At 38.2% G+C, this 144,179-nt stretch overlaps 1 protein-coding gene across 4 annotated transcripts; it reads left to right on the top strand.

Moving 5' to 3' along the window:
- The first annotated feature begins 51,298 nt into the window (after nucleotides 1–51,298).
- LOC129053569 (carbonic anhydrase 1-like) lies at nucleotides 51,299–103,833 on the top strand. Of its 4 annotated transcripts, none has more exons than XM_063726631.1 (9): nucleotides 51,307–51,419; nucleotides 76,259–76,341; nucleotides 90,454–90,514; nucleotides 93,688–93,885; nucleotides 95,073–95,191; nucleotides 98,521–98,616; nucleotides 99,583–99,645; nucleotides 102,294–102,449; nucleotides 103,386–103,833. In XM_063726631.1, exons 3-9 carry the CDS (start codon nucleotides 90,478–90,480, stop codon nucleotides 103,500–103,502), a joined length of 786 nt encoding a protein of 261 aa, XP_063582701.1. In that variant the 5' UTR covers nucleotides 51,307–51,419; nucleotides 76,259–76,341; nucleotides 90,454–90,477; the 3' UTR covers nucleotides 103,503–103,833. The 4 variants fall into 4 exon arrangements, with proteins under 4 accessions (XP_063582700.1, XP_063582701.1, XP_063582703.1 ...); XM_063726632.1 differs by lacking the exons at nucleotides 51,307–51,419; nucleotides 76,259–76,341 and adding exons at nucleotides 77,148–77,232; nucleotides 80,390–80,443; XM_063726630.1 differs by lacking the exon at nucleotides 76,259–76,341 and having other exon boundaries at nucleotides 51,299–51,419.
- The last annotated feature ends 40,346 nt before the right edge of the window (nucleotides 103,834–144,179 follow it).

Genomic DNA, 144,179 nt, shown 5'->3' with positions numbered 1-144,179 from the left:
GAAAGCGCTGAAGAAGGGCATTTCTGATGGATTTCACCGTTCCTGGAATTTTACTTTCCTTTATAACTTCGAGTTCTTCTCTGGAGATTTAATAGATAAAAGTCTTTTGCAGTGTACGTTGTTTCATTTTATTTTTATAATTTATTTAAATTGTCATTTTAAATTGACAAATAAAAATGATATATATTTACGGTGTACAACATGATGTTTCATATATGTATACATTGTGGAATGACACAAAAATCAAGCTAATTAACACATTCGTTTCCTCACATACTGATTTTATGGTGATGAGAACATGTTTCAAATCTACTCCGATAGCACATTTCAAGTATACAGTACATAGATACCCACTGTCGTTGCCGTGCTGTTCAACATATCTCTAGAACTATTCGTATCTGAAATTTTGTATCATTAGACTAACATCTCCCAATCCCTCCCCGGCCCCTGCCTCGGGTAAGCAGCGTTCTGCTCTCTACGACTCTGAGTTCCACTTTTTTACATTGCACATAGAAGTGAGATCGTGCAGTATTTGTATTTCTGTGTTTGCTTTTTAAAACTTTATGATGTATTTATGTATTTTTTCAGACAGTGTCGGAGTCTGTCACCAAGGCTGGAGTACAGTGACACAAACACGGCTCACCACGGCCTCCACCTCCCGGGGTCAAGAGATCCTCCCACTTCAGCCTCCTGAGTAGCTAGGACTACAGGCGTCCAACACCACACCTGGCTAATTTTTGTATTTTTGGTAGAGATGGTTGATCTCCAACTCCTGGGCTCAACTCTTCCTCCTCCCTTCTCCTCCCAAAGTCCTGGGATTACAGGCCTGAGCCACTGTGTCTGGCCTTTGCTTTATTTCACACAGTAGAACATCCTCTAGGCTCATTCATGTTGCTAATGATAAGATTTCTTTCTTTTTCAAGGCTGAATAGGATTCTATTGGATATATGTACCTATATATATAGATAGATAGATAGATAGACATACATTTATTATTATTGTTTTGGGGGGGATATGGTTTCGCTCGTGTTCCCCAGGCTGGAGTGCAGTGGCATGATTTCGGCTCACTACAACCTCTGCCTCCCAGGCTGAAGTGATTCTCCTGCCTCAGCTGAGATTAAAGGCATGTCCCATCATGTGCGGCCAATTTTGTGTTTCTAGGAGAGATGGGTTTTCACCATGTTGACCAGGCTGGTCTCGAACTCCAACAATTCTACTTCAACTATTTATTGGATACAAATATTTATGTGTGAGAAACAAGATTTTCAAGAGTGAAAGATTTACAAACGACTTAATTGTACATCAGTAAGAGGCTGGCTAACTAAATCAGAGTACGTTCATCCTTACAGAAGAATACTATGCAGCTAGAACAAAACCAAATGGAGGAAACTCTTCCAAATGGTAACTTGGAATGATGTTCAAGACTTATTGTAAAATAAGTTTACAGTAAGGTGTAAGGTACCTTATGGCAAAATTCTCTCAGAAATGTGTGTGTGGATTTCAAGTCATCCCAGTCCTAGAACATTGTGCTCTTTAGAGATGCCATACCTGTCTTTCCCTTTGTAATATCAAAGCAGTAATATCTTCTCTGGAGGCTTGTTGGGTGAATTTAATGGAAGAAAGTTAAGGAGGTAAAAGAACCATTGCTGTTTCCCCTCCATAGCCCTGCCACCCACTAAAGAAAGTTGGATGAGATTACTTAATGATTTCCCATTAAGTTGTATTTCCAAATATCATGATTACCATTTGAATGTAGTTGGTATGGAGCTTCGTGAGTGTGTGCTTCGTTTATTATGCATCACGTTCAGCTCCTTGTTATTTGCCTCCTAATTATCATAGTAAAACTCTACTTCTCCACTCCGAGGAGCCCCTACCATCCGTATCGTCACTTTCCGGCCTAGCACTCTTCATGCTCGTTCGTTTAAAGCATTCTACATTGGGCAAATGAATCTTGGAAGGCAAAAGCTACTGAATTTAGCGAGTTTGTGGAGGCGTTCCCACCGGTCAGCCAGGTGGAGTTCCACACACCCGATGACTGCACAACTCCTATAAGGCAGCAATATGCTGCAAACCCAGACGGCCACTCTTCTCACCCCTCGTCCCTTTGCTGTTCTGGATAATGAGGTCAATAGTCACCTAGGCAACTTGCAAAACTAACTGAAATGGAGAAAGGCCTTCCGGCTGGTGACTAGCCGAGGTCCACCTGGCCCCAATAAGCTGCTGAACAAGAAGGGCTGCCAGAAATTTCCCCCTAGGGAATTTGGTGGAGACGAAGACCTGCTCACTGGACAACGGTTCCTCCCAGGATACCCCCAAGCTGAAGAAGCGGGCTCTGAGCCACCCCCTTTCACCCTCCTTTTCCCCACCCTGGCCTGCTGAAGGTGCGCGTCAGGATGCGGACTACTGAGCCCTAAAGAAATAAGTCCTTCCACTTTGACCCCACGGAGGATTGCCTGTGCGGATCTTCAACGAGTCTACCAGTGTCTAGACACGGGAGCAGTTCTGTCTGGCACAGCAGCTCCCTCAAGGAAGACAAGAGTGAGGAGAAAGGAAACTCAAGTCTGACCATTCTGTCCTGGGAGACAAGAGGAGGATCTCATCTCTCATCTTTCCAAGCAAGGCAACGAGACTTTCTCTCATCTTTCCAAGCAAGGCAAGGAGACTTTTTCTCATGAGGAAACAAAAAGAAGTTGGAAGGAACGAAACCAGCCTGGAAGGTGAATTCCTAAGGATTGCCCATTGAAACTGACAAAATGGCCCTTGTTTGATGAGAGGAATGAGCAGAGCATTGATGTGGTCAAAAAGGACTCGAGTGAGACTTTCCCAGCATGTTTCTACCAAAGCTTTGTCTAAGTTTCGCAAAACACTCTCCTAATAAGCAGATGTTTGGCTCTTCAGAAAGTCAACATGCAAAATGCCTTGAGCGTCCCATAACACTGATGCCATGATGTTGCCTTTGGTCTGCCCTCCTTTTCCTTTGACTGGACCACTGCCATCTCTTGGTAGCCATCGCTTTGATGACGCTTTGTCTTCAGGATCATATTGGCAAAGCCATGTTCCAAATTCCGGTTACAATTTGTCAAACAGGTGCCCCAGGATCGTGATCCCTCCTGTTGAAAATTTCCACTGATAGCTCTCGTCGTCACTGCAGCTGATCTGGGCACAATGGTTTTCACAGCCACTGCAGGATTCATCTTCCACATCTTCTCATCTCTTCTTGAAACAAGCCATACCTCCGTAAAGAGTTGATTTCTTTGGGCTAGTGTCCTTAGAAGCTTTTCTTCAAACATCAATGATTTCTTCATTCTTCCACCCAAGCTTCACCGTCAATTGGATGTTGGCTCTTGCTGCAATTTTAGCGGAATTCAAGTTGCACTGATAGGAGGCCTTTTCAGTGGATGTCTCATCCTTCTTAGTGCCTCCAATGAGATCCAGTTCAGAAAGGTTGTGAGAAGTTAGTACATGTTTATTTTAGTGAAAACGAATTGAAATCCATGCATAGATTTCTCACCATGTACATTTTCTATGAACTTTCGGAAGACCCCCTGTACTGAATATTGCCCAAATCCTGGGAGAGAAGTGGATGCCGTCCACTTCCTGTCTTCAGTTTGCCCACAGTAGAGGAGTGCACAGAGCAGGGAAAGGCAACCCCAGAGAGAGGCATGCCCTCCAGCATGCAGCAGAATGCTGGCCCAGTCCTGGCTCCATGGGTTGCTGTGTGGGCCCTGCAAGCTGACCAAACTCCCTGAACCTTAATTTAATCGTAGGTAGCCCAATTCCAGTCGCTATTATAGGACTGCTGTGCAGGGACAGTCAACTAACTTAAGAAAAGGAACCTAGCACGAAGGTTGGCAACTGGGAAATCCAGTCGATTCCATTTGCGGACCCCCTGAGGAATTCCCAAGCTGAAGTCTCGTGGAAGATGAGGTTCAGTGTGACTAGACTGAAGCACCAATCCAATGAAGGGGAAGTCCCACCCACTCTGCCCTGTGCCTATATAAAGGTGACGCGTGGCGGCCGCGCCACTCATTGAAGCCACCAGTGGGGAGAGGAGCAGAGCCACGCCGGTGCTCCAGAAGGCAGCAAGATGTTGGGAGCCACAGCTCCCTGCTGGTTCCCACCTGCATACCCAGAAGCCAAGAAGGTGGCCGAGGAGGCGGCCCACGAAGCAAGCCGCCATTTGGGAGAGGAGCAGAGCCAGGTCGGTGTTCCCGAAGGCAGCAAGATGTTGCGAGCCACAGCTCCCTGCTGGTTACCATCTGCATACCCAGAAGCCAAGAAGGTGGCCGAGGAGGCGGCCCTCGAGGCAAGCCGCCAGTTGGGAGAGGAGCAGAGCTAGGCCGGTGCTCCCGAAGGCAGCAAGATGTTGCGAGCCACAGCTCCCTGCTGGTTCCCACTTGCATACCCAGAAGCCAAGAAGGTGGCCGAGGAGGCGGCCCTCGAGGCAAGCCGCCAGTTGGGAGAGGAGCAGAGCCAGGCCGGTGCTCCCGAAGGCAGCAAGAAGTTGCGAGCCACAGCTCCCTGCTGGTTCCCACCTGCTTACCCAGAAGCCAAGGAGGTGGCCAAGGAGGCAGCCCTCGAGGCTCCTGAACTCCCACCGCCCTCTCATCAGCCTGCCCAGATCTTCGGGCACTGCGTGCCCCAGAGGCACAACCAGGCCTCAGCACTCGTGGACATCCGGGCGAAGCCCCAGAATAGGGGTCCGGCGGTGACCCCAGTGTGACCCAAGATGGTGACGGAGGCGTGGTACTTCCCCGCGCAGAGGGGATCGGCCTGCTGCTTGCCAGCCGCCCCAAGGCTGACAGAGAGGCCCTCTGCAGTCTGCATCTCAGCCCCCAGGGAGAGGAAGAGGATCGCCCACCTTCCCAGCCCCTGCTTGGTCGCAGGTCGCACCGATGCCAAGAGAACCCGGGTGGCCGGCAGCAGCCAACGCTCCAGTGACTCCAGGGTCGGCACACAGCCATGGAAGACTCGGCGCAAGAGGTCGGGGATGGCATGCAAGACCTCCACCACACTCAGCTCTAAGCGAATCGTCCGTCGTCCATCCTTACCGACTTGGAAGAAACCCATTATCCTCCGAAGGTCTCGCTGCCACGTCCCCACCGTCATCCGCCGAGGCTATCTCCAACTGTTCACCAAAGAGTGTCTCAAGTTCTGCGCCTCCAAGCAGGAGGCCGAGGAGAAGGCGCTGAACAAGGAGAAGGTGGCCTACGAGTGCAGCCCCAACAAGAACATGTACCTGAATGTGGTCCTGAACACCCTCAAGAGACTGAAGGGCCTGACCCCCAGCTCCATGCCGGGCCTCAGCAGGGCCTCCCTGTACAGCCTCCTCCAGGATTTCCTCTCACCCAGGACCAGCTCAAGGAGAACGGCTACCCCTTCCCGCACCCCGAGCGGCCCGGGGCGCCATCCCCTTCACTGGCCAGGGGAAGGGGCACGGCGACTCCTCCTGCAGGGTCTGCTGCCGTTGTGGCACCGACTACCTGCTGTCCTCCTCGGGCCGATGACTACGCAACCAGTTGTGTTATTATCACTGGGGGCGGGTCCGCTCCAGCCAAGTGGCTGGAGGCCGGGTTAGCCAGTGCAACTGCTGTGCAGCTGCTCCTGGCTCTGTGGGCTGTCAGGTGGCAAAGCAGCACGTGCGGGACGGCCGCAAGGAGAGCCTCCATGGCTTCGTGAAGACCTTCAAGAAAGAGTTTTCCAGAGACGCTTATCCAGGAATCTACGCCTTGGACTGTGTGATGTGCTACACCACGCATGGCCTGGAGCTGACCCGCGTCACCGTGGTGGACGCCAACATGCAAGTGGTGTACGACACCTTCGTCAAGCCCGACAACGAGATCATGGACCACACCACCAGGTTTTCTGGAGTGACCGAGGCCGACGTCGCCAAGACGAGCGTCACGTTGCCCGAAGTCCCAGCTATCCTGCTGAGCTTTTTCTGCGCCCAAACCATCCTCATCGGGCACAGCCTGGAGAGCGATCTGCTGGCCCTCAAGCGGATCCACAGCACCGTGGTGGACACGGCCGTGCTCTTCCCGCACTACCTGGGTTTCCCCTACAAGCGTTCCCTCAGGAATCTCGCGGCCGACTACCTGGGACAGATCATCCAGGACAGCCAGGACGGCCACAACTCCAGCGAGGACGCAAACGCCTGCCTGCAGCTGGCGATGTGGAAGGTTCGACAGCGCGCCCAGATCCAGCCACGCCACCGGTCCGCCTCTCCCGCCGCCCTGGCCTGTCCTGAGCCCCAGGCCTCTTCCCAAACTGCCATCGATCCCGAGAGCTAGCCCTGTCCACCTCGCCGCAAAGCGAAAGAAACTGGAGCAGCCGGTGGCAGGAGAGGGCAAAAAGCCAAGACTAACCCCGACCCCGGTCTCCCAGTCCCCCGGAGTCCCTGCAGCGGGCCGTCGTCCCTGTTCCCATCCGTCTGCCCCTCCCAGACCTCTGTCCTTCCACCAATGGGCTCCCCGAGCCCCCAGCCCCCACTCCCAGTCCCCGGAGACCCTGCCGCTGCTCCTGGCGCCTGTGCCCATCCCTCTGCCCCTCCCAGACCTCTGTCCTTCCACCACTAGCCTCCACCAGCCCACCTGGACTTCTCTGGCCTCTGACAACAAGGCCAGCCCCCAGGCCCACCAGCCTCCTGATAGTCCTCTTTCTTGGGCCTCTTCCCCTTCTGTGGGGCTGTCTGAACCTCCCCTCCCCCACCCGATGTTTCCCCCGCCCCCGGGGCAGGCGCAGAATAAATGTTTGTTTGAATTTAATATTTAAAAATAAGAAAAAGGTAAAAACAACTGAGATCCCTTTGCTTCTGAATGTGTGCTTACGTGGTTTTCGCTAGAGGCACCACAGTGAGGTGGGTCAAGCGCTTAGGCTCTGGAGTTAGACATCTGTGTTCAAATTCAAATTCCACCACTTACTAGCTTTGTCATATTGGACGCATAACTCTTTTGCGCTTCTAGTTCTTGATCTTTCAAGTGTCATCAAAAGATGATTAGACTCCCACACAATAGTAATGGGAGATTTTAACACCCCACCGTCAACATGAAACAGATCAACGAGACAGAATGTTGAAAGGGATATCCAGGAACTGAACTTAGTTCTGCACCAAGCAGACCGAATAGACATCTACATTAACTCTCCACCCCAAATCAACAGAATATACATTCTTCTCAGCACCACATCACACTTATTCCAAAACTGACCACATACTTGGAAGGAAAGCACTCCTCCGCAAATGCAAAAGAACAGAAATTGCAACAAACGGTCTCTCAGACCTCAGTGCAAACAAACTGGACCTCAGAATGAAGAAACTCACTCAAAACCACTCAGCTACACGGAAACGGAGCAATCTGCTCCTGAATGACTTCTGGGTATACCACGAAATGAAGGCAGAGTAAAGATGTTCTTTGAAACCAATGAGAACAAAGACACAACATACCAGAATCTCTGGGACACATTGAAAGCAGTGTGTAGAGGGAAAATTATAGCATTAAATGCCCACAAGAGAAAGCACGAAAGATCTGAAATGGACACCCAAATGTCACAATTAAAAGAACCATGGAAGCAAGAGCAAACACATTCAAAAGCTAGCAGAAGGCAGGAAATAACTGAGATCAGAGCAGAACTGAAGGAGATAGAGACACCAAAAGCCCTTCAAAAATCAATGAATCCAGGAGCTGTTTTTTTGAAAATATCAATGCAATTGATAGACTGCTAGCAAGACTAATAAAGAAGAAAAGACAGAAGAATCAAATTCATGAAATAAAAAATGATAAATGCGATATCACCACCGATCCCACGTAAATACAAACTACCATCAGACAATACTATAAACACCTCTACGCAGATAAAGTAGAAAATCTAGGAGAAATGGATAAATTCCTAGACACATACACCCTCCCCAGACTAAACCTGGAAGGGTTTGAATCCTTGAATAGACCAATAAAAGGCTATGTAATTGAGGCAATAATTAATAGCCTACCAACCGAAAAAAGTCCAGGACCAGGAGGATTCACAGCCGAATTCTAACAGAGGTACAAGGAGAAGCTGGTACCATTCCTTCTGATACTGATCCAATCAATAGAGAAAGAGGGAATTCTCCCTTATTCGTTTTATGAGGCCAGCATTATCCTGACAGCAAAGCTTGAAAGAGACACAACAAAAAGAGAATTTTAGACCTAATATCCTTGATGAACACTGATGCAAAATCCTCAATAAAATACTGGCAATCCTAATCCAGCAGCATATCAAAAAGCTTATCCAACTTGATCAAGTGGGCTTCATCCCTCAGATGCAAGGCTGGTTCAACATATGCAAATCAATAAATGTAATTCAGCATATAAACAGAACCAAAGACAAAAACCACATGATTATCTCAATAGATGTAGAAAAGGCCTTTGACAAAATTCAACAACCCTTCATTCTAAAAACCTTCAATAAATTAAATATTGATAGGACGTATCTCAAAATAATAAGAGCTATTTATGATAAACCCACAGCCAATCTCATACTGAATGGGCAAAATCTGGAAGCATTCCCTTTGCAAATTGGTACAAGACAGGTATGCCCTCTATCACCACTTCTATTCAACATATTGTTGGAAGTTCTGGCCAGGGCAATTGGGCGAGAGAAAGAAATAAAGGGTATTCAATTAGGGAAAGAGGAAGTCAAATTGTCCCTTTTCACAGATGACGTGATTGAATATTTAGAAAACCCCGTCGTCTCAGCCCAAAATCTCCTTAAGCTGATAAGCAACTTCAGCAAATTGTCAGGATCCAAAATCAATGTGCAAAAATCACAAGCATCCTTATACTCCACTAACAGACAAACAGAGAGCCAAATCGTGAGTGAACCCCCATTCATAATTGCTTCAAATAGAATAAAATACCTAGGAATCCAACTTACAAGTGATGTGAAGGACCTCTTCAAGGAGGACTACAAACCACTGCTCCACGAAATAAAAGAGGACACAAACAAATGGAAGAACGTTCTATGCTGACGGATAGGAAAAATCAATATCGTAAAAATGGCCATACTGCCCAAGATGATTTATAGATTCAATGCCATCCCCATCAAGCTACCAATGATTTTCTTCACAGAATTGTAAAAATGTACTTTAAAGTTCATATGGAACCAAAAAAGAGCCCGCATTGCCATGACAATCCTAAGCCAAAAGAACAAAGCTGGAGGCATCAAGCTCCCTGACTTCAGACTATGGTACAATGCTACAGTAACCATAACAGCATGCTATTGGTTGCTGTTTTGGTTACTGTAGGCCAATGGAACAGAACAGAGACCTCAGAAATAATACCACATATCTACAACCATCTGATCTTTGACAAACCTGACAAAAACAAGAAATGGGGAAAGGATTCCCTGTTTAATAAACGGTGCTGGGAAAACAGGCTAGACATATGTCGAAAGCTGAAACTGGATCTCTTCCTTACACCTTATACATAAATTAATTCAAGATGGGTGAAAGACTTAAATGTTAGATCTTAAACCATACAAACCCTAGAAGAAAACCTAGGCAATACCATTCAGGACATAGGCATGGGCAAGGACTTCATGTCTAAAACACCAAAAGCAATGGCAACAAATGCCAAAATTGACAAATGGCATCTAATTAAACTAAAGAGTTTCTGCACAGCTAAATAAACTACCATCAGAATGAACAGGCAACCTACAGAACGGGAGAAAATTTTGGCAATCTACTCATCTGACAAAGGGCTAATATCCGGAATCTACTAAGAACACAAACAAATTTACAAGAAAAAAACAAACAACCCCATCAACAAGTGGGAGAAGTATATGAAGAGACACTTCTCAAAAGAAGATATTTATCCAGCCAGGAGACACATGAAAAAACACTCATCATCACTGACCATCATAGAAATGCAAATCGAAACCACAATGAGATACCATCTCACACCAGTTAGAATGGCGATCATTAAAAAATCAGGAAACAACAGTTGCTGGAGAGGATGTGGAGAAATAGGAAGACTTTTACACTGTTGGTGGGACTGTAAACTAGTTCAACCATTGTGGAAGAGTGTGGTGAATCCTCAAGGATCTAGAACTAGAAATACCATTTGACCCAGCCATCCCATTACTGGGTACATACCCAAAGCATTATAAATCATGCTACTAGAAGGACACATGCACACGTATGTTTATTGAGGCACTACTCACAATATCAAAGACTCGGAACCAACCCAAATGTCCAACAAGGATAGACTGGATTAAGAAAATGTGGCACATATACACCATGGAATACTAGGCAGCTATAAAAAAGGATGCGTTCATGTCCTTTGTAGGGGCATGGATGAAACTGGAAACCATCATTCTCAGCAAAGTATCACAAGGACAAAAAAACCAATCACCACATGTTCTCTCTCATAGTTGGGAATTGAACAATGATAACACATGGACACAGAAAGGGGAACATCACCCACGGGGCCTGTCGTGGGTGGGGGGACAGGGCCGGATAGCATTAGCAGATATACCTAATGCTAAATGATGAGTTAATGGTTACAGCACACCAACATGGCACATGTGTACATATGTAAGAACCCTGCACGTTGTGCACATGTACCCTAAAACTTAAAGTTTAATAATAATAAAATTTTTAAAAAAATCCTAAACTAGACTAAGAAAAAAAAAGACTCAAATAAATGAAATTGGAAATGAAAAAGGAGACATTACAATGGATATCACAGAAATTAAAAAACATCATAAGGGACTATTGTGAACAATTACTTGCCAACCAAGGAGTTACATAACTGAGAAGAAACGGATAAATTCCTAGAAACATACAACCCACTGCAAATGCATCAAAAGGAAATAGGCTAAACAGACCAATAACAAGTAAGGAGATTGAATTAATAATCAAAAACCTTCCAACAGGCTGGTGCGGTGACTCACACCTGCAATCTCAGCACTTCGGGAGGCCAGGCTGGAGAGTAGCTTAAGCCCAGGAGTTTGAGACCTGCCAGGGCAACATAATAAGACCCCTATGTCTTCAAAAACATTAAAAATTAGCTGGGTGTGGTGGTGCATGACTGTAGTCCCAGCAACTCAGGAAGCTGAGGTAGGAGGATTTGAGCCCAGGAGGTCCAGGCTACAATGAGCTGTGATTCTGCCACTGCACTCTAGCCTGGGTGACAGAGAGAGTCTCAGGCTTAAAACAAGAACGAAAACAAAAATCCTTCCAACAAAAGCCTCAAACTAAATGGCTTCATAGGTGAACTCTGCCATATATTTAAAGAAGAGCTGATACCAATCCTTAAACTTCCATGAAGTAGAAGAAGGAACAATCCCAAACTCATTTAAAAAACCGGCATCACTCTGATTCTAAAGCCAGACAAAAACAACACAAGACTGTACTAGCAAACCAAATTAAATAGCATATTAAAAAGGTCATGCAGCAGGATCAAGTGGAGTTTATCCCTGGGATGCAGTGGTGGTTCAATTTATGAGAATCAACCAATGTAATACACCACAGTAGTAGAATGAAAGACAAAGGCAATGTGATCATCTCAATGGATGCAGAAAAATCATTTGACAAAATGCATTATTTTTTCACGATAAAAAGTCTTAACAAAATAGGTATGGAGGAAGCTGACCTCAACACAATAAAGGCCATAGATGAAAAACCCACAGCTAGCATCATAATCAATAGGGAAATAAAGTCCATATATGAAAAACCCACGTAATCATCAACAGAGAAATAATACAAAAATTTTCTTGTAAAATCTGGAACAAGGCATGGATGCCCACTCTTACCACTGCTATGCAACATATTACTGGAAGTCAAGAGCAATCCGGCAAGAAAAAAAAAGAAAAGGCATCCAAATCTAAAGGGAAGAGGTAAAACTATCTGTTTTCAAATGATATTATCTTTTATGTAGAAAACCTTAAAGATTTCACAAAAAAGCTATTCAAACAAATAAATGAACTCAGTAAAGTTGTAGGATACAAAATAAACATACAAAATTCAATGGGATTTCTATGCACCAACAACAAACTATCCAAAAAGGAAATTAAGAAAACAATATCATTTACATTAGCAACAACCAAAAAATAAAATACTTCGGAATTAACTTAAGCAAAGAGGTGAGAGACCTGAACACTGAAAATTATAAAACATTAATGAAGAAAATTTAAAATGACATGAATAAATAAAAAACACCTCATGTTCATGGATTGGGAGAACTAATATTGTCAAAATGTTCATATTACCTAAGGTGACCTACAGATTCAATATTTTTGATCGCTATCAAAATTCTGATGATGTTTTCAGAAACAGGAAACAAAAATTCTAAAGTTCATATGGAACCACAAAAAGTCTTACATTTATCTAAACATAATTTTTTAATTTTAATAGCTTTAGGGGTAGGAGTGGGTTTTGTTTACATGGACAAATTGTGCACTAAAATCCCGCTTCACCCAAGTCATGTACATTGTACCTAAAAGGTAGTTTTTCATCCCTCACCGCCTTCCCCACTTCCCCGCTCCTGGGTTTCCAATGTCCATTATACCACCCTATATGCCTTTGTGTACCCATACCTTAGCCCCCACTCATAAATGGGAACATGTGGTATTTGGTTTTCAATTCCTGAGTTACTTCACTTAGAATAATGGTCTCCATCTAATTCCATGTAAGTTGCTGCAAAAGACATTATTCTGTTCTTTTTTATGGTTGAGTAGCATTCCATGATGTAGAGATATATATTATGCATATATATATAATTGATATAATGACATCTTTTCATTTGGGTAAGTACCCAGTAGTGGGATTGCTGGATCAAAGGGAAGATTTACTTTTAGTTCTTTAAGAAATCTCCATATTATTTTCCATAGAGATTTTACTCATTTACATTCCCACCAACACTGTATGAGTGTTCCCTTTTCACCACATTTGTGCTAACATCTATTGCTCTTTAACTTTTTAATAATGGCTATCCTGGCTAGGGTGCTGGTATCTCATTGTGGTTTTAATTTGTATTTCCCTGATGATTAGTGATGTTGAGCACTTTTTCATCTGTTTCTTAGCCATTTGCATATCTTCTTTTGAGAAATGTCCATTCATGTCATCTGCCCACTTTTTAATGGGATTATTGTTTTTTTCTTGGTGATTTAAGTTCCTTGTAGATTCTGGATATTAGTCCTTTGTTGAATGCATAAGTTGCAAATATTTTCTCCCATTCTCTAGGTTGTCTATTTACTCTGATAATTATTGCTTTTGCTGTGCAGAAGCTTTTTAGTTTAATTTGGTCCCATTTATTAGTATTTATTTATTTATTTATTTATTTTTGAGACGGAGTCTCACTCTGTCGCCAGGCTGGAGTGCAATGGTGTGATCTCGGCTCACTGCAACCTCCGACTCCCTGGTTCAAGCACTTCTACCTCAGCCTCTGGAGTAGCTGGAATTACAGGCAAAAACCACCATGCCCAACTAATTTTTGTATTTTTAATAGAGATGGGGTTTCACTGTGTTGGCCAGAATGTTCTCAAAGTCCTGACCTCATGATCCGCCCATCTCAGCCTCCCAAAGTTCTGGGATTACAGGCATGAGCCACTGAGCCCAGCCTAGTATTTATTTTTGTTTCTGTTGCATTTGCTTTTGGGGGCCTTAGTAGATTCTTTGCCTAGGCCAATGTCCAGAACAGATTTTTTTAGGTTTTCTTCTAGAATTTTTATGGTTTCAGATCTTAGATGTAAGTCTTTAATTCATCTTGAGTTATTTATTGTATATTATGAGAGACAGGAATAATAGGGTGTCATTTTCCCAATTTATGTTTTTGTATGCTTTGTCAAATATCAGTTGGTTGTCAGTGTTTTGCTTCATTTCTGAGTTCTCTATTATGTTCTATTGGACTATGTATCTACTTTTATACCAGTCCTATGCTGCTTTGGTTACTATAACCTTGTAGTATAATTTGAAGTCAGGTAATGTAATGGCTCAAGACTTCTCCTTTTTGCTTAGGACTGCTTGGGCTACTCAGGCTCTTTTTTGATTCCGTATGAATTTTAGGTTTTTTTTTCTAATTGTGTGAAAAATGATATTGGTATTTTTATAGAAATTACATTGACTCTTTAGATTGCTTTGAGTACTATGGTCATTTTCATGATATTGATTCTTCCAATCCATGAGTATGGGAAGTATTTCCATTTGTTTGTGTCATATATGATTTCCCTCAGCAGTGTTTTATAGTCCTCCTTGTACAGCTCTTTCACCTTATTGGTTAAGTGTATTCCTAGGGGTTTTTTTGTTTTTTGTTTTTTGTTTTTCTTTTTTGTTTTTTTGTTTGTTTGTTTGTTTTGGTAGTTAGTGTAAAAGGGGTTAGTTTTTTATTTGATTCTCAGCTTAGTTTTTGTTTGTGTACAGCAGTGCTGCTGATACACGTACATTGATTTTGTAACCTAAGACTTTACTGAATTCATGTATCAGATCTTGGAGTCTTTCGAAGGAATCATTAGTGTTTTCTAGGTATAAGATCATATCATCAGCAAACAGAGATAGTTTCACTACCTCTTTTCCAACTTGGAGGTATTTTTTCCTCTTGCCCGATTGCTCTGACTAGGACTTCCTTAAACATAAAATTTGGAACTGTAAAATTCCTTGAAGAAAACATAGGGAAAATCCTTCTTGACACTTGTCTTGGCAATAATTTTCTGAGTATGAAAAGCATAGGTAACAAAATTAAAAACAGACAAGTGGAATTGCATCAAACTAAAAAACTTCTGCACAGTAAAGAAAATAACAGCAACCTATAGAATTAGGAAAATATTTGCAAATAATATGTGGAAAATGTATTATTATCCAAAACATATAAGCATCTCATTTAGCTCAATACCCCAAACACAAATATCCTGACTAAAAAATGAACAAAGAACCTAAATAGACACTTTTCAAAAGAAGAAATTCAAGTGACCAACAGGCATATGAAGATGTTCTCAACATCATTAATTATTAGGAAATGAAAAATCAAAATCACAATGAGATATTTACCTCACACCTGCTAGTATGACTATTATAAAAAAGACTAAAGATTACAAGTGTAGGCAAGGATGTGGAGAAAAGAGAACCCGTTACACTGTTGGTGGGAATATAAACTAGTGCAGCCACTATGGAAAACAGTATAAAGCTTCCTCAAACATTCAAAATAGAAATACTGTATGATCCAGCAATCCCACTTCTGGGTATATATCCAATGAAATTGAAAACAGGATCATGGAGGGATGCCTGAATTCCCATGTTTATTCCAGCATTATTCACAATAACTAAGTTATGGAAAAAACTAAAATGTCCTTCAATGGATGAATAGATAAGAAAATGTGATACACTCACACAAACAATGGAATATTATTCAGCCTTAAAAAAAAAAAAATGAAAGTCCTGCTATTTGCGACAACACGAATGAAGCTAGAGGACATTATGCCAAGCGAAATAAACATGACACAGAAAGAGAAATACTGCATGGTTCTCACTTATACGTGGAATTTAAAATAGTCAAACGTGGATGCAGAGAGAGGCCAAGGGAAGAAAGAAATGGGGTGATGTTGGTCAAAGGGCACAAAACGGGTACCTATATAAAGGTGACATCTTAATTGGCTGGGAAGAGATGATCATTTCACAATGTATATGTATATCAAAATGTCAAGTTGTGCACCTTAAATATATACAATTTTTTGTCAATAAAATTAGATCATCACTAAGTAGAGAATTTAAAAGACAAAAAACTCTTTAAATACAAAAGTTTTTTTTATTTTAAAGATATTATTATACTTCATCTCCTAAAAATGGATAAGTCAGATAGAGCTATGATTCAAGTCTAAAGGCAACATTTGCCTTTTGAATTCTGGGCAGTGTGTGTTCCTTTTGTTCTCAGGATGTATTTGAACCCTAAGGCTTTTTCTGTACATGTCCACTAAATTGGCCAGTCTTTATAAATGATTGTGAATCATCTCAAGGTTCAACAGGTGGGAATGGTTAAGAATAGTATAGGTTCAAGGAATGAACAATTCATTAAACACAATCCTTATGATAAAATTTATTTAGTAAAATGAAAATTGCTTACAAAAAATAAAAGTAACATGCTCAACATGCTACCTAGAATTTAGTAAGCATTCAGTTAATTATTAACTTACAAAATAGAAATGTAAAGTAGATAAAATTCTGTTTAGGTTAATCAAAACCTAATTAAATGAAAATTTCATGAAAGCAGTAACCAGGACTGTTTTGTTCATAACTATGTATTCAATACCTAGCCCAGTGCTTGACAGCAAGTAGGCATATATTAAATATTGTTGGAGGAAGGCAGGCAGGTAAGAAGAAGGAATGCAGGAAGAAAGGGAAGAAGGGAGAAAGGGAATTTCTAACAAACAGAAAGTGAATTGTCTGAAGAAATATCCTCTTTCACACCAAGGAAAAGGAATGGCTTCTGTTTAAGACTGTCTGATAAAAGATGGAAATGTATTGAAGACTTTTGAGATTATACAGAACTGAATAGGGATTGGAGAATGATTTGTATGTATGTATGATGTACCTAAAATATGACATATACGTATAGAGTCTATTCCAGTGTGTGAGTACCTCCAAAATATGCCTCCACCACTAGCATCCTAGTCCAAGCTGTAGACAACCCTCATCTGGACCACTGCCATCTGTTCTGCGTGTAACTAGAATGTGCTAAACTCCTCCCAGCCTCAGGGCCTTTCAGCTTGCTGCATTCTCTATCTAGACTGATCCTGCCCTAAGCTCTGCACCTGCAGGTTCTTTCCCAACATTAAGTCTTCAGCTTAAAAGTCACTAGCACAGATTGGCTTTTTCTTACTATCCTATCTAAATACATTCCCCCTCTTAATTTTTGAGAGTTGGTATTTATGTTCTTCCTTCCACTTATCAAAATCTATACTTTTTCCTTTGTCTGTTTCCTTGAATGAATTAATCAATTTGTTTCTGGTCTACCTGTCCAAAAGTTATTCTGAACAAGGAAATAATTTATTGAGGAAAAATGCTATACTGCTCTTTTCTTCATTCAAAAACTTAAACTTTGTAGCAGGGCCTTCGAATTGAAATCAACCAGATATTTTCAAAACAGCATACCATAGAGCACCTGTTGGGCACTCATTCACTATTTACAGAAAAATAAAATCACCATGAAAGTTGCAGAGAAGTCCTTTGCCTAACATGAGTAAATACGGTAATTTCCATCCCTTACTCCTTCCATTCTTTGGTAGGCATCTCCTAGCATGGCATGCATACTGAAATCTCAATTCAGGAATGAAAATCTGAAACCAAGCTATCTAATTATGTGTACTCTGGCGTTGTCTCATTTAAAATAATCCAAGAATGAAAATATGAGCTAAGATGTTTGCTTTTTTAAACACTGAATGTGTCGATCCTGAGATTCCATTAGACAGGCATTTACTCTCCATGAAGATAAGAGTCCCTGTTGACCTTGAGTTACTCAAATGTCTTAACAATACAACACCCCTCCCCATATATGTATGCGCTCTAAGCAGGTAGAATTCTAGCCAGATTATCTAACGGCAATCAACCTATTATAACACATTAAATAACATAGAGACCAAAAGAGTTTTAGGAAAGCAGTTAAGAGCTGAAGTTCTGAATTAGAGTGACCTGAGTTGGAAGTCTAGCTATAACATTTACAACTCATGTATCCTTAAGAAAGTTACTCGGCCTGTCTAAGGCCTCAATTTCTGCATCTATAAAATGGGAGTAATAAAATATTAAGTTTTTGTCAGACTAAATATGATCATGCATGTAGAATATTTTTATAATAGTTTTCTCAATTTATATTAGCTGATACTATAACAATAATGTTATAATTATTATTGGCTCTTTGAGCTCAAATGGATCTTGTAAGACATTGAGGCAATCTTCAGTGAAGTTTCAGTAATATCTCTCAATTATTTAATAGTGTTCATATAGATTATTCTTGCATATTTCCCATGAAAAACTGCTCACTAAATTACAAAGTAGATTATTCCATTTTCTACAACTCCCAATTATCTGAAAATAATTCGTGAGCAGAAATTTGTCTCCCTGTCTTGTTTGAGTTTGAATTCTACTAAAGTAAATAGAATTGAATTAAACCATCAGCCCCAAGACATCCCCTTAAATCTTTGAAAATAGCTATTTTACTTCCCTTCTCCCCACTCCCACTGCACCATCCAGATCTTCCTATTCCAAGCTAAACACCCCCAGTCTTCACATGACACAGTTTCACTCTTCTGGTCTCTCTCTGAAAATGCTCCAGTTTGTCAATATCCTTCCTAACAATAGCCACCCCAAACTGAAAAAGATTCTTCACAATTTGTCAGACAATAGCAGTGACCAGAGTGCAATTACATTCCTTTTCCTGGACACTATATTTTAATGCAGGATAAGAATGTCTTAGCTTTTTTGGCTAACACCTTTGAATCATATTGAGCTTGCTGTCAATTAAAATATCCAAGTCTTTTTCATGTGAATTCCTGTTAATCCAGCTCTCCCTCAATCCCGTATTAATTTCAGCCCATGGTTCCAGTCTGATGATATCTTTTCAAATCCTGATTCTTTCTTTGAGCATACCAACTATCACTTCCAGCTTTGTGTCAACAACAAATGTGGTCATCTTATCCTCTGTCTTCATTTATGTTGTTGATAAGATTATCAAATGGGATCCAGCCATTCTCAGAGCCCTGTGACAACTCTGGGGATGTCCCTCAAGATTGAGATCAGTCCATGAGTTAACATTCCCTGCATTCAGTTATTCAACTCTTTGTGAATATCCGGAATTACATCATCACTCAGTTCCTATTCTTACCCACAAACACACTGCTGTTGGAAGCATGCCATAATGGAACATCGTGGACTTTTCAGCCCTATATAACTTAGTTCAAATTCTTACTTTGTTACTTTTTAGCTGTGTGACATCAGGACAGTTATTTAACCTCTCTGAGCTTCTTTTTCCATATTTAAAGCATAATTTTTAATTAGTAGGCTAGTTCTGTAAAGAACTGTCATATTGATCTCTGAATCTCCAATAGCCAGCACAATTCATGTACATTCTTAGTAAATTTCCAACAGATAATGAATTACTAAACAAGCAAACTATCAATGACTGGATCCAAATTACTTACTTAAATCATGATACATTGTCTATAGGTTGTTTCTCTAATCTGCTTGTCTAGTTTGCTTATGAAAAAATGTTAATAAATTATGTTAGTCAAGTTATTATTGAGTGATTCATTGCTGGTTCCTAATAATCATCATATCTCTTCATTTTTTATTGGTACATAATTCACATATTATAAAGCATATTCTTTTAAGCTGTACAATTTACTGACTTTTATTCACAGAGTTGTGCAAACATCGCCAGAATCTAATTTCAGAACATGTCATCAGTATGAAAAGAAATTCTATACCCATTATCAGTCACTTTCCATTTCCTTTCTAAACTGTGAGCCTAGACAACCACTAATCTACTTTTTGTTTCTACAGATTTGCCTATTCTGGATATTTTATATAGATGAAATCAGTTACTAGGTGGTCTTCTGCAACTATATTCTCTCACTTAGCATAATCTTTTCAAGGTTCATCAAGGACTTAGAATGTATCAGTACTTCATTCCTTTTTATGGCCAAATAATATTCCACTATATGGATGTACCATGTTATATTTAACCATTCATCAGTTGATAGACTTTCGAGTTATTTCCACTTTTTGGTTATTATGAATAAAGGTGCTATAATGTTTGCATACAAGCTTTTGTGTGAACATATTTTTCATTTTTCTTGGATGCATACCTAGTAGTAGAATTGGTGAGTCATATGGTAACTCTATACTGAACCTTTTGAGGAAAGGTTTTTCAAAAGCAGCTGCACCATTTTCAGTCTTGTCAGCAATATAAAAGGGTTCAAATTTCCCTACATCCTAGCTACCACTTTTTATTGTTTGATATTTTTATTATAACCATCTTAGTGAATGTGTAATGGTATCTCGTTGTGGTTTTTATGTGCATTTCCCTAATGACTAATGCTGCTGAACATTTTTCATGTGCTTATTGGCCATTTGTATATCTTCTTTTAAAAATGTCTATTAAAAGTAGTTGCCAATTTTTCTGTTGCACTGTCTTTTTTATCGTGAAGTTGCAAAAGGTCTTTTATATTCTGGATAGACTAGTCCCTTATTAAATATATGATTTGCAAATATTTTCTCTCATTCCATGAGTTGTCTTTTAACTTTCTTAATAGTGTCTTTTGAAGTACAAAAGTTTTCAGTTTTATGAAGTCTAATTTATTTATTTATTTTGTTGCTGCTTATGATTTGGTGTCATGTCTAAGAAACCATTGCCTTATTCAAGAAAGGTTTATGTTTTCTTATAAGAGTTTAATAGTTCTCATTATTAAATTTAGGTCTTTGATCTGTTTGGAGTTAATTTTTGTATGTGGTGTGAGTGGTACAGTTTTATTCTTTTGCATGTGGACAACTAGTTGTTCCAGCACCAATTTTTTGACACAACTATTTTTTTCTCCATTGAATATCCTTGGAACCCTTCCCACAAATCAATTGACCATAAACTTGAGATTTATTTCTAGACTTTCAATTGTTTTCTAATGCTCTATATATCTGTTTTTATGCCAGTACCACATAGTTTTGAATACTGTAGCTTCACAGGAAGTTTGAAATTGGTAGTATGAGTCCATCTTTGTTGTTTTTCAAGATTATTTAAGCTATCTAGGTTTCCTGCACTTTCATATGCATTTTAAATTAAGCTTGTCTATTTCTGAAGAAAAGACAGCAAACAGCTGCAATTTTTATAGGAATTGCATTGATTATGTAGATCAATTATAATCTTAATATTAAAACTTACGATCCATAAACATGGGATGTCTTTCCATTTATTTAGATCTTCTTTAATCTCTTTCAGCAATGTTTTAGTTTTCAACACACAAGTCTTAAACTCCTTTTGTTGATTTTGTTTGTAAATATTTTATTCTTTTTTACACTACTATAAATTGACTTTTAAAAATTTTCCTTTCAGATTATTCATTGCTACTACATAGAAATAGAATTAAATTTTGCATAGTTATTTTGTATTTTTCAACTTTGTTAAGCTTGTTTATTATCACTAGTAGCTGTTGTTTTGTATCTTCCCTGGAATTTTCTACTTATAAGATCATGTCACCTGCAAATAGAAATAGTTTTACTCTTTCCTCTCTGATTTGGATGCCTTTTATTTCCTTTTCTTGCCAAATTACATGGAAAAATCTCCAGTACAATGTTGAAAAGAGTGGTGAGAGTGAACATCCTTGCCCTGTTCCTGATTCTGGTGGGAAAGCTTTCAGGCTTCTACCATTAAGTATAATGTTAGTTGTGGGTTTTCTGTAGATGCTATCAGGTGGGGAAATTTTTTTTTCTGTTCCTGGTTTGTTGAATGTTTCTATCATGGAAGGTTGTTGAATTTCACCAAATACTTTTCCACATCTACTGAGATGATCATATGAGTTTTGTCCTTTATTTTATTAATATGGTGTATTATGTTGATTCATTTTCACACGATGTAACAACCTCATATTCTAGGATAGATCCTACTTAGTTAAGTATGTAACCTTTTTTTCTGTCTTTGGATTCAGCTGACTGGTAATTCAGTGAACAAATATTTTCCAAATGAACAAAGAATGATACTATAAAATCATGCATGGGTAAACAACCTATTTAAAGTACAAGATAAAATCCATAGCCATGGATTTTAATGGAACAGAGTGTGGATAGTTTATTAATATGGTTTTAGATTCTACACTGGATCTAATATTTAGGAACCTACAACTTGTTGAGTATTAGGGTAATATCAAAAATAGCCACAATTACATGGAAAAGCTAAAAGCTAATTCAGTCAGTTCTGCTTTCACACAGAAAAATCTGAATTTGTGCAAGCCAGAAAACAAATCTGTTTTGTTTTGAAAGCCTGAATATTTTCCAAAGAGAACCATTAGGTGAATGCAGAACCCAAAAACTCCAGACACACACCTCATGAGGACATTGAGCCACATCATCTGCATTCAATGTCACAATTGTTCCATGTGATTTCAGATCACCTCTTGCCACCCCTCTACAAAAACTTTCTAGCTACAAGCTTGAGTTTTAGGATAATATAGCCACAATTATACGGAAAAGCCCCTGCCCTAAAGACTCTTTCATTTTCCCATTTCCTCTCGGCTTATTATACATTTCTTCTCTCTGCTCTCATCTCTCTTCCTCTCTCCTTACCCTTGCTGCCTTGTTCTTTTATTCTTGCATGCATGATGGTGGGTAAGGAAGCCAGTCAGGCAAGCCTGGTGGGAGTGGGAGTTCAGGCACCCACTTCCACAAGGAAATTTTAGATATTTTTCAAGGTAAAATACCATAACTATTATAGTAGCCATTTATTTCTTAACCATTTAGAATGTGTAAACTGTGTTCCCATTTTATTAGATTCCATTCTGTTTAATTAAATTCCTACCTGCTTCTTATGTGTCACTGATAAGTTTTTGAGTATTATCTCTTAAATCCTATTTTCTCATAAACCTTGTGATCTATTGTATTGGGATAATGTGACTAACATTAAATTCACCATTTAAGCAATTTTAAAACATACAATCCAGTGTCTTTTAGTATATTCACAATATATGGAACTATCACCACTAATTCCAGAAAATTCTCATTACCCCAAAAAGAAACTTCATACCTATTAAATAGTAACTTCCAATTTCCCCTCCACTATCCCCTTGCGCTGGCAACTATTAATCTACTTTCTATGAATTTCTTATTCTGTACTTTTTAGATAAATGAAATCATACAATACATGGATTTTTGTCTGGCTTCTTCCACTTAGCATAAAGTTTTCAGGTTCATCCATGTTATTATTTATTGGTACTTCATTCCCTTTATGGCAGAATAATATTTCATTGTATGAATATATGACATTGTGCTTATTCACTCATCAGTTCATGAACATTTGGCTTGTTTACATTTTTGGCTATGATGAATAATGCTTCAGTAAACACTAGTATATAAGTATCTGTTTTGAGTCTCTCTTTTCAATTCTGTTGGGTATATAACTAGAAGTAGGATTGATTAATCAGGTAGTAATGCTATGCTTAACTTTTTGAGGAGCAGCCAGACTGTTTTCCTTTCTTTTTTAAAAAAATTATAGCCATCTTAGTGGGTATAAACTTGTATTTCATTGTAGTTATTATTTACATCCACATTCACAAGGGATTTTTATCTGAAGGTATTTTTTTGTTGTGATCTATCTTTCTAAGTTTAGTATAATGATATTATTGGCCTTATGGAATGCATTTAGAAGTGTTGTCTCCTGTTCCACTTTTTGGAAGATTTTGAAAAGATTGGTGCTAATTATTCTTTAAATGTTTGGTAGAATTCACCAGGGAAGCCATCTGGTTCTGGGCTTTTCTTTGTAGAAAGTTTACAAATTACAGATTCATTCTCTTTACTTGTTATAGGTCTATTCACATTTTCTGTTTCCTTTGGTGTTACCTTTGGTAATTTGTGTCCTTCTAGGAGTTTGTCTGTTTCATTCAGGTTATTTAATTTGTTGGCACACAGTTGCTCATTGTATTATTTTATAATCCTTTTCTTTGTTCTATCCTTTACAATTTAAAGATCATTCTCCTTGTTAGAAAAGAATAGCTGATTGTTTTTAATTTATTCCCTTAAAATTTCATCAAACAAAATTTGTTAAACTGGACTACAGTTACTAATATTTATTGAATGATAAAATTTATGAATTTTTTACTAATGTCTATAAGCAGGTCCTTTTTACAGTTCTGTCCTTTTGCAGCAGGCAGAAGGTGGAGATGGAAGTGGAAATTGCCTTTTTACAATATATGGCGCATTGAAATCTGTTTGTGTGTCTCTCCTTCTCCTTTTGAGAAATACTGATTCCCAGTATTTGTGTGCTCCTCCAGGATTTTCTGCTTTGGTCTTTTTATATCTGGGACATGCTTGCTGCCATTTTTGTATGTATCAAATGGAGACAGATGTGCCATGTCAGTAACATTTACACTGGGAAATAAGAACAAACAACAAAACGTTCCAAAAGCAACCTGACAAATAATTCCCTCTTACTTTTTCTGGGTATCTTAAAATGAGAGTTTCATTTTTGGGAGAGCTCCACTTCACATTCTGCCAATGTTTATGCACATGAATGTATAACTCAATAAATGTGTTGAATAGACTTCACATGTATAATTCCCTCCTCCTAGAAGATACCACCTCTTCTACCCACAACAGTTTATTCATGTGGGCATTCATTTATTGACTGATGCAAGAAATTTGTGTTGCCATATGCCAGGAATACAAAGGTGCACAATAGAATAAATGGACAGATACACCTGTCCTCATGGAGCTTACGTTCTACTGAGGGGAGACAGACAATAAACAAAACTGATAGAGAAATTTGATAGCATATCAAAATGCAACTATTGGTTTGGAGAAAAAAGGAAAAGAAATCAGAAGTGTGAGAATAATTTCAAAAAGCGTGTTCATTTGCTTCTCTCAAAAAGTGGTATTTGCACAAATAACTGGAAGATCTTTTGAGGATATGATTCCCCTGTTGAAATTGGTATCATTATAGGTTTCCTCCTTCAAAGTCTCCCTTTGACATGCAGCATCTGCTTTCCTGCCCCCGTCATGCACCCCACTGTTTCTTATGTGCCGCTCTTCCACCTCCCACACTTCCATGCATACTTGTCCCTTTTCCAGTCCTCATCAAATATCTTTTCACTGTGCTTACTATGGAGGATGTGTCCTCCCAGCAGGAGAGACATTTGTTCCTCTAAGTGACATTTTAAAAAAGTATTTGACTTATATTGTGAGCCTCTTGTAATAGACATATGTCCTCTGAAGAATTTTCCCTTTGGGATGTGCTCTCCAAGTTCACCCTTCTACATCTTCTTCACATGCTGCCATATATTAAAAAACAAGGTTGCCAATTTCTATTATTTTCATGTGGGCCATGATTCTCTACAGCTAGAGCAACCCGTCTTTTCACATGGCAAATAATAATAATAATTAAATTATTTTTAATTACTTAAAATGTTTTCAATTCCAGCTAATTTTGAAAAGCTATTTAATTAACAAGTGTTAAATTCAATATTTTATATGTACAAATAGAAAGCAGCCTACCAGTTTTTGTTTTTAATTTCCTTAAGACAGACACCTCCTTTTGAATTACCAAAAAAGTCCCTAAAATCAGAAACCTGGAGAAACCTGGTGTTCCTCCAGGGATATTTATAGTATCTAAAGATATTTGTATTCAAGAATTTTTTTGTTGTTGTTAATGAGAAGTTTTATGGGGGTAAGATAAATTTTTAAAATTGTAGAGTAGGGCCAGGTGCGATGGCTCATGCCTGAAATCCCAGCATTTTGGGAGGTTAAGGCAGGTGGATTGCTTGAGCTCAGGAGTTCAAGACAGCCTAGACAACACGGTGAAACTCTATCTCTAATAAAAATACAAAAATTAGCCAGGTGTGGTGGTGCACACCTGCAATCCCATCTACTCAGGAGACTTGAACCTGAGAAGCGGAGGTTGCAGTGAGCCAAGACCATGCCACTACACTACAGCCCGGACAACAGAGCTAGACTCTGTCTCAAACAAAAGAAAACAAAATAAAACAAACAAACAAAAACAAATAAAATTGTAAAATAGGAGCATTCCAGAGATTGAGTTATATTTTCTTTAGTGGGATGCAAAGGAAAAGAAAATTATTTGTTGAGCAACTTGCTAGATATAAAGCCTTGTAATGAGTCTTACAATGACATAAAGAGTTGAACTTTAATGTCTCCATTTGACAATCGATATGACTGAGGCCTGAAAAGGTAAGTAACTCGCTCCAGGTCACAAAGCTATAGACCAGCAAAGCTGGTACTTAAATCTGGCCTGTTTGGCTCTAAAGACCATAGTCTATTTTTCTAGTAGTTGGTGTCATAATAGAACTCAAACTGGGCTCATCCCAAAGAGTAGTTGTTATAGAAATCCAAATTATAAAAGCTTACTAACCAAACAGACAGTGACTGAGTTAAGTGCAATTTGTAAAGTACACAAGGATAGTTAATTGAAGAACCATTAATACACATGAGAAAAATAAACGCATGATTAGTGACAGGAAAAGAGCCAAAACCCAGCCCCGCCCCTGACCCACAAAAGCACAAAATGTTTTGCCTTATTACCTTATAAAATTATCTTTAAAACCTTTATTTTCACTATATTTTAGGAAGCACGACAAGTATTGCCAGTATATTTTAGGAAGCATGACAACTACACAAGTATTGAAATTGACATGGTGGTGAGAATTCAAAGCTGGTATGTTAATTAGAATTCTAGTGCAAAGTGTACTGAGGGGAGTGTCTCTCCTTCCCTTTGCCAAAGTTGCAATTATCAAGCTGTAAACAGAGCCAGCTTCCCTCTTGTCTCATGCAGAGCACTGATGGGTTCCCATGGTCATGATCTCTACACAGAGTAGTTAGCTCTACTCTGAGAAAACGGGTTGCACAACCACAAACAGCACTTTCAGTCTAGGCCAGACATCATAAAAGTTCACATCGCTGATGAAAAAGGAGAAGGGATTGTGCAAGACAGCATGGATAATTTGGCATCCACAAATAAAGAATCACTGCTGGGAAACCAGCTCAGTTGCTCATTTTGCTGAAAATGTGTTGTTAGTACAGTGGCCATGTAATTTATTATCCAAACCATAACTCTTTTGAGGGGGGTGTTATTAACAAATCCTCTAGGCCAGGCACGGTGGGTCACACCTGTAATCCCAGCACTTTGGGAGGCCGAGGTGGGTGGATCACCTGAGGTCAGGAGTTCAAGACCAGCTTGGCCAACATGGTAAAACCCCATCTCGACTAAAAATACAAAAAAAAAAAAAAAATAGCCAGGCGTGGTGGCAGGCACCTGTAATCCCAGCTCCTCAGGAGGCTGAGGCAAGAGAATCACTTGAATCCAGGAGGCAGAGGTTGCAGTGAGCCGAGATCATGCCATTGCACTCCATCCCCAAAAAAAAAAAAAAAAAGTCTGGATAATAGGCCTAAACTGGAGTTGCACAAATGAGTGAAGGACTTATATTACACCAGCTATTAGTATCATCTTTGCAAATGAGAAGACAAACATCTAAAGGATATATATGCACTATGTAGTGCTACAATCTCCCTGGAATTGTTTCCTTTAAAAGAAGTCTCTGTGTTGGTATTAGCTAGAATCAGAGCCTATTCTGGAGGTAACAGAAGTCTATGATTAAATGATCCTCAGAAAATGTTAGTGTGCTGCAAGCAAGAACACTTTTCCTCTTTTGCCTTTTGTCTTGAGAATATGAACTCCAAGACAAAGGGACTAATATAGAGAAACTAAGGCTTTCACTCTCTCACCTATGGTTTCACAGCATTTTGTTCACAATTGGGAACTAGAGCTTAGCAAGATCTGTTGCCATTTACCTTATTCTGTCTCTATCGATGCACAACTTAAGAAGAAAGATCACATGTTACTCATCTCTGCAGCCCCGGTATTTAACACAGACCTACACAATGCATTTCTGTAAATGTACATAGAGCAAGTGAAAATGGTAGGATCAATTTTCTTAATCCTGAAACTATGGATTTTACTACATTGACTTACATTGAACTTGAAATAAATTTCCCAGCCAGGCACGGTGGCTTTGTATTTTTGTAAAAATACAAAAAAATTAGATGGGCATGGTGGTGTGTCCCTGTAGTCCCAGCTACTCAGGAGGCTGAGGCAAGAGAATCACTTGAACCTGGGAGGTGGAGGTTGCAGTGAGCCAAGACTGCCCCACTACACTCCAGCCTGGGCCACAGAGTGGGACCCCATCTCCACAAAAAAAAAAAAAAAAAGAAAAAGAAACAAAAGAAATAAATTTGTCTCTTGGTTTAAAAAATATACATTGAGTTTCAGGAAGACTTTTCTATGAAAATCTAAGAAAATCACTTATACTTTCTTTCTTATGCAGATGTGAGAGTGAAAGCAAAGCATAGCTTTTCAAATTTGTTCCAATATGAGCAACTAGCTAAAAAGCAACCTAAACTTTGCCGGTTACTTGTTCAGTCTGTGCAGGGCCTTTTTGTTATCTCAGCTTTGTTGTACAGGCAAGCTATGACTTTTACCAGCTTATTTTTGTGTCTGCTAAGCAGAAATTATTGCAGCATTTCCTAAGATGCCTGGAATGGTAAATATTCTTTTTGAACTCATGCTGCCAGCCATACCTTTCTTTCTCTTCAGCTACCATGGAATCAGAGTTCTAAATAAAGAGCTTACATGTGTTTTCAAACAGCCAAATTCACCTCTGTTTATTTTGCCTCCAGGAATATTCTTTGGCTAGAAGCTCTGGGAGTTTCATTTACTGGTTGCTCAGTTAAGTCAGACAACGACATACTTCCAAGATGGCCTTTGGGAAGAATTCAAATTGAGCAGCTTCAAATTCTTTTTAGAAGTAGACAGGGCATAAATACATATATTTTTGATAGCAACTGTGGAAGAGTTGTGGTATTATATCATTTTTGGAATGAAGTGGGATATAAATAAACAGATAGCTATGCAGAGTTCTATCCCAGATATTCGTTTACAAGGAAAAGGTTGGATCCCTCCTATTCAACCTCTTTAGTGCAGCCAGTGTTACTTTCCTAAAGTGAGAAACTGATCCTGTCTCTGCTCTGCCTCCCATTCTTCCAAGCCTCTCTTCCTCTACCGGTCCACATTTCTTACCTCCATTTACAAAGCCTGGGGTCCTCTATAACTTCCCAGACTCTCCTCTCACCAGTCACATGTACCTTCTATTCCTACATAGTGACATGGATTGATAGTGCAAATGACCTCAGTTCCCCACCCCTCCACATCCTTTGCAATGTGACTGTGCAGTAGTGACTTATTTTCCCCCTCTGTGAATCTCCACTGGCTTACTGACTTGCTTTGCCTTATGGAAGGTGATGGTGTGCTGTTTCTTAATCAAGTCCTCAAGGGGCCTTTTGCTGTCTCTTAGAACCCTGCCTCCACCATGAAAACAAGTCCAGTCCAACTTGGTGGAGGAGGAGAGTTCACACAGAGCAGTGACAAGTCATCCTGACTGAGGCCATCTTAAACCCGCCAGCTCCCAGCTTCAGGCCAGTTGATCACAGATTCAGGAGAGAACTCAGCTTAGATCAGCAGACTACAACCAGATCAGCAGAAGCATCCAGCCTATTCACAGATACATGAGAAAGAATGAATGATTGTTGTTCAGCAGCCGGATTTGAGATGGTTTTTTACACAACTTTTTGTGGCAAAAAGACAACTGATACATACACCAAACTACCTATAGTTCCTGAACAAAAATATTCTTTCACCCTATCACTCCTTTTAAAGATGCTATTATCTCTACATGGAATAAGTCTCAATTCAGTCCATAGTCATTAATATGTCACCCATATTCTCCAGTGTTTTTCTCCCGGGGAATTTATCTGCCAGGGTTGACCCTACTTGGATATCAAGATCTTGCAGCTTGGAATCCCCCTTCAAACCAGCAATAGTGTGGAGAACTGAAATCGGCCTTATTCCTCCTCCTCCTCTCTCTCACCTCACAGCTACTCACTCTCTCCTCTATGCTGCTTAGTACTTTGCACCTATATGCATTCTGGCAGTTGTCACATTATTTTGCATTTATTTTACATCTTTGTCTCTTCCACTGGACAGTAAGCTCTTTGAGAGGAGAGACCATACCATTTATTTTGGAGTAGCCAGGGCCTGAGACAGGCACTGCTCACATTTGCATGGCTGCATTAATTTTCTACTCACTGTGAGTTTGTTTCTTATCAATGAATCTCTGTACTCATAAATAAATGGAATATAACTCTACATAAGTGAAGACAATATTTAAGTTTATTTTCAATCAGATGACAGGTACTATGGTAGCATGAAGGAAATAAAATATAAATAATAATTAAGTCCTTTATTAAAAGGATGGGTTAAGGTCATCATAAAGATCTGAGGGTTTGGGCCAGGTACAGTGACTCATACCTGTAATCCCAGCACTTTGGGAGACCAAGGCAGGAGGATTGTTTGAGCCCAGGGGTTCGAGCCCACGCTCTCTCTACAAAAAAAAATTTAAAAATTTATCCAGGTAGGGCGTGGTGATGTGCTCCTGTATTCCCAGCTACTTGGGAGGGTGAGATGGGAGGATCGCTTGAGCTCAGAAGGTTGAGGCTGCAGTGAACCATGATCATGTCACTGCACTCAGCCTGGGTGTCAGACAGAGACCCTGTTTCAAAAATGAAAAGGAAGATTTGTGGGTTAGGTAACCCCCCACATGATTTGGTTTATCCAATTCTTACTTCATTCAGAAACCAAAAGGTATATTCTATTTGGAACTCATACATTTAAGAAGGAGGATATGAGGCAGAAAGGTTCAGGCAATTCTGTCTTGACAAAAATGTTTGATTCCTATATAGAATTCCTCTCAAAGAACAGATCTCATGACCAGGAGAGATGACTAGCTAAATTCATAAAGTAGATTAAATCTGTTTAATATTACAATGTACTCTCTTCTTTTTTATGATAACCATGCTAGGCAGGTTATTTTGGATGTGTGGAATAAAGACTCTATCAAGATAGCTCAAGTGACAGGGGAATTATCAGAATTCTCAGTCTAAGGCTGACAGGACCTTATTTGAATAAATCTGAGGAAAGGAACCATAGGACAGATATATCACAGGGAAGGGAACTAGAAAGGTGACAACTTATATGATTTGTCATCAGCAACAGGAATTCACATGCCATTAACTCAGCTCCGGTCCACCCTCCTGGTTCCACCCACCATTACTTCCTCTCTTCCTCCCTGCCTCAAGGTCTCTGCTTACACCTAAATTAGAAGTCTCATGACTTTGGCCCAGCCTGCCTCATGGCCTCTCTCACTATGGCTGATCAGCTTCTGCTCTTGTGTTAGAGTACTGATTCCTTGCATGGTTCTAAATTCTAATTGCTAAGAGAAATAACATGACGGCATAACTATTTCACATTTGGCTAAGGCTTCCCACATCAGGTATCCTAACAAGCTATGGGCCAGCCATGATATTGGCTACCTTCCTCCTCTGGAAGGGAACACTGTGTCAGCACAAGACTGAAGAGTGAAATTTACACTTTCTCTGGGGCCTTTAATACACACCATTAGCTTAGCCTTTGTTTCAAAGACAAGAACTGTAACAAAAATTTTTAAGATCCTGATTGGTTGGCTTTTTCTGAAGTAGACTCTTTATACCAGCAGTTTTAGTTGACAGCGAAATTGAGCAGAAAGTATTATAAAAAGTCCTTGTATGCCCTCTGCCCCTACACGTGCACAGGTCCCCAACTGTCAGCCTCCTTCACCAGAGTGATTCATCTGTTAAAATCAATGAATGCACATTGACACACTATTATCATCCAAAATCCATAGTTTACATTAGGGTTCACTCCTGAAATTGCACGTTCTATGGGTTTTGACAAATGTGTGACATGTATCTACCATTATAGTACCTTACAGAGTAGTTTTACTGCCCTAAAAATCCCCTGTGCTCTGCCAATTCACCCTTCTCCTCTGCCAACCCCTGGCAACCATTGATCTTTTTACCATTTCAATAGTTTTGCCTTTTCCAGAGTGTTGTATGGTTGATAGTTGGATCATACAGTATGTAGCCCTTTATATTGGTTTCTTTCACTTAGTAATAAGAATTTAAATTTCCTCTGTGTCTTTTTATGCTTTCATAGCTCATTTCTTTTTAGTGCTAAATAGTAGACCCTTGTCAGAATGTTCCACAATTTATGCATCCACCTGCTAAAGGCACATCTTGGTTGCTTCCAAGTTTGGGCAATTATGACAAAACTGCTATAAATGTTCATGTACAGATTTTTGTGTAGACATAAGTTTTCAACTAATTTGGGTAAATACCAAGGAGCACAACTGTCAGGTCATATAGTAAAAGTACCTTTAATTTTGTAAGAAACTGCCAAACTGTCTTCCAATTTGTTGACTTCAAAACGTTCTGCTCTCAAACACTAATACTTTCTTCTCTGAGGATTAGAATTGGCAATCACATAAAATAATTTGACTATGTTCTAATCAGACACAAAAATTCTCTTCTATTGCCTTTCTTACCTCTTCTTGTTCTTCACCACAATCTTCCCAATCTCCATGCCTTACCTACCACTCATTTACCATCCAAGATTGGGATTGTAGAGAAAATGGGGCTACAGACTTGAGACTCTTCAACTGCTTAACATCTCCTAGAAGCAAAATTACTTGTCTCTTTGCCTCTTTGTATTATCTCCTTTCACTTTGTCACACACACACACACACACACACACACACTCCATAGCTCTTCTCCAACCAAACATAATCCATCCATCTGAGCTCTGAACCTCAATCTTACACACATACTTTTCTACAGTTTACTTTTTATGTCTTAACAATTTCCTTTTCATCCATTTCCTCTCAGCATGTAAACAAGCTTACTTCACTTACATCTGAAAACAAGAAGCCAAACAAAGGCCTCCTATCATCCTGCCATAACTCTCTCTTCCCTTCTCTCTTCTTTCCTGTATAGCAGCAGTGGGTCTATCCTGTTAACTCAACTTTCTCCCTTACCATCCAGTTTTCTGCACCCGTTTTTGACTTTTTTAAACTTTTGCACCCCTATTCCTCTGAATTTGTGTTCTGTAAGGTCAGCAGTTATCTACTAAAAGCATAACCTAATGAATACTTTTCAGCTTTGCTCTGGCTCTCTTCCCATTATTTCGAGTGCTTATTTTGACTTATTTCCCAATTTTTACCCACTCCTACCCTTTGATCTCATCTATTGATTTGGCTCTCCTGGCTCTCCTGGTTCCTATATATTTATGTTACAGACTCTTCTCCTCTTGCTCTTTCTTCTCCTCGAGGTTTCAAGACAGCTGCTTAGACCTAGCTATGATCCTATAGGATTGACCCGCATTGCTGACACTCCAGCCTACCACACCCAAGCCCCACTGATGGGTGGTAGGACACCTCAACTCTCTATTATCTCATCAGATTACTTCAACTCCCACTTACATCCTAGAGAATCACAAATTTATGTCTCTAGATGTCTCTTAGAAACATCCACCAGTATGTCTCACAAGAACTTCAAATTTCACATGTCCCAAACTGATCACCTCATCTTAATTCCATATGTGTGTGCCTCCTCCAATATTCTCTTTCTTTATAAATGGATTTCTTGTCATTCAAACCAGTTATGTTTTTGCTTCAGTAATGCTATAGTCTGAATGTATCCACTCAAAATTCCTATGTTGCAATTTAATTGCCAATGTGATAATATTAAGAGGTGGGGCCTTCAGGAGGTGATTAAGGTATGAAGGTAGATCCTTCATGAATGGGATTAATGACCTTATAAAAGAGGTACAAAGAAACTGTTAGCCTTTTCAGTCATGAGAGGACACAGAAAAAGCACTCTCTGTGAGGAACAGGCCCTTACGAGACATTAAATCTGCTGGTACCTTGATCTTGGACTTTCTAGCCTCTGGAACTATAAGAAAATACACTTCTATTATTTTTATTACCTGGTCTAAGATATCTTGTTATAGTAGCAGGAACAGCCTAAGGCAAATAGTGTTAGTGCTATTACAATTGTCTCCTATGATTTTCTCTAAACTTAACCCTCCCCAATTCATCCCCTAATGCACTGCCAGTTGTACACTAACAAACAAACCTGACTGACACTTTCTTATTCAGAAATCTTTGCCAGCCCTCTGCTACCCAAGGAATAAAGCATACACTGCTTGAAGGAAAGTGAGTCCTCCATTATCTGGCCCTTCTCTGCCTCTCCAGCTTCATCACTTGCCAAGGTCACTTTCACACTTTATGCTCCAGAAATATTAAATTATTTATAAATATGTGCTGTGGAGGACATTTGTCATTTTGGAAGCTATATTATTCAAGCTCTAATATTTTGAAAGCTTACTAAATTTTTTAACAGGAAGAATGTAACATAAGAATTAGTTAAACGGGTGTTGGGGTCTAAAGAAGAAAAAGGTGACAACTGAAGTGACACAGAGATAATAACTGTGGGAGCATTTGCCACCTCTGTGCTTGGAGCAGCAAATGGAAGAGGTTGGCCTTATGAGAACCTGAAAGCTTAGGGAGAAGGCCCTGTAGAGTTGGAACCCAAACATCTTAGGAGAAAGGACAGCCTCCCTGGTGTGTTAGTAGCTCAGAAGGGGGTCACCACTGAGCTAAGGCCCAGGTCACTGAAGATGGAGCACGGGCTGATTGGAGTTGGCCTCTCAAGGTAGGATGTGGGGAATTATGAGGTTGGTTCTTGGAATATGGGAAGAAGCTCCAGACTGGAATCGACTGCCCCAGACAGGGTGAATAGTCATTCCTGGGGAGATCCTGACAGGCACATGGAGCAAATGAAGAAGGAACAAGTTTCTCCCCTCTCCCCTAGCCTTCTCATCTCCTTCTAGTGGCCCCCTATTGGCAGAATCTGACAGGGGGCCAATTGGCAATGGAGGAATGTGGTTCCCACAGTCCCAGCCCCAGTGCCACTAAGCAGAGAGCAAAGAGACAATTGCTTAATAACCAGCATCCAGACAACTTTTGTATGTGAAGAAACATCAAGACTAGTAGAAAGTGGAGCCCTGCATCTCATCCTGAAAGACGAAGGAGGTGGGAGGCTGCTACTCCCTTTCTGAGCTCCCTGTAGCTAGAGGACCTATGTTCAGTCAGAGAAAGGTTCTCATCTGAGACATTATTCCTAGAGTGAATGATGCAATCAAGAGGGGACAGTGCAGAATTCATTTCAGTTGTGACTCTGGCAGCAGAAGAGTCTAATATTAAGGGGGAGTGGTCTCAGAACAGGCAGTAATGGTGACCAGCAACAGAGGGCCACTCATGGCAGGATTGCCAGTGGCGGCAGCCAGGGTCCATCTCTACCAGCTCTGGCCATCCAGTCTGTCCTGGTTCTTCCTTTATTATGAGTTTGATTCTTTAGACTTCCAGAGGGTTTGGGAGCTACACAATATTCCTTCAATATATCACCTTTCTGCTTAACTAGCATCATTTTCTAGTGCTTGAATATACATAGATATAAGTAATAATAGAGGGATCTGAAATGACTTTTCCCTTTTTCATGAGCCTCTATAATCCCAGGGTAGAGAAAAGAGTCTGTTCGCAGGCCATTTATGGACACTCTTCTGTGTAATAGGCTGATCTCTCTCTTCCCCTCCTAATCCTCATAGTGCTATTATTGAATGCCCAATACAGGCTTTGGCAGCCAACTGTGGGTGGCTCTGGAATCTGTCCAGGGCTGGCAGCTTCCTTCTCTTTTTTACAAATCTGATTTCTCGAATCTCTATGACACCCCATGTGGGAGGCTTCCTACAGTACAAAGCTGGTCTCTGTGTCAGAACATGCGAGCATGCTCTGCAGGCTACTTCAGAACAGATTAAACCTCTGCGCATTGACACCCCTAAGCCAGTGGGTTAAGAAGACTGATAGCCTTTTAAAAAGTCGTAACTCAGGAGAGAGTTCTAAGAGGCAAATTCCATAAAGTCATTCACTGACCAAGCGCTTATTAAACATTTACTATGGGCCCAGAACTCTGTCCCCCGCTCCCTATTTGACTTTGAATATGCCTAATGGATTCACCACCCTCTTCTTACTATGCTAGTGCTCTCTGCTTCTGGTTTCTCTAGGAAGAGCAGAGCCATCTATAAAGACTGGTCAGAAGTGAGTTAGAGTTCATTTTTGCCCCTTCCAATTATGGAATCTATATCTAAGCTTACCGACCTTTGAGATTTGTTGAGAGTTTACCAGTCACAAAGAGACTCCAGAGGACTGAAACTAGAGAAATAAAGAAATTGTACAGGTTTTGGCAGGTCTTCTAGTACAAATTTTGTGAACAATAGTCAAAATCCTTCCAATATTATACTTTGGTGAATTTACATGGGATCCCATATAAATAGATGGTTATAGTCACTTTATAAGTCATTCGCATCAAAAATATTTCTTGTGTCCCAACCTAAAATGAAGCATAGAGTTACAGGAAAAGTAGAGTTGACAACTTCTTTATTTGCTCCCTTTGCTGTCTCTAGAGCAGAGCTCCACAATAAATTTTTCCATAACTGAATTATAATAATGTATTTGCATTCTTGTCCCTTCCACTTCTCTGCACCTCACTGAGGACCAACTCAGGGTCTGATTCACCTTCATGTATCGAATATTTGGACCGCTGCTTGAGACAATAAATGGTTTGTGAACACATAAATAAAAACATCTTGAGAAACAAAAGAGGTAAAGAGAGAACTACAGAAAGCTCACACATGGTGCAATGGGGGAACTACTGTAAGGTGAGTAGTAACGTATGTGATGATAGTCTGCATTTTTGAGCATGAGGGTTGGGAGAATTTCAGGTAAGAAAAAAAAACGTTTAGGGTTAAAATGGTCTATGCAGGGTTTCATGGAAGAAAGCATTGAGGTGGACCTTAAGGGATAGGATTTGAAATGACAGAATAAAAGCATTTTTAGTAGAAAGGCAAATAAGACTATAGAATGGAAATTTATAGAAGATATCAATGATTGTATCATAAGTTTGCTGAGTAGAGTAATGAATGAAAGGGGCTTTCTCTTGCTTGAAATCTCCCTCCACATTTTCTTTTGTAAATAGTCCACCTGTTCTTCAAAGTAATGTGCGTAACTCACTCTCCTTCCTCAGCTGACCCAGACTGACTCTTGTTACCTCCCATAAAATTATTCCTGCACATTATTTTCTTGTCCCATTTGATACTTAAAGTATACTACAGTGAAATGGTGAAAAGAAAGTCCCCAAAATTGACATTTCAATATTAGCTCTTCAACTGACTGGTTTGGTGACTTTGACTAATCGTTAAGCCTCCCGGGGACTCTCTGTCTCCTAGACAATTTCTAAGATCCTTTGCAAAATAAGAGCCTAAAATTTGTCTTTTTGGCCCTTTGGCATCAAAAGGAGAAAATATCAGACAGAGCCTTCAGTCTGACCAGTTTCAGAAACTCATATGCATTTTCTAACCCAATCCATGTCTTGTCCTGGTGGGGGAGGTCTTCTGTGGCCTTCTCTAGCTACACAAAGTATTCATATAGAAATTGACTCTCAAGTCAGACTGCCTTGCTTTGAATTCAATGCTATTACTTTCTAAGTGTTTAAATTGATCAAACTGCTTAACCTTACTATGCACAAAATAGGGCTATCAGAGTACCTACTCCGTAAGTTTGTTGCAAAGATTAAAAGAGATAATCCATAAAGAATTTAGCACAAGTATTCTCAAAGGACAAACAGAATGAAGTTATTTTCTTCCTCTCTTCCAGTCTGCTGAAACACTGCTGCAAGAATCATGACTGCCCTTAGCAGCCATTTGAGCCATTAACATTGCTGTACCTGGCGTAGTATAAGCTGATCTTGTCCACATTCTCGGTCCTTCAACTTCCAAGCTAATTTCTAGGTGTCATTCAATAAGAAATGTTTAGCTTTCTCCACAGGTAGTGATGGTCAGAAGAAATAAGATTAACATATATATATTCAACCCTAGGTTCGAATTCTCCCATCACTAAATGTAGGAGTGTTCCTGACATGTTCTAACGTTGTATTGCTCTATCTCTAAAGATCTTTGAGTTAATCAGTTTCTAATCAACGAGGCTGAGGTGTGGACGACTTAATTTTGTAGGCAAAGAAAAAAACTATACATTTCTTCAGGGACTAATGAACAAGGAAGTGATAATTCAGGACAAGTGAACAGGCATTGTGGTACAAGAGGTACTGAATCTGGGGAAAGAAGAGATTTTTGTTCCCAAATGTGTGTGTTCCTTATGGAATTAAGATGTACTATATTTAGAAACACTTTGGAAAATAAGATCTCATCCAGGTGTCAAAATCTAATTAATAGAGTTCTGCTCTCAGAAGCAATTTGAAAGGAAGGGAGGAATATATTGAAGGAAGGAGTTTCAGAGGGAGGGAAAGACCCAAGAGATGCTTGGTTTGTTTTTTTAACTTTTTAATAATTGCCAGAATAGAAGTTATAAACAGAAATGCTAGTTTCTGACCTAAACATATTTTAAATAATAAGATTTTCATGTATGCCTAGGTTCTAGAATCCACAATAGTATTTTAAAATCTGTAGAGTGAGTTTTCAAATGACTGTTTTAATGGCATCTCACTAAAAGAGGAGCAAACAGACTGAAATTTTGAACTAGTATGTTTCATCTTCAGTAACTTGTCAAGGAGGCACCCCGTAGGTAATGTGCATTCTGGAAACTAAAGCCAAAACTGAGTTGAATTTGGTAAGGAAAAATGTTCTTAGCAACTATCCAAAATGAGCAAAGCAAAGTTTCATTTTCCTCAACCAATAATGGGAAAATGAATAAAAATAAACTATTATGCAAAAAAGTTCTGGAAAATAATAAAGTCATTTTTCCCAAATATAGCACATTTTTAAAAAATTGAATTCACCCTTTGAAAAAACACACAGGCTGAATGCAGTGGCTCACACCTGTAAGACCAGCAGTATGAGGGGCCGGGGTGGGTGGATCACTTGAGCCCAAGAGTTTGAGACAAGTCTGGGCAACATGGTGAAACCCCATCTCTATGAAAAATGCAAAAAATTGGCCAGGCATGGTGACGTGCACCTGTGGTCCCAGCTACTCGGGAGGATGAGGCAGGAGGATCACCTGAGCCCTGCAGACTGAGGTTGCAGTGAGCCAAGATCACATCACTGCCCTTGAGCCAGAGCAACAGAAAGAGACTCTATCTCAAAAAAATAAAAAATAAAGAAAACACACAACTCTAATTCCTGAAACTTCCCTAATTGCCCTTCAATTCAATTGCTATTCAACTGATCAAAGAATACAAGTTTTATTATTCATAAATTCAAGAATATATGTTGCTTTATTGTGGTTGTTTTTTCATAATTATAGTGAATTAAATGAGGAAATATAGCTCTGGTGTTAAATATAAAATATTATTTTCATATTATATAGCAAACATAAACTTAATTCAATTCAGAATGAAGTACACACTTAAATATGTATGATTTCACATATGATCATTTTATTTTTAATAAGAATTTATATTCATATTTTACTTTTTTATATCTAAAAGTAATATGAAGCTGTTTATATCATCTCATAACTCAATATATGCATATTTATCTTATAAATTATATTCCTTATTCCCGCTCATCTTTTCTTCTTCCCCCTGAGGAGAGACTGTATTAGAAGAAAGCATTCGAAAGAGAGAAGGAACAATGGCTTTTCAGGAAGAAGAGAAAGAAACCTGATTGGTAAGAAAAAAGCCCAGGTTGGGCTGGTGCTCTCAGCTTCCTATTGGAGAGGCACAGCACTGATTTCTAAGAAGACTTTGAGAGAGGGCAATTGTCAGACAGAAATTCCTATAGACCTATAAAATAACCTGACATACAAATGCTGCAAGCATGTGTCAGAGTAATTATGTTGAGGTGAGCCAAACTTAAGGCAAAAGATTCTGAAGAGGTGGTAGGTACACTAAATAAAATAAGAATTTGCTTCCATAATTTCCCACTCAAGTTGCTTTATTTTTATTGACATCCATATTTCTCGCAATTTGCTATTTGGTTTTTGTACAATTAACTTAAGGTGTTTTTGCCTTGACAGAATTTTTATGCTTTCGAATTCATCAATCTTTTCTTTTGAATATGGATTCTTAATCATAGTTTAAAAGTGTTTTCCTATACCTAGATGATAGAAGAATTCATCCATCCTTTAGTACTTTCATGGATTCTTTCTTTTTATCTCTTGTTCATGTGTGAGAGGTGAGAAAATGGTCTGACTGTATCTTTTGTCAAATGACTTAACTCTTTTTTTTAATTTATTTTATTTATTTTATTTTATTATTTTTTTTTTTGAGACAAGGTCTCACTCTGTAGCCCAGGCTGGAGTTCAGTGGCATGATCTTGGTTCAGTGCAACCTCAACCTTTTGGCTCTAGTGATTCTCCCACCCTTGCCTCCAGAGTAGATGCGACTACAGGCGCATGCCACCACACCGAGCTAACTCTTTGTATTTTTTGTAAAGACAGGGCTTCGCCATGTTGCCCAAACTTGCTGGTCTCAAACTTCCGGGCTCAGGTGATCTGCCTGCCTTGCCTCTCAAAGTGCTGGGATTACAGGCATGAGCCACTGCACCTAGCCAACTTTCTTCTTTTCCCAGCAATTTATTTAAAAGTCTATCTTTAGTCTAGTAATTTGAGACATTACTTTCATTAATATTAAATTTCCATATTTACTTTGATCTATTTCTAGACTTTTTATTCTATTTCACTAGTCTATCTGCCTACTCATGTGACAGTACCACAGGTGCTAATTACAGAGGCTTTCTAGCACATTTTAATAGATGGTAAAGAAAGTCTCCTCATAGCTTTTTTTTTTTTTCCAGTATTTTACTGGCTATTCTGGTTTTAAGATTGCGTTAAAGTTATAAACTAACGTAGAGAGAAATGACATCTTTATGATTGAGTCATCTTACCCAAAATTAATGGAGATCTCTTCTTTTTTTTAATTTTTTGAGACGGAGTCTCACTTTGTTGCCCAGGCTGGAGTGCCGTGGCGTGATCTTGGCTCACTGCAAGCTCCGCCTCCCGGGTTCACGCCATTCTCCTGCCTCAGCCTCCCGAGTAGCTGGGACTACAGGCAGGCACCCGCCACCATGCCCAGCTAATTTCTTTTTGTATTTTTAATAGAGACGGGGTTTCACCGTGTTAGCCAAGATGACTACGATCTCCTGACCTCGTGATCCGCCCGCCTCGGCCTCCCAAAGTGCTGGAATTACGGGCGTGAGCCACCGCACCCGGCCTCTGTTCAGTTTTAAGTATTTATCTTCTTTTGCTATGTAAATGAAGTTTTCTGTATCATTGTATCTTTTAGCTTGCTATTTTTATTTTCTGTATAAATGCTATTTCTATATATTAATTTTATATCCTGCTACATTATTGAATTGTTTTGTTATCTGAGTCCATGGACATTCATTTGAAAGCTACATACTACAGACATTGTGACAGATGACATTGCTTAATTGAGGATGCTGTACTTTGGTCAAGGGTATGTGATGTTATTTAGAGTTGAAGGAAAATAATCTACAACTATGTTGAGCCTTAAAAATCTGTTTGTTTCAAGAAGAAATCAGCATACTTCCTGATTTTAAAACGGTCTATGAAGAAATGGTAATGAAACCAGTGTGATACTGCTGCAAGAATAGACATCTATACCAAATAAATAGAATTGAGAGTCTAGGTATAAAACCATACATTTACAGAATGGACAAATGGAAGCCAGGGCCAGAAAGGAAATTATGATCTGCTGCATAGTTCTGACTTTCAGAAAAGGGCGAGCAAGTTGGCCGGGTGCGGTGGCCCACGCCTGTAATCTCAACACTCTGGGAGGCCGACGGGGGTGGTGGATTACCTCAAGTCAGGAGTTCAAGACCAGCGTGGCCAACAGGGCAAAACCCCATCTGTACTAAAAAATACAAATAATTAGCCAGGTGTGGTGGCCAGCACTTGTAATCCCAGCTACTGGGGAGGCTGAGGCAGGAGAATCACTTGAACACGGGAGGCAGGCTGCAGTGAGCCAAGATGGTGCCACTGCACTCCAGCTAGGCAACAGGGCAAGACTCCATCTCAAAAATAAAAATAAAAAAGGAAAGAGCGAGTTGATCAGTTCCCAACTACTTAATCTTTTTATCTGCCACTAAACTCTTGAAAGTCTAAAAGAAATTTTATAAAAAGAGCTATTGAAGAATTTAACATGAATATTCCATAATATGCATATTTATGGTAATAGTTACAATTATAATTCTTCCAAATTACTTAAACTAGAAATATACAGTGTCTTATTAAATTGTATTATATCAGATTTCAGGAGATTGTTGAAGGTAAGGAAAGAATTATGTGAGAATCACTAAATTTACGAACAAAATGAAAATTTGTAGGAGTTCTTTAATCTTTAAATGGACTCTGGCCTCAAAATTGTGATTGTGAAAAACTGCCATTCTTCATCAAATATTTGAGACAGAAAAACTAGTGAAACACAAAAGTCATGCATGCAAACGTACAGTCTTTATATTTTAAAAAAAATAGTAGCCACAGTTTAATGAGAACTTGCTAGGTTCTAAGTGTTGTGTTAGTACTTTAAAACGTTATATTACTGAAGCCTCACAAGCACCTAATGCAGTTGCTGTTTATAGTCACTACTTTACAGATAAGGAAACTAAATGTGAGAAGTAGTGGGAGTTTTGTCAATGGTCCACAACCACAGCTAGTCCATGGTTGAGCTTGTTACTTTAGCAGATGACTTGCTTTCACATAGCAGGGCTCCCAATAATTAATATTTCTCGACATGTTACCAATGAATAAAATAACTAAAAATGTGAAATTGTGTATATAAAAGAGGAACATTTTCACCATATTGTTTATCTTAGATTGCTTTAATTTATTATTTATCTTCTTAAAGATTTGGCTGATCCTTTTTCACCTGTCTCTCTTTTGTCAGAAGCAAACTCAGTGTTATATAAAAATATGATCACATTTCCCAAAAGGCAAGGTAGTCAGAAAAAGCCAGTGATGATGATATGATACTGGACATTAAATATAGCCTTAAGCCAGACTTAAATTTCAGGTGGAGTCACTTGTCTGCCGAGAGAAATGCCATCATTGCTGATAAAGATTTTTAGACCCTAGCTTCAGAGTCCTGAGTTCTGAGTGATAGTTCCAAATGGGCAGTTAAAATCTGAGGTCAGAGCCTAGTGTGAATTCTATCAAGTCATGGCACTGAGTCCAAGAGCAAGATTGACTGTACATTTGCAGACTTGGCAGCTTTTGAGATGATGATTTAGGGTAATCAACTTTCACCTCTTCCTTTCCTCTGAGATTTATGGAGAACATATTTAGTCTTGGAGGTATTTTTGTTTTGTTTTGTTTTGTTTTTGTTTTTGTTTTCTTACAGAAGAGGGATGCCTAGTTTTAGTGACACTCTAACTTCAGAACTAATTCAGAAAATCACACTAAGGTCTTTAATATGTTTGCATAATAACACATATTTAAAGCATTATAATTACAATAAAAGTAGGATAAATCACCTTCTGGGTATTTATAACCAACTTTAAGCTAAAGTAAAAGCTCAACATACAGTGTGCAAATTATTTAGATTCTCTGTTTCTTCTCCTGTGGTTTCTACCTGGCTTTTGGCTTGTTGTTAAAAGCTGCATAGAGTAGAAGAAAATAGCTTTGCAGGTATTATTTTTAAAAAGAAGAGAACTTGAAGTTAACTTGATTGCATTCTAATTATTTATGGATTAAATTTTCTATGTGCTGGTTGCCTATTCCTGTTAACCTCTAAAGAAGTTTAGAGAGACTTCATTGAGCATACATCTAAACTTGTGTCCTAAAATATAAATAAATTTATATAAAGATGCATTTTAGTGAGCACACACATTCCCTTTAAGAAATCAACAGGGAAATCACTAAAATATATGGAAAAAAATCATTGGATTGAGTCAGAGTCCTTTTTTATTTTTGGTGACAAATGGATCAGTAATCTCCAACATCAAGACTCCTACTGTCTTGATGTTGAAACTTTTCCTGTCCTTTGAATGTCTGCCTCAGTCTTAGACCAATGCATTGTCATTACCCCTAACAAGTGCAGTTGTCTATGGCTCTCAAATATTGCCCAGGTCAAAATCTCTCAGCCTAGCTTGTGTCCTCTCTTGTGACCTTCAGCCAGCCTGGTCCTGGCATTTACATAAGAACAGGATATTAAAACATTCCCTGTGCATGTTTGAAGTTGATACTCACTGCACAATTATTTCAGAAACTTTTTAGAACAACTGCTCTATCTTTAAAGTGTCTGCAGACAGGTGTCATAAATGGGCCATCCACGAATGTCAGAAACCATCAAAGCATTATTTGCAAAGTCAAAGCACTCTAGTGATGTTATTCATTGAACACAGTCTCAAAGTTTGCAGGTCATCTAGTCCAACTCTCTATCTAATTTAATAAATTCTTTCTCCAGCATTCGTGGAAGGGGGCCTGAGGGGAAAGAGCACACGATATTTGTGAAGTCAGAAGGCCTGGGCCTGAGTCCAACTCCAGTTCATTCTACCTCTGTGTAAGCAAAATACAAACCCTCTGAACCTCAATTGAACATGTTAAGTACTTGGGTACATAGTAAGTGCTTAATACATAATTTTGAATGAATAAATATGACAACAACATCAGTCTCTCGAAGTTGTACTTGTAATTTTCCAAATCATTCTCTTCCTCTCAACTGTGCATTTGCATATCCTATATTCTGCCTGGGATTGCCTTTGCACCATTTCACCTGGTTAACTAGTACCTGTCCAGAGAAATCTCTCCTGACAAGAGCCTCCTACCCCAGGCACCTGAAGCCTGTCTAAGGTACCCTCTTTAAACATTCTGTGCTTATCGAATTAATCGTGTGTTACAATCACTTGTCTCTACCTATGTCTGCCTACCAAGCTGTGAGTTTCTTGAGGACAGGGACTATGTTTTATTTCTTTATTTATGTACTTTCTGCAGGTGCAGAAGGTCAAGTTAATCACATCTCTCAGTTCAGGGGAAATTGCCATTATTCCTGGGAAAGTCCCTTTCTTCTTTTCCCCCTTTGTTATATTACTTTTTAACTTATTCTTTTTTGTATCCCCATAACCATCTCCCATTTTTCTCCCCTGCACAAGCACTCATTATAATGCAACTATATGTATCTTTTTGTTTGCATGTATTTTCTAAATGAGCTATGTTGTTCTATATAGCTATGTCTTGCTTGATTTTAATGAATTGACATATTTTTGTACCAACACTTGTTTCCTGACTGGCACATCTTTAATTTTCAATAAATGTCTGTGGAATTACAAAGGAATAAGTTTAAAATGTGGTCAGTGAATTTACTGTGAATCTGGCTTAGAAAGAAAATTGTGAAATAAAGTATGTGAAATTGATGTACAAATAGTATATTACATTACAAGAGTTACTAGTAACTAGTAATCTTTTAGCTTTTTCTAAAGTAATTTGAATGGCAGGAAACTCACTAGTTCACAAGAGAGTACATGGTAATCTAAAACAGGGATCCTCAACCTTTTTGGCACCAGGGACCAGTTTCATGGAAGATAATTTTTCCGCAGACCGACGTGGGGGCGGGAATAATTTTGGGATGATTCAAGCAGATTACATGTATTTTGCACTTTATTTCTATTGTTATTACATTGTAATATATAATGAAATAATTGTACAACTCACTGTAATGTAGAATCAGTAGGAGCCCTGAGCTTGATTTCCTGCAACTAGAAGTTTCCATCTGGTGGTGCGGAGAGACACTGACAGATCATCAGGCATTAGATTCTCATAAGGAGCACACAAACTAGATCTCTTGCTTGCACAGTTCTCAATAGGGTTCATACTCCTATGAGAACCTAATGCCACTGCTGATCTGACATGAAGTAGAGCTCAGGCATTAATGTGAGTGATGGGGAGCAGCTGTAAATACAGATGAAGCTTCCCTCGCTGGCCTGCCACTCACCCCCTGCTGTACAGCCCTGTTCCTAACAGGCTAGGGACCTGTACTGTGACCTGTTAGATCAGGGGACTCCTGATCTAAAACACAAAATTTGTATCATTCATTCTTAGTGAACCAATGCTGGCTCTTGGTGATTACCTCCATCTTTTGGTTTGTAATGTTTATGAGGGTATTTATGCACAGAAATAGTCTCTTAGTCTACAATATAGGGTTTTCTTTTCTTTCTTATTGTGTTTTTCTTTTTTTTTTCTTTTTTTTTTTTCTGTAATTGTGCTGTCTTGACCCAGTTTGAAGCCCTGGCTAAAGGCTGATAAATTCCTTTTCTCCAGCAGCTGAGTAATTCCACACCTTGAAGACTTTCCTTATCATGCTCTCACACTCACATCTGCCCTAATCTGCCCTGGGACCTAGCACCAAACAACTAGGGACAGTCCCTAAACCCCAGGGCCCACCAAAATTATTTAAATCATCCAATCCACAGACAGCCTATGAAACCAAGCTAGCCCCACCCTGTGTGCCATACGTAAGCTGCCTCCTGTAGCTTGCAGTTACTCAGTTACTCGGTCCCCGACACAACTCCTGTAAGTGTCCACCATCAAAAGTCTTCAAATCTTATAAACAATTGGTACTGTGAGCAGGAAGGTGTGGCCATGATTGTGGACTCTTGGGTAGCTCCTTGCGGGGGCAGGGTGCAGGGTGTGAGGGTCTGCTCTTGGCTTACTCATTGGCTCCAGACCCGCACCAGCACAACTAGGGATGCAACTGCTGCCTGTTGGTGAGCTGCACTTTAGCTGGTGCTGCTGTGCCTGCCGGTGGTTTCCAAGTCTCTCCTTATCCACATTCCTGTGTTGGAATATTAAAAATGATCAGTGCTGAGTGGCTAAACTCCAAAGCTATACACTAGTACAGCTGGGGCCCACCTTAGACCATTAGGAGTGATGAGCCACTTGAGCTGCCCTTTGCAGGGTCTGCATTCCCCATGCTTCTGCTCATAGCCTGTGTTTGGCAGAAGCCTATTCCAGGAGTCTGTAACTTCTTTGGAAGCAGTGTTTCTTTATTATTATGTAGGGCAGAATCCTGTTTGTCTGAGTGTTTCAGGTAAACTTTTGTGGAGGAAAGTGTTGGTTGGGCTCTCCCACAACACAGAAATGGCACCCCGGTCTCATTGTCAACTCGACCAATTTAACCAATTACTATAAAGGAACTATAAAGGAACATAGAAATTGGTTAAATTGGAGGGCTTCCTACAGACTAATACTGGAGTTACAGCCTCAGCCATAGATATATTAATTGGCAAACAACCTGACACCCTATTAACCATATGCACTCAAATCAGGCCATATGATTTAAAACCTGTGTACAGCAGAACCCCTCTCATCACACGTCTAGAAAAACCAGGGACTGTTGAGAGCTTTTATATTCAGCTTCCTTTATTTTTATCAATTTCATTTTATTTTAAGTTCTGGGACACAGGTGCAGGATATGCAGGTTTGTTACATAGGTAAACCTGTGCCATGGTGGTTTGCTGCACCTATCAACCCATCACCTAGGTATTTAGCCCCACATTCATTAGCTATTTATCCTTATGCTCTCCCTCCCCCTGCCATCACCCCCGAGAAAGGCCCCAGTGTGTGCTGTTCCCCTCCCTGTGTCCACGTGTTCTCATTGTTCAGCTCCCACTTATAAGTGAGAACATGAGGTGTTTGGTTTTCTGTTCCTGTATTAGTTTGCTGAGGATAATGGCTTTGAGCTCCAGGATGCAAAATCAATGTACAAAAATCACAAGCATTCCTATACACCAACAGTAGACAAGCAGAGAGTCAAATCATGAATGAACTCTCATTCACAATTGCTGCAAAGAGAATAAAATACCTAGGAATACAGCTAACAAGGAAAGTGAAGGACCTCTTCAAAGAGAACTAAAAACCACTGCTCAATGAAATCTGAGAGGACACAAACAAATGGGAAAACATTCCATGCTCATGGATAGGAAGAATCAATATCATGAAAATGGCCAAAATGCCCAAAGTGATTTACAGATTTAATGCTATTCCCATCACGCTACCATTGACTTTCTTCACAAAACTAGAAAAAAACTACTTTAAAAGTAATGTGGAACCAAAAAAGTGCCCATATAGCCAAGACCATCCTAAGCAAAAAGAACAAAGATGGAGGCATTACATTACCCTACTTCAAACTATACTACAAGTTTACAGTAACCAAAGCAGCATGGTACTGGTACAAAAACAGATACATAGACCAATGGAATAGAATAGCAATCTCAGAAATAAGACTGCACATCTACAACCATCTGATCTTTGACAAACCTGACAAAAACAAGTAACGGGGAAAAGATTCCTTATTTAGTAAGTGGTGCCGGGAGAACTGGCTAGCCATATGCAGAAAATTGAAACTGAACCCCTTCCTCACATCTTACACAAAAATTAACTCAAGATGAATTAAAGACTTCGATGTAAAACGCAAAAGTAAAAAAAAAAAAAAAAAACCCAGAAGAAAATCCAGGCAATACCATTCATAACATAGGCATAGGCAAAGATTTCATGACAAAAATGTCAAAAGCAATTGCAACAAAAGCAAAAATTGACAAATGGGATCTAATTAAACTAAAGAGCTTCTGCACAGCAAAACGAGCTATCATTAGAGCAAACAGGCAACCTACAGAGTGGGAGAAAATTTTTGCAATCTATCTATCTGACAAAGGTCTAATATGCAGAATCTTCAAGGAACTTAAACAAATTTATAAGAAAAAAAATGAACAACCCCATTAAAAAGTGGGCAAAGCCCATTAACAAACACTTCTCAAAAGAAGACATATATGTGGTCAAGAAACATAAAAAAAGCTCAACATCACTGATCATTACAGGAATGCACATCAAAACCACAATGAGATATGATCTCACACCTGTCAGAATGGTGATTATTAAAAAGTCAAGAAACAACAGATGCTGGCGAGGCTATGGAGAAATAGGAGTGCTTTTCCACTGTTGGTGAGAATGTAAATTAGTTCCCCCATTGTGGAAGACATTGTAGCAATTCCTTAAAGACCTAGAACCAGAAATAGCATTTGACACAGCAATCTCATTACTGGGTATATACACCCAAAAGAATATAAATTATTCTATTATAAAAATACATGCTTATGTATGTTCATTGCAGCACTATTCACAATAACAAAGATGTGGAATCAACCCAAATGCCCATCAATGATAGACTATAAAGAAAATGTGGTACATACACACCATGGAATACTATGCCGCCATAAAATGGAACAAGATCCTGTCCTTTGTAGGGACACTTAGCTGCCTTTAATTGAGACTTTGATTGTACCATTCAGATTGTGGCACTTTGGTCCAATTATAGCAGTATTCTGGATGTCAGCATCTTTGCTAGCTGTGCATCCACAAAGCCTTTGACTTAAAAGACATTTGCGAATCAAGCTCCCAGGACCCAACATTGTATTCAAATTCTACAAATGACTCAGCCTCATTATAACACAACAGAGCCACAAAAATACGGCCCACATCAACCCTAGTGGGTATCCATTTGGGAAGGATACCCTAGTCCGACACTGCCCTAGCTCAAGACCACGCCATTAAAGATGACATGCCTCCTGCCTCCCAACCAACTACGAGCAGTGCCAACTACACCAGCACGTGGAATGTCTTGCCATTCACAGGAGACCAGAGGCTCTTGGTTTTCCAGTAGCTGGTTACACTGCTGACTTCTGTTTTAAAAAAGCAAGACCCACAAAACTGGAGTAACTTTCCAGACTTTACAGACACCTATAAAACTCTAAGTTCTGCTCCCTGTGATTGTAATTCCACTCTATACCAGGTTAAGCCCTTATGAGACCAAGTCCAATGCCTCCTTAATGCTTCTAAGATTCGGGTTCCTGCTAATCCCACCCACTTCTCCTGACTAAAGGGTAACCTAACTGAAGTATCTACCCTGTGTGCTCTCCCAGGAGTAAAAGGAGCATCTGCTGGTCTCCCACTGTCAAACCATTTATTCCCTTCCATCCTCTTCCCCTTCACTTTCTCATTGTCAGTATCCCTACTCCCACCCCCATCTCTTCCATCCTAACAGCATCTTCTCCTCTTGCCCTCTAAAAGACTACATAAGTAAAATTCAAACCCACTGTCCCAGCTTCTCTGATATTTATACGGACATCCAAAATACAAACACATTTGACTGAAGTAGACTCTTCTGCACTGACTATCCATAACTCATCACCCTGCCTCCACATATCCCACACCACACATTTACCCAACTGATAATTTCCCCAGAGATGAAAAATACTGAGAAATGAAAACCACTTCCAAACGGCCTTTTGTCCTGTATTGTGGTGCCCCCTCATGGCAAGTGGCAACTGCACTCATATTTCCTCAATACATACCACAGATGGGCTACCCAATGAACAACTGCATATTCTCACCTTATGCCCAACAAAAGCCACTGTCTTCCTCCAGTCCTATTCTTTAGTAATTTCCCTTTACCTAAATCAAGGTACAATTTTCCAATCTAAAGGTAATGCCACAAAACAATATTGTGCCCCAACCAACAAGGGTGTTTATCCCCTCTCCTTTGCCCTTCCATTACTCTGAAACTGGAAGCCACGAGATGCATTCTGGCCTCTCTTGGCATTCCTATTTATATAAATGTTAATTATTCTTTCCCCACCCAGCCAAATGTCATTGATGTGCCACGTTCGTACCTATAATACTGGGACTCACCACTGCTCTGGGACTTGCTGCAATGGCCACAAGGACCATTGCTTTAGCCCAACAGTCAAAAATAATTGACGCTACCCTACAAATGTCCAAAATTCGAGTATATCGTATTTCTAAATTACAGCAAATATTAGTTCTGCTAGACCAGGGAGCTTTGGCAAAAATGTTTTTTGACAGTAAATTTGTCCTTGATTATATGTTAACTAGTCAAAGAGGTGTTCGTAACATTATTAGAGCTTCTGGTTGTAGGTGGGTTAACACCACCAGTCAAGAGGTCATTCTAACAGAAAGCCTAGATCACAAAACCATCACCCTAAAAAAAACATGCCTTACATATTTAACACACTCTGAAATCCAGTCAAAATATGACTAAAGGCCCTTGCCATGACTGATGTATTCTCCCGGCCAACACCAAACAAATGGGAGCCTGGTTACAAGTCAGCCTTCAGGGACTTGTCACATTTCTACTTGGTTTCTTCCTTGTTATTGTCATAATAAAATGTTTTCTATGCTGTTTGGTGCAACTTAGGCCTTATTCTGTAGAAGTCTCCTCTACTATTCAGGCCACTCAAATACCCCAAATAATTGAGTTCAAAATCGACATCAAGATATAAAGGAGTCAGTGACTAAATATATTTTATATATGGTATTTTTATTGATTATTGTGCTGTCTTGACCTAGTATGGAGGCCTCTGCTAGAGGCTGGTCAGTTTCCTCTCTTGAGCAGCTGATTAAATCCACACCCCAACCACTTCCCTTATCAGGTTCTCACACTCCGGGGCCACTATGTACCCACTCTAATCACCACAGGGCCAGATATCAGACAATTAAGGACAGCGCCCATGCCCCAAAGCCTGCGAAAATTATGCAAATTATTCAACCTAGCTAACCCCACCCTTTTTGCTCTACATAAGCTGCCCTTTCCCCCTCCAGCTTGTGGTACCCGGTCCTCAGGTGCAACCCCTTGCGTGGTCCTCTGTGGCAGCCTTCTCTCATTTGGAGCTGTAAGTAACAAAGACTTCTGCCTTTCATCTAGCTGAGCATTGAAGTGTTTTGTCCGACAGCCAAAAGAATCTTTAAATCTTATAAAATACAGTCGTACCTACATCTTAATTACTATTCAATGAATGAAAGCTGTAAAGTTTAAAAAGCCTTTATAGTTTTTCTAAACCTTTTATATTTATCAAGCAGATATCTGTAAATCTGAAAAGGATAATATAAATTACCTTTTTTTTTTTTGAGACAGAGTCTTACTTGGCAGCCTAGGCTGGAGCACGGTGGCACCATCTCTGCTAACTGTAACCTCTGCCTCCCAGGTTCAAGTGATTCTCCTGCCTCAGCCTCCCGAGTAGCTGGGATTACAGGCACATGCCACCACACCTGGCTAATTATTGTATTTTTAGTAGAGGGGATTTCACCATGTTTGCAAGGCTTGTCTCGAACTACTGACCTCAGGTGATCTGCCCTCCTCAGCCTCCCAAAGTGCTGGGACTACTGCAGGCATGAGCCACCGCAACCGGCCAATATAAATTACCATTTAAACTTATTCCATGACTAATGTTCAATTTGACGTTAATTCCCCTAAACAATTAATGCAATTGATAGACTTGGTTAATTAAGTTCCTTTAAATATTATATATTATATCAATTACAAATTTATTCTACCTGAATCTCTCAAACATTTCAAATGCCTGACACATTAGTATCTTTTATACATCTTGCAAGTTTACAAAAGGAGGGAGGGGGTTCTAATAATTAAAGCAATTCCAGTAAAAGTAATAAACCAAATGTATGCAGTACTAAGTTATGTTCTCTTGAACATTCAAACACTGTGTATAGACTGAAGAAAATGCTCTTGTACTTTAAAATTGAAATTATATGGTTCATATATCTTATTTTCTAATATATCAGGTTATATTAAATGCTTCAAGTAACTTAACAAACAATCTTTCATAGGTTATCTCAAGGATTAAATAATTAAATTTCTAAAGTTAATACAAACGTGTTAATACTGTGGATTTGACTAACTTCAACATTCTTATAGTTATTTCTCTCTTCTCCCAGTATTGTAAAGCCACTTATGCAAATAAAGAGAATAGAAAGATGTATGATCTGATTGGGCTGAGGATACTGTATCAGAGAATCAAGGCCAGGGTTGAAGTGTCAGTTAAAGAATTTGAGAGAGGGTCAGGGACCTAATTAGGTACCACACATGGCCAGGGTGCCTCTACACAACCCAAAAGTCAATCTGCTGGGCATCTCCTTGAGGTAACAGAGCTTTCCAAACTCACAATGTTTCATGCAGTCTAGTATATCATGTGTACCCTTACCTAGTTTTATTTTATTTATTTATTTATTTATTTATTTATTTATTTATTTATTTTTGAGACAGTGTCTCTGTCGCCAGGCTGGAGTGCAGTGGTGGAATCTCGGCTCACTGTAACCTCTGCCTCCTGGGTTCAAGCAATTCTCTTGCCTCAGTCTCCCGAGTAGCTGGGACTACAGGCATGTGACACCACGCCTGTCTAATTTTTGTATTTTTAGTAGAGACAGGGTTTCACCATGTTGGCCAGGATTGTCTCAATCTCTTGACCTCTGATGATCCGCCTGCCTCGGCCTCCCAAAGTGCTAGGATTATAGGTGTGAGGCACCGTGCCCGGCCCCCTTACCCAATTTTTAAAGTTACCTCTTTCATAACTTTTTTGTTTTTTTGAGACAGAATCTCACTCTGTCAACCAGGTTGGAGTGTAGTGTCACGATCTCTGCTCACTGCAACCTCTGCCTCCCGGTTCAAGCAATTCTCATGTCTCAGCCTCCCAAGTAGCTGGGATTACAAGTATGCGCCACCACGCCCAGCCAATTTTTGTATTTTTAGTAGAGATGGGGTTTCACCATGTTGGCCAGGCTGGTCCCAAACTCCTGACCTCAAGCAATCAACCAGCCTGGACCTCCCAAAGTACTGGGATTAAAGGCGTGAGCCACCATGCCCAGCTTCTTTTATAACTTATAACTGTGTAATTTGATAGTTGAAATTCCCTCTGTAGGATATTATTCAGTACTGGACTGAATTTAATCTCTTTATTGCCTGATTGGGGTCAACTTGTGTTTTACGTGTTTTATATCCAGTTCAATATCAAGAATCCTTTTGTCATTTTATTGGCCATTCCCTACGTGATTAACACTATCTACTGAACACTGTATCTTAGAATATTACCCACATTTGCATCAAGCTCATGATCTATAGCTCACCTACATCCACCATTCTATTTTTGAAATTTGGGATAGCAATTGCCAGGATACAGTTGTTCTGCCTGAGTCTTCACTGCACCTCAAGTTATTTTGAGGTTCATCCATCTTATCTGAACTTTCTCTGTGCTCTGGATTTTATTTCTCTCCAAGAGACACAAACTCATTTAGAGCATGTAGATCTTCCCTTGGGATGTTTCTGCCTATTTTATTCCTTGTTTCTATCATGCCAACATTTGTTCTAATCTTTCTATTTGTTCTAATTTTTTTTTTCAAAAGAAAAGGAAAAAAACAGGTATTTTAGGCACCACTGGTCAGTGTAGGGCCGGTGGGTGGGACATGGCATTAGATGTGCTAGTTGAGCAGAGCTGTGCTGTTAATTTTCTGAAAGTGGTAACAAAATACATAAAATAAAACAGTGCAATGCCAGGACAGGCCAGCATGAGATAGGTGAGTTCTTCCCTCCGAAGCCTTCCTTCCAGGCTGTTTTATGTGCCTTTCCTTAGTGTGTCCTTCCTGTCTAATTAGGTTTCTCTCATTGCCCTTGTCCTAATGTTTTACAGTTATCTAAGGTGGAATAGCACAGTGGAGAGAAGCAAAAATATTGGAGTGAGACAGACTTAGGCAGAGGTGGCAATATTGTAAAAATAATGATGCTTAAGATGTAAGACTATTCATTGCTTGATTTACTTCCAAGATCCCAGAAGGGCACAAGAAATGTGTTCACACAATCATATGTTTTAAATAAAATTTGCAAAAGATATTTAACCACAATCAGTCAACCCCATTATCATTTTACTCTGACTGTCCGGCATCATATTTCCTGTATCAGGTGGTATTGGAGGGTCTGTGGGCATTTTTGAGACCCAAATGGGGGAAGTTGAGTTGAGAATAATTTCAGTTTGGCTTTAGTGGGACATATTTATGTGGGTGTCAGTCATATCTGTATATTGATAATTTATTGCTAGCCATTCAGGGTAGCATCCACTATGCCAAAACAAATATGCAGGGCCAGAAGTCATATCAAAAAGTGAAAGTGTGCTTCCCAATGGCTCCCAGGTTCAGAAATTTGTAGGTTATTGAAGAGAAGCAGATGGTGAAATGCACAGAGACAAAGCTAATCCAGGGAAAATAATTTCAATCATCCAGTGTGTAAAGCTGCAGACAGAGAATTTGGTTTTAGAATTTGACCAGAAAACCTAGTTAAGACAGGTTCTGTCAGGAATGTATCTGATAATGTCTTATGTACAATTAAAACCACATCATACGTTACAAAATTTTTTTGATGAAAATAGTACAAAATTAAAGAATCCTGTGTATTAAGACGCAAACCTATAGCAGTACTTCAAATGTGTGTGAAATTTTATGAATCCCAGTATTAATAAGAACAAACATAAATTTTAATCAACTGTGCTTGAAATAAGACTGAAATATCTTTCTATTCTCTCTACAGAAAATAATATAAAATTTTTGTTATATGAAGAGATAATCCAGAATTATGAAATTAAAATATAGATAAAAGCTATTAGAGAATTCTGTCTGGCATTGGCTGAATATAAAATATTGTTTTTTTGATTATGTGATATTTTTGATATTTAACTTTATAAAATATTTGATTTATTATAAATCATTTTCTTGTTCTAAATAGATATTCACTTTTGTCACTAATTTTATTATTAATTTTGTATTCTTTTTGTGGTAAAATTAAATTTACTACTTTAAACATTTTAAGGTATACAGGTCTGTGGCATTAAGTACATTGACGTTGCTGTGCAACCCCCATCGCGCATCATCTCCATAACTTTTTCATCTTTCCAAATGGAAACTCCATATTCATTAAACAATAACCCCCCACTCCTTCCTTCCCCGAGCTCTGGCAGCAATTATTCTATTTTCTAGCTCGATAAATTTGACTATTCTAGTTATCCCATATAAGTGGAATCACACAGTATTTGTCCTTTTGTATATGGCTTATTTCACTTAGCACAGTGTCTTCAATCTTCATCCATATTGCAGCATGTATCATTTCTTTTTAAGGCTGAATAATATTCCCTTGTATATACAGTAGTCCCCCTTATCTGTGAGGATACGTTACAAGACAATACATGAAACCATGGCTGGTACCGAACCCTATAAACACTATGTTTTTTTTCCTTATACAAACACACCTATGATAAAGTTTAAATTATAAATTAGGAATAGGAAGAGATTAACAACAATAACTAATAATAAAATAGAACAACTATAACAATATATCATAATAAAAGTTATGTGAATGTAGTCTCTCTCTCTCAAAATATTGCATTGTACCGTACTCACCTTTCTTGTGATGGGAGATGCTGTGATGTCTCTGTGATGAGATGACAGGAGGTGAATGATGTAAGCATTGTGATGTAGCCATAGGCTACTACTGATCTTCCTTATTTCTGAATCTGTGTAACCAGCCCTTTGCGGTGTGGTGTCACTCATTTCTTGCTTGCTGAAGTCTTCGTAGATGCTCAGTGCTTTCTGGTGCAACAGGTTGTTATCAAAACATGTTTTCTATTCATGTCTTCCACCCACCCATTTAAAGTCTTTTCCGTCTTAACAAAACACCCATCTTCCACTGTAGCTGTAACTTTTACAGTTTGAGTTGCAACAGCAACACTAGCATGAATTTCTTTTTCCTCCTTCACAATTGCCTGGATAGAAGATTTGTTCTTACCATAGATCTTAGCAACCTCAGTATATGACTTTTTTCCTTTCCTTATTAAGCCAAAAGTTTTCAAATTTTCACTTAAAGGAAGGACTGATGGCTTCTCTTTGGCATATCCAAATTACCAGCATCACAAGTCTTGGGCTTTGGGACCATTATGAAGTAAAATAAAGGTTACTTGAACACAAGCACTGCAACATGGCAACAGCAAATCTGATAACTGAGAAGGCTACTAAGTGACTAAGGGGAGGGCAGTGTGTACAGAGGCGATACGATGGACAAAGGGAAGATTCACGGCCCCATCAGGATGGAGTGGGATGCTGTGAGATGTCATCACACTACTCAGAATGGCATACAATTGAAAACGTATTAATTATTTCTGGAGGTTTCCATTTAATAATTTTGGACTGTGGTGGATCATACATAACTGAAACAGAGGAAAGCAAAGCTTTGGTTAAGGGGGAAACTACTGTATATATAGTACCACATTTTGTTTATTCATTCATCTGACGATAAACACTGGGTTTGTTTCCACCTTTGGACTATTGTGAATAACGCTGCTATGAATACAGGTGTACAAATATCTGTAGAAGCCCCTGTTCTCAGTTCTTTCAGATATATACTCAGAAGTGGAATGCTGGACCATAAGGTAGTTCTGTGTTTAATTCTTTGAGGAATCACTATACTGCTTTCCACAATGGCAACAGCTCTTTACATTCCCACCAGAAATGCACAAGGGTTCTCATTTCTCCACATCATCACCAACACTAGTTTTCTGCTGTATTTTTGTCTGGTTGGTTTTCTTTTTGTTTCGTAGTAGCCATCTGATGAGTACAAAGTGCATAATTTTTTAAAGACGGCCTCCCAAAAACCTGGGTCTTCTCTGTGCTCGCGTCTGAATTTTAGTTCTACCATGGCATATGGTCCATCGTCCATGATTTTGTTTCCTCGCTTGTAAAATGAGGATAAAAATAAACATGACTCTAGGATTGTTTTAAAGATTTGGTGAAATAATATATGTGAAACCATTAGCACGTAGTCTACACTTAAAAAGTAGCAATCCCTTTCATTATTATTTACTTACTTGTCTTTCTCCTGTACAACATTATGAGCTCCTCACTCATTTTCTGTCCTCAACACCCAGCATAGGACCTGACATATACTTGGTGTTTAATGGAGGTTTGATGGTTGAGCTTAAAATCATCCATAGAAGACAGGCCACAATTCTTTTAGTCACAATGCATATAGAAGTCAAAAGTTCCTCAGTGAAGAGGAACTGAAAGTAAATATCAGAACCTTGCTGCTCTGTAATTCACTGAGTGCAATCAAGTCTTTATCAACACAGTAAAACCTTTACTGTTCTCATTCTCTAAAGTAGCTTCACTCACGCTCAGCAAATGATTTTATTTTTCTCATTAAGTTGTAAATCATATTACCTCTCTGGGTATTGCTTTAGACAAATATTTGTATTGGGTGGACCCTACCTGACTACTGCTGACAAGATTCTGGTGCACCAAAGGGCAAGAAAGTTTCAATGGCATGTGATTTAGGATGCTGCCCCAGCTGGGCTGATTTCTGCTTAGGTGTACTACACATGGCATTAAAGCCTGCAATATTCAGAGACCCCATTCTTTGGGGGTTGCCTTAGGATTCATGAAAGCCCAGAAACTGTATTCAAAATTGTGAGCGTGTGTGTATACGCACACACACCTGAGAATATGTGCACTTTCAAAGGAAACAAACCTAACTTTTGTCATAATTTCAAAGGAATGCATGACCAAAAGAATTAAGACTAACAGACCTAGAATGCCTAGGGTGGCAGAATCATTATCAAGCCAGAGGCTTACCTTTAGGAAAAGAAACAGGTCTTGAAACAATTTGTGGCATGAGTTCAGATCTTTAGGGGAACTAGAACCCCCAATTACTAGGACCAAGGCACAGAATCAGCTAACCAAACTCCAAGGATGAAGAGTCATTGGAGTTGGCAGGGCAATTTAAATCTCCTTTAAACTCCCTCTAACTGCACATAAGTTAGATCCAGAATCTGTGGATCCATCCTAAAGATGGCAGTAGTCATTATAGCTGGGAGCTATTCAGAGAGGCATTCAAATATCACAGTGTGTCATATGTTAAATGCAGACAACCAAAGGTGATAGAATTATGACATCAAATTTAAAATTCTTAGAAGTATCCAGAATAGTATGAAAATGTAAATTTAGCACTTCTAAGATCCATTTAAACACAATGGCAAATTATATTTTAACCTATTTTGTGTCTTAATCTGATAAGAAGAAATTTGAAATTGTGCATCTTTTAATACAGGACTGAATGAAATAATTTCTGAGAAAAGTCAATAAAAATAAATATTAGCTGAGAAAAGAAAATCTAAGACATAAATTTAAAATAGTGTATCCGTACATACTTATACTACAGGTTGTCATACATTTTGACAGTACTTGTAATTTTTAGAAAATTGAAATTACTTTCTATTTACTCTCTGTAAATAAAAAGCATCTCTACTGAGACATGGTTACTGAGTTCCATATTTACAGAAATGAGCTAGAATGTTTTACTCTCTAACTACAATAAAATCACCCAAGGTGATCATAAAGTTCCCATATCTCTTTCTAAAAAATAAAAATAAAATAGAACAAAGCTAAAAGATTTTAAAACTTTAAAAAAAAATCCAAGGTCTTAGTACTATTAAAAAATGCCTAAGTTTAGAGAGTTTTGATTCAATTTCCTCTTAATTTCACTCTTCCCATGATAATCAGTCACTACCATTTGTATCCCCAGAGGTTTGAATGAAGTCTGACAAAAGTTTACTTCAATTGATTTCCTGCCATTCTGAGATAGGCTGAGACTTTCAAAGTGAAGGAAAAACAGTACAAATAAACATATAAAATACAAGAAGCATAAATCTTTATGGGCTTATAAATTACAGGTATTAATATACAACAATCACTAGTTCTCTAGAACAGTCCTAACCTATTCTATGGCTGTGCCATCTAGCCCTTAATGACAGGGTTCAGCTTCAAAGAGAGCTGGTTCAACATCTCCCCATTTCAGTTCCTGGCCTGATTCCGAAAGGTTTGGTGTCATGTTATTTCTCACTACAGAGGAAAAAGTTTGCTGGACACATTAAACCCTACGTAGCCAAATTCCAGGGATCTTATTTGGTCATATATTACTTGGCTACTTGTTGAACTGTAATCCTATCCTCTACATACAAGTCCAGGACTATAACAGTTTCTTAATCATAAGTAAAAGTAATTTCCAATTAATAAGAAACAGACTCACATGGGTAACAGGCGTAAGGGATGAATGAAAAACATCAAGACTAACCCACCATAGTGCCAGGGTTCCCATTCATTTCCCCTTCAGGTAGCCATTTGGAGTATACTTTTAAAAGAGAACCCTGTTCACATGCTTTCTCTTAAGTACAACTTTTGCATCAACCAAACGTGGACTAGCTATTATGATGCAAAGGACCACGGGAAGCTGCTCTGGCTAAACATCTCCTTCTTGCTGGTCCTACCAGTCCACCGCATTTCATTGTTCAAAATGCATTTCTTTACTTAAGATCGTTGGAGTTGAAAATCACTATGTAAAGCAAAGATGTGACTGGAAGTTACCACATTAAGCTCTTTTCTGTCATTAATGCATTGATATGAATTTGTTTCAAGATGGTTAACTAGCCAAGGTTAGGCATTGAAAGTTGGACAGATGCATCCTAGGCAAGCCGGGGTGATCTCCAAAGTGGGGTAACCAAGAGCATTAGGAAACTGAAGTTGGAAAAGAGAGGGTAGCATGAAAGATGAAATCTGATATAAATAAGGGGGTAGCAGGGCAAAGCCATTTCACAGATCTGTAAACAAACTGCAATGCTGACCTCTGGTTTCCCTAACATAAGAGCTTTCACAAAGTAAACATGTTATTTAAAAATAATATCTCAAATAGCCATGCAGTTATGATGCACAGTTTAACTGAGGCAGGGGAGATTCTCAGAGGGAAGAACCCAGAGATCAGGGTTCAAGGCTGGGAGAGAAGTGGCTACTTCCTTGGAAATGTTCCTAGGTGTCCTGATCTGCCACTGAGCTACAGCCTTCAAACTCAAACTGCAAGGGAAGCTTTTTTCGAGCCTCCCTGGAAAAAACCCATGACCCCAAAATCCTTCCCTCGAAACTCCGTCCAGAGGCTTGGTACTGCTTCAAGTAGAAAATCTGATTTGGATTCTGGGAAGGAGGACCTGTTGGAAAGTTACAAGATTGACATGACAGTGACAAGTCTGGAACCTCCTGGCTCTGATGCACAGTGCTTGAACTCCCTTAGAAATGAAGCATTGCCCCCAAGATAGTATAAAGTTACAGTTATCTAAAGTTTTCTCTCTTTTTTTTTTTACCTGTTTCTCTTTCTCCAAAAAAAAGTTTAATTTTAAGAACAATGAAAAATCAATCTTAAACAATTATAGGGAAACCCAAAAGAGCACACTGTGCATTTCAGCTACTTCAGTCACAATGAAACAATCATTAAAAAGATATTATGTTTCACACAAAGAAAATGTGAAAAAAAAACCCTCCATACTGTTAAAGCAATCATGTACCACAACTAAAGACAGGTAGAGTTTTTAAATTTTAAATTTGGCCGGGTGCGGTGGCTCACACCTGTAATCTCAGCACTTTGGGAGGCAGAGAAGGGCAGATCACGAGGTCAGGAGTTCAAGACCAGCCTAGCCAACATGGTGAAACCTCATCTCTACTAAAAATACAAAAAAATTACCGGGGCATGGTGGCACACTCGTCTAGTCCCAGCTACTCAGGAGACTGAGGCATGAGAATTGCTTGAACCTGGGAGGCAGAGTTTGTGGTGAGCCGAGATTGCGCCACTGCACGCCAGCCTGACAACAGAGTGAGATTCTGCCTCAAAATAATAATTATTATTATTTTATTTAATTTTTTAATTTTAAAATTACAAATGATTCGTAAACATTCTGTCCTCTCTTCTTTCAATATTTTATTTATTTTCTAATATGTATAACTAGCTGGAAAATTGTACAGTTCATATTCTTTTATAACTAATGAAAAGAAAATAAGTGAGATTTAATATATATAAATAATTTTCTATTATTCTTTAATGCTTTTTATTTATTTAGTGCTTTTGTTTTATACAACATACAAAATACTACCGCAGCACATGTAGTGTAATAGACAGCTTAGTCGTAATCTTACTTTTCAAAAAATTGTATATAATACATAATCTCAACCCCAGTATCAGATATCACTTGTGTACATCTTGCCTTTATTCCTATTCTTGCTTCTGGAAATCTTAGCCATTTCTGGCAAAGGGTATACAAGGAATAGTTCTAAAGCAGTGGCTCTCTAAGTGTGTTCCTCAGAGCAGCAGTATCAGCATCACCTGGGACTTGCTAGAAATGCAGATTCTCAGCTTCCATCCCAGACCTACTGAATCAGAAACTCTGAAGGTGAGGCTGGGCAATCTGTGTTTTAACAAAGCCCTCTGATGCACAGAAATGTTTGAGAACCACTCAATTAAAGGAACCACAAGGCAAATATTTTTTACATGCTTCAGAACTTATCCCTAGCTTTGTTTTTCTCTTTTCAATCATTTAATTTAGATGTTTTCTCTTATGCCACAGAGTTGAGTGAGATTTCCCTGACTCCCTTGGTTTTTTTCAAACAAGTACATTTCTTTTCCTCTTAGGAGTATAATTATCATGTAGATCGTACAAAATAAAATAACTTCTCCATGTGTTCATCTGCTTAGGAGATTTCCAATTTTATAAGGCAATAAAATAGTATTCAAAAGGGGGCACAATAGCTATATTGACATGTCAGTAGACATGTAGAAACTATAGAAATGGTTTTTTCCTCTTATAAACTTTTTTTATTGGTTAAAACAAGATTTTATTAAAATATTGGCTTATTTTTAGGCAAGAAATTTTTAATTTTTAAATTCTATAATCTGTCTCTTGGAAATTCTTCAGATTAATATCTCAAAATCTTATAAACTTTTAAATATGAGGTTAAGAAAAAATTTAAATAATTTTATTACAAAAATGATATATGTTCTTTGCAACTATCAAACAATACAGATGTAAATCAAGTAACAATTAACAATCTGTCATCTTTTAAAATCATAGTCTCTTCAAGGCAACAAATGTTACCAGATTGGTGTTTCTTTCTAATCTCTCTTCACTGAATGCATAAGTGTGTAGATGCAAAACAATTTTATATGCAAAATCAGGATCATATTATGCCATTGCTCTTCAATTCACTTTTTACACTTAAAGTATCACAAATGCACTTGTCTAGTATCACTATTTAATTCCATTCCCCTTTAGGTTATTTTGAAATGCCTGCTCTTATAAACATTGATTCAGTTAGCATCCTTGCACATTTATTTCCAATTACTCTTGTTAATTTTTCAATTACACAGACTCCTAAATGGGGAATATTTGAATCTAACTCTATGTCCATTTATAATTTAATTAAATGCTGCAAATGAATTATTGGAGTACTTCGTGTTTCCACAGGAATATTATCAGTCTTTTGAATTTTGCCTCCCATTCCCATGGTCTCTCATTGTTTTGATCTACGTTTCTCTAAACAGTGGTCACATAGATGATCTTTTCTCACACTGTTGGCCATTGGCTATTTTGTGAGCAAAAGGTCAAAAGTCTTCCTTGGAGGCTAAGGGGGAAAAGTGACCTTTTGAAGCTCAGGGTGAGAAACAGCATGATGGGTAGCACACAGTAACTCACACCTGTAATCCTAACACTTTGGGAGGCTGAAGTGGGAGGATCACTTGTGCTCAGGAGTTCGAAACCAGCCTGGGCAACATAGTGGGACCTCATCTCTACAAGGAATCTTAAAAAAAAAAAAAAAAGAAGAAAGAGCATGGTGGGGCTTCTTCCCTCCTTAACTGTGTGGATTAACAATAGTTCTGCTCAAAGTTGCAGTTCCTCTCCAGGGCTGCTAAAGTTGGCCTGCAGAACCAAGCTGTACATAGGACATTGGCAAAGGCAATTTTTCTCCAAAGACCAAGAGACATCTACTGGGTTTCACTGACTGCACTCACTCAGGGAGCCAAGGGTTCTGAGTTCCTTATCCCAGGGCAAAACATCAACCCTGTACCTAGAGGAGACACTGCCCTCTGCCTGGGTCTATAAAAGCCTTCATTATTTTGGAGGTCCCTAGGCCTTGCTTATTCTACTGATTGACTCTAACCTGCAGGGCACTAGCAAGAAGAGGGAGGTCATGGATATGCAAGGAAATTGTCATCTGTCCCAATATTTTGTATTTTCTTCATGTGTATGGCCACAGTTGTTCTCCCTGAACTTAAAAATAAATTAACAAGCCCAGGCTATACTGAAGGTGAAGAGGAGATGGTTTTAAAATAAGTTTTAAAGGGAATCAACAATTTATAAATTTATTAAAATATAACACAAGTAAAGTGCATAAAATGATTTACCAGTTCTTCCAAATGCTCATTTTAAAGCAAAAGCCCTGTGTACGAATGAGTGCAGAACACTGTGGCACAAAGTCCATCTTTGGCTTCCCCAGCCTGCAATGTGAGAGATTCCTTTTACCATAATAATATTAGGGAGGCTCTGTCTAGCCAAGCAGTGCTCATTTTCTTAAGTCATAGAGGTTTATCATGTCAGGCAAAGTTCAGAATCATTTAATCTCACCTTTCATCATCCATGTTGGTAGAGACAGAGCTACCTACTTCTAGATTTATGTGCCTGTAATTTTTTCATGTTGTTCTGAAATGAAGTGCCTGTTAAGTTTACTCCCCAGATAATCCTTTGTTTCTGGAAGTTCATGGAAGTCACCCTTTGTCATCATTAATGTAATATTGTCTCAAAAGCAGGTATTATAACTCAATTCTGAGATTCCCTCACCCTTTTATATACCGATGATGCCATAACTAATTACTCTGCTTCATATAGCTCAGCTGTATCTCCAACCAGGGCCTGAGGCCTCCTCTTAAGCCCCTACCCCATCTGACCACCCACCTCCCCATCTCATCCTGGACCTCTTGCCCACAGAGGGAGAGCAGAGGGCTGCCTCCAGAGCCAAGAGACAGCTGCTGCTGCCAGTACCGTCTAGAAGCTGAACACCTACACCCACCCTCAGCACCTTTCTCTCCACATGCCCCTCGGCTGGCACTGCAGGGTGGATAATGCTCAAGTTAATTTGATACTCCCAGCCCTGTCAGAGTTATGAGCTATTAAAAATTGAAACTTATTTATTCTCCAGGTAGGTTTCACATTTCTGGTACTAAGACGAGGTCATGTCTTAGGGAAAGAAATGGTATCTCTTTCCTGAAAATAGTGTACTAAGATTCTGGCACCTTTTCCAGCGTGAGATTTTTCATAGCTCAGTGGGTATTATAGCAGTGTAGCTTGATTAAAAATTCTGTTACTCTAGTTCCAGATGGTTTTTATTTTGGATGTGCTCAAAGTGTTTGTTCACCACATCACTAATGTTCCATAGAAATAAATTAACAAAATCAATTCACTTGCTTATTCATTCCAATATTTAACAAAAGTTTTTGATTATCTACTGAAGAGAATGGAAGATTCCTAGGATTGATAAAATTCAGACTCTGATTTTAAGAGTCTTACTACCCATCTGGTGGAGAGACAAGTATACACATAAATACAACCACGGTTTCAACGTGTGAGTGCTGTCATAAGAAAGATGTAAAACAAACTCTATGGCAATGCAAAGATGAAAGACTTTATTCAAGAAACACCTATCATCTGAGATGTATTTTTGATGATAGGTTAGATTTTCACAAGTGGATATGTGTGTTTGGGACAAGAGTTGGGCATTTCATATTAAAGAGCAGCACATCGCAAAGTCTGAAGGTAAAGAGAGAAAGACACAGAATAAATTTGGGGTTAATAGCCAGGTGCAGTGGCTCACGCCTGTAACTCCAGCATTTTGGGAGGCCAAGGTGGGCAGATCGCTTGAGCCCAGGAGCTCAAGACCAGCCTGGGCAACATGGTGAGACCCTGTATCTATTGAAAAAAAAAAAAAAAGAAAAAAGAAAAGAAGGGAAAGGAAAGAAAAGGAATTTGGGGACAACATATAGTCCTGCTTTACTGAAAAATAAACAGTATAAAGGAAACTATTGAAATAAAAATCTGGAAAAGTAGATCTGAGGCCCTTGCCTGCTAGGTTGTGGTGTCTGCCTATTATGCAAAGCACTGGGAAGCTGTCGAAAATTCCCTGACAATGAATGAGGTGACTGGAACAGGGCTTCAGGGCTATCATTCTTGCAGTAGGTCTTTAGCTGTATATGAGGGAGCAAAGGCTTAGACAATGAGATCAGTTAGGATGTGATTTGATGTCAGCAGGTAAGAGGCAATGGTGATGAAAGGAGAAGGAAGGAAAGAACACCAGAGGGGTTGTGAAGATAGAATTGGCAGCATTTACCACGAGAGCCTAAGGAAAGGGAAGGAGACACAGATAACTCCAAACCAGTGGGCCTAGACCCTTACCATTGATAAGGATGGCGACAGTAACCAACACACTGGAGGCAGGAAGGGAACAATCACCAATTCATTTGGAGGCAGGAAGAGCTCAGAGTGTGGGCAAGTCACTCAGGTGGTGCTCCCTTCAGCAGAAAGGCTGTGTAGATGAGTGTTTAGTTAAAGAACTGACATTTTCACAGATATGCCTTGAAAATATGTAAATCTGTATTTCTTAAATGGTTAGCAAGCGGAGCCCTCAACAGCATTTATCACCTGCATGAACAGAATTATTTATTGTGCTGTGCTCCTGTGAATGGTATTCCAGGAATTGGAAAGATGTGGACAAAGTTTTGTTTTAAAATTAACTCTTAAAGAACAGGAATTTCTCTCATTAGTAGTAAAAGCAACAAGAGGTTGCCAAAAGCAAAAGTGTTGAGAAAGAAACATGTTCCCTTTACTTTTTCTTTAAATTATAAGTGAATGGACATGACACAAAACAGCAACCATGATGACTGAGCAAACCTATGTAGACTTCACAGCCCTTATAAAACTCACATCACCCTGACTTGCTTTCGTGCTATTGTGCCACAAGGGAATTGCAGGCAAACAGTTCACATAGATGACTATATTGATAATCATTCTGCCAAACTACACATCTTTAGTTCTTTCTAATTGCTTCTTCTCATGTATCTATTGCTAATATCAGCACTGATATTTTCATCAAAATAATATATGATAAGTTATCTGCCTAAAAATTTCAATAGAATCAATAGAATCGATGGATGACTCTTTTCTGCTACATCAACTACAGCCAATTGAATGATATCCATCAATATCCAGAGAATGATAAGCTTTAGTAATGAAACTATTTGTACATTTTATTATTTCAACCATCACTAACTCCCCTTGCTCTCCCCCTACACACCACAATTATACTCCCAATTTTGCTTTTTAGAAAGCAAAATCCCTGAATCTTTTTCAGCTCTCAGTGAAGCTAATTTCCTTGAATCCCACCCCCTCAAAATATGCCAATTCAATTACACCCAGGGCCAAAAATCATCTTTTATTTCCTGTTTGGCCTGTTTCCTCCTCAATACCCCAACCACCACAACCTTCAAACGCCACCATCACTAAACGAGTCCTTGAGAAGTTTCCCCTTGCTTCCTACCTGTAGTAGGCTAAATAACTGGCCCCAGTGATGTCCACATCTTAATCCCCAGAATCTTTGAAAATGTCTTACACAACACAAGGGACTTCACTGACGTGATTAAATGAAGGATCTGGAGATGGGAGATTATTCTGATTCATCCAGATGGGCCTGATATAATCACAAAGATTCTTATAAGAAGGAGGAAGAAAAGATGAGGGAGAGAAGATTTTATACTGCTTGCTTTGAGGATGGAGAAGGGATCATAAGCCAAGGACTGTAGGAGGCATATAGAAACTGGAAAAGACAACAAAACGAATTCTCCCCTAGAGACTGCAGAAGGAATGCAACCCTGCCAACCCCTTGATTTTAGCCCCAAAAACATATTTTGGATTTGTGACTGCCAGAAGTGTCAGGAGAATAAATTTGTATTGTAAGAGGCTAAACTTTTGGTGATTTGTTTCAGCAGCAGTAGAAAACTACTATATTACCTCTCTGTATGGTCTGCCATAAACTCAATACCATAAAGATGTGGATTGCCTGCCCAGAGAAGGTAACTTGCATGATCGATGTGTACCTTCAGATGATAGTAGCTGGTGAATTGGTGCTAATAGCGCTGGTCCAGTGAAGAAAGGATGAGGTGCAATCCACATGGAGTTTCCACATAGTAAGCCCCACTGAGTGTTAGACATCAAGCTCAATACTTCACGTCTGTTATTTTATTTTATTTTAGTTTATTTTTTGACAGAGTCTTGCTCTGAGTCTTGCTCTGTCACCTAGAGGGCATCTCACATTGCACCTAGGGAATGCAGTGGTGTGATGGCTCACTGCAACCTCTGCCTCCTGGGTTCAAGTGATTCTCATGTCTCGGCCTCCCATGTAGGTGGGATTACAGGTGCCTGCCACCATGCCCAGCTAACTTGTGTATTTTTAGTAGAGAGAGGGTTTCGTCGTGTTGGCCAGGCTGGTCTCAATCTCCTGGCATCAAGCAATCATTCCGCTTCAGCTTCCCAAAGTGCTGAGATTACAGGTGTGAGCCATGGTGCCTGGCCACATTGATATCTCTTTAACATTTTCTTCTTTATTATCTTTTCAAATGTATTTGACACATACAGTGCTTATCTTCTTGGGTATCTGGTGGTCTTCATAAACTCATTATTTGATGATTTGGGGGAGTCCTAAATTCCTAAACTGGACAATCTTTCCTTAAAGAGATCAGTAGCCAGTGGTCATCAGCAACCATGAACCAGTTCAGCTCCCTTGAGAGTGTCTGAGCAGAAGAGTCACAGACTCAGATTTCCCCTCCCACTGGCCTGAGCCTCAGATTTATTATTGGCATCCACTCTCAGGATGGGACACCATGTGTCTCTAAGGTCCAGTTCTCAGTTTTGGGGGGTTTGCTTTGTGTTTAGAGGGAAAAGGTGCATTTCCTGAAAGGATCAATTACTTCTTGCAGAACCCACATTCTCTCCAGGAGTGTGGTCTCCCCAGGGCCTGGTGGTTCTGCAAGAGAGAAATGGTCGATGGCAGATGGTGGTGCAAAAGTAGATGATTTAAATTACGTTTAGGAGGAAGAAGCTATTAAACTTGCTGCTGATTTGATAAATAGATTTTGTGAAAGGAAATATTCAAAGAGGACTCCTAGGTTTCTTCCTTAAGAAATAGGGATGGTATAATGCCATTTACAGTTACCGGAGATGAGAAACAAGAGTTATGCTTGTATCATTTTTAATCGTTTATTCATATATTTATTTATTTATTTAGAGACAGGGAGTGTCGCCCAGGCTGGAGTGCAGTGCTGCAAACACAGCTTACTGCAGCTTTGACCTCCCAGGCTCAAGCAATCCTTCGGCCTCAGTCCACCAAGTAGCTGGGACTACAGGCACATGCCACCACGCTTGGCTAATTTTTGCATTTTTTAGTAGAGATGGGGTTTTGCCATGTTGCCCAGGCTGGTCTGGAATTCCTGAGCTCAAGTGATACTCCTGCCTTGACCTCCCAAAGTGCTAGGATTATGGGCCTGAGCCACTACACCCAGCCAACGCTTGTGTTGTTTTCTAAAAAGGCTTTACTGTTGAGTGCCCAGGCCATTTTAAAAACTTTTTATCTTTTAGATTGACAAGGAAAGGTCAGCAGTGTCTTTAGTTTCACATTTAGGCCTACTTTCAGGGAAAACTGGTATTTCATCTTCTTATAAATAAAATCTGGCTGGCTTGATTTTTCTATTTAAGATATGAAAAATTACTAGATATTTCAAGCAAGTTAGGGTTAGAGGAGGTAAAAGACTACAAAATCTCATATTTTATCTTTCTAGAAGGATTTATGGAAGAAGGGCTATGGAATTTGTTCCCAAAGACTGGCTAACAAAGATTCAATGGGACTTGAACCGTTCTTTCTATATGTTCATAGCTTGCTTTTTCAGTGTCTTCTTTTTAACCAAATGCTACAACCAGAAAACATAATTTGTCTGGAACATCAGCACATGTTTTCCATGGTCTTCCAGGGAATTTAGTCTCCTTATTGGTAAATCATACACAATACCAATAAGTGGGTTTTAAGCTCCGGGACTCAGGTTTCAGGGTATCTGGATGTCCCAGAGTATATCAAAGAGGCCAGTGCACAGAGATAAGATACATGCCTACCTTTTTAGGCACATTAGTGGAATAAGCCTTTGTTATAGCACCTACCAAGTTATCAACAATATGTGAAAGACTGTTGCAAGCAGCTTCTTCTGTGCTCTTGCACAAACAAAGATAAACAGAAAATAACTGTTGATGAAATTAGTCTTTTGTTTCTCCAGCTGCCCTGTCCTGTCTCATGTCATTTCCATGCAGGGCTTCCTTTTTATTCGAGGTTCAGTGTCTCTTCTTCCAAACCCTCTCCACCAATTAACACAAGAAGAGTCCTGATATCATCATTTACAAGTGGTTGAATCTTATTTTTCATTCGTTAGCAGTTCCAGGTCTTTCTATTTTTAAGAGTTACTTGAATTTCCCTAGGACTCATCCACCGAACGAAGTCACTGACTCATAGATCTGGCCTGCAGGAATAGATTCTCCCCATACTCCACTCCAGTCAAAACCCACCATGTTAATTCTTGGATGTTTCATGTGCTCAGAAACAAGTCTGCTCTTGTTCTTCCATCTGGCCTTCCAGTTATGGCCTTTCTTGCCTCAAAAGCTATTTTTAAAAGGCACTTCCTCTCTACCTTGGCTTCTGAAAACCATTAAGAGAATATGGCTTTGCTGAGTAGGGTACAGTGTGTGGGTGCCTTCCCAACTGCACAGCATCAAGGTACAAAGTGACACTTCATTTCTTTCAGTTCTCACTGTGTTCAAGGTCCTATGTTGTACTTGGTGAACTAATGGGCTAAAGATTTTGTAAATTACCACCTAAGCCTTCACACAACTTTGCTTTGGCCTTTGATCTCACCAAAATCACCTTGAAAAGAGTTCCTTTTGTTTCTACCTGCCATATTTGCTTCATTTAAAAATAATAATAATAAATTATTGATACCATTAAAGCTTTAATCTAGATTTCCCATTTTCTTGCTTTATCTTTTCCTTCCTGGAGGCAACTGTGATCACCTGAACAGGTAGTTATTTTTCTCGAGTGTATTGTTCATGTGATTGCTACCTAGTCTGAATTTGTAAGTTACATGTTGCATTGCTATGCATATTTTTAAACATTATAAAATTGGTATTATGCTATATACATTGTTCTCCAATTTAACTTTTCTTGATTAATTATGTTTTTGAGAATTATGTATGTTGAGCATATAGTTCTGTTTATACTCTACTGTATAACAATGCCACAGTGTACTTGTCTATTCTCCTGTTGCTGATATGTAAGTGGTTTCTAGTTTTTAGCTACTAATGACTATGCTTCAATAAGTATTTTTCCTTTTAAATGGATTTGAAGCAATAGTAAGTGTGGAAAACTTATTAGGTTGGTGCAAAAGGGTAATTATGGTTTCTGCCATTATGTTCAATGGCAATTACCCTTGTACACCAACCAGATAGAATAAGGATGTGTTGTTCTTCAGAGCTCATACTTAGTTATGGTTGTCACAGAGGGTCATCTACAATTTGGCAGAAGAGTAGTAAGAAGAAAAAGTTGCTTTCCTGGAATATCGCTTTCTTTCCTTTTATCTTCTCCCTAACTCTAACACAACTTTTCACCTCCTCTCTTTCTGCCACCAAAACTCTCATATATTGCCAACCCAGTGCCCATCCAGATCTTATATTGACAATAGCTTGCTTTTGGAATTAGGAAGACCTAAGTTAAAATGCCGCCTCCACTTCTGTGAAAGTTTGGACAAAGCTATATAGATCATTTAAACTTCATTTTTCTCATCTGTAAAAATTTGAGTGATATTAATTACATGATACTGGTATTGTGAGGATTAAGAGACAATATCCGGGAACTTATGGTGGACTGCACTCTTCCCATAGAAAGATAAGGTATATCTCCTCCTCTTGAATTTCGGGGCAGAGCCGGGTAAATGGGCCTCTCCATGTAATTGCTCCAGCAGAATAATTAGCTTTCTAAACAGATGCTCAGGCCTCCCAGAGAGTGTTCCTAAAGAAGGGAAGTAGAGGCTACCAGTCTGATAAGGCCTAAGCCTGGGAACTGGTGCCGGGTCTCTTCCACCATATCCCATTACTCAAAGCAGCAAAAGATATCTGGAATAGCCTCCTAACTGATCTTTTCAGTAATAAGTCTTCCCTTCCTTCAAACCTGTTAATTTCCATTGTGTTTAACATACAGTAACTTGACGTGTGTAAGGTTCTGAACGATTGTTTTGCTTTCTAAACCATCGAATACTACCTTCGCCTGCTCGCTATGCCTCGGCTCTGTTTCAGGTTTTTTGCACATAGCAGACCACCCAAAAACTCAGTGGCTTAGAGTGACAACTTTTGTTTTCTTCTCACTGTTACGGGGTTGATGGGTGGATATTTCTATTGGTTTTACCTGGACTTACTCACTGAGCGCATTTCAGCTGGGTGGCTGAATTTCAGCTGGGACAGCTGGAATGCCAGCACCTTGCTCTCCAAGTGGTATTTCCTCTTGAAGGAGACCAGACCAAGCAGGACTTTCTCACATGGCTCATCTGTGTTCTGAACAAGCACTTATCAAGCCTTCGCTTGTGCTGTTCGCTGATGTCCCATTGGCCAAATAAGTCATGTGGCCGTGCCCTGAGTCAGTAAGGGAGGAGACTACATAAGGGCATGGATAAGAGAAGGCAGGATTCATTGGAGGCCATTAGCATCAACAAGACCCAAATGCCTCATTTTATTTCCTAGAATGCACCGGGCTCTTTTTTGCTTTAAGGTCTTTTCATAGTCTTCCTTTTAATCATTCAACAAATATTTAGGCACCCTCAGACACTGGACAAAATGCTCAGAGCTCTCAAGAGTCTTTCCTTCTAAAGAGGGAAAGCATATAATAAATATATGCAAAACTAGAAAAGATAATTTCAGAAGGTTATAAAACCTCTGAAAAAATAAACTCGGATAATGGGTAGAAAGTGATTGGCAAAAGTGCAGAGTGAAATGAAGTTCAGCCAGGTCAAGAAGGCCTTCTGAGGGGATGGCACTCCATCTGAAAGCTGGTGATAAGAAAGCACAGCAGTGAGGTGTCACAGAGGAGGAGTGTTCTGACCATACCTCAACCTTGGTCATGGCTGTCCTCTCTCCTCTTGCCTTCCTCCTTGTAAGTAGCCCATTCCTGCCCTTACCACTGCCCACCTAGTTTATCCCTTTAGAAAATTCACCACAATTTTGGGTGATTTGCTGTTGCTCCTTGTTTAAGTCCCTCATAAACTATAATGCTAATGAAGATAGAGTTGTTTCTGTATGTTTCTTGGATATTTTCATAGATCTATGCTAAGTTGACATTCAAAAACAATTGCTAAATGAATAAATGAATGAATTCACATAGTCACTCATGCAGGTTGAACACATGACCACAGATGCTCAGGGTGAGACAGGTTCCTATGTCCAGTTCCTCATGGGCCCAGACTACATTTGCCTGTCTCTCAGTTGGGACCAACCCACTGTGCAAGTTCTTTCTACCCTCCTGGGTGTTTCATTTCAGGGGTTCTTTGGACTCTTTGGAACTTCCCTGACTCTGAGCTGAGAACAGTTGCTATTCTGTCCAGCCTAATAGGTTTCAATAAATGTTAAGTCCCAGAGACAAAGCTTTGGGGCCTTGCCCCTTTTCCCTTTAGGAAGTCTGCTAGAATTCATATACAAAATTTCTACCCCTTTTCCCTGCTACTTTCAAATTTGAAATAATAAAAAAAGAGATTTTATTCTATTTCATTAGATACCACCTCTCATGAACAATGATAGCAGCTATCAATCATACTGTAAGTACCAGGTAACTAGACACCTGGCCTATATTATCATTAACCCTCACCACAATCCTGCAAGATAGGATTCTTTTCCCCATTTTCAGATAAGGAAACAGAGGCTTACAGAGGTGAAATAATTTCCACAATAAATCCGAGGATTAAAATGTAGATCAGGTGTTCAGGCCTACTTGAGTCCAGATCTGATGATCTTCCTACCAGACACGTTACCTTTGTGTTGACCCGCTCCACAGTGGGGATAAAAATACAGCTCCTTGTGGTTTTGATTTGCATTTCTCTGATGGCCAGTGATGGTGAGCATTTTTTCATGTGTTTTTTGGCTGCATAAATGTCTTCTTTTGAGAAGTGTCTGTTCATGTCCTTCGCCCACTTTTTGATGGGGTTGTTTGTTTTTTTCTTGCAAATTTGTTGGAGTTCATTGTAGATTCTGGATATTAGCCCTTTGTCAGATGAGTAGGTTGCGAAAATTTTCTCCCATTTTGTAGGTTGCCTGTTCACTCTGATGGTAGTTTCTTTTGCTGTGCAGAAGCTCTTGAGTTTAATTAGATCCCATTTGTCAATTTTGGCTTTTGTTGCCATTGCTTTTGGTGTTTTAGACATGAAGTCCTTGCCCATGCCTATGTCCTGAATGGTAATGCCTAGGTTTTCTTCTAGGGTTTTTATGGTTTTAGGTCTGACATTTAAGTCTTTAATCCATCTTGAATTGATTTTTGTATACGGTGTAAGGAAGGGATCCTGTTTCGGCTTTCTACATATGGCTAGCCAGTTTTCCCAGCACCATTTATTAAATAGGGAATCCTTTCACCATTTCTTGTTTTTGTCAGGTTTGTCAAAGATCAGATACTTGTAGATATGTGGCATTATTTCTGACGGCTCTGTTCTGTTCCTTTGATCTATATCTCTGTTTTGGTACCAGTACCATGCTGTTTTGGTTACTGTAGCCTTGTAGTATAGTTTGAAGTCAGGTAGTGTGATGCCTCCACCTTTGTTCTTTTGGCTTAGAATGAGATACCATCTCACACCAGTTAGAATGGCAATCATTAAAAAGTCAGGAAACAACAGGTGCTGGAGAGGATGTGGAGAAATAGGAACACTTTTACACTGTTGGTGGGACTGTAAACTAGTTCAACCCTTGTGGAAGTCAGTGTGGCGATTCCTCAGGGATCTAGAGCTAGAAATTCCATTCAACCCAGCCATCCCATTACTGGGTATATACCCAAAGGACTATAAATCATGCTGCTATAAAGACACATGCACACGTATGTTTATTGCGGCATTATTCACAATAGCAAAGACTTGGAACCAACCCAAATGTCCAACAATGATAGACTGGATTAAGAAAATGTGGCACATATACACCATGGAATACTATGCAGCCATAAAAAATGATGAGTTCATGTCCTTTGTAGGGACATGGATGAAATTGGAAATCATCATTCTCAGTAAACTATCGCAAGAACAAAAAACCAAACACCGCATATTCTCACTCATAGGTGGGAATTGAACAATGAGAACACATGGACACAGGAAGGGGAACATCACACTTCGGGGACTGTTGTGGGGTGGGGGGAGGGGGGAGGGATAGCATTGGGAGATATACCTAATGCTAGATGACGAGTTAATGGGTGCAGCACACCAGCATGGCACATGTATACATATGTAACTTACCTGCACATTGCGCACATGTACCATAAAACCTAAAGTATAATAATAATAATAAGAAAAGAAAAAAAAAATACAGCTCCACTGTCTCTTATCTCCAGCTCTGAAATCCAAAAATTTCTGAAAACCAAAACTGTTCCTGAAAACACATGACCTGATGTGACCTGAACTCATCTGTGGGCCTAACCTGACCTGACACGAAGCTATTTATAGTCTTTATTTATTCCCTGTACTATGACTATTCATACTTTTGCTCCAAAAATAGTAACATGTTCAATTACAGGGTACTCCCCCAGACCCTGATAAGGGAATTCATATATAGTGTTTGCATTGTATTGCTTTCCAAAAATCTGAGAAATTCTGAATTCTGAAACACATGTGGCCCCAGGGTTTTCAGGTGTGCAACTGTGATTCTGTAATAATAAATTATGTTTGTGAATGGTTTTAGAGCTCACAAAGTTTTTAAGGGTTGAGGAAATTTTATTTTGTTTTCCTCTAGTACACAAAGAGTAATTTAGGAGATTTATCTGCACCTTATTTTCTTACTCTTCCATAAAGCAGCTTTATTCCTGATTTCAGGCTATTAATCATACTTGATCCCAACAGAAGTCTCAAGTTATTTCTTCTTGCAGAAAGACATTTAGTTTTAAGATTAAGAGAAATGAAAAAAAAGGAAAGCACTTTTCAGAAGCACTCGTATTCACTTCACTTAAACTAACTCTAAATTTTTAATTTCCTAAAATAATGGCTTAGAATAGCACTAAAGTGAATACACTAAATGGATCCAACCATTAAAACGTATTTTAAAAATAGTGAATAAATATTTTTAAATGTAAGAAAACAATTATAATAAGAGTACCTTGCATTTATTAATTTGCAATTTATAAAACATTTTCACCTACCTGATCTCCTATACAATAATAATTATTATTATCATTATAGGAAAGTTGCCATTCACTGAGTGCTATCTTTTCATGAGACACTTTATATATACTATTTACTTATCCTCACAACTGTTTAAGGTTGTTATTATTATTTCTACCTCACAAACAAGAAAATTGAAGCTCAATGAGGCTGATATATTTGCTTCCAATTGCACAAATAGAAGGTTAGAGTGAGTACCTGAGAAAAGCTGTGTGTAGAAGGCATTTACTTTTTGGTATTTTATTCTTACCAACATATGACAACATTCAATGTGTTTTTAATTTCAAGGTTCCTGATTGTCATGGAAAAAACTCTTGGGCTGGAGGCACAAAAAGTAGGATCAAATATCAACACTGCCACCCTGACTTCTGGCAAGTGACAAAATATTTCAACTTAAATCTACTCATTTGTGAAATGAAGGACATTATATTCAGTCCGCACGTTTTCATGGGAATTATGTCAAATACTAGAAGGATTAAATGCTAGTAAAGGAAGCCAAGAAAGTCATGGCAGGCTGAGGTTCTTGATCTTTCAATAAGAAGAAGAAAAAAAAACTAGACCTGCCATTTATCACTGATCAAAATGGCTTGGTTCACACAGTAAGTTTAGCTTCAAGTTACATTAAAACAAAATAAATAAAATACACTTAATCACTTTTTTAAAATAAAAAATATATACTTTTTAAAGTAAAAATTTAAATCTGGGCCAAGCACAGTGGCTCATGCCTATAATGCCCCTACTTTGAGAGGCCAAGACAAGAGGATTCCTGGAGCCCACGAGTTCAAGACCAGCCTGAGCAACATAGCAAGACTCTGTCTCTACTGAAAGTAAAAAAAAAAAAAAAAGGAACTAGACATAGTGGCATGCACCTGTAGTCCCAGCTGCTTGGGAGGCTGAGGCGGGAGGATCGCTAGAGCCCAGGACCTGGATGCTGCAGTGATCTGCACCCAGCCTGGGTGACAGAGCAAGACCCTGTCTTTTAAAAATTTGTTTTTAATTTTTAAATGAAAAAATAAGTGCACAGGTACATTTAGTTGCTTTCTCACTGAGCTTTAAAGTTTCTTTCTTTGTATATTCACCTTCATACCTCAGTTAGAGAAAAACAATTTTGGGGTGATGTTTCTCAGTGTTCATGTGTACCATTTCTTCCTTTGCAGCTACAGTTTTTCTCGCACAGCAGTCAGTGATCTCAGTGCTCTGATTGGCTGCATTTCTCTCAACCTCTGGTTCAAGCAGTCACTTGACCCTGCACTCAACTAGTGGTCAGTATCAGGCCATGAAAAAGGGTGAGATAAGAGGGTCCTGGAGTAGAAGCTGGGTTGAGCTGGCAGGAAGGGGGTGGGCAGAGCAGGGACATGCATCCTGACACAGGCAGCAGTCAGTGGCTGTGAAATAAGACCAACCACAGGTCAAAGGCAAGGTCACAGTCTAGATTGGAAAACTGGGGCTAAGGTCCAGAGAGCTGAGTTGCTCCAGACGGCACAGGACAGAATGGAAAGCAGGCATACAGGTACAGGTTGGACATTCAAGCTAACCTAAATCTAGCTTCCAGAAAAGACAGGTCCATACATATCTATTCCAGGATGTAACTAAGGTATGCTCCCTTGGTTTTAAGACTGTGCTCACAAACTTGTTTTCTCTCTTTATATCAAACACAAAAGTTGTCCTGGAGAGCTATTTATAAGGACAATGAGACTGCTCCTGCCTCCCCACCACCACACACACCTTTCAATCAGAAGCTGGTTCGCCACCATGAAAGATCTCTCTTCTCTGTTGTCTCAGTGACTTCCACTGGTGACTCCATCTTGAATCTGCTATCAATCATGTAAAAGTCATCCTTGTTCTATGAGCTGTTTGTTTTCCTTTACTTTGTATATGTATGAGGAATCAGATATTTTTTAAAGCACTCTAAAAACAGATCATCCCAACAAGATTTTGTCTTAGCACTTTTTCTGGAAGGAAGAATGGACTTCTCTGTTAAAAAGTGGTACTCTGGGGTGTATCTAAGAGATGAATTTCCTTCCATTCAACTTTCCCTTTAAAGAAAGCTGTTACTTTGTCTCTCTCTAGATATGTTTTTCCTTATGTTAAAAAAGAAAAAAGAAAAAAAGAAAGAAAAATGGGCCAGGCACAGTAGCTCGCACCTATAATCCCAGCACTTTGGGAGGCCAAGGTGGGCGGATCACTTTAGGTCAGGAGTTTGAGACCAGCCTGGTCAACATGGTGAAACCCCATCCCTACTAAAAATACAAAAAAAAAAAAAAAAATTAGCTGGATGTGGTGGCACGGGCCTGTAATCCCAGCTACTTGGGAGGCTGAGCTGGGAGGATCTCTTGAACCCAGGAGGCAGAGGTTGCAGTGAGCCGAGATCCAAGTCACTGCACTCCAGCCTGGTTGACAGAGTAAGACTCTGTCTCAAAAAAAGAAAAGAAAAAAAAAGTATGTATTACCTTTCCCTCCCTGTCAGGATAGTTATTAGAATCTAAGCAGTGAGAAGTCATTGAGAAGAACAAAAATCTGTGTATTTATTTATAAGGTATTCATATTACTAGGCCCCTTTTCCTGTATCCAGGGCAAGTCCTCTCCATATACAAGGAAATGTACCATTCATTTCAACTTTGTTTATAACAATGAGAAATAACCTAAATGCCCGTTGATTGAGGAATGGCTAAATAAACAACGGCAATCCATAAAAAGAACATTGCAAAGCCAAATAAAAAAATACTCTTTGCATAATGGCCAAATTCCAAGATAATGAGTTAAGGAAAAAAAGTAAAACAAAACATGTAAAACAAAAAGAAATAAAATTACTCTTTGTGTAGTAATAGGGCCAAATTCTAATGTATTAAGGGGAAAAAGTAAGGGACAAAACAAGCATATACAGTATGTATTATTTGTATTTTTTTCAAAAGAGCAAAATAATACATGCAGTTATACCCGTGTATATGCATCAAATATCTCTTTAAATGTATGAAATAAATTGATAACTTTAGTTTTCACTGGGACAGAAAATGGGAGAAGATTGTTTTTTACTTTGTACCCTTTTATACCTTTGAATTTGAAACCACATGAACACAGTACCCGTCCAACAAAATTAAATTAAGATCATAAATAAAAATATCCCTGAGTGATTTTTCACAATGTGTGAGAAACTCAAGATGCAAATGCTGCCCAAGTGAGCTGAGTTGCAAGTTTATAGCCTCATGTTAGTTATTAGTGTAGCACAAGATTACTGGCTCATGTTCTTCTTGCTTTCACTTTTCTCCCACTTAAGCCAGATATTTCTCCTCAAATTTTTGACCACTGGAGAGCACACAGTGCCCTTTGTTTCTGGCTCAAAGCAGCCTGTACTCTCCCCTCTGGGACGTGGGTCCTTCAGCAGTATTCTTCTCAGGCCTAAACTCTCAGCCTCTGGTCTAAGCAGTCACTTGAGCCTGAACTCAACAAGCGGTCAGCATTAGATCATGGAATAGGATGGTGTAAGAGGTCCTGGATTAGAAGCTAGGCTGAGTTTGTGACCAGTCTGTCTAACTTGGCAAAACCCCGTCTCTATTAAAAATACAAAAATTAGCCAAGCATGGTGGCACATGCCTGTAGTCCCAGCTACCTGCAGGCTGAGGCACAAGAATCGCACCACAGGTCAAAGGCAAGGTCACAGTCTAGATTGGAAAACTGGGGCTAAGGTCCAGAGAGCTGAGTTGCTCCAGATGGCACAGGACAGAATGGAAAGCAGGCATACGGGTGTTGGTTGGACATTCAAGCTAACCTAAATCTAGCTTCCAGAAAAGACAGGCTCACACATATCTATTCAGGATGTTACTAAGGTATGCCCCCTCAAATGGTTTTAGCACTTTTCCTGCTGAGGATGTAGAGAGAGGGAGCCAGGATTCTGCAAGTGCCACTTTTAACATGTAGCGGGGCCAAATGTGATTCTCTCCCCTCCCACACTCAGTGCTGTCTAGCCCAAATTTAACACCCTAAGAAGCCATGGATCATTGATTTCAAAACACACTGTCTCCATCCACCCCTTGAGGTTAGGTTGAATGATTTGGGTGCAGACCTGGTGTTTAAGGAGACAGATTGGTGACATTAATGGTAATATGCAACTATGAGTTACAAAATCAACCCATAGCTAATTTCAACGACCAGAAGTTGTGGTGCCTGAGACAGTGCCCAACTGCCATGGTACCATTTGTTTTGTTCCTTGTTCATATTATGATGAGGGGATTAAGTTGTGCTCGAATCAGCTTCATCTAGACACTGCAGTTCAAGTCTTTCATCAGTAGCTGCATTTTAATTCTACTGGGTTTAATAACAATACTAAAAATCTTTATGGTATGTCATTTAATCATCGACCTTTGCATTACTTCAACAGCAGCCTTACAAGTAACAAAGAATCAATCCTGTGCTTGCCTCTAGGTTTTCCACAGAGGTAGTGAAAAGAACTGGATTTTCAAGTTCACTTTGCAAGAGGCAAGTAGGAAGGAGACTGAAAGCTGCTCGTAAATCAGTAAATCAGTTGCTTTAGGCAGGACACCTGCCCTGTCAGTCTCAGCTACATCCAAATGTAAAAATGGGTGATCTAGGATTACCCTCAGGTGATGCCAATGGCCAAGGCACTAAAAGGTCACATCTATTATTGCTGGCATTTCTCTCCCCACTGGGCTGTTTTTTGAGTGGATGTCATACTCATCTCATACAGAAGGCATGTCCATCATGCTAGAGCAGTGCTGTCAATGTTGGATCTAATAAAATACACTCTATTTTTCTTTTCTGCAAACTTCATTATACCTAGCTGCTGCTAAAAGATGATTCCTTTTTTCCTTGCCACTCCAACATTACACTTTAGGGACATGAATCCTTAAGCAAAGTTTCATTTGCCACCTCTGATTTTAAAGTTAAAATGAGCCTTTTAAAAACATTAACCAAAATAAATGGCACAGTGAGTGCCATACCCAGAAGTGGCTACATAAAACCACTACATAAACAGTCAATGCTCCCTTGGAAGAAGTCACTGGGCTTTACTAAGAATATCATGTTCACCAGCAAACAATTTGTCAAGTGTGTATTATCAGAAGTTGGGGGAGGACTAGAAACACAATCTTAACACACAAAAATAAATGTGGATAAAAAAGTGTAGTAACAGCTGTTGCCAGCTGCAAGCAACCACGCAGTAAAATGCTGTCCAACTCTGCAGGGGACTGTATGAGGACTCTTGGAGCCTGAGATAGGAGTGACAAAAGATCGCACTGTAAGAACATCAAACGTGAACCCTGGCTAGCAAGCTAGGAATTACCAATAGGAGGAATTGAGAACATTGCCAAGAATTCTTCTTCCCCAGATCGAATCACTGCATGAAATCAGCCCTATTTGTTCTAAGAAGTCCACATTCATAAGCTTCATTTTAACTGAGCTTGGTTCTTAGCCTATAAGGCCCATAAGAACTCCTCTGGAATCTGCGGATCTCCATTTTAAAAGCATTATTGACATGAACCTGGGGAGGTGTTTTTCCTGGAGTTCTTTCTCACCAGACTGGTTCTGGCTGCCTCCTGGGTGATGACGGAAAACTGAGGCACTTGCCAACATGTCATCCCCTCATTTTGCAACCCTCAGGCAGTTGCACAAAGGCTATGTGGAACTTTACCAACTAGTTAAAGGCAGAGTCTGGGACAGTCTTAAAAGAATTAGGACTACTGCAATGTCCAAGTGTTGCATATTAAGGAACTCCATCACAGGGACAGATAAACTAGGTGCAAGGTGATGCAATTAAGAGCCTTTCATTCAACACCTCTTCACTCATAACCCTGGGGTTTTGAAATGCAGAGCCTTTCAAGTCACACTTGAAAACTGTTGCCTAAGCAGCCTCTCCAGAGTTTTCTGATTCCAGAAGCTAAAAGAGCCCTAAGAAACCACAGGAGAAGCTGCCCTGCACTCCTTCTGTGGGAGTCACTGAGGACAGAAGAGTTACTCGATATCAAAGATCTTTAAGAGGCCTGAAAATTCTTCACTTACTTAGAGCTAAACCCATCTTAGAAATCTGCTTATTGTATATGTTTAGGTAACTCTCATTTGCCTGGAGCAACTTGAAAAAAAATTTTTTAGAAAGTAAAACAGGAAATTCAGAATAAGACATGGCTTTGACCAGCTAAATTAATTGCCCAAGTAACCTTTTGCATAAAGGAAACAGGATCAGGAAGGACTTTCATTCAAACCTTGCTATTTTGCCTTTAGCTAAGAGGACAGGATTCTTTTCTGAAATTTTTCTGTGAAGACCCTAATAAATAATTTTGCCTTTTTCTCCTTCCTATTCTAGAAATAGAAGGGAGGAGGACCTATTTTGTTCCATCCTGTAGGCTGATCCTTTACACTTAGGACTGGAAGAAATAAAGTAGATTTTTGTGGAAATATAGAATATGCATTCACCAGCTACATTGGAATCAGGAAGCATAAATCACAAGTAGCTTGGTCTCTCCACAGAAATGTGGAAATGGTAGGCCCTGAAAGAGCCTCAGTAGGGATGCATGTGATAGCTTCGTGGGCTGGGCAGACTAGCTGTGGAGATGCAAAAACCACAGCATGCAGCATGCATTCTCTCCAAAGATGGTCCATACCCCATCACCAGCACCCATGGACAAAATCAAGCCAAAGTTATGGGGTCTGTTTTAGGGAAACTACAACGACTGTTTTGAGGTAATAGCTTCCCATGTGACTAAACCCTTTTGTGATAATAAAGTAAAAAGTAATGAAAAAAAGTTATTGTTAGTTTGATTTTATAATTTATCATAGTGGGAAGAATTCTTGACCCAGAGTTTAAAGACTTGACATTCCACTTTTAACAGTTTCATCTGACTTTGGACAAGTGGCTTAATTTTCTCATCTGTGAAAGCCTCTTTCTTCCTTTTGAAATGGAAATACTGATATTTGTTTTTCTCAGCCTCTGAATTTCTTAAAATTATAAATTAAGATCATGTGATTAAAAAAAGTTCTGGAGTAAAATGGTCTCATTCTATTGGGCTATTCTAAAAGAAACTATTTATATTTCTTTCTTTAAAAGCACCTGTTGTGTCCTTAGTGTAGAAGCTAAAAATAAAAAGATTTTTTAAAAATCAGAAAGCACTTGTAATCATTCCGTTTATTCCTTCCCCACTTATTAGAAAAACTCCAGGGTGAGGGGGTCAGATTATGTCCCTTGATTTCAAGGCTGAGCAGCTAATGTACATCATCAAATCCTTGGAAGCTCAGACATAGCCATGTGTCCTCCTTAACACCTGGCTGCATTTAAGTTTCAACCATAGCCCACACAGTTTTCTATTAATAGTAGCACACTCAGTAAAAAATAAAAGCCATCTTTTACTGTGCATCTGCTATGTGCAATTAATCATTAATCCTCATTTAGAAAATATTTTTAGGTATTTTATACTTATTAACCCAGGTTTATCACAAAGAAACAGCATTACTCAAAGAAATTGGGTTAGACAGATTTAAAAAAATTTTACCGTTAATGCTAATTCTTAAAAATAACTCTGAAGCAAAAGACAGTCTAGAGACTAAAGGAACATTGTAGATACTACTTCATCCTCATTCTATGTCTTTGTTTGCTCTTTTAAGATCAGTAAAGAGGACCTCTGTAATGTACTTTTTCTGTGAACCCTGCCCTTGAGTAATGAGTCGTTCTGAAAATCATTAGTTCAAATAGTGCACTTGCCACTTTTCTTTGGTAGATCTACTAAGACAAAGATCAGATAAGAGTAAATTAAAATGACAATCTCCTGCAGGCAACAATTGGTATTTCCATTACTAGAAGGCATTTAGTTATTGTATCTGTCTTTACTTAATCATGGCTCTGACTTGAGCATTTGATTTAAAAACTACTGCAGAGCAAGTCACCACCCTGTATTTAGCATACTGACTTAATAGTTAAAAGGGTATCACAAAAAATGAATGAAAAAAAAATTTATTCACTGGGGTTAGGTACTAGTAAAAGCATTAAAAATTCAAGAAATCTTATGGGGGAAATCTAATTTAGAAAAACAGTGAGTAGTTTTTGAAGTGGCTGTTGAAGTGAATATTAATTCAGTATTCTTCCTAAAGGAGAAAGCATGTCAAGAAAACAGCATTTAGGATTTTTAAAAATGTTTGTGAAAGTCGACAAATATGTTTTTAATATATTACCTGGAAATGTTTGTTAAAAACATAGATTCCCAGGTCTTGCATGCAGAGATTTTGATTCAGTAGTGTTATAATTATACATCACTTCAGTATAAATAACTTGTGTTCATATAATCTAATGCCTAATAGGAATGCTTGATAGTGTCCTAATCAGGACCTGCCCTCTTCAGAGGTGGCTACTTAGCTATTTGTAGTGAAATCAACACCTAAAGTTTTGTTATTTACTATAAAAGGTGTTAGAAAGAATTTTGTACAATTAGAGGTATCAAGAGTAGTAACTGCGAAGGAAAAATTTTCTGGACCCAGAAAATGTCTTGTATGAACGAGACATAGGAGTGGAGAAGCCCAGCACTAAAATGTCATTGATGGACTATGTGAGGTCTAAGCCCCACTGAACTCAGCTGCCTGACCCAAAAGTGGTCTTGATGTCATTGACGTCTGTTTGGAGTGAGCTTTTCATGCAAGGTGCTGGTTGGTGATCCTCACTTGCAGCCAGCCCGCCTGAAATTACAGGCAAGACATATGACTATTTTCTGGCTGTTTGCTTATAACACATGTACACTTGGGAAATTCGATTGTTGAAGACTTGCTTTCACTGAAATACACCTCTTGGTAATTAGATTGTGAGGATGGAGCCATCTAACTCCCAGATACCTCTAACAAAGCTACCAATACTTACTAAAAGAGCTTATTTGTTGATCATCTAAACTGGCCAAGGCCATTCACAAAAATAAAGGATTGGTTGAGACACACACATTGTGTTTTAATATCACTTCAGGTGACTCTGAAGCAGGTGATTTACAAACCGTACACTGGGAACCACTGGATTAAGAAAAGACATGTCATTACAAATGTATTTTAGAAATCTAGTCTTTGATAAAAGGATTTAAGAGCTGATTTCAGGAGTAATAAGACATTTTTTTAATCTTAAAATGATTTTAGGTAGCTAGAACCCCCAAACAGATGCATGAAGGATGTTACTACAAGGTAAATAATAGAACTGACTTTCACCTCCCTTAATATTTACACTTGAGAACTTATCTCTTTTCATATTTACATATAAGATTTAGTTTAATCTACAGCAAACATGTATCTATGTAGCAAGTGTTTGAATTTCAGGCCACATGCAATATTTGAACTATTTTGTTTTATATCATCATCTATTTGCCTGAGAGTTAAAATCAAACTCTTTTTTTTTTTTTGAGGCTTATGTCGATCATTTATATTTGTGCAGAATTTTATTATTTATTTATTTATTTATTTATTTTGAGACGGAGTTTCACTCTTGTTGCCCAGGCTGGAGTGCAGCGGTGCAGTCTCGGCTCACTGCAACCTCTGGCTCCCGGGTTCAAGCGATTCTCCTGCCTCAGCCTCCTGAGTAGCTGGGATTACAGGTGCCTGCCACCATACCTGGCTAATTTTTTGTATTTTAGTAGAGACGGGATTTCATGATGTTGGCCAGGCTGGTCTCAAACTCCTGACCTCAGGTGATCCACCTGTCTCAGTTTCCCAAGGTGCTGGGATTACAGGCATGAGCCACCATGCCTGGCAGAATTTTATGCTTTATTAATCATTAATGAATGTTATTTTCTTTTTAGGTGAAAAATGTTACTTAATAGTGTCATCATCTGTTCTACAAGACTCATTAATTTCCCAAATAGTTATAGAAGATAAGATACAAATAGTATATTCTCAATTTTAAAAATAAATACAGGGATAGTACTATTAACCTGCCCAAGTTATCCATTCATGCAGTAGAAGAGATTCCTAATTATTAACATAAAAGTTCACTAGACATTCTCTGAATATACAGTGTGTCTTTCTAGCTGGTAATTTCAATAAGCATGACAGTCAATGAGATATACTTAAAATTTAATATTTTCAAAAGCATGAAATTGTAGGACATTGTGAATGCCTCTATGCTGTGTATTAAAATGTTTACATATAAAGAGTTGACTTGGTTGTTAATAAAAAACACCTATTAGCAGATTTAACAACTGTGTTAAAAATAAAATATTCCAAGACAGGAAATAAAAGGTTGAAACTTTTCTTTAGTTACAGCAATAAAAGCCATAAAAGTGATGGATTTTTGAAATTTATATGTCAAATTTCAAACTATATTTGAAGAGTTACATTTTGACACTTACAAAGTGTCATAAACTTGACACTTACAAAGATCAGTGTTCTCATTCTCCCAGTAATGACTGACAGACACAGACGGGTCACTTCATTCCTCCCATTAATAGAACTGAGAGGGGAAAGGCTTTTTCCTTAATCCAAAAACAAACATGAGTATAGCAAATCTCATTCACATGCCCAAATATCAATGTACCACACAACCTGAGTTCAGACCAGTGCACTTGGGTAAGCATAGTCCCTGATAACATTCTGTTCTTCTACATCTTTAAAAATATACAATAGTTTAAATTAAAAATGACCATTTAATTATTCTCTCTATAAGTGTCTATTGAGCGCCACTGTTTTCCAGGCATATTATAGGTGAAGAGAACATGGTGGTGAAGAAAATGATCAAGGCTTTATCATATCATAGAGACGCCATTTTAGAGATCGTTATAGACATTAAGCAAGTAAATTAATTTCACAATACAAACAAGATGTGACAAATGCTATGAAAGAAATAAGACAGAATGCTATCATGGAGTGACTGGGAAAAGGAGGACATGTGAATTTGGAGTTCAGGAAAGTCATTTCTAAGCAGGAGATATTTGAGGCTATACAAAGGTCTGGGTACAGAGCAATCTGGACAGCAGCACAGCAAGCACAAAGGTCCTAAAATGGGAACAAGCTCGGTATGGATGGAGACAAATACAAACCCTGGAAGGAATAAAGCTACCAACACAGCTTTGTTACAGGTGATGAGAAAGCCCAACTGAGAGAAAACGATAGCTGTGAAATCCAGATAACCCATCCTGCCACTTCAGTTGATTAATCAGAATTTCTAGTTGTCTCAATGCAGAAATGTCTAGGCTAACATCACCATTTTCCATGACCCACTTCTCCACTGGAAATAAGATTTATCTTGCCACCCCAAATGATACCATTTCTGGAGGGGCAGGGAATTTAGGAGGCAATGTGAGAGTCAGGCCAAATTTAGTAGTCAACAATGACACTTATTTTCACAATATATAATTCCTCATTTTAGGGAAAATATGAATCCCAGGAAAGCCACTTATCGTTGTGGAACTCTAAGCATTGTAGAGCAGCTATGGCTTTTTGGAATTTGGTCCTGCCAAGGTGTGGATTTTTCCTTTCAGTGGCATTTAGCAGATCTCCTCCGTAACTAGGCACGGATGGCACTCTTTTTCACTTTTTGTTCCTTTTATACCAGAGTTATTTTCTAAGTACAAATTTAAATTTGAAACTCAACATAATTTATTTGCTTCCAGAAGAGTTCATGTTTTTAATTTTTAAATATTAAAATAAAAATTAGATGAAAAGTATCAAAGGAACTAGAAGAACAAAAGCTAAAATAAGAAATACTAAGGCTCTCAAATACAATTTAAAACTGACTTAAATATATACTTAAAAACACTGAAGAAATGCTTTTTTGAAAAACATTTTAGGTTACTAAAAAATCTTTAGGTGAAATTAATTGGTGTTAATAAATAAATGTAATAATCTAATATATATATTATATATGTATAAATTCAAATTATATTATATACTATATATAATATATATTATATACTATATATAATATATAATTATCTACTATATAATTATATACTATATATAATATATAATTATATACTATATATAATATATAATTATATACTATATATAGTATATAATTATATACTATATATAATATATAATTATATTATATATCTAAATTTAAGAGTTATATATAAAATTTAAAAGTATATATATATATATACACTTTTAGTTTAGAAGAGCAGAGTCTGTGTAGATTAAACTCCTTCTTGGTAGGCAAAAGTAACCCAAAGATCATTCTGGAAAAGTATACTGGGAGGAGGCTGTTGGTGAAAGTGAAGTGAATACAAAACTAAACATCTTGAATTTGGCATAGATTCAGCTGAGAGAAGCAAAATTTGCAAGCAGAAAAAGAAGGATAAAGGTAAATGGGAAGGGTGTTTGGACTTATAAAGGCTCATTAAACTTTATATCCTTTCTCTAAATAATTTTCTGCCAGTACAATAACACACCCTGGGTACACAATAAAATAAAAGGTGATAATAGTGAGGGTCCAGTGTCATTCTGCACCTAAAACTTTAAATAAATTCCCATTCCATATGGATGTTAAAGCATTTATGTGACGAATCATCGCATAATTGTGTAATGAAAGGGGGTTGCTGTTTTTCAAATCTGTTGATTAATAGAGTAGTTCAAGCTAAAGTTACTTTTTACAAAGTATACAATATTAGGAGGTAAATTACCTGGCAGGGGGTAGCCTGCTCCTGTCATTCCATGAGCTTCTGGAGTGAAGAAAGCCCAAGGACGAAGCTGACTCTTGGTCATCTTGAGCCAAACCAAGCTACATCACCTAATCCAATCCTCCAGAAAATAGAATCAACTGGAGGTCAGTGGACAATTGTTGACAGTGGAAGGCTAAGCAAATGTATTAGCTTTGGAATTACACAGATCTAGGTTTAAACCCTAGGCTTATGGGATATAAGCAGCCACTTGCAAGTTTTGTAACCCTGAGGTGTCTTCACCTCTCTAAGCCTCAATTTTTTTTTAATGTAAAACTCAATTTTTTTTCTTTTTTCAGAAACAGAGTGTCACTATGTTGCCCAAGCTGGTCTGGACCTCCTAGGCTCAAGAGATCCTCCCACCTCAGCCTAAAACACAGATTTTAATGCCCAATTTTGGTACAATAAGAATTAAATAAATTAATGCACATAAAGTTTTTAGCACAGCAGTTGATCCCTATTGGGCCTTCAATAAACAGTACTTTGAAAAAAAAAGGAATTCCCTTTTAAACAATACCTTCTTATGCTTACTAAAGCCATAGAATGGGAGCTTGAGCCTCTTCCCACTCTGTGGATGTTCATGACCACAGCCCACTCTGCATATGAGATAATGAACCATCACTAACTGCAAAGGAGCAAACAACGTGTCTCCAGTCAGCCTTGGTGAAAATTGCTCGTGATCCCTCTCTTCTTTCAGGGGTTGCAGCAGCTCAGACAATCCTTACCGTGTGAAAGGAGGAATACTGTCATGGCATGAAAAAAGCATCACTATGGAAGCTTATTTTTCTGGTTTTCTTTTCTTTGAGCATGTTTAGAGCTTTGAACATGTAGAACTGGCCAGAGTCTGGCACATCCTAATCAGTTTTCTTTGCCTTCCTGAAAAGTCCTGTGTACCTTCTCATCATTCAGTTGGCATCAGTTCTCATCTTGGTCCAGGCTTAACTTGGACTTAAGAGTATTGTGAGCATAGGAGGGGAATTAGTGTGGCATTTGGTGGAGGTATAGTGAAGAAGGGAACTGGATTAGGAGGCTGAAGTCTTGGCTTCTTGGCTTGTTGCCAGTTGTGGCAAAGTACCTCAACATTTCTCAATTACAAATGCTAATTCTTACTATATAGCATTTGTATGTACGTGTGATGTGAAATAAAATAATAAGAAAGGGGTTTATAAATTATATAGAGCTATTTAAAAATAAGACTTTTATTCTAGTAGACCTATTTGATTTATAAAATAAATATTGTGTTATATTCAACTTTAATATTAATAAAATCTTCTCCATTTATGAATTCCAATATTACTCCAAAATGGACTTTATTCTTACCCTGCATATCTATAAAATGTGCCATTATAAATAACATATATTACAAATGATTAGTAATTTAATTATCTGATTTTAAATTAACATTAAGATACTAGTTCAGATCAGCCTGTAAACACACAAATTATTCTCCTGATAAATTACTTTTGCTTATACTGCTTAAGTAACTAACAAAGGTAGAGTTGGAAATCTTGAGTGTACAAAATATTTTTCGTTTAGAAAATCTAAAGAATTACATATTATAATATTAAGCCATATCTTCTGCTAACATGAGTGAAACAGGCCTTGGCTTTATAAAATCTAGGATTTGATAATTCTCTTTTACAATATAAGAAAATTAAGCAATTGAAACTAACATAGCCCTTGTAGAATTTTTTACAACACCTTTTTTTAGATATGTGTACTTCCTGATAAGCAGAGATGATGAAATAATGGCCTATTAAAAGCAAATAAGTTTCTATAAAAATGCCCAAGCATGGATTTAAGGCATCTCCTGCATGCACAGTTGCAGTTAATTATTCCAGGTATTATTTTTGTTTTCAGGAAAAGAAAACTCAGTAGAAGATAATGGCAAGTCCAGACTGGGGATATGATGACAAAAATGGTAAGAGTTCTCCTGTTTATATAGATCAAAATGATAGCTTGTTCCCATTTCCAACAGAAGAGATATTAAGCATTTAAAGTAATTGTACAGCCATAGGTTAATTGTTGAACTGTCTGCCTTAAATAATTATACTATCTTTGCACGTATTCTTAGCATTGTCTTTTGGGGCACGGCTGACTACAAAACATGTTTGATATGTATATACAGGCATACCTCAGAGATACTGAAGTTGCAATTGCAGACCTCTATCATTAAGCAAATATCACAAGAAAGCAAGTCACATAAAATTTGGAGTTTCCCAGGGCATTTACAAGTTATGTTTACACTATGCTGTTGTCTATTAAGTGTGCAATAGCATGTTTAAAAAATCTACATACTCTAATTAAAAATACTTTATTGCTGAAGTATGCTAGTGATCATCTCAGCCTTCAGAAGTATTAATTTTTTTTCTTTGACACAGAGTCTTGCTCTGTCGCCCAGGCTAGAGTGCAATGGCATGATCTAGGCTCACTGCAACCTCTGCCTCCCAGGTTCAAGTGATTCTCCTGCCTCAGCCTCCAGAGTAGCTGGGACTACAGGTGCCCACCACCACGCCTAGCTAATTTTTTTGTATTTTTAGTAGAGATGGGGTTCCACCATGTTAGCCAGGATGCTCTCAATCTCCTGACTTCATGATCTGCCCTCCTTGGCCTCCCAATGTGCTGGGATTACAGGCATGAGCCACTGCACTCAGCCAAGTATTAATCTTTTTGATGGTGGAGGGTCTTGCCTCAATGTGGATGACTGCTGACTGATCAGGATAGTGGTTGCTGAAGGTTGGGAAGGCTCAAAGTTATCCATGTCTTTGGAATCAACTTCTTCCAAACTCCTGTTAGTGTTGATAACTTGACCTTCTCCCATGAATTACAAATGTTCATGCAGAATGGTGAATCCTTTCCAGACAACTTCCATTTCCTTTACTCAGATCCATCATAAAAAAAAATTATTATCTATGGGAACTACAGCCTTACAAAGTATATTCTTAAATAAGATTTGAAAGTTGAAATTACTCCTTGATCCATAGACTGCAGAATAGATGCTGTGTTAGCAGGCATGCACATAACATCAATCTCCTTGTACATCTCCATCAGAGCTCCTGGGTGACCACGTGCTTTGTCAATGAGCAGTGATATTTTGAAAGGAATCTTCTTTTACTGAGGAGTAGAGCTCAACAGTGGACTTGAAAATAGTCAGTAAACCAGGCTGTAAACAGATGTGCTGTCATTCAGGCTTTGTTGTTCCTTTTATAGAGCACAGGCAGAGTAGATTGAGCATAATTCTTAAGGGTCCTAGGATTTTCAGAATGTTAAATGAGTGTTGGCTTCAACTTAAAGTCAACAGCTGCATTTGACCCTAACAAAAGAGTCAGGCTGTTTTTAAAAATTTTGAAACCATGCATTGACTTCTCCTCTCTAGCTATGAAAGTCCTAGATGCTATCTTTTTCCAAAAGAAGGCTGTTTTTTCTACTCTGAAAACCTGTTGTTTAGTGTAGTCACCTTCATTGGTTATCTTAGCTAGATCTTCTGTATAACTGTCTGTGGCTTCTGTATCAGCACTTGCCACATCACCTCACACTTTCATGTTATGGAGATGGCATTTTTCTTTAAATCTCATGAACCAACCTCCACTAGCTTCTAACTTTTCTTCTGCAGCTTCTTTGCCTTTCTCAGTCTTCACAGAATTAAAGAGAGCTATAGCCTTGCTCTGATTAGGATTTGGCTTAAGGGAATGTGGTTGTTGGTTTGATCTTCTATCCAAACTACTCAAACTTTCTCTATATCAGCAATAATGCTGCTTTGCTTTCTTATCATTTGTGTGTGCACTGGTGTAGCACCTTTAATTTTCTCCAAGAACTTTTCTTTTGCATTCATGACTTGGCTAACTGGCACAAGAGGTCTAGTTTTTGGCGTGTCTCAACTCTTGACATGCCTTCCTCACTGAGCTTAATCATTTCTAGCTTTTGATTTAAAGTGAGAAACATGTGACTCTTCCTCTCACTGGAGTACTTACTTACAGGTCTTTGTAGGGTTATTAAACAGATTAATTTCCATATTCTTGTCTCAGGGAATAGGGAGACTTATAGAGAGGGAGATAGATGGGGAATAGCCAGTCAGTAAAGTAGTTAAAACACACACAACATTTACAGATTAAGTTCATCATCTTACTTGGACATGGTTTATGGTGCCACAACACTATTATAATAGTAACATCAAAGATCTCCATGATAGATGTATGAACAATTAAAAAGTTTAAAATATTGCGAGAATTACAAAATGTGACACAGAGACATGAAATAAACACATGCTGTTGAAAATATGCCCCTAATAAGCTTGCTTGATGCAAGGTTGCTACAAATCTTCAGTTTGTAAAAAATGCAATATCTGCAAAGCACAATAAAGTGAAGTGCAACAAAATGAGGTAAGCTTGTATTAGAAATCTATTGCTAATAATAAAATATGTATGGTCTGATTCTATAGACTATAAGTATACATCTATATTAGTAGTATTGACAAATACACTATTTTATAGTACAACATAGAAAAGGGGCCTGGTGCAGTGGCTCATGCTTGTAATCCCAGCACTTTGGGAGACCGAGGCAGGTGGATCACTTGAAGTCAGGAATTCAAGACAAGCCTGGAAAACTTAATGAAATCCCATTTCTACTAAAAATACAAAAAAAAATGGCCAGGCATGGTGGCATGTGCCTGTAATCCCAGCTACTTGGAAAACTGAGGCATGAGAATCGCTTGAGCTTGGGAGGCGGAGGTTGCAGTGAGCCGAGAGTGCATCACTGCACTCCAGCCTGGGTGACAGAGCAAGGCTCTGTCAAAAAAAAAAAAAGAAAGAGAGAGAGAGAAAGAAAGAAAGAAAGAATGAAAGAAAGAGAGAGAGAGAAAGAAAGAAAGAAAAGAAAGAAAGAAAGAAAGCAAAAGAAAGAAAGAGAAAAAGAGAGAGAGTAAGAAAGAAAGAAACGGGACATTTTCAAACACAGAATTTCTATTAATCTTAAGAGAATATCATTTAATACACTTAAATAAACCCTAATCTAATAAGGAAACAGGTAACTATACTCCTAAAACTTGGAATCAAGCATTTGATAAAGCATTGATTTTACACGTGTTTGTCCTGGTAGGTCCTGAACAATGGAGCAAGCTGTATCCCATTGCCAATGGAAATAACCAGTCCCCTGTTGACATTAAAACCAGTGAAGCCAAACATGACACCTCTCTGAAACCTATTAGTTTCTCCTACAACCCAGCCACAGCCAAAGAAATTATCAATGTGGGACATTCCTTCCATGTAAATTTTGAGGACAACGACAACCGATCAGGTGAGCTGAAGGACCCTTCTGATATTTTTTTTCTTACAGTCTACTGGGGAAATTTAAAAAACAGTACTCGAAAAATATGACACCCATTCTAAGTCTTTTGTGCTTGTGTGCAGCATTCTGTAATCTACTGAGGCATCTTGGACTTCTGGAAAACTCCCAGGTGGTAAAGAAAATTTTTGGAACTCCCAGCTCTCTATTTTCAGTCTTTCTTTTCAAAGTCACCATCACGTCTCTTCTCGTCATTCCAGTATCTGTATGCTCACTTCACTGTCTCTGAATAAACAGCATTTATCCAGAAAGGTCTTGTGAACCAGTCATTACAAAAAGAACAACTAAAAAGAAAAATATTTTCTAATTGGGATGAGTATGAATGAGCACAGTAGAAAAGAAAAACAAAGCAGTAACTGAATTATCCTTATACTCCAGAATCTGGAACAAATTTTGCTACAGAGTTAGCTTTTCACGAAGTTTTATTGAATATTTTATTAAATGACAATTCCATAAAAGAGTTCTACAGATTTAAAATGCTAAATATTTTTACTAGTTTCTGAGGCCTATATTTTAGGCACCTTGGGGCTATGTCCATTATTAATATTAGATTAGGTCTGGTATTATGTGCATTTAACTAATATTATCATTGGATAGTCTCTCCAAACAAAGTTTTATAAGTGCCCCACTGCCCCACTGGTACTCTCTCTTGGTCCCTGGGCAGGGATTCTCAACAAAGCTGTCAAGATATACTGTTGTGTCTTCACCAGTTACATAGTAGGTGATGAATGGTTCATTACTCAAAATAAACTACTAAAGATTTTTGATGCATACTGTCTTTGTTGAAAGAATGAAGGAATAAACTTGCAAATTAAAGGAGATTCAAGGACAGCCCTGTAATGATGTAATTCACTCACATGGCAATATGCTTTCTAGGAGTTAGAAACAGGTAAAATTGTAGCTCGTGTGCTGGGAAATGTGTATAATTCATGGAATATCTCATCAATGCCACAGTCAAGGGTGCACCATACATATGACTGTCATCCTCATGGATGTGGGGGAAAACAAGATGAAAGTCTAGGCACTAATGTTTGTTTTCACTTCTACTCAACACAATTTAGTGTTAGTTTATATTAAATGCAAAGATAAGCTAGAGTTTGTGGAGCATCAGGCTAACAATCGGTTCCCTTTTCTTCCAGTGCTGAAAGGTGGACCTCTCTCCGACAGCTATAGGCTTTTTCAGTTCCATTTTCACTGGGGCAGTACAAATGAGCATGGTTCAGAACATACAGTGGATGGAGTCAAATATTCTGCCGAGGTAATGTAATTTAGTAAGTGAGAGATAATTACCCTGAGAGTACTCCCAGAAGCAGCTTCTCCCTTCTCTTCTAAGACAACATCATAATGACTCCAAAGGAATGGGTATTCCAGTAAGGAACTCCCAGGTTCCATTAAAATCAAGCACAGACACATAATGTTTGGCAAGAGAGGGAAAATTTTCATGTGGAAAGAGGCAGCTAAACTACTGAGCCCAAGATTCACCTTTCCCTGAGAATGCCTCAAAAACTGTTACCTTGATATCAAAGCTAGCTTCAAAGGGTGGCACTGCTCTCCTTTAAAGCTGTAACCCCAAATGGAACACACCACCATTTCCTCTTTATTTAAATGTTCAAGTTTGGATACACCAGCAGTATCGTTGTGGCCAAGCCAGGACAATTCAATGAGACTCTACTAAGAGCAATGGTCATAGCAATGGTCACCGAACAGCATACACCTAGATGAGGGTCTGAGCTTCCCTGGCTCTTAACTTGCTCTCACATGGAAGCTTGTGATTTATTTCAGGACATTATTATCAGTATATCCAAAGAAAAATGGAGACATGTACACCAAACTGTCAACAGAGGGTCTGGGAGATTAAAATGGGAGAAATTTTGCTCTTTACTTTAGATGTATGAATTATATAATACATGTGTACCCATATATGCAGGTTGACTTTTTAGTTTTATTTTCATCAGATGAATTCTATAATATATATAATTTTGCAATCTGCTTTTTTTCTATTTACTCAATTATCATGACAATTTTTAAAAATCAGAAGATTGAATTCCACCTTTTTTACTGTCACCATAGTATTTCATTTGGGTGAATGCATCAGAATTTATTTAACTGCCTTCTATTGATGAACAATCACAACATATGATTTTTGTTATATTGGTTTCTTTTGCTTTTATTTAAAAATGCTTCAGTGAATATATCGGTACATATATCTTGTGCACTAGTGAAAGTAATTATGTAGGATAGATTTTTACAGGGAAGACTGCTACGTTACAAAGTATGTGTATCTTTTATTATGATAGAATATCAGCAGATTGTATACAAATAAAACTTGCTTTACCTTGTGTTGTAAAGCATGACTAACACCTTTCAATGCACAGAAATCTGTTAATTGGGTTTTCCCCTCCATAAAATTGAATGCAGATTAAAATGAAATGGACTAAGAGCCTAAATTAGTATTATCTTTTTGGAAGGATTGTTGGTAGTATCCAAGAAAATTAAATTAGTGACTCTCTCATCTAAATTGAGAAAAATCAATATAATCCATGCTAGATATGAGAGACAGCCACAAAGTTTAGCATATGATTAAATTCAGTTCAATAAACCCTCTTGGGATACCTATAAGACAATAGGTTTGAGTGGCAGTGCAGCCTGTTGCTTAAGAATGCAAGTACCCAGCTGACTGCCAGGGTTTGAATCAAAGCTCGACCACTTACTAGCTGTACAACTTCGAATAAATCACTCTACACTCCAATATTCCTATATAGAGAATCTAGATAATATAGCATTAGTATCTATCTTAATAATTGTTGACAGCATGAAAAGAGTCAACCCATACAGAGCACACTTAGACCAGCACCTTTCATGTTGCATGTGCTGAATAATGTTACTTAACATTTCCATAGAGACACAAGCAAACGCTTTTCAAGCAGGGAAGTATAGGCATAAATTATTGTGATTAAATATAGCAGTAAATGGCAGTATGACTATTCACAAAGAAGCATGGGAATACAGATGTAAGAATAATTAATTACAAGAAGGGACAGAATCTACACTGGCATGGTCAGAGGAAATTGCAATAAGTGATCCCTCTTAATATACTGTCTTAATCATTCTTTTTTCATTCATCAGATATTCATTGAACACCTGCAATATGCCAGATACCGTCTTTATTTATTTTTTGTTGTTATTTATTTATTTATTTTTGAGAAAGAGTCTTGCTCTCTTGCCCAGGCTGGAGTCCAGAGGCACGATCTCGGCTCACTGCAACCTCCTCTTCTCAGGTTCAAGTGATTCTCCTACCTCGGCCTCCTGAGTAGCTGAGATTACAGGCATGTGCCACCACACCCGGCTAATTTTGTATTTTTAGTAGAGATGGAGTTTCACCACGTTGGTCAGGCTGATCTCAAACTCCTGACCTCATAATCTGCCCGCCTCGGCCTCCCACAGTGCTGGAATTACAGGCGGGAGATACTGTTTTTAAAAAGTACTTGCTATCAGAACTTGCATTTGATAGGGAAAATAAAAATTTCAGAGGCAGGAAGGCAGGAAAGAAGGGAGGGAGGGAGGAAGGAAGTAAGGGAGGAAGAAAGGGAAGGAGGGAGGAAGGAAGGGAGGGAGGGAGGAAGGGAGGAAGGAGAACAGGAAGGAGAGAGATTAAATAAGTGATATGGATAGAACTGTTTTTATTTGTGGTGGTTACTTTATATTGGATGATCAGAAAGGAATTAAGGAGTGGCATTTGAGTTCAACCCTAATTCAAGACAAAAGTCTGCCATTTGAAGATCATGGGGAAGGAAATTCCAGAGAAAGTTAGAAGCTAATGCAAAGGCTCAAAGTTGTGAACATGTGACGAAGTATAATCTGTAAGATGTGAATGTTAATAGGTGGGGAAAGTAAGAAATGAATGATAATTGTTGTACTTATTGATTGAGCAATTTAAAAACCTTATCCTAAGAAGGTAAAATTAAGCAGGTATGGCAAGAAGAAAATCTAGAGTTCTATTTTGGCCAGATTAAGTCTGAAATATCTATTAGACATCCATGTAGATATATCAAGAATAAATCAAGAATACGTATATACATACTTGGATGTACAAATCTAGAGTTTGCAGAGACATTAAGCTGGAGATATTTATTTGAGAGGTGTTTGGAAAGGGCACTAATGTGCCCGAAAGAATCTGTTCTTGGCCAAGACTCCCAGGTACTCCAGGAACCCTTTCTCATAAATTTACTATAAAGTACCTCATGTGAGAGAAAATTACTTCAATTATTTTCTCAAAAACTAGTTAGTCATATTTCCTGATCTTTTCATAACAAAGAGAGATACATTTAAAGGCGTAATATCCAATAACAGTATCATAGGAAAGGACATTTTGCTTACTGCTTCCAGGTTTTGTAATCTCTACTTGGCACACAGATAACCCTTCCTACGAGTGAGAACATAACTCTTCTAATCCACTGGATAAAGGTTCACATAAGTTTTATGTGTCTAAGCCAAGATACATCATCATATGGTAACAAGTTAACTTATAACTTACCTTTTTTCATCACACTGGTATAAATAATTAATTAACCATAGTATCATTTTTAGCTTCACGTAGCTCACTGGAATTCTGCAAAGTACTCCAGCCTTGCTGAAGCTGTCTCAAAGGCTGATGGTTTGGCAGTTATTGGTGTTTTGATGAAGGTGAGTTACAGATAATTACACAGCTCTGCTTCCACTGTCTTACCAATTAGACCTCAAAATAGAAGGATATAAGGTAACATATATTTTAGAATTTCTTATTTTAAAGTTTCCATTTAACTGATGACTACAGGTGAACAAATAGTTCCCTAGTATTTTATTGCTTGGTTTTATCTCTGCCCTCTTAAAGAGAGAAATGAGTTTCAGGTGGAGGTGAGATAGAACGGTGTTCATAGGGAAAAAGGAATTTCTATTTTCCATCTCTTCCAAATTCCTCTTCCTCTAAACTTCCTACATCGTATATTCTGAAATTTATTAATTTAATATCTCATCAGGAAAGAAATATTATTAAATATTAATAAGGAAACCTGAAATCATAGATTCAGAAATTTAACAATTTAATATCTCATTAGGAAAGAAATAGTAAGAGAATTTTTTCTTGCAAAGAACATTCAATTGATTTTTTAAATGGCAGATGTTGTTCAAATCCTCTATAGAAGAATCCCTGAAAAGTTCCACGAAAAAGTTATTATTAAATTGGGTATGCCTGGGTAACCAAGTAACTCTTGAAATTATAGCACCTCTACTTAACCTTTACTGAGCACTTACAATATGCCAAATACTGTAGTAATGAAAACTAATATAACAGACCAAAATAAGAGATTTGTTTTTGTGTCAGTTTTGATAAATTACTAGATTTTGCCCTGTATAACTTTGAACATATTGCCAATAATTCAGTTTAAATCAAGCTTTTAGTTTGCTACTTTATCTGTAGGTACATATTATAAACAATTTATAGAGTACAAAGGCCCTCAAAGACATACAGCTTGAAAAATTTCCCCTTCTAAAGCAGAGAGAAAATACCTTACCTCTTGTCAGTTGTTAATTGAAAAAAAATTCAAAACTTAGTTAAGCAGTGTTCGATTGATAATAATCTTTATCGCATACTTTATTTTCTTAAATCTCCAGGTTGGTGAGGCCAACCCAAAGCTGCAGAAAGTACTTGATGCCCTCCAAGCAATTAAAACCAAGGTAAACACACTAAGTAGTTTAAATCAGAGATCAAGAATTTACAGATCTATGGAAATCATTTAATGAAGTATTAAAACTGGGGAGTAGGAAGGCCATAGCAAAAGCTACCAGCTGAAAATCAAGGTGCTACTTCAATACTGCCTACCTCTGAGAAAGTCTCTAATGCAGGGAATTGTTTTGGTTTTTTGTTTTTCATAGTTATGGTTTATTTATTTCAGCAGAATATGGCCTGTAGAAAACCAGATTACATAGCCATTTAAATTTGCTTGAAAAACTATATCTAACAAAATTGTAATTTTCCATTTCATAAATAAAGATATCTCTAGTTTTTTAGCAGTACAAAAATTCAGAAGTAAAGGACATTCTTTTGAGATATGATTGATATACAATCTTTGATAACCGTAAGTCTTGTCAACTCAAAAAAACATGGATTTTTTGATATACACAAACAGCTTTATTGTTTTAATGGTAAGCAGTTAAACCATAAATCAGAGATTTGTCATGTTTTGCAGCATGGAGAACTGTCATATATTTGTGTAAAATAAATCTGATTTATGCTGATTCTAGAAAAGATTAAACTTAAATGAGTGTCTTATAAAGTATAAATGACAGAAGATAAAAAATAAGCCCTCAACTCAAGAGTTATCAAAAAAAAATGAAAAGAAAATATAAGGAAATAATTAGTGAAGATAAAAGCAGAAAAGAATAAAATAAGAAAGAAAAATGATGGCTGGGTGTGGTGGCTCATGCCTGTAATCCCTGCACTTTGGGAGGCCGAGGCGGGTAGATTGCTTGAGGTCAGGAGCTCAAGACCAGCCTGGCCAACATAGTGAAATCCTGTCTCTACTAAAAATACAAAAAATTCGCTGGGCATGGTGGTGCACACATGTAGTCCTAGCTACTCAGGAGATTGAGGCAGGAGAATCGCTTGAACCCAGGAGGTGGAGGTTGCAGTGGGCCAAGATTGTGCCACTGCACTCCAGCCTGGGTAACAGAGTAAGACTTCATCTTAAATAAATAAATAAATAAATTTTAAAAAGAAAAATGATGACTAAGTAAGGGGTAAAATTTTATCAATAAATTGAAAAGTTGATTCTTTGGAAGAACAACAAAAAAGTCAGACTTTGGGGAAGCTGGATAAAGAGAAAAAAAGCAGTACATATGAAACATTATTAGAAATAAATAGGTTGTGACTAAAGATATAGAAGAGAATTTTAAGAGACAAAATTTTTTATAACATTATGGCAGTAAATTTTAAAATTTAGATAAAATGGATAATTTTCCAAGAAAATGTGAAGTAAAGGCATTGACTCAAAAGGAGTTAGAATACCTAAATAGACTGAGAACCTAAAAGTAAATTTAAACAGTAGTCAAAATGTATCTATTAAACAAAAAGACTAGGCCCAGACCACTTCATGGAAAAGGGTTACTCAACTTTTAAGAAACAATCATGCCAGTGTTAACTAAACTGCCCAGATGAAGGAACAGACAGAAAACTTCCCATCAATTTAATGGAATCTGATACCAAAACCGGGTATGAAAACTACAAAACAGACAAACAAAACAAAAAACATAGGATAAACTTTCTTAGGAATGTAGCTAAAGGAAATCCTAAAATTTATTATAACAAATCAAATTCAACAGTGTATTAAAAGAGTAGTTTCTGAACTCGTAGAGTTTCTGAACTAGTATTTTTGGGAAAATACAAGAATGACTCAATATTAGAAAATCTTAAATTAATTCATTATATTAACTAGTTAAAGATGAAGAAAACCTCATGATCAACTTGTTAAATGCTTAAAATCATTTGATAAATGTTAATGCCCTTTCTTTAGGATGAAACAAAATGAAAGAAAACTGTCTGAAAACTTATTGAATTTGATAAAGAATTTACCTAGAAACTTGTATCAACATTTAACTTCATAGTGAAACACTTGAAGCATTTTCATTTCAATCAGGGACAAGACCAAGGTGCCACTGTGACCATCACAATTGAAAATTATAATAAGGGTCCTAGTCAGTGCAACAAAATAATGAAAGAGTACATATTATGATAGATATTGAAATAGCAAAAAAAAACTATCATTGTGTGCAGTTGATATCATCACTAACATCCACCTGAAAACTCCAGAAGAATCATCTAAAATACAGAATGCATAAAAGATTAGCATACAAATATCAGTATATTTCCTATACACCAGTAATAATCAGAAAAGATGATAGGAATAAATAGAATAAAACTAAAACAACCAATATGCATGTCAATAAAGATTTTTGCCATTGAAATAGAATCTGGCATCATTCCTAGAGAAAAAACAAAAGCTTTATACTAGAAATTAAATATGTTTTAAAGATATAGATTGTAAAAAAGGTTTTTGAATCTTTGTTTATCTGCAACCAAATGAAGAAGGAAACGTCTTGGTCAAAAACTTACATATAACACATTTTTCATCTTTTTTTCTTCTGTTGATATTGTTGTTTATATCCACAAACACACCAGTCATTAAATACTAAATAGTAGAAAAATCAATGACTCTTAGCTAAAATCTCTAAATAATGTATAACAAGATAATGTAGCATATATATGTCACATATATTCATATTAAGTATTTTATATCATGCTGTAATGATGTATTCTTTTCTTCCAGGGCAAACGAGCCCCATTCACAAATTTTGACCCCTCTACTCTCCTTCCTTCATCCCTGGATTTCTGGACCTACCCTGGCTCTCTGACTCATCCTCCTCTTTATGAGAGTGTAACTTGGATCATCTTTAAGGAGAGCATCAGTGCCAGCTCAGAGCAGGTAGAGCTATGAATGAATGGGAACTGGGAATGCGTAGCAGGAATATTACTTTAATTGATAGTATCAGTGAGAGAGATTATTATTTCAGTCAGCTTTGTGAGAAGTTCATTTTTCCTCCCAACTTAAAAATATTAATTTGGGGACATAGGTTTATTAAACTATCCAAAAATGCATTATAATACTTTTTTTTGCCTTTGGCAGAAAAAAAAAATGACTCCCACCACTCTTTCCTCCTTAATAAGGAAAAGTCCAACCTTGTTAAATATCTTCTTAAGCATTTCAGAAATAAAGGAAAAACTGTGACTGGACATTTCAATAAGACTTTGGGGAATTGTGGCTCCCAGCTGGCATACCTTGATAGTTGGCAAAATATTTTGATTCCTTTTGTGGAGTTTAAACTTTTAAATATTCAACAAAATATCTCATTAACTGTTGTTTATAATGGTGATTATAGTATCATTCATTGCTCAACCACGTTTATTAGGTGCCTTACATATATTTTATTAGCCGATTCTCATAACAAACCTACAGGACAAGCATTGCAGCCTGTTGCTAACTGACATTTAATGAGCACATGCTATATGTCAAGCAACATTCTAAGGGCTTTGCGTGTATTAACCCATTTAATCTTCACAACAACACAGTGAAGTAAGTACTATATGGAAACTAAGGTACCAAGCTAATAAGTCACTCACCCAATGTACCCCCAGCTGAAATTGAAAAGTTGATACTTTAACCCAGTTATCAATAATTAAAGCAAAATGCCTGGTTCAAAGGAATGAATATAAAGGATTTGGGGCTTACTCTCTTCCTATTAGTGATATTACTGCAATTTCTAACTCAGTTTTCTAAATATCAGTGGTTGGTAATCCTGTAAATAAAATGCTTTATGTAACTTTAAAAACTTTGTATTTTAAAAATATTTTATCCTTCCAGCTGGCACAATTCCGCAGTCTTCTATCAAATATTGAAGGTGATAACGCTGTCCCCATTCAGCACAACAACCGCCCAACCCAACCTCTGAAGGGCAGAACAGTGAGAGCTTCATTTTGATGAGTCTGAGAAGAAGCTTGTCCTTCCTCAAGAACACAGCCCTGCTTCTGACATAATCCAGTAAAATAATAATTTTTAAGAAATAAATTTATTTCAATATTAGCAAGACAGCATGCCTTCAAATCAATCTGTAAAACTAAGAAACTTAAATTTTAGTTCTTACTGCTTAATTCAAATAATAATTAGTAAGCTAGCAAATAGTAATCTGTAAGCATAAGCTTATTCTTAAATTCAAGTTTAGTTTGAGGAATTCTTTAAAATTACAACTAAGTGATTTGTATGTCTATTTTTTCCAGTTTATTTGAACCAATAAAATAATTTTATCTCTTTCTTTCTATTGTGCAGTTTCTAAAACCTTTAAGTTTCTACTCCATTTACATTCAAAAATCTTAAATTCTTTACTTGCAAGAGTATTTTGCCTCAAATATAACAACCTAGGAGCAGCTGGAGATGAAATATTGAGAAATTAGTTTGCTTACTCCTGAAGACAAAAATACAGCTGAGATGACAACTGGATTTAATATCGTTATGCTGGCCCAACATTGCCACCATTTGTGTTGTCTGTGATCAAAATGATTATCTTTTATATAGGAAGATGATGCTTCTAGATATTGCTTTCACTTCTTCTCCCCACGTTAGCAAGGACAATGCTTCTCTGCCATTATTACAACTAGTTAGATTGCATGGAGAATCCTTACTTTAAAATTGGAAGAAAAGTCACAAGTGAATGGTTTATAAAAATGCTAAAGAAGTCATTTGTGCTTAGAATCCTATAGAAACATCATGCAATCTTTTAGTCAGATGTGCACTTCACCTTATGCTATTTTTATCTTTAATTGACACACAATAATTGTACATGTTTATGGAGTACAGTGTGGTGTTTTTTGTTTGTTTGTTTTTTGAGACAAGGTCTCACTCTGCCAGTCAGGGGGAATGCGATGGTGGGATCATAGCTCACTGCAGCCTCAAACCCCTGGGCTCAAGGGATCCTCTCACCTCAGCCTCTTGAGTAGCTGGGACTAGAGATGCATGTCACCATGCCAGCCTAATTTTTAAATGTTTTTTGTAGAGACATGGTCTCTCTATGTTGCCCAGGCTAGAAGTGTGATATTTTGATTCATGTATACAATGTGTAATGATCAAATCAGGGTAATTAGCATATCCATCACCTTAAACATTTATCATTTCTTTGTGTTGAGAATATTCAAAATCCTTTCCTCCAGCTATTTTAAAATATACAATAAAGTATTGTTTATTATAGTCACCCTATTATGCTGTAAAACACTAGAACTTATTCCTCCTATTTTGCCGAAGCCGTATCTACATCCAGAATTCTACAAATCCTGTGTCCGGTGTTTAATCTTGTGATTTACTTTAGTTATCTCATTTGAACTAGTAGAGACCAAGCCCAGTTGTTCATTTCTGTACGTTTTAGTAAAATTACTTTAAAAACATTAAGCAGATTCTTCACTGCCCTAATAAGCCTTTCTGCAAAGGCTGTGTTTGTTTTACACCTAAAAACCATACTAAGAGACTTCTTTTGAAATATTTGACTTGGGGCCTAGAATTTAGGTGAATCCTCTTTATTAAAATGTAATTTGTTTTTATTTTATTTTTAATCAAAATTGATTTGTTTTTCTACACAAAGATGGGAAATTTAGAATTTATTAATTGAAAAAAATAAATACAAATATAATGGAGTCAACTAACACGTTAGCTCTGCCCCCAAATGCAATCTCTAAATATAAAATACTTTATTTGCAAAGGAATCCAACTGTGTATGATACTCTGTAATTGTCAAATACTGAGAAAGCCTGCAACACTTATACCTGGCCTAGGATCCTATTACTTCACATGAGTTGTATTGATAGGATTTTAATTACAAAGTTATAAAAGTCTCTCAAAAGGTGAGACCCAAAGAAAGAGAGATATGAGCTGAAGTTGAGAAACACATTTGCAAAAGATGTTCATTTGAAAACATTTTCTGAAAAGAAATTAAACAATTTAGAAATAAGTTTCACAGGAAGGATCTGAAAAACAATTGACCTGATGGTCCATATATTTTTTAAGAAGGTTAAAATGGATTCCAGCATTTAGATATAAGTCTGTAAGTCTTATTATGGACAGGGCAAAGATGTGACAAAAAATACATGATGACCATCAAACATTATCCCTAACGCAAATGCCAAATGGGGAGCATGTTTCTCCTTACTGCCTCTGCCAGAATTTCATATATTTGGCAGAACTCATGAGATGCATTATTAATTTCTCTGAAGTAGCTGATAAAAACAGCTCTTGAGAGAAGGTATGAAAACTAGGCACTGGATCATCTGAGAGTGTAACTCATATGTGTCACTGACTCACCCTCCTCTTGTATGTCCTCATCCTTTCTCAACTTACGTAAAGAATTTAAACATCCTGCAAGGATTCTCTGGTTTTTCCATGATGTTTGGCAGCTGACCTTCTTTATACCACATCTATTGGCATCTAGAATGATAAGCCAGCTGGTGAGGCCCAGCGTGGGCTCAAGGATAAAGAGTGCTCCTACTCCATGCTGTTTTCTGTCTTTTCACTTGCCCTTCAGAAACACCCTAATGTACCCTTATCACTATGGCACCCTTCTGCTGAATTGTGAGTCCAAGTAGACCAAAATATTTTCTACTTTGTTCATTTAAGTAAAGTTTAGCAAAATGACTCAAAATACATTAAATTCATCATAATAGGAATTAGGGCAAAGGAAAGAAAGAAAAAGAAATATTTTCATTAAATTTAATTTCCTTACATGACTCAAAAGAGCAGATATCTATTTATTATAACTCTAGGAACTCCCTATCCTTGGTCCTTCTCTGTTTTGTGGTGGCAGATTCCTACCAATATGTGATTAAAGCTATGAAACTTCTCTCCCTTACCAAAAATGTTACATAATCAAATATAGCCAAAATTTTGCACTGAGTCTTAGAATGTTTAGAAACTCAGCCTTTTGCTTCCTTCCCCATCACAAAGTCATTCCTGGACCTCAGGAAAAGACACCTGCTCTAAACTATTTAAAAAGTTAAAAATGGACTCCAAGTCTCTCTTGATCTTGCATCCTAGTGTAATATTTATTTTTGCTTTTCTGTGTCATCCTTCATAACACATACCTACAAATGGAGTGACAGTATATTTCTGATATCATTCATGAATTATCTTTTTTTTTCTTTCTCCTCTAAAAATATTACTTTGGGTTAATATAAGGTTTCATTGTAGAAGAGATATAAAAAGATTTTTTTCAGAAAGAGAACCCAAACCTTAGTGAATTGTTTATTAGTAGGTAATAAAAGATTACAAATGAGAATAAAAGGGCATAGAAGAGAAAGTTTGATTGAGGAAGATATCATTGGATAAATAAAGGGCCAAAATCATTTTAAAAGCCATCAATATTCTCTGCATCCAAGACCATGAAAGCATAAGGAAATACTTATTTTATAAGCATTATCTTCTTGATTATCTGTAAACCCCAAATGTTTATTTACCCACTCATCTTCATGAGACACTGCACAGATTTTCTTATTACTCTTAATAGATTTACCAATTCTTAATCTCAGTAGATACACAAAGAGATAGGCAGACAGACAGACATAGCTACTGTATACATGAGTATATCTACTTCAGCAAAATGGAACTATGGATGTAGGTATTTAACCAATTAACAAAAGGTAGCTGATTTTGTGTTCCTAGACTTAAAGCTAAGGAAAAAAATAAACAGAATAAAAAATATTTTAATAGAAATATAACATGCTTGAAAGAAATGTGAAGTAGCCATAGGATTCTTGTACAAAATCTTGCTTTCAATAAAGAAGTAAGTTATAAGGAGTAACCTTAGAGTCTTAAAAATATGTGCACACTATCACCATGTACCAAAACAGTGAACTGGTGAACAAAGGGATTGTGTTTGAAGACTTTAGAATTCTCAGATCACAGGTGCACTTCCTAGATGTTGTGGGAAGTCAGGGACCCCGAACGGAGGGACCAGCTGGAGCCATGACAGAGGAACATAAATTGTGAAAATTTCATTTTAATACAGACATTTATCAGTTCCCAAATAATACTTTTATAATTTCTTACGCTTGTTTTACTTTAATCTCTTAATCCTGTTATCTTCATAAACTGAGGATGTACATCACCTCATGACCACTGTGATAATTGTGTTAACTGTACAAACTGATTGTAAAACATGTGTGTTTGAACAATATGAAATCCGTGCACCTTGAAAAAGAACAGAATAACAGCGATTTTTAGGGAACAAGGGAAGACAACCATAAGGTCTGACTGCCTGCAGGATCGGGCAAAAAGAGCCATATTTTTCTTCTTGCAGACAGCCTATAAATGGACGTGCAAGTAGGGAAGGTATCGTAAAACTATTTTCCTAGCAAAGAATATTAATATTAATACCCTGGGAAAGGAATGCATTCCTGGAGGGAGGTCTATAAATGACCACTCTGGGAATGTCTGTCTTGTGCAGTTGAGATAAGGACTGAGATACTGCAGTACCCTCAGGCTTACTAGGGTGGGGAAAATCTCCACCCTGGTAAATTTGTGGTCAGACCGGTTCTCTTCTCTCAAACCCTATTTTCTGTTGTTTAAGATGTTTATCAAGACAATATGTGCACCGCTGAACATAGACCCTTAACAGTAGTTCTGCTTTTGCCCTTTGCCTTGTGATCTTTGTTGGACCCTTATCAGTGCTTTTGCCCTTTGTCCCGTTCCCTCAGAAGCCTGTGATCTTTGTTAGACCTTTATTAGTAGTTCTGCTTTTTGCCCTTTGAAGCATGTGATCTTTGTACCTACTACCTGTTCTTACATCCCCTCCCCTTTTGAAACCCTTAATAAAAAAACTTGCTGGTTTGAGGCTCAGGTGGGCATTGCAGTCCTACCAATATGTGATGTCACCTCCAGCAGCCCAGCTCTAAAATTCCTCTCTTTGTACTCTTTCTCTTTGTTTCTCAGCCAGCTGACACTTATGGAAAATAGAAAGAACCTACGTTGAAATATTGGGGGCAGGTTCCCCCAATAACTAGAGTTTTCTCACAATGGCATCTTGTATGCTAATCCCCTAACTATGAGAAGACAGAAATAGCAGTTATGTTACAGAGGAACAAACTTTAAATGGCTTTATTTTTTTCTCTCAAAAACTAGAGTATATCTATCCCAAGTCATTAATAAATATTTTAATACCCCTTACAGGTAGAAGCATGTTATGCTATTTGGGTATGTTACCTTCTACTATGTTATTAGATTATCTAAATCACCAGCAGAAGCAAACATGCATAACAGAATCATACTCTGCTAGAATAACATTTATCTACTTAAAAAAAATAGTTAGAACCTGATCTCATATATCAAAATATGTCCAAGACGGGTTAAATTTTTCAAGGAAATCATTAATATGCTAGAAAATACATAAATATTTAAATAATATCTGGTAGGAGAATTTTATTCAAAAACACCAAAGGCAAACCCAGGAAATGGCAGAATAATTGATTGAACTGTGAAAAATTAAATATGTTGGTAAAAGCAGCAACAATAAAAAAATTCAATAAAAAGGAAAATGACAACTGGGAATAATGTTTCAATATAAATGGCATCTACAGGAACAATGTCCTCACTATGTAAAAAGCTTTCACAAGTTTTAACATAAAAATTGAATTTCCAAGAGAAAATGTCAAGAAGACATAAAGAGGCAATTTAGTAAAGAAGAAATACAAATAATAAATAAATACATTTTTAAATGACCCAACTTAAAGAAGTACAGATTAAAATAATGCTCTATCAATCTTTACATTCTTTAAATCACTAAAGATTTTTAAATAATACACAGTGCTGTCAATGATGCAAAGAAATAAGAACTGTCATAAGTTGCTGAGAAGAGCATAAATTGGTACCATCTGTTCACTATTAATACAAAGGGTGTGTTCCAGAAGAAGTCTTATTATAAAAAATCATGTAACAAAAAACCATAGGTTCAATGTAAAAAAAAAAAGAGTTAAGTGGCAAAATTTTAAACTTGCTATAATAAGGTTTGCTTATCCATAACTTTGGCTTCAAAGGCTATGTAACCTTTTATCAGGTTTATGATCTTAAATTTACATTTTTATGCAAGACTGTTTCAAATGCCCACGTCCAATGCCTATTTGATATTTCCATTTAGATGGCACAAGAACATCTCAAACTATTCAAAACACGGGTCATGATGCTCTCTCAAAGCTGGTTCCCACCAGCCCCACTGTGCACAGAAATGATGAGGCAGGAGGAGCTTCCTGTAGCTCAGGGACTGCTTGTCATGGTGGAAATCCATAAACCATGGCCCTAATCAATGTCACCACTGAGACTGATGTGACCCCTTCCTTCTAATTTTTCAAACATAATATTTTTCTTATCATTATCCTCCTCATTTTTTGTATTATCAAGAGCAGTGTTCTTGGACTAAACTTCCTATGTCACAAGCTACCTCCTACATTTTTCTTTTACAGCAATGATGATACCTACCACATGAAGAAAGAGATGTATTTCTAGTCCCAGTTCCATATTCCCAGGAAAAGGACCGCAGCTGGCTTGGATGGGACCCAGCTATGGTCCTATCAACTGTGGTTGGAAATGGGGTGGAGATCCCACTGAATTCACTGACATTTAGGAAGATAGGTTGCAGGAGCAGATGCAGCTTACAGGCCATTGTGAACCAGGTGGAAACTTTAAAATGTGTTACCACTTCTTTAAAGATGAGAGAGGAAAAAGATTGGGCTAGGAGTAAAGTTAGGTGAATCTAGATAAAGTTTAGAACTGGGCTCATTTGAGAAACACACTTCCAATTCTGAAATCTGAATTTTCCCTGAAATTTCTAATGGTAGAACCCTAGTATGTCAATTGAATATCAAAAACAGCATTTTCCTTCCACCCACCATATGAACTGAATAGCAGGTCAGGAAGTTATTTTTATTTTGTAAATACTAGAGCTAATCATTAAGCCATTTCCAGGAAAATAAATCCCTATACTAATCAGAAAATTAACTGTGTTAGTCAGAAAATCAACTCAAAAAGAAATCTAAGCTTTCAGGTGGAACATGGATTAAACAGCAGCATTTGTTACTTCTGCAGAAACGAAGAGTCTCAGAAAGCTCTGCAGCTTAAATAACATGTAAAAGAATATAAATGGAAGTTCCTGGAAACATTTATTGCTTCCTTAGATAGCTAAGATTCAACAAGAGATAAAGAAGTTGTACCTAGAGAAATATTTTAGAGTTGAGAGACCTCTCAGGTATTTATTTTCTTTCTAAAATTGAGAAAAGATTTTTTTTTTTGTATTTTTGTACATTGGCAATGTTCAAGAAGAGTATATAAACTTTAAATTCCTTATTTCAGCAGAAATATAATTTTCTGTTGCACTGAAGGAGAAGTTAACAAAGACTCAATTCCAGAGACCACCCACAAGCCAAGCATTAAGTGCTTGGGAAATGGCACCAATTTTATTAAAAACTTGGGAAATCCATAGTTCTGCCAAAAGGATAGCTCACGTTTTGCTTTACTTTCTGATGATTTTCTTTGGCATATTTTTCCCCTTGATTTTACTGGACAAAGCAAACAGAAACGGAAGCTCATCCATCTCCCCATTCACTCTCATCCCTATTTCAAGTCATTATTTCACTCTGAATTACTTACAGTGACTCTGAAACCTTTCACCTAACTGAGCCCCTGAGCTTTTGATTAAAATTTTACCTCCTCAGGGTCATCTCCCCTAACCAGAGTTGTCAGGCCCATCATTATGTTTTCTCACAGTACCCTGTGCTTCTCCTCAATGGTACTTAGTACAGTTATAATTTGTGTAATTACTCATTTAGTGTTGGTTAATCCTGCTAGGCTGTAAATTCTATGAGATCAGTGATGGTGCCTGTTGTCTTCCTTTCTATATTTCCAGTAATTACACAATGTCTGATACACAGTAGGTGTTCAACAGACTTTTTTTAATTTTAATTTTAATTTTTTGAGACAAAGTCTCACCCTGTCGCTAGGCTGGAGTGTAGTGGTGCAATCTCAGCTCAGGACAACCTCCGCCTCTCGGGTTCAAGCAATTCTCCTGCCTCAGCCTCTGGAGTAGCTGAGACTACAGGTGCTCACCACCATGCCAAGCTAATTTTCGTATATTTAGTAGAAACAGGGTTTCTCCATGTTGGCCAGGCTGGTCTCGAACTCCTGACCTCAGGTGATCCACTTGCCTCGGCCTCCCAAATTGCTGGGATTACAGGCATGAGCCACTGCAAGCCTGGCCTCAATAGACTTTTGACAAATGAGTGAACAGAATTTCCTGGCCAGTAATCTATAATCCACAATTGACTCCCAAACCTGGGAAATAAAAATTACCTGAGGAATTTTGGGGGTTTTGTTAAGTACAGTTTCCGAAGTCACCTTAATATTCTCACTCTAGAGATCTGGGCTGATTCGGTATCTTTCTCCAAGATACTCAAGTGATTTTAATAACCTGCTATGGTTTGGAGCCCTCCCCTCACCCCCATCTTTCTCTTTCTCTCCTTACTCACACACATACACACACACATACACATACTCTCATGCATGCACGCACACATGGTTATGGCTCTCCACTGTCTTCCCAAGTTAAGTACAGGTTCCCTAAATTTCATAATATGTATTCCATCTACCTTGACCTTGTAAGACTAATCTCCCACTTATTTGCTATTTGTACATTAAGCCTGACAAACCCATTTGACATTCTCTAGACATATTTTGCTTCTCTGTCTCTACTCATGTTCTTCTCTTCTCCAATGGTCTCTTACTTCTTCAGTCAAAATCCTGGCCATACTTTCATGTTGATTTCAAATGCCACTCCTCTAGAAAGTTCCCACAGCTGGATAAAAGCCTTTCCCAGCATAGCACTGCCCCCAGGACATCAGATGAGCATCTACCTAAGCTTTTTCCCTTTGTCATGTTTCATAATTTTGATGCACTTGATTTCTCTCTTCTTTTTTTCTTGTTTTGGAGACCAGCAGGATTGAATTTGCATCAAGCAGTGTAGTTGATCTAGCTATAATAAGGCATATGATAAACATATAAAAAGACCCTATCTTCTTTTAGAGATAGGGTCTCACTCTGTCACCCAGGCTGGAATGCAGTGGTGCGATCGTAGCTCACTGCAGCATCAAACCTGGGTTCAAGAGATCCTCCTGCCGCTACTTCCCAAATAGCTATATCTCTTCTTTTAGATAATAGAATGCAAAAAGAGCAGATGAGAGGAAAAAATTAAGGAAGGCAGTGATTCATCTTATCATTCATGTTTGTATCTCTTGAAGAACTTGAGAAGTTAAAGCATACAGTGGGCACTCAATGTATTTGACTTGAACAGAGATGTAGCTGTTCTCACCATAAAAAAAGAATAATACGGGCTGGGCACGGTGGCTCACGACTGTAATCTCAACACTTTGGGAGGCCAAGGCAGGCGGATCACGAGGTCAGGAGTTCAAGACCAGCCTGGCCAACATGGTGAAACCCTGTCTCTACTAAAAAATACAAAAAAAAAGCTGGGTGTGATGGTGGGTGCCTGTAATCCCAGTTACTCAGGAGGCTGAGGCAGGAGAATCACTTGAATCCAGGAGGCAGAGGTTGCAGTGAGCGGAGATCGTGCCACTGCACTCCAGCCCGGGTGACGGAGTGACACTCCGTTTCAAGAAAAAAAACAGAATAATACGTTGTGTGAAAAAACAAGCACAGAAAGCCAATATGACAGCTGATTTCTATGCAGGAAAAAAATTTAAGAGTAAATATGCATTAGAAAAGTGATACTCTAATTCTATCTTTACTATTCAAACATTTACTAGGTATTTCACCATGTGGAAAACATTACATTAGTATATAGCAGGTAAATGAATAAGACCCTGATCCTACTAATGAGAATCTTACACATTCTAATTTTATTCTATGTCTTTATTTTTTCAACCATTTACTATGCATTTACCACCTAGAAAGCACTACCCTCATGCTGCAGGGCATACAGCAACAAATAAGAATAGACCCTGTCATAAAGGACCTTACAATCCTATTGGGGGAGACTTAAATAACTGTAAGTCAAATTGGAATTAAATGCATACTATAATATGTACACAACCAAATGCTAGGAAGGCAGAGGAATAATTATTTAACTTCGACTTCCTGTTGCTATTTATCCAGCAAGGTTTTTCTACTGGTGTATGAGCTACAAATTTGCCTCTCTTCCAGGATACAATCAATCTGCTCAACAAATTGGAATGCTATAGAAGGGTTTGAAAGCTGTTGTCGGCCGTTTCTCCTGGGATGAGGAATACACAAGAAGAATAGGCCTAACTTAAGAAGATTAGATACCATTGAAGAAAAACCATCTTGTCATACAAACTAAAATATGTAAAAGATAATGCAACAGACAAAAAGTGGTAAGTCCATGTTAAAAATTCAGACACAAGATAATGGTGTGCCCTGGAAAAAAAGCCAAGACCAGCGGGATAATACAGAATGTAGACACAAAATCGAGTCCCAGTCCCAAAGTTGGGATTGAGGAACCAGACTTCAATTTCTGTATTTAAAAAAAAATAGATAAAAGTGTGTTATTGTCCATATTTTAGACAACCTTGGTTAACAATTCCTGGACTCAGATACACAGAATTGGACAGAAGCAGTTATTAGAACCAGATCACATGGTCAATAGCAGTAGGAGGGTTGGCTAGGTGTGGAGTTCCTAGTTGTTAGGGCAGGCTTCTCAAATCCCTTTGTTTAAGCTCAGGTTATATTTTGGATTGAGTTTGCATCAAGTAGTGTAGTCGACCCAGCTATGAAAAGGCGTAAATAAGGAGGGCTTTTAAAAAGAGATATAAGAACCACATCGTCCCTTTTCCTTCCATTATCAGATTTCCAAGCCAAGTTCAAGCTACATTTATTATAAATCTGCCCCCAACCTGTTTTGAAAGGTTATTTGAAATCAAATAGAGCAAACCAAATCTAAAGTTGTGTTAGGTTAAACCTGATTTTAAAATAAATGATTCAGCACTTTAAAGAACAAAGGAAACATTCTGTGAAGTTACAGTCTATTTGGAAAATTTTAAAAGGATTCCAAATGTTCCCCACTGGGCAATGTGGACAAAGAATCTTATGAAAGGTAACTGAACGGCAGGTTTTTTTCTGTGTACAGAAAACTTGTTGATGAGCATTGTACATTATATCACAGTTATCTATGACCTGACGGACCCGTGAGATGAACTTGGACCCGAGGAGCTCATAATGGGAATGAACACAGCTGTGTAACAGTAACAGACCAGCTTCACTGAGAACTTTGTGGCACCACTCTGTTGGAATGAATCTTTTCTTAGTGGTAAGAATGTACCCACTTTGCAATTCAAAGTATTGAAACAATGTATGCAAATCAACCACAGTTAACAAGGGTATGTGATAGTGTAGTTAAAATGCTGGAGGCACTGGAAACGAGCAAACTTCACCCAAACAACATTTATTAAACAACTAAAATGTGCCACCCTCATGCAGACACCCAGCCTCTCAACTTATCCCGGATCCCTCTTAACTTCCCTCATCATTTCCAAGTCCACTAACACATCATTATTAAAGTCATCCTTGCTTCTTGCAGGGATAATCACCACCCTAATTGGTGCCTCTGCCTCTATGGTTGCCCTTCTCTTAATTATACTCCCCCATCCAGGGTTCAATATAATCAACTATTTCCCTGTATAAAACCCTTTATGTTCCTCTTTGATTTAGGACAAACTCCGAGTTCCTTAAAATGGCTCTTGAGACCTCTGGGATGTGTCCTAACTTATCTCTCCTGCTTCACCTCGCAGTACTTCCCTCAAGCAACCTGTGCTCCAGCCACACAGATATGTCTGCAGTTCCTTTAACAGATTACATCACTACATACCTCAGTGCCTTTGCACAGTCAGTAACATGTCTCACGGTGCTATATCTTCTTCAAGACGCAACTAAATATCTGTCTCATTCTAAAAAATTCTTTGGTCCCATAAGAAATAGTTACACAGACCCTTAGACCTAACCCTGCACTTCAGAGGACCTCACACATCATAAACAAACAAAAATAAATTTCTTGAGGAACATATAAACATAACTGTCTTTTTGGATCTGATGCTCAGACTGGCACAGCAGAACTCATAACCCTAAATATCTGTTGTCATGACTAAAATGATTCAGTCCCAAGGAAATACCTCTCTCCAAGTCTTTAGTCCTATGTCCTTGAAACAAAAGGCCACTGTGTCTGAACAAGGCAAGGTTTTGTGGGTTCTGCCACTGCCAATACTGGAGATGGAGACTGCTGCAGGGTATGGGGAGGATTTAAGCAGTAATAGCACTTAGGCAAGAGAGAGGACACAGTAATCATTTTCCTCAAACAGCATATGTGCAATAGATTCTTACAAAATAAACTGTTATTCCCAGTTCTCAGAAGAGAGAGCCAAGTACACATTTTCTTGTCTATGTGCTCAAATTTATGGTTCCAGAGATACTCAAAAATGAATGAGTATTCATAGCAGTTGCATATGGCAGCTGAGGAATATTTTGAAATTTTAAGCAATTCGTATTACTCTTAAATGTGCATGTAAGTTGGTCTAGATGTAACATGTGTGACACATCAATCCAATTGGCAACTAGATGGACATTGATTGCTAGAATTAGGAATTGTTTTATTTTTATAAAAATACTAAGGAATTAAATTTTCAAAAAATTGAATTATAAATTTCAGGTTTAACTAATTTTTCTAAATTTCTTATTTAATACTTTTATATCATACATTTTATTTTTAATAGATGATATAAAAATAAATTTTTTAAAAAATATGAAAATGACAAATTTTTAATTTTGTGTATTGTTTTATTTTACTTTATATATTTATAGAGACAAAGTCTCTGTTGCCCAGGCTGGGTTCCACTGGCATGATCTTGGCTCACTGCAACCTCTGTCTCCCATGTTCAAGCAAGTCTCGTGCCTCAGCCTCCTGAGTAGCTGGGATAACAGGTATGCAACCACCACGCCCAGCTAATTTTTGTATTTTTAGTTGAAACAGGGTTTCACCATGTTGGCCAGGCTGGCCTCGAACTCCTGTCCTCAAGTGATCTGCCCTCCTCAGCCTTCCAAAGTGCTGTGATTATAGGCGTGAGCCACCACATCTGGCAAAATTTGATTTTAAAATGTTAAAATTATATGCATTGTGAACACAAGTATATATTAGGTATTTACATTATTACTGTCAACAGTACACAAATTATGTAAAAATCTCGATTATAAATTGTAATTCACTATTTTGCTAAAATTAAGGCCAGAAAAATATATTTGTGAAATAAATAAAATTTATTTATGAATTATTTTATTACTCACCTAAACATTACCAAATATTCAATTGAATACACAGATTTATCCACGAATATTTAAATCAGTTGTATTTGACACTGTACTGACTTTTGGTCACAAAAAAACATAACTTTACATGTACTTTTAATTTTGTCATTATAAGAGTAGCTGTGTAAAAGTTGATTTATAATGTTTAAGTTATTGGGCATATGTAATGCGTGTGTCCATGTGTACCTCTCCCACAGTCCCTCAAATGTGGAGGTTAGAACTTTCAATAAACTTTCTCTCCACTGTGCTTACATAGCCCACTGCACATGTCTTCTACATTGTATTATAGTTATTTGTTCACAAGTTTTTTTTTACCACTAAACTATGATCTTGTCAAGGGTGGAGACATCTTTATCTTTATAATACAAGTGCCTAGGACATTTTCTGACACATGGTAGGAGTTAAATACCTTGGTTGAATTAATATATAAATAAAACAAGGAGCATTGTTTAAGAATATGAATTATTGGCTGGGCACGGTGGCTCATGCCTGTAATCTCAGCACTTTGGTAGGCTGAGACAGGCAGATTACCTGAGGTCAGGAGTTCAAGACCAGCCTGACCAAAATGGAGAAACCCCATCTCTACCAAAAATACAAAATTAGCCAGGCGTGGTGACGCCTGCTTGTAATCCTAGCTACTCGGGAGGCTGAGGCAGGATAATCACTTGAACCCAGGAGGCGGAGGTTCCAGTGAGCTGAGATTATGCCATTACACTCCAGCCTGAGAAACAAGAGCAAAACTCCGTCTCAAAAAATTAAAAATGAGTTATTGAGCCTAATGGCTCAGGTTGCTAGCCTGGCTCTGGTATTGTCTTTTAACCTCGAATAGTTATCTTAAACTCTCAGCCCCTTGGTTTCCTCATCTATAAAAGAGATGTAATAAAATTGCCTACCTTACAAGGTTATGAAGATTGAAGTATTAAATGAAAAAATTAGTTAATTAATATTTACAAAGACTTAGAACTGTGACTGCACATTGGGTAGTATTTTCTAAATAAATACCTAAATGAAATCAAGCAATATTTGTTTAGGCTTAACTAGAAATCATATCTTATTTCATCATCACACCAACCCTGTGAATTATGTACAATTCTTATCCTTATTTTACAGACGAGAAAATTGAGGTTCAGAGAGCTCTAGCTGCTTCTGTAGAAGGCCACATAGCTGGAGAGTAGCAAAGCCAGAATGAGAATTCCAATATTTGTGGAGGTGGTGTTTGAACCCTTAACTGCCAAAAAAACTTTCTTTCAAGATACACTTTAAAGATATATATGTATCTATAAATTATTAAAACAGGCACAGTGGCTCATGCCTGTAATCCCAGCACTTTGGGAGGCTGAGGTGCGTGGATCACTTGAGGTCAGGAGTTCGAGATTAGCCTGGCCAACATGGTGAAACCCCGTCTCCACTAAAATGACAAAAATTAGCTGGATGTGGTGGTATGTGCCTGTAATTCCAGCTACTCAGGAGGCTGAGGCAGGAGAATAGCTTGAACCTGGGAGGCAGAGGTTGCAATGCACAAAGATTGGGTGACTGCACTCCAGCTTGAGCAAAACAGCAAGACTCAGTCTCAAAAATAAATAAATTATTAAAACATAGTACTCTTTCCTAGAGCCAAATTATGTTTAATTTTTCCGAAGTTGTCATAATGTCCTAAAATTTTGAAGAAAAATGTGTTTTGCATCTAAACAGCAAAACTGTAGATGAGCAATAAGTCAATAAAGAGTATATATTTGATTGCTTAATATGTCTAAAAGCAATGAGCATAAATATGTATGTCACTAGCTGTTAGAAATACAATATGCTCCTCAGATATTGCAGCATTTTATAAGCACTCATATTTATTCTATGGTACAGAAAGTACATGAGAATTATAGATACCTGCCTGATTTTAAATATTGAAATTAAATCACTTATCTCTGGTCATTTTTGGAGCAGAAACAATAATAATTCTTTCTTCCTGGAACAAAATATTACTAAATGACTTCACAGGACTTGAGGGTATTTCCACTGTATTTTATGTTATCAAGTTTATCAATGTTTCATGAGATGATCTCTACCTTCAAGAACTGTGTAATCTAATAAAATAAAATTAACAAGCACAGTTTCATAAGCCACACTGTTAACAAGGCCAGAAATGACAGAGATTTAAGTTTACAAACCTCGGGATGTTGTGTAATTCTGTGTTTACCTAGGCAGCTTAAACTCGACAGTATAGTCAGAAAAACATACTAAGAAATAGATTAAATGGTAATGGAGGAATCAGCATGTAAAGAAAGATGGTAAATCTCTTGCTCTGCTGAAGCAAGAACAGTACTTATAAGTAAATTTGATCAAGACGGCAATGTCATACTAGAAATGTCATAGATCTCTACTAAATCCATACAGAGATAATTAACCAACAGGAAAAAATGAAACAAGGCCAGGTGTGGTGGCTCACTCCTGTAATCCCAGCACTTTGGAAGGCCAAGGCGAGCAGATCACCTGAGGTCAGGAGTTCGAGACCAGCCTGGCCAACATGGTAAAACCCCGTCTCTACTAAAAATACAAAAATTAGCTGGGCATGCTGGTGGGCGCCAGTAATTCCAGCTACTCAGGAGGCTGAGGCAGCAGAATCGCTTGAACTCAGGAGGCAGACGTTGGAGTGAGCCAAGATCAGGCCATTACACTCTAGCTTAGGCAACAAGAGCCAAACTCTGTTCCAAAAAAAAAAAAAGAAAGAAAAAGAAAAGAAAAGAAAAAAATTAAACAGGCAACGGGCTGCTAGCATTGAAAGAATAGATAACATGGACAGAGAGATTCCAAGATCACAGTTCCTGAAATGTAATATATTCTTCCTGCCTCAAGCTGTTGCCTTTGTATTCTCTGCACATACTTTGTACTCTTTATATAAATGCATTATATAGTTCTTAATAATTCATTTGATGCACATAAGCACAAATAGAAACATTAACTTTTAGGGTGAGCTATTAAAAAGAAAAAGAAAAAAAGAAAGCAATAGATGTTCCTATGTTACTCTGCTTCCCAGCATGTATAACACTAATAATTACTAATTGATGTTTGAGATTCCCATGAGGTCAGGGACTTCATCATTTTATTATCATATTCTAACTGCTTTACATATAGTAGCTACTCAATAAACATTTGTTCACTGATACAGACAATTCATTTGTCAATAAGACAAGCTTGTTTTGTTTTTGTTCTGAGTGAAATTTTGTTGTTCTTAGAGGAAGGAAAAAGAAGCAGACTTATGAGAATAATATAAACAATGTCAACCAGAATTATAAAATCAGAATGCAAGGCTTACATAGACAATGCACTGGATTTTTTATTATTATTAACTTATAAAATCTTCCACTTCCTAACCAGTATTTGTGGAACAAGTCCACTTAAAGTAACATGACCAGCAAAGAAAAGGATAGATAAGAGTTGGACAAGATGGGAGGAGGAAAAACTGGTTAGTGCAAAGGCTGACCAGTTTTAAAGGTTAGTGCGTTCTGAACATCATTTTCCTATGTGCAAATTGGTGATACTTTTTGAAGTATTCTGGAGCAACATTGTTTTTTACAGAATATTTTGAGGGACCACATATAAAAGACCAGATGCAGAGTTCATATCCAACAAATGTTTGTTGAATCTATTAAATAGAAATATTGTCTGGCCAGGCACAGTGACTCATGACTGTAATCCCAGCATTTTAGAAGGCCGAGACAGGTGGATCACTTGAGGTCAGGAGTTTGAGACCAGCCTGGCCAACATGGTGAAACCTTGTCTCTACGAAAAATACAAAAATCAGCCAGGTAGTGGTGGTGCACACCTGTAGTAACAGCTACTCGGGAGGCTGAGGCAAGAGAATCACTTGAACCCGGAATGCAGAGGTTGCAGTGAGCCAAGACCATGCCACTGTACTTCAGCATGGGCAACAGAACGAGACTCCATCAAAAAAAAAAAAAAAAAAAAGAAAGAAAGAGAGAAAGAAAGAAAAAGAAAGAAAGAAGGAAAGAAAAGAAAAAAATATTGTCTTTTAGAAGAGGTACTTTTAAGAGAAAACGAGAAAGTTGTTTCAGGTTTAGATGAGAACTAGGGTATAGGAAACTTCAAGAACCCACTTAAAAGATATTGCTAAGGGATTTCCCAAATCCCTCTACCTGAAAAAAGTAGTTCAATTGATTTTCTATTTACTGGGTTGAAGATATTCTTGCATACTCTTAACCTGACTGAGTAAACAACCCAATTCTTTGTGCATGGTTTCAATTTTTCACTTGTATTTATTTATTTTGAGACAGAGTTTCACACTTGTTGCCCAGGCTGGAGTGCAATGGCGCCGTCTTGGCTCACTGCAACGTCTGCCTCCTGGGTTCAAGTGATTCTCCTGCCTCAGCCTCCCAAGTTTGGGATTACAGGTGCCCACCACCATGCCCAGCAAATTTTTTGTATTTTTAGTAGAGATGGGGTTTCACCATGTTTGTCAGGCTGGTCTGAAACTCCTGACCTCAGGTAATCTGCCTGCCTCGGCCTCCCAAAGTGCTGAGATTACAGATGTGAGCCATCTGGCCTGGCCTGTGGTTTCAATTTTTAAACATATTTCTCAATCTGTGACCCAATGCTTTTTAGATCTGTTCTAATTTCTTTCAGGATCTTGTTAGTGGGAGTCTCCAGAGAAACAGACTTAGGGGTGGAACAACTGCTCAGCCTTGCCTGTCATGGGATGATGTTTCAGAAGTAACTTCAAAAATTAACTTTTGATCCAGGCATGGTGGTGTGCGGCTGTAGTCCCAGCTACTCAGGAGGCTAAGGCAGGAGGATCACTTGGTCCCAGGAGTTTGAGGCTGTACTGAGGCATGAACATGCCTGTGAATAGCTACTGCACTCCACCATGGGTGCCATAGCAAGATTCCATCTCTAAAAGAAATTCGTTGATTTTTAAAAATCTGTATTTCACTCTGTAGTATAACAATTTGAAAATACAGTATTATTATTTTATTTATATCTTAAAAATGAATGTATAGATGAACTAAGGAATATTGAGTTCCATCCTTACCACAGAGCATTATTGACGGCATAATTGGTGTTAGTCATCTGCTCCTGTGAGTCCCCATGATGCCTATAGACTATGGGAGCCAAGTATGTAAAGTGTCAGTGTGGAAAATAAAATTTGGATGTTTTATTGACAAAGCAACTGAAAGATTATACCCTACTCAAATTAACACCGAGCAAATGCTTTTGTAGTGCATTAAAGTCACCGTAGCATTATTTGCTTACTTCCTGAATGAATAAGTCATCCATAAGAACAAATTCTGTTGGCAAGAGATAAATTCTTATCTAGCAAAGTTGTTAAAAGCTGGTAGTAATCACACTGAGCTCTGAATTTAGGTGGTCATTGTTGCATTGAATGCTCTGGCATGGAAACACTGCCCTGATAATCCCCGAGCTAAAAAAAAGACCCAGAACACAAAAGGCATCCCGACGGCGGGAACTGCCAACATGATCCTCTCTGTGACCAAACCAGTAAGATGTGTCATTGCTGAACCATCTTCATCTCTAGTCTCACATCAGCATTTGCTGCCTCATAGAATTGTATCTTGCTGGTCTTCTCTAAGGAGAATTTAGAATACTTTTTTTTAAAGGACTCCCAGAATGTCATGTTACTGTTCTGAAAATGTGAAGATAGGGGGTATGATTCTGCATTTGTACAAGGGAAGGAGCCCTCTTTATTACCAGAATTGTGAAGTTGCCACCATCTGATATTTTCCAGGAAGTGTGGGTGAAGAATGTGAGTTTATTGTATGAAAATTAGAAAATACAAATAATGCTTAAGAATGAATAAAGATCTCCCTCAATCCTTCTGTCCAAAGACCACTACTGAGATATTGATATATAATCTTCCAGACATATATGTATGGATGTATAGATAGAGATAGAGAGACAGTTGAAGATACAGAGGTAGATATATAGATACAGATAGATATATAGAGAGATATACAGATTGATAAAAATATATAGATAGATAATTACAAATTGAGACCTTATTCTTCTGTAATTCATTTCTTTTGTCAATAATTTGTGAATATTCTTTCATGTGAATTAATAATTTCTACAATGTAATGAAAATTTTTACTTACATTAAATTTACAATTTAATGAGAAAATAGTATTCTAGTAAAAGGGTAAGCCATAATTTATTTAACAAATCTCTTTCTGTTGGACATTTAGATGGTTGTCAATTTTTTTGATAGACAACTTCATAGTAATCATCTTGCATAATGTGCACATAAATATTGGCACATTGCTTTGATTTTTTCTCTTGACATAAATTACAGAAGGTGAAATGGCATGCATATTGTCAAGCTTCTGGTGCATAATTTCTTTTGAAAGTTAAATCTGGTGTCACAGAGACAGTGAAGTATGCTCTCCCATCATGGGGTCACTTTTGCTGTTGCTCAGGGATAACCAATCAAATATAGGATCTAAGATTTTAATAAAGAGCATCTCCTTGGGAAAAAAAACACGATTTTTTTTTCTTTTTGAGTGGAACTTCAGGTTTCCTAAATCTCACAGGCTAGTTTTACCAGATCCACTGGGCCAATGTACTGTGTAATTATGTCTGATCTACTGTGGCAGTTCAAGGCGGGCTGGGGAAGTGGATTTCCCATCCTTATCAGGGTTGCAGGAGCTACCTCTCTGCCCTAGAGAAAAAAAGAGGGGGCATGATCACCCTACCTCAAATGGGGTTTAGGGAATCCAAATCTATTTTCTCTCGATAATGAGGCCACAAGACAGAGATATGATGACTTTGAAGCATTGCTCCTCCAGTCTTGGCTGATATTCAGAGTGTACCTGCTTTGCTGCTATCATTTCCTCCATTACTTTTCCATCCATACGCCCATGTTTTCTTTCCCTTACATAATTTTTACATTCCTTTATAGCCATATAACTCCTTATGTACACTGCTATCTTGCCTTCTTTTATATACCACATGCATTTCCCTATTGCACAAAATTTCTCCATCTATAGTTTCTTCCCTGTTCCTGAGTCTCTTCCTAGATGACCTGGCTATCTAAACTAGGACAAGAGCTAGAACACTAGTGATTGGGGAGTGGTAGTAAACATCCAAAAGTGATTTTACATGCACAAAACTAGGGAAAATTAAAAGATAGAAAGGGTCCAACTTCAATGTTATAGAAAGATGATGTGAATGGTTTTTATTCATTGTAACCGAAATTCTCAGCAACTGCTATAAATGTGTAAGTTCATTTACACAAAACCACAATAAGATACCATTAGATATTAACAACTAGTATGATGGTGTTGGGAAGGATGTGGAGAAAGTGGAACCCTCATACGTTGCTGGTGGGAATTAAAAATAATGCAGCCATAGGAAAATGGTTTGGTAGTCCCTCAAAAAGTAAACACTACCATATGACTCGGCAATTCCACTCCTAGCTAGTCAAAGAATTGAAAGCAGCATTATTCACAATAGCCAAAACGGGGAAAAAACCCTACGGGTCCATTAACAGATGAATGGATAAACAAAATACGGTATGTGCATACAAAGGAATATCATAATACAGCCATAAAAAGGAAGGAAGTTCTGGCACATGCTAGCTACAACGTGGATGGACCTTGAAAACAAACCAAATAAACAAGCCAAACACAAAAGGACAAATATTGTATGACTCCACGTATATGAAATATCTAAAATAGAGAAATTCATAAAGGCAAAAAGTAGATTAGAGGTTACCATGGGCTGAAGGAAGGGTGGAATGGGGAATAACTGCTAAATGATTACGGAGTTTCTGTTTGGAGTTGTAAAAATGTTTCTTAACTTCTTACCTGTAGTTGCCTTAACTTCTTACCTGCAGTTTTTCTTATGTAAAATGAGAGAATACAAATCAGGATTGGTGTGAAGATTAACTGAAATATTTCATAAAGTGATCAGTAAATGTTAATTCTAAGCAATTAAGTGAAACAGTGCGAATCAACTTCCACCATGAGAATTTGTGTGATCTTTTCAAGATTTTCCAGGGAGAGGCTGAAGATTTTATTTTCTCCTTATTCCAGAAGAACTATTAATTCCCTTCTATTAAGGCCCACTACTGAATGGGAGTTGCCTACAAATAGATCATTCCCATGAAGAGCCACAACCAGCTGTTCATTGCATCCTTGTTCCATAAGTTAGACTCAAGATGTCTGGTCAGGGCTTTTTAATTATTATCACAATGCATTGTTGTATGTTTTCTATTGCTTCCATAACAGTTTACTACAAACTTAGTGGCTTAAAACAACACAACTTTATTATCTTATAGTTCCCTAGGTGAGAAGTTCTACATGGCTTGGCTCTTACTGCATGAAAAGCAACTGTCAGCAGGGCTCAGGTCCTGCCACCAAAAAGGTGGCTCTGAGATCAAATCTGTTTCTCTGACTTTTTCAGCTTTAGAAAGACCACTCACATTCTTTGGGTCATGGCCCACTTCTTCCATCTTCAAAGTGCACACTCTCTGTGACCTCACTTGTGTTATCACCATTCCTTTCTCCAATCCCAGCCAGGAAAGATTCTCTGCATTTAAAGATGTATGTGATTACATTGAGTCTGCCTGGATGATCCAGGATAATCTCCCATCTCTAAGTCTATACCTTTATTCACATCTCTGAAGTTCCTGTTGCCATGTTAGGTAATATAGTCACAGGTTCTGGGGATTCGAATGTCAGCATCTTTCAGGGCCATTATTCTGTCCCCCACAATTTCAAACAGTTCAAAGATCTTTTATAAAAGGGAGGATATCCACCTTTGTGCAATGCCCATTCTGAGCGTGTTTCTTGGGGCCTTTGTCCTATATCCATTCCAAAAAGCTCTCTCATCTCAGACATAACACCTAGTTTATATAACTCTTAGTGTAAGTCACAGTCTTTAATTATCAAGCCAAAACTTATCTTTATTGTCATTACTCAGGTCAACTTCTATAGACATGTACATCATAGATGAACAGACTAATTTTTCAATGTGCCTATTACTCTTCTGTGCTAAATGATAGCAAAAGGCATCAGATTTTTTTCCAGAAGTTGTACTGAACTTCTGGAAAGCTGAGAGGAAAGAGAAGAGAGATAATACATTAATTTAAATGGTTCAAATTAATATCATAGGAGGACTGATATATTGATAAATACTATTTTTATGCTTTGAATAGCTCATCATTGCTTTGCTAAAAATATTCATAAGAAACTCCTCTGATTCTCCACTACATCATGTATCTAGTAGTTTTGCATTTCTATAACTGGAGTCAATACTCACTCTCATATCCCAAAAGAGACAAATAGCACACCTTCTCCTATCATAGGGCTGACATTTGTTTCCATGATATCTTGAAGGCCACCCATCTTACAGGATACATCATTATTCATTAAATTCAATGCTGTATTATCTTCATAATCTTAAAAATAACTCACTCTCAAGAAATGAGTAAAGAAAACTAATAATACAGATTTTAAAAATTCTAAAATGTCTCCAGGTTCCATGCTATTTTAGAGCATCAGCTCTACAGAATGCAGGTGTTAACTGATGCCATTTGTTAGAAAAACATTTGATTTCCAAAATAGGATCCAGTGTTTTGAGTTGAATTCATTTTATTTCCTCTCGGCTTTTTTCTTTTCTTTTTTTTTTTTTTTTTTTCTGGATGGTTGAATGTCTTCCTGCCTGGAGGCAAGGGCTGAACTACCTGACCTCTTGATGTCTCCTCTAGTCTTACCATTCTTTGCATCTGCATTTTCCTCCTTGTATAATAGAAGAATGATTGTTGTCTCTGCACACATTCTTTTACAGTAACCTCTGACCTTTATAAAATGTCAGTTGACTACCTCAGGTTTTCTCTTTACATGTCATGGTTCATTAATAACTGGGAGTCCTTGTCTCACTTGGCCAGACTAGAGGAAGGCTCTAGCAAGCACTCACTCCAAGCCTGAAATCAAAGATTGATACAAAACTCTTTCTTGGTTATCTTGCCAAACTCTTCTTTATCTTCTCACTTTATCAGAAGGCCAAGGATGTTTATGGAGATACCATTGCTTTGCTGCTAGTACTGTGGATTCCTGGAATAGCAGAGAATCTCAGCCGAGTTCTGGCAGGAAAGGGAGCAGCTTCTCTGCGTTTATGTGTATTCCTAGCCCACTGTTCTTTTCCCTGGCAGTGCAGTCTACTGTGGGGGTGGCTGTCTCTGGTAGAAAAAAAAAGTCTAAATTCCAACACATCTATCAGAAACACCCAGGATTTATACCCTTGCAGTAGAGGAAAGATGACTTATTCTTAAACCTATTTTTTCTGAATAGTACAAACCAGAAATTAGATATACTTTATATGTTTTTCTACTTTTGCTTTTAAAATACCACTCTCCACCTTAATTTCATGCAGAAAGAAATCCAAATGTAAGCATAGTTTTCTATTTTATAAAATAAATTGATGAATATTTCCATACTATATATCTATCTCCCTCACGAGACTGTGGGCCGCTTCAAGTCACGGACAATGTCTTATTCATCTTCGATACCAGTGCTCATAACAGTGTCTTGTGTGTAGTAGGAACTCAGTAAAGGGTGGTCGAATAAATAAATAACAAATATGGTGAAGCAACTATTATTTACTTTTTTTATTAATTTAACAGTGACCATATCCATTTATAAATGAATGAGTTTATTCCAAAGTATTAAACAAGCATCTCTTATGTGTCTGGCACTGCTATTTCTGGGGATACAAACATGTAATAGACACACCCTTGTTCTAAGGAACCCCGGTCTACCAGCAATGGGGGACGCAAATACAAAGAACTGCATAACAAGGTGGGCAGTGCTATGAACAAAACACAACAGAGCAGAGTTGAAAAAGCTCTTCGTTCTGCTCAATGGAGAGATGGCCAAAGAAGATTCAGATGCTATCTTTATGCTGGTCCTTAAAGGAGAGAGCAATCTGCTTTCTTTCAGGAAAGGGAATTTCATAGAAGGGAAGAAAGCATGCACAAGAGCAAAGGAAGAGAAAAACAGAGCTGGCTTAGAGAATGGCAAGGTTGTCTGGAGAGATCAGAGCAAAGGGGGCTGGCCAGGGAATGGGAAGAAATGAGGTGGAAAATGGGGTTGGAGCTAGAGAGTGAAAGAAAGCTCTTGAAGGCAGGAGTAAAGGGTTTGGACTCTGCTCTGTTGTCAATGTAACCCTCATCAAAGGCATGTGGCCAGGGAAAAATACCACCAGCTCTGCGTTCTAGCAATGATGAGTATAGTGATGAGGGAGTCAGACTGAATGAAGCAAGAGAGTGGGAAGGTTATGACAATAAAGGCCTGAACTAGGGTGATGGGTGTGAAGAAGAGTTTCTTCTTCCAAAGAGACCCTCATATCGCATAGACAATTTCCAGGTTCCTTCATAGGACCTGAGTGTGAATGTGTGAATTCAGGGTATCCTATGGCCTCATTAATCCAATCCCTACTGACTATAGAGCCAGGCCTAAAAGCCAACTTTTCTGTGCTAAAAGGTAAACTATGACTTTTAACAGTTAAAATCCTAGTGTCTTCTTGAACCCATATTTAATAAAGACAGACGTATTCTGACCTTGTTTGCTCCAACCTTAATGTTGGCATCCATGTGACACCATAGACTGAATGTCTCTGCTTCATGAGAAGAGAGATTAGCACTAGCAGGGCAGTGTGTGACATCCTTCAACCATTCGCCACCACCCTGCCATGGGTGATGTCATGTGGAGGTGAGAAATTTGTACAATTGCTCCTTGTCCTCTCTGCTGAGCTTGCAGGCGGGTTTATATGTTTGACTAAGCAAACTAGCACTTTTGGATAGAAAGTAGCCTTAGCCTTCATAATATAAAGGACATTATAAATTACTCAAATCTGGCCAGGCGCAGTGGCTCACGCCTGTAATCCCATCACTTTGGGAGGCCAAGGCAGGTGGATCACGAGGTTAGGAGTTCAAGACCAGTCTCGCCAAGGTGGTGAACCCTATCTCTACTAAAACTGTAAAAATTAGCCAGGCGTGGTGGCAGGCGCCTGTAATCCCAGCTACTTGGGAGGCCGAGGCAGGAGAATCGCTTGAACCTGGGCAGCAGAGGTTGCAGTGAACCAAGATTCCGCCACTGCACTCCAGCCTGGGTGACAGAGCAAGACCCCATCACCAAAAAAAAAAAAAAAAAAAAAAAAAAAAAAAAAAAAAAATTACACATATCTGAGATTTACAAGCACAATTTACTAATGCATTATCCAACTTATAAAAAGTGATACTAATTACCAAAATTGTATTAGAGCAACATCCATTAGAGACTAATTTCTTTTAATTTCCAAAAGGCAAAATAGTAAGAGTTATTGCTGGTAAAGGGTGAAAATATGAGTGAGTTTTTTTCTCTTTCGTTTTTTCTTTGTGCTTGGTAATGTGATATTTTAAAACCATTACCTGCAGAAAATAAATACATTACCATTTCCTCCAACACAGCCTTGTGAATAAGCAGCACTAATTAAATTCTGCCCTATTTAAATTTCAGAGTGAAGAAATCCTCTGAAAAAGTCTAGTTCCCCAAATTGCAGCCCCTCAAGGATGGCTCTCAAGATTCCAAGAGGACCAGTGTCTCTTCCCTTTTCTGTGATCCCTGAATAGCTTTTTAAATTGGCTCTTGAAGTTTTTTGTTTTTGTTTGTTTGTTTGTTTGTTTTTATCTTGACAGGCTTCTCATTCACAACTAACCTTTTTTTCTCACTAATTTTCCAGCCACCTACTATAGCACATTCTGTGAGCTAAAATTTGGTGCCAACAATTGGGCTTGGCCAGTCAGCCTCACCTGGAACACGGTAGACAAGCTACCTTTAAATTAGGATGATCCAAATACACTAATTTACACTGCTAGGTTTTATATTGTTTTATTTTTTGTCTTTTATTTGTGTAGGGTTTTTTGGTTTGTTTTTTCAAAGCCATCACTGTTGGGTTGCGATAAACAGCAAATACACGTGCATTGCAATTGTAAATTGACTTAGCCAGGGCGATTTGTCAATGCTGCTTAACATGCTTATAAATGTTCATACTCTCTGGGCCTAAATCAGTGCCCGGAAATTTAAAGTAAGGAAACAATTGAAAGGAGAAACAAAAATAGTGTGAGTACGAAGCTGCCCATAGAGATATTTTCCATAACAATAAAAAATGGAACTAACCTAATGGTTCATTAAAATAATTCTAAATTACAGTCTAACTCATGATATTTAAACTATTTTGATGATGGGATCCTTTCTTTAATGAATAGTATGCATACACTAAATATGCAAATTGATTTTAACTACTTTATTGTTTAAAGAGCAATTGCTCTAGACAAAGCAAGAGGGTAGGGTTAAGAACCAAGACTGGCCTGTTTGTGCTCTTGACCTGTATCCCTCCTGGCTCCAAACCAGCTCTGAGAATTCTGAGGGCACTGTGGAGCACAACATAATTCCTGTTGTCACTAAAAATAAGTGTTCAGTCACATTAAAAAAGTATTTACAAGACAACATTCATAAAGTTATGCTAAATGAGAAGAGTGGAACATGTGTACTATACATACATAAAACTATATAAAATATGCATAATTAAGAAGATCAGAAAGACATTGGCTAGATGAACATAATTAGCCTTATCTTACTATGTTGTTTTAGAAACATATCACTCTACTTAATGAAAACTAGTTTTATCAAACCTACTAACTAGCCCAAATGCTTTAGGTAATTAACCTGGCCTTCGTCAGCATTCTCATCTGTAAAATGGGAATAACTGTAGTACCTGTATCATGGGGTTATAGTGAGCCTCAAATGAATTGATTTGTGAACAGTGCTTAAAAGAGTGCCTCCACAAATTTTAGCTGTCATTAGTAACATGATCATTGTCTTACACTCACTTGCAAATGTTTGAAGTAAAGTGGGGAAACAAGAGAAAAATTTAGATTTATTTAGCTGCCCATCTCTTTACTCTTTTTGCTCAGCAAAGTAAATGCCTGCCCTGCTCCTGGGCTAAGACTCTCTGCAGCAGTCAATCAACTACGGTGAATGGCGAGTATGTGTGCTTCTAAATCCCCACCATCACCTCTCTTTTCAATACTTGATAAAAAGTAGTATTTCTCGTCTCAAACTTCTAATGCAATTAACAAAATCAGTAAAATTTGAAATTGCATTTCTCCTGCATATATGCTGAATATGGGAATTTTGACTTTTAGCTATATATTTTTATTAATCTGATGTTCTATACACATAGAGACTGGGGGAAATATTTCAAAGAAGGCTTCAACATTTGAATAAACTGACTAAATATTTCATGGGAGGAAAAAGATCCATATTTACCTAATGTTATCCGTCATGTGAACACAAGATCTGTAGGCTGTTTTGTCTCTTACTGTTTTTCTTCCTCCTGTTATTTAGCTGTTGGTTAACAACCCTTTTCCATCTCCTCCTCCATACTCTAATTTCTGGGCTGACTCCATTGTTTCAGCCTTACAGCAGAAGCAGAATCTTTTTAAATATAATATCACTACTTATTTTTGTATCAACTTTAATTGGTTAAATCGGCAGATCATACTGGCTTAATTGATGTCTAAGTACATTGATTTAAGCCTTACAATTTCTCTAAGGTTAACTCACTTTTAATATAACATTTAAAGAAATGCATCAAGGCTTGTGTTCTTAAGAAGGTAATCTCTACTTTCCCTTTTTCTCCCACCCCCACCACCTTGTTTTTATTAGAACTTTTTTTAAAATTTAATTTTAAGTTCCAGGGTATATGTGCAGGATGTGCAGGTTTGTTACATAGGTAAATGTGTGCCATGGTGGTTTGCTGCAACTGTCAACCCATCACCTAGGTATTAAGCCCAGCTTGCATTAGCTATTTTTCCTAATGCTCTCCCTCCCCCTACCCCATCCCCCACTGACAGGCCCCAAAGTGTGTTGTTCCCTTCCCTGTGTCCATGTGTTCTCATCATTCAGCTCCCACTTATAAGTGAGAACATGCAGTGTTTGGTTTTCTGTTCCTGTATTAGTTTGCTGAGGATGATGGCTTCCAGCTCCATCCACATCCCTCCAAAGGACAGGATCTCGTTCCTTTTTATGGCTGCGTAGTATTCCATGATGTATATGTACCATATATTTTCTTTATCCAGTCTATCACTGATGGGCATTTGGGTTGATTCCATGTCTTTGCTATTGTGAATAGTGCTGCAATGAACATATGTGTGCATGTATCTTTGTAACAGAATGATTTCTATTCCTTTGGCTATATACCCAAATGGGTATATAATGGGATTGCTGGGCCAAATGGTATTTCTGGTTCTAGGTCTTTGAGGAATTACCACACCTTCTTCCGCAATGGTTGAACTAATTTACATTCCCACCAACAGTGTAAAAGCGTTCCTATTTCTCTGCAACCTCACCAGCATCTGTTGTTTCTTGGCTTTTTAATAATTGCCATTCTGACTGGCGTGAGATGGTATCTCATTGTAGTTTTGATTTGCATTTACCTAATGATCAGTGATGTTGAGCTTTTCCTCATATGTTTGCTGGCTGCATAAATGTCTTCTTTAGAGAAGTATCTGTTCATGTTCTTTGTCCACTTTTTAATGGGGTTGTTTTTTCCTTGCAAATTTGTTTAAGTTCCTTGTAGATTCTGGATATTCGACCTTTGTAAGACGGATAGATTGCAAAAATTTTCTCCCATTCTGTAGGTTGTCTGTTCGCTCTGATGATAGTTTCTTTTGCTGTGCAGAAGCTCTTTAGTTCAGTTAGATCCCAGTTGTCAATTTTTGCTTTTGTTGCAACTGCTAGAACTTTTTCTACCCTCTGTTTGAAAAGTACTAAACATCAGCAGTGACACCTAGTGTCTGGACCGAGAAAAGGAATCTGGAACTACTAGATTGTTCTTACTTATATCTCCCCTGTTGATAGATTATGCACATTCAAACAATAGCAGCTAACACTTATTGAGTGTGCCAGCCACTACGATAATTCCTTTAGGTGTCTCATCCTGTATAAGATGCACAACAAATTTATTATATGGATACTATTATTATTCTCGTTTTTATGAGTTAGATAAGCAAGACCTCAAGATGTTAAGAAACTTACCCTCCAGCCTGGGCAACATGGCAAAACCCTGTCACTTCAAAAAACAATTAGTCTAGTGTAGCGGTGGGCACCTGTGGTCCCAGCTGCTCGGGAGACTGATGTGGGAGGATCACTTGAGCCTAGCAGGTCGAGGCTGCAATGAGCCAAGGTTGTGCCACTGCACTCCTGCCTGGGTGACAGAGCAAGACCTTATAAAAAAAAAAAAAAAAAAAAAAGGAAAGGAAAAGAAGAAACTTTTCCATTCTAACAAGCCATCGCACTTTATCCTCTGTCATTCAGGTGAGAATTAGTACTTCCCTCATGGCCACTGTCCTTAATCTAAATCTAAAAATATGTGGAAAGTCATGCTCATATTGGGCCTTAGGTGATTCAGTTGTGGGTGGGTAGGGCCAGCAATCCCAAAGGTGTATCCAAATTTTTTCTTATATGAAAAAGCAATAACCTGAGTTCTCTAGAAACTCAAGGCTAGAAAATTCTAATCACATTCCCATAACTTTTCATGAACAAAATAAGTGTTTTACTTTCTCTAATGCTAGGAATATCCTCTGAAGAATGGAGTCTTGTGTATGGATGACTGGGTAGATAAGGTACCACAGGGGAAAAAGCTAGACTGGGCAAGGTTGTAGATTGCTTTTAATGAAATCTTTGAGGCTTCAAGGCAGGGATGTGGCCTTGACGCAGCAGAAAACCTGGAGTTGAATAAGGAATGAAGAAAGAACACGAGCTAAACTTCAAAGAATCCCAACTTCACTGGGAATCTCGACAAGAATGGAGCATGCCAAAGAGAAAGTCAGGGAGGTAAGATTAACACAGGGACCCTTTGTAAGAAAGCTTTTGATTAAAAAGCTTTTAATTAATGGGTCTTTGAAATCCACTGGCTGATCAAAACTGCTGAAGACCCTTGATCTAGTCCATCCCACCTGCACAGAAGAACAGTGTTCACAGAAGAGACTCTATGCCACTTGTGGAAAACTTAGAACAAGATTACACATTTATAGAAGTATAGGTGAAGAGTAATCCAATGTTCAAGCAGCCTTGGCATTAGGAAATTTTAATCCACACCTGCTTTCACCCGAGGCCACTTCTTATTTTATGCCTAGCAGAGGTAGACTGCAAAGGGCTGAGCACATCAAATGTTTACTGCTAATGAATACTTCTCTGCCTTCTCTTCCCTAGCAGCAGCAAAAGCAAGGCCCAGTGGATTCAGTTTGGGACCCAGAGGATTAAGAGTGCCCAGAGCAGGTGGCAGAGTTGCTCCCACAGGGAATGGTGGCCAAGTGATGCACCTGGAAGGTAGGAGGAGGAGAGAGGGAGGTGAGGACAAAAGAGAAGAAATTATGAGACACCAACTGCAAACTGACTTGACTCACTCATCACCACAAATGAGACACTCTTTGGGAATATTTAGAAATAATTAGGAGAAGGAGACTTCGGAAGAGGCTGAAATCTTGCACTAGCAGGTGGGAGTAAAGTAATGGTCATGGTGCCCCATTGCCTCATCCACTACCAGGTAGTGCAAATCAGCCTTTCTGATGCGACACCACCACCTGGTGGTTAAGATGAGGTACAAGTCACTACTGTCTCTGCACCTTCCTTTTTCCTTTTTAGAGAGATTAATGCTCACATAATTGTTTCCTCTTAAGTCTTCTTTAATTCCTGTTAAATACTCCTTCTCCTTTACTGCATATTCTCCCTTTCAAGTACTGACTAGTTACTGCAAGAACATTTTATTTTATTCTCTCCATCCTCTCCCTCACTCCCTTTCTCTGTTTCTCAACCTAGCATGTTGTTCTGGAAGATAAGATGCCCATAATGAAGAGACTACCTGAGTATTGGGAAATATGGCATCTATCATATTGTGAGTAAGGATCTTCACTATGAATCAGTTACTTGAAAGTAAGATTTATATTGTTGAACATTGCATGAAAACTTTTAGGAAGATTTCAAAGTACTACTGAAAACAGTTTGTGAATATATGCATGTGCATAGGTGCATTAACGTCTTAAAAACTGCAATATCTTTTAAGCGTTTTTTTAAGGAACACCCATGAACTCAATATAACATGAAAGCTGACATATAATTATAGATTTACACCCAATCTTCTATAGATGCACACAACTTATCCGGAAAATTAAGGATTATATTGTCAATGTATATGTTAGTTCAAATGTGCATGAAAAAATATTTATTGGTTAATTAAATAAACACCTATTGATGTCTATCATGAATCAAACATGGTTTAGTTGCTAGAAACTCTGATTAAGAAAATGAATACCACAACCTTAAGGAGTTTACATTCTTCTAAGAGAGACTGATGTTTAAAAATAAATAATATTATGTTAATGATGTTGTAAATGCCATGAAAAATAATAAATCAGAGTAAGGAGAAAGAAAGTAACAGGGCTGCTACTTAGAAAGTATGGTCAGGGAAGGGCTCTTTGAAGAGGTGACATTTGAATGAATGAGCAAGTGATTCACGTGAGTATCTGAGGAAGATCATTGCAGGCAAAGAGAATATCCACTGTAAAGACTTGAACAGGCCTGGCAGAGGAAGAACAAGGAGGGTGTCAAGACTGAAGAGTGGTGGGTGGGACAGCGGGAGAGAATGGGGGCAGGAGCCGCAAGAGCACAGATCACAGAGTACTCTATATGCCATCATAGGCACAGCAGATTTTGTTCTGAGTCATGGGAAGTCACTGCAGTGTGGAGCTCAATGGACTGAAGCACTCTGACCTGCTTTTTCAAAGAATCACCCTGGCTGCTGTGTGAACAATGTAGGGGGTAAAGAGTGGAGCAGAGAGACCAGTTGAGAGCCATATTTTAAGAGTAGCATCCACAGGACTTGCTAGCAGATTCAATCTGGGTGTGAGCAAAAGAGAGTATGGAGATGACTGTGAGTTTTGTGTAGCTAGTGGTGCCATTTACTGAGATGGAGCATCCTTGGGAAGGGAAGTTTGCAGACACAACAAGGGGATGGGAAGCAGAAATGGGGGATCTGGACATGCTAATGTTGACGTGTCTGTCAGACATTCCATGGAGCAGTCTTATAGGCAGTTGGGTATATGAGTTCCAAGTTCAGGGGAAAGATTGGGAATGGATATATATATCTGACATACGCTGATACGCACACACACACACATATATATAGTATATATATTTGAATATATACATGTATATGAATACATACACATATATGATATATAGTATATATATCTGAATATATATATATACATATATATGATATACATATACACACACACACACACACATATATATATCAAGCATGTTTTTAAATGTCATTTAAAGTCATGGGGCTAGAAAAAAAAATTACCCAGGAAGTGAGTGAAGTAGAGAGAGAACAGACCGGAAAGGAACAGCTGGTGAGGAGGGAGGAAACCAGGACATTCATCTCAGAAGGCAAGTGAAGAGATAGAAACATGACATACATCCATGTCTAGTAAATAATTAAATTCATGATTAGGCATTCACTATTTCTCTGATTCTGTGTCAAGCACTGAAGAGGAATGGAAATGGGCAAGGGTGAAAAAGCATAGATAAATTTTTGTTTTGATTTATAACTTAGTTACAAAGTATTTCATATGTAAGCTTACCTACATGAAATTACTACAGAACAAGAGTATGTAATTAAGTTTCACCCTTTGAAAGATGCTACCTGACCTAATGATAAGCTGACACATTCACAAGAAATATGAACCGTCTATAGACTCATTCAAGCATACTGAAATAGATATAGCTGAGATCTTTATCTTAAAAAAAGGTTAAAATGAAATATGTCCTCCTAGCCTTTTCAATCTTACTGATTTTTAACAAGCATACACTTTCATTACATATGACAAAAAGTCTTTGCTTGAATACAAATGAAGCATGTTCTCATAACAAATAAAACAAACAGAGCTCTCTTCTTCTCTTCCTTAATGTTGGTTGAGAAGCCAGATTTGGATTTGCTTTTTCTTAATAAACTCATTTACATAAAAGAATATTTGGAGCTCAAATTTCGAATTCTTGTGATGAGTGAGCAAGCTCAGCTGATCATTGGATGATCAGCTTCTCGATGCTTCTGGATGGCTGCAAAGCACAACAGAACCTTTCATTATCTGGGGAAGGAGCATTTCAAGCTTGTGTTTATCCAGGCTCCAATCTCTAAGAGGAAAAACACAGAAAGTATATCCACTATACAGGAAATAAGAGAAGGAAATAGATGAGGGTGTAGGAATTGTTGTTTTACTTGATCTCAGGATGTCTGAGTGACAGATGGAATAACCCAGCATAGCATAGTCTTTATGCCAAGAGAAAGAGGCACTGCTAGACACACAGTATTTGGGTGGCCCCTTGGGACCAGGGCTGCCGGAGTTTCATGGATCCCAAAGATTTTTGTTATACAATAACCCTGAAAATTGTCTTTAAAAGTCATTATACCTGTAAAACTTCTACTTAGTGACAAAACTATGATTAGTCTTACTTATATTTATCTCAGTCAGTGCCTTCTGTCTGCATCGCTGTATTTCTCTTTTTGCTTTTCATCCTAGCTGGCTGAGAAAACATTGCATCTACCTGTGTCAAATGCTAACACAGGTTTCCTAGAAGAAAATTCCTATAAAAATAAAACCAGATAAAATAAACAGATTATATTGAGTTTTGGGGGCTATGCTGTCTCATCGTCTTTAATTACAACACTTTGTTTTCTTTTTATATATTCAATAAGTAGTTTTAAACAACATCATTGTGGCTGGGCGCGGTGGCTCATGCCTGTAATCCCAGCACTTTGGGAGGCTAAGGTGGGCAGATCACGAGATCAGGAGATCGAGACCTTCCTGGCTAACATGTTGAAACCCTGTCTGTACTAAAAATACAAAAAAATTAGCCGGGCGTGGTGGTGGGCACCTGTAGTCCCAGCTACTCAGGAGGCTGAGGCAGGAGAATGGCATGAACCTGGGAGGCAGAGCTTGCAGTGAGCCGAGATCCCGTCCCTGCACTCCAGCCTGGGTGACAGAACGAGACTCCATCACACACACACACACACAAAAACAAATATCATTATGTAGTCCTTGGGGGCTATACCGAGACTTTCCCACAAGAACTTAAGAATAAGTAAAATGAGCTTAAAATTTTATATTACATTTTTGCTCTCTCAGAGTTGGACTTTGCAATATATACCTTATGAATAAGAACCAAAATATAAACACACTCCTCAAAGGTCAGAGTGGCTTCAGATTTGAAAATCTTACTTGAGTGCATGTGTTAATATGTCCAATATAAGGATGTGCCAACTAGGGAAATGGTGGATTTATCACACAATAGAAAACTGAAAACCACAGAAGCACATATTGCTAGTTTATCCAAATATATTCCAGTGTTTAAGAAAACATTAGTCAACAGGCCAAGTATTTTAGTCCTTTCAGCAAAACTATGCATATTTTGGAGAAAATGCTGGGAAGTACAGCCAACAAAATTCTATTATTATGTCCCACTTTGAAAATCATTCTTTAGACAGGTTGGATGTTTCAGACAATTTCTTTCTCCTATTTGTCTTATTTTTTCTGAGATCCATACTCACCAAGTAAACGTCTTATATAATTTGGTTTCCTGTGTATGGTGGACTTCCTAGTGGTGCTCAAGAAATATTCTTTGAATGAATGTTCATGTCTGATTAGTGTTCCAGCTAATGTAAGACTCATATCACTCATTATAAATTAATAACTTGACTTTTTATCTTATATTTCAGACTTGTGAACTCACTTATGGTATGTCTGCCCATGAGAAAGGGACATCGTGCTGACAAATTAGGTTTCTGATTTTGCAGAGCTGAGGGCTTGACTCTATACCTAGAGGACTTCATCAAACTCCTGAGACTCCCTAGGGAAATAGCCATCTGGTCTACTCCTGGACACATATGCCTATTGCAGTGCTATAATCCAGCAAAAAAAAAAAAAAAAAAAAAAAAAAAAACCTAAAGTGTAACAAATCTGTCAAGATAGATTCCTGCTCTTTTCCAAGAGAAGAGGAAAGAACTGCAAGGTAGGGCCTTGGAGATGTAAATGCCTACAGGTAGAAGAGAAGGCATGAGAAGAAGTGGGAGGCCAATACGTGTAAAAGTTGAGACTGGGAAAGAGCGTGGCAAAGAAACTTGAAGTTCGTGGTCAGAATCATTTAGAAATACGCAAGAAAATAGAAGGCACTAGGGACAGGTTTTCAAAACCAAATGCTTAGAATGGGAGGGGTGGCAGTTTGTCAGGAAGAAAACCAGATAGGGAATTTTTGTGGATAGAACCCAGGGAACTGCTTGGCCAGGGCCTTAAGAGACTATACAATAAGTTGTTGAGACTTGAATTCAAGGAATTAACTCAAACACAATGAAAATTATATTGTCCCTTCAGCATCTAAACAGGAATTAACATAGATCCCTTGGCTTTAGACTTGATGGGAGGAAGTAAAGGGGCAAGGAAGGGATAACAGTAAAAGTGAGGAAGGGCCATAAAGGAAGAGAGAACCTAGGAGTGCCTGGAATAGGGTGACGAGTGCTGTGTCTAATAGTGTGAGACAGTGTGAATATTATTACCTTTTGGTATCTGGGTAATATATTTGTGTATGTGTACATGGTGTTATTACAGCATATGCCACTCTGCTCAGTAGAATTGATCACTACTTTAGAGGAAAGGAGTGCTGGGAAGAACAAGTGGTAGGACACTGAATCATGGGGCTTGCTTTACAGGAGTGCTGCTTTTTTTTTTTTTTGACATGGAGTCTTGCTCTGTCGTCCAGGCTGGAGTGCAGTGGCACAATCTTGGCTCACTGCAACCTCTGCCTCCCAGGTTCAAGCGATTATCCTGTCTCAGCCTCAAAAGTAGCTGGGATTACAGGCGCATACCACCACACCCAGCTAATTTTTGTTGTTGTTGTATTTTTAGTAGAGATGGGGTCTCACCATGTTAGCCAGACTGGTCTCGAACTCTTGACCTCAAGTGATCCACCCGCCTTGGCCTCTCAAAGTGCTGGGATTACAGATGTGAGCCACGGTGACTGGCCATGGGAGTAGTTCTTAATCCTTCTGGTCTCAGGACCCTTTTCACTCTTAAGAGTTACTGAAGATCCCAAAGAGCTTTTGTTTATGTGGATTATATCTGTTGATATTTACTGAATTGGAAATTTAAACAGAAGATTTAAAGTATTTCTTTATTAATTCATTTAAAGGTAATAAATTCATATAATGAATAATAAATTAGCATAAACAACAAATTTTGTGTAAATAATATTTTACCAGAAAAGGTATTATAAAAAGAGATATTTACATTTTTTATAAATCCCTTAATGTCTGGCTAGATAGAAGACAGCTGGATTTTTATAGCTGTTTCTGCATTCAATCTGCTGTGATAGGCTCTTTTGTTTCACTGCATGAAGGAAATCCAGACTCACACAGATATGTAGCTTGAAAAATGGAGGAGGAAGTTAGTAGCTTTTTCAGATAATTGTGTATATTTGTCTTCAGTACTACACCAAAACCTAACAAGTAGCGGTTTATTTTTTTTTTGAGAAGGAGTCTCAGCTCTTGTCACCCAGGCTGGAGTGCAATGACGCGATCACGGCTCACTACAACCTCCGCCGCCCGGGTTCAAGCAATTCTCCTGCCTCAGCCTCCCAAGTAGCTGGGATTACAGCTGTCCGCCACTATACCCAGCTAATTTTTGTAATTTTAGTAGAGACAGGGTTTCACCATGTTGGCCAGGCTGGTCTCAAACTCTTGACCTCAGGTGATCCATCTGCCTCAGCCTCCCAAAGCGCTGGGATTACAGGCGTGAGCCACAGTGCCCGGCCACAAGTGATGGTTTCTTAAAACCATATGAATAAACTTTATGAATAAACCACAGGAATAAAGTTTTCATACTTGCTCCAGTAAAATCTGTTGTTCTATATTGAATTTTGGATAGATAGATTTTTCTGTGCATGCCTTTGTAACATCATGCACTGGTCATTTAGAAAATATCAGTCCACCCAGTTGGCCATATCTTCAAAATACTAACACAATACATTATAAAATATCTCCCAGAGATCACATTGATTCAAATAACCAGTGGTCTAATTAGAAATGTCTCTATTCCTTGAAAAGCAGGCAAGCTGACAGAGGCAGATACAAAGTTTCCAAAATCCAAATTTTCTCTTGAAAAATCTTATTTTACTACTGCCCACAAATACTTTAGCTTGTTTTTCTTGAAGTGACAACCTCACTTTGTTCATTTCCAAGAAAATATTTACCAGTTACCCAAGTCTGAATATCCATAGTTTGTCAGTTTTTCTGTCAAATAAAAAGGGTGCTCTCCAAAAAAAAAAAAAAAAAAATGGCTAATTCAGTTTGCTATTCAGACAATCACAGAAGTGCTTCCCTAAAGGTAATCGTTATACTTCAATATGCAGCAGAAGTTCTTCATATGGGTTTTCCATTTCTTGACACCAAATATTAAAAGAATGTAGACTCAGGGTTGGGATTTAATGAAATTAGTAATTTTTACTTAGGAACAAGAACATTCTTGAAAGAAACTAACATTTTAAGACTGCGATTGGACAGTGGTGAAGACAATAATGACTACTAGTATTGTTTACTGCCACAGCCTTGATTTATGTAAGAAACCATCAACCCTTTTGTACCAGCAGTGCAAATGCCAAAACAGTTATTAAAAAATGCAAATAACACTTGGTACTATTATAAAATAGTGTTGACCTCACTGACTCCGTGAAAGTGTCTTAAGGACCCCTAGGAGTTTGCCAATCCTACTTTGAGAACTGCTGGTCTACTGCACTGGCTGTGAAAGAAATTGTCCTAGTTGTCCAGATGATGGCAGCAGAAGATTTTACTCAGAGGAGAGATGCGATAACCTTAGCCAGAACAAAAAAGGGCAACACTTGGTTAGAAATCCTGGGGAGGATGGGTGCCATGCCTCACTTCTGTAATCCCAACAGGAGGCTGAGGCAGGTGGATCACCTGAGGTCAGGAGTTCAAGACCAGCCTTGCCAACATGGTGAAACCCCATCTCTACTAAAAATACAAAAATTAGCTGGGTGTGGTGATGCATGCCTGTAGTTCCAGTTAATTGAACCTGGGGTGCAGAGGTTGCTGTAAGCTGAATTGTGGCATTGCACTCCAGCCTGGGTGACAGAGTGAGAACCTTTCTCAAAAAAAAAAAACAAAAAAAACCGAGATCATCCTGGGGAGAGAGGTTACCTATTTAGTCACAATGCAATCTACCCTGCCACATCTTGGATTAATTTCACAATTGATAAACTGGCACGTCCTGAGGGAATGAATTGCTTGAGTTTTTAGATGAATAATCTATGGACACTTGCTATTTATTGAGGCAGATAGGTTGCAGAATATGCTCATTTTACATGTGATCAGAGTGCTTATCCATGTGTTCATTCATCAGGGTTTTCAACAAATACTTCCTGAACCACCTGCAAGTACAAGGTACTGTGAATAGCAAGCATGATCATTCTGTGCTGGTTGCTAGACAAGTTCAAAGAAGGCTAAGAGAGATGAGGATGAAATCTAACAGATGTGTCTCTACCATCTTGGAACTTGAGAGAGGCCAGCAGGAGACAGGCCACAATGCTCAGAACCCAGTGTCCACATGTGAGTCCCACATGGGACACCAACAGGATTGGGTCATCCAGTAGCTCTGTCCTGCTGAAATGCCAAGTTTGCAATTCCAGGTTTAGCTCCTAGGTCTGACAATCCCTATTCTCCCTCATGCCAGTTAATCACTTTATCAAAGCATTAGCAGGAAAAAAACATTAAATCTTGTGCCTTATTGAAATGCTGACTCTACTTTTGGCTTGAGAAACATCCCTTAATCGAATGACAGTTATTTCCTGGAAACTCTGAATTATCTTATGAATTTTATTCTTTTCTGGCCTATTTCAAGCCACTTTTTCAGGCCTAAATAGATATTTGTTGCTTTTGCCGTGCAGAATATTTTCCCAATCTTTGGGTCCTGGCCCCCATTTTCTTCCACTGCAGTGTCTCTCTCAACCCCACCACTCTTAGTCTGCTCAGTGTTTAAAGAAGCTGACTCCTCCTGCTGCCCTGAGCCAATGTTCTCTCCATTGACCACGAGGACTTGATGGAGGATGGGCATGTGACTCCATCCCGGCCAGTGAGAATTCAAGCCAGACATTTTTTGAAGTTTTCAGACATAAAAGCCCTCCTTTACCTTCTATAAGGTGTCTTATAGAAGGTGGTATATGTACAGAGGTACAGGCATCCATCTAACAACATGAGGGGGAAGTCTCACTGCTAATGGAGCCCACAGAAGTTGGGGGTCAGCCAAGGAGTAGAGAGACTGAGACCTGATTGTAGGCCCTGGCTTTGCCATGATGAACGCCAGCTTTACCTCTGGACTTTTCAGTTGTGTGAATCAATAAATTGAGGCGGGAGCCTCCTGCTCTTGCTAATCTCTTGGTTGCCTCAATGTCCTCTGTTTGGTTTCTCAGCATCTTTCATCACTTGTATAATTAATTGGTTGGGCATGGTGGCTCACACCTGTAATCCCAGCATTTTGGGAGGCCAATTCAGGAAGACTGCTTGAGGCCAGGAGTTCAAGACCAGTCTAGATAACATAGCAAGACCCCACCTCTATCAGAAAAAAAATTAGCCAGACATGGTGGTATACATCTATAGTCCCAGCTACTTGGGAGGCTGAGTGGGAGGATCACCTGAGCCCAGGAATCTGAGGCTGCAGGGAGCCATGTTTGAGTCACTGCACTCCAGCTTGGGTGACAGAGCAAGACCTTTCTCTAAATGAATAAATAAATAAATTATATTATTTGTTTTAGCTATTTTGAGCTGAGTTCCTATTATGCTCAAACAAAAGAGTCCTCACTGATACATGTCCCTGTCCCCAGACACTAGGTACAAAACCATACAGGGAACCAAAGAACTCAATTTCTAAATATAGCACACTTGGAAATCTTCATGCCTTTGTTATTTTTTCCAGAACTAATAATTTCTTCACTTTCTTCATGTTCCCACAGCACTCTATAGATGCTTAAAATTAAGAAAACTAATATTTTGTATTGAGGCATTTTGTTTTTATACTTGCCTTGGACGTTTTCAGCTGTTTAAGAGCAGGAATAACAT

The sequence above is a fragment of the Pongo abelii genome, chromosome 7 (genome assembly GCF_028885655.2).
Source record: "Pongo abelii isolate AG06213 chromosome 7, NHGRI_mPonAbe1-v2.0_pri, whole genome shotgun sequence".
NCBI lineage: Eukaryota > Metazoa > Chordata > Mammalia > Primates > Hominidae > Pongo > Pongo abelii.
The sequence above is the reverse complement of the archived record's forward strand: the minus strand, read 5'-3'. Positions and strand labels throughout refer to the sequence as shown.

Coding starts and splice junctions, on each gene's coding strand:
- LOC129053569 (XM_063726630.1), top strand. CDS start 90,478: ATGGCAAGTCCAGACTGGGGATATGATGACAAAAATG. Junction 99,646..102,293: donor TCCAAGCAATTAAAACCAAG/GTAAACACACTA, acceptor CTTTTCTTCCAG/GGCAAACGAGCCCCATTCAC. Junction 102,450..103,385: donor TCAGTGCCAGCTCAGAGCAG/GTAGAGCTATGA, acceptor TTATCCTTCCAG/CTGGCACAATTCCGCAGTCT.